This window comes from Eschrichtius robustus, chromosome 11 (genome assembly GCF_028021215.1).
Source record: "Eschrichtius robustus isolate mEscRob2 chromosome 11, mEscRob2.pri, whole genome shotgun sequence".
NCBI lineage: Eukaryota > Metazoa > Chordata > Mammalia > Artiodactyla > Eschrichtiidae > Eschrichtius > Eschrichtius robustus.
In genome coordinates this window covers 23344590-23488768 of record NC_090834.1, presented here as the reverse complement: position 1 = coordinate 23488768, position 144179 = coordinate 23344590, and the positions used below count along the sequence as shown (strand labels likewise).

The following is a 144179-nucleotide window of genomic DNA, read 5'->3' as shown; positions in this document are numbered from 1 at the left end:
AGGGCTTTGGAAAATCTTAGAATCCGGATATGGAAGCTACTATGTTTCACTTGTAGCTGAGAGCTCTGCTCCCAGAGCACAGGATGGCCGAGGGGGGGCGAGATGGGAGGGTCTCGCTGTGACCCACCCCCCCCCACCCCCCCCCCCACCCCCCCCCCCCCCGGCACCGCTGGCCTTTTCAGCCACATGCCTGCCTTCCTTGGAAATACATTTCATTAACAGCCAAACGGAACACCCTGAGAAACAGGAGGAATTCTTGGTTCGTTTCAACCCTTAGCAACAGTGAATTTTCACCACCGGCTATTTCGTCTGCTCTCTGCAATGCGCTGGAACTTGCCTTTGGGCTAAACGTGCCTCAGCTGTCCACGGCACCCGACACACTTGGCGACTCCTAATATAGGCCTCCTAATGTGCATGTGGTTAATATTGGCTGTTTTAATTTTAGCACATCGGAAAACATAAGGGGTATAAGTTCTAGTAGCATTAAAAACAAGAAATAGTTAACCAATTCTAATAGTAGCTTTTCCTTTTTGACCACTTCCCAAAATTATAGTTCCCTTTTTCTGTCTAGCAGTTGTGGATGGTTCCTTCACCAATGGAGAAGTTATCCACTGGTACTGAGACAGAAATGATAAATATGCCATTTAAGTTACAGGTAATTTAGGAGGGTTTGATCTTCATTGGAAATTAAGATACTTTAAGTTAATCAAAGGTTTTCAGTCTGCATTTCTGGGAACCTAAATTAAGGCATCACACAATATTTTCAAAAACAGAAAAGCCATTTCATTGGACTAAAAACTTAGTTTTAAGATGGCACAAAGCACCTTGATCATTTTCTTTTAAGAAAGAAAGAAAAACGAGCCATTAAAGAAATTCTTCCGAGAGAACTAAAACATGCTATGTACATCTGACTTGGCACTCCTTCCATCTGGAGAACTTTTTGGATAACTGCTTTCATCACAGAATGATCTAAAGTAAAATAAATTGAAATTAGAGTAATTATTTCCCAGTGAGTGGCTATTTCCATTTAAAACCAAAAGCCAACTAATTATTGCTTTTCCCATAAAATTAAATATGAAATCTACATTATGTAATTATACACTTATTCCCCCCTTTGTGTATTCTAATTTCTTCCTCTAAAACCTAAGATGCCGTCTTGCAGACTGCCCCCAGTGGCTACTATTTTGGCCGCAGCAAAGGTCAACTTTAAACATTTTGCATCTAAAGTGGCTTTGGATACCTTTGGATAGAAAGTACAGTCTGAGCACTGTCCAGACACTTAGATACCTAAAGCGCATCTAAGATAACAAACCAAAGTCCTGATATCCCCTCAAAAGCTGCTCCTCCTATCAGCCCCCTTTTTCTAAGTGATACCACCCCGTTGCACACATAATCATCAATGACTTGTCTCCTTGTTACTATTTCCTTCATACCCCACATCTAATCTATCGGGAAGCCCTGTTAGCTACACCCTCAAAACACAACCTGAATTCAACCACTTTTCACTTGCTCCAAACTTCCAACCTAAGCTAAGCCATAAACATCTCTTATTTGGACCACTGTGATAGTCTCCTAACTGGTCTCCCTGTTTCTCTTCTTTATCTCCCCAAGTCTATTCTCTATACCAAGTCATCTTATTCAGATACTATTTGGATCATGCCTTTTTCCAGTTCAAAACCCTCTACTCATTTAGAATAATCCACACCTTTACTCTGGCCTTCAAGACTTTACAAGATCAGACCCCTGGCTAGCTCCTTGACCTCATGTCATACCACACTCTTCTTCACTCAGTACTCTGACCGTGTTGGCCTCCTTGCTTTTCCTTAAATACTCCACCCACCTACATGCCTGCATACTCATTGCCTCCTTGTCCTGGAGTGTGCTTACCCCAGATCTTCCATGGCTTGCTCCTCTCTTCATTCAGGTCTCCGTTCAAATGCCACTTCTCCAGTGAAGCTGTCCCCTGTCAAACCTATCCAATGGAGTCCTACCTGCTCCCCCTCACTCTCCTTACATTAAGATACTTTTGCACTTCCTACTGTCTAAAATTATGTTACTTATCTGTTTACTCATTTCTATCTGAACCCCTTCACTAGAATGTAAGCTCCACGAGGGCAAGACTTTCGTCTGTCTGGTTCACTGCTTTATCCCTAGTGCCTGACCCCGTATCTGGCACACAGAAGCTATTAAAAAAATTACTTGTGAAGCTGACAAATGAATAAAGTACTCCTTGCAAGAATTCAGAGGTTGCACAACAAGGAAATAATGCTCTTGGTGGAAGCAGGCTTAGTATCTAGGTTCACCTCTATTCAGAGTAGAGATAAGAACAATTTAAAGGTATAACTCACTTTAATTAGTACATTATCGGCTAAAAACATAAGGGAAGTGCAACATTAGAAAAGTACAGTTGACACTTGAACAACATGGGTTTGAACCTCGCGGGTCCACTGACACACGGATATTTTTCAATAAATATGTACTATCGTCCTACACGAGCCAAGGTTGGTTGAATCCACAGATGCGGAACCACTGACTACAAACTTATACTCAGATTTTCAGCTGCGTGGGGGGCGGCACCCCTAACCCCCAAGCTGTTCAAGGGCCAACTGTATACGATGAGGAAAGTGAAACACGTTAAGTTTTAAAAACTGTCAATACGTGAACAAACTCTTTTTGTTTTGCTATGTGTTACTCAATTAAAAAAGTGACCACATACCAACAAGTGGATTTTTTTCTTATATCCGAAACGACCAGAGTTCTGTTGCTTTCAAGGGCCTTTAGTAAAGCCTTTGCTCCTTCACTGGTGAGGCCACACTGCTGCAGGTCAAGTGCTTTCGATGAAAGACAAAAGGTCACTTGCGAAGTCTATACAGATTTAACATATAGACAACTCTCATTTTCTCACGTGTGGAAGAGTCCTGCACAAGACCAGCCATGGCAGGTTTGTAATTTTGGGTATGAAAAAAAATAGAAACGTATACGCACACACATAATGCATAATCCAATTTAAAAACCTCTTCTTGGAATGTTCATTGCAGCTCTATTTACAATAGCCAGGACATGGAAGCAACCTAAATGTCCATCGACAGAGGAATGGATAAAGAAGATGTGGCACATATATACAATGGAAGCCATAAAAGGAAATGAAATTGAGTTATTTGTAGTCAGGTGGATGGACCTAGAGTCTGTCATACACAGCGAAGTAAGTCAGAAAGAGAAAAAGAAATACCGTATGCTAACAGATATATACGGAATTTTAAAAAAAACTGGTTATGAAGAACCTAGGGGCAGGACAGGAAGAAAGACACAGGTGTAGAGAATGGACTTGAGGACACGGGGAGGGGGAAGGGTAAGCTGGGACGAAGTGATAGACTGGCATGGACATATATACACTACCAAGTGTAAAACAGCTAGTGAGAAGCAGCAGCACAGCACAGGGAGATCAGCTCGGTGCTTTGTGACCACCTAGAGGGGTGGGATAGGGAGGCTGGGAGGGAAATGCAAGAGGGAGGAGATATGGGGATATATGTAAATGTATAGCTGATTCACTTTGTTACAAAGCAGAAACTAACACACCATTGTAAAGCAATTATACTCCAATAAAGATGTTTAAAAACATTTTTTTAATAAAGTTTTAAAAATCCCATTTCTAATCTTCATTGACCTCCAACCTATCCTGTGACGTTAACATATCCCTGTACAAACCAAATAATTTTTTCCACTTAATAACCAATACTTTTAGTAAATATTCTTTTACTTTACTGTTTTCAGTCCTTTCTTGTATGAATATTTATTATATATGATATATATGCCTTAAAATAGTAATCTGATGAAATGAGATTTTATTTTAACATTTAGAAGGCAAGGCAAACATGCTGTCCACCTGAGGAATACCAAATTCCCTGTAGTACTGCCTGTAAATATGTCCAAATTTGTGATTGCTTATATAGGCAAAATATACAAATAATAGATTGAATTATCTATATGATTGAACAATTGGTGCTGTGATTTTTAAAAATCTGATCAATATAGCTATCACATATAATTATATAACATATTAAAAGTTTTCAATAAAATCATAGCAGTACCTTCCAACAAAGGTAGGATTTTTTCAGCTGGATAAATATTAAGAGATTTCCTAGTCCGAATTCAATTTCTGAATTATAATAGGATTGAAATGACTCACTGAGATTGACTTGTTTAAACAATCTTTTTACTTCTGGACCACTAATCTTTATCCTATACCACACAGCTAGCTGCTAAGGCTTCTATATATACTTCATTAACTGTACCATTGATATGGCTGATGTGTAAAAAAGTCAATTCATATAAAGTTCTGGTTAGTAATTTCTGGTTTTTATTTTACCACAAGACAATAATTTTAAACCAAATTTTTATTAGCAATGTATAATAATAATAGTGAAAATAATCAAATGGTAATATTAAATAGCAATAGCACGGTTTAACTACATATTGAGAAACTGGACAAATTACTTTTGGGTTTTAATTTTTTTCAATGCTGACCATGAAAAAATCTTAAAACTATCTCCAAAGCTATCTATCTGCTATTTAAACAAAATATTCTAAAAGAAAAAGTGCAATATTGTTAAATATTATCAAATTAACTCACTGAGTCTTCTTTTAGAAATTTAAGAAAGGTTAGTAGGAGGTTTAAGAAAAAAAAAGAAGAGAATCCATATACAATTTAAATAGTTTACACTTTTATAAAATATGCCAAATATTTGACTCTCAAAAGAAAAGCTATGTATCATATTAATGTCCAGCTTAATGCCCCTTTTAAATCGAGAAAAGAAATTTAAGGAGTTTCCCCTTCTATATTTAAGGTATACATTTTCTTAACAACTGGAGAGCATTCAGAGCACAAATGTCATTCTTTCATTACAACAATAATGGGTTTAAATTCTCAGCTTATTTTAAGTACACAATTTTATCTGTGTAGTGTGTTTGCAATCACTGTAAACCTCTGTCTCAGGAGCTCTCTTTTCTGTATTAGAAAGTTTTCAATAGTATTGGCTTCTTTGAAGAGTCCATCTATCTCATCAATATACGATGCATCTACTGCTGCTCTCTCACTAATGGGGAAAAAAAAGTTTTACATTAAACTAAATAGTAATAACATCTAAACACACTATCATAGTGATGTGTTCTATTATGCTATATTTGTTAGCTATTTCATTTAAATGGCTTTGTACATCAAAAAGCTTCATTAATTTACAAACACTGCTCAGTAAAAGTTAAATTAGTTCCACAAATATTTTTGACTACTCAAAGTCCCTTGACACAGCAGAATCTGTATCTTACACATTATAATTCTAATATTAAACTATATACATTAACAGCCACACAAACCATTATTCAAATACAGTGACTGTCCAGTAGTTTTAAAAAACACCTTATAAAACATGATAGTCTCAGGCCAACAGAATATTTAAATTCAGCCTTCAAATATATATTGATAATATTTAAATATTTCATAAATATATTTACTTTATCTTTAACATCACTCTATTATTATGGTTAACTTCACCAAATGGTATTTTTCTGAAAGTTTTTTCATAAAATTTTAAGTGTTTTATCATCTATTGATAGAGAACAAAATATATCCAGCCTCGTTTCAGCTCTGAGAGTATCAAAACAAAAGATGTTTAGTGGAAAAGGTAGTCTTTGAAAATAAACAACTAATCTATTATAAGAAACTGAGGTAGAATAAAAAATTTCAAAATTATAATTACTAGATCGGTTTTGTAGCCCCTGAACTAAACTTCCCATTATGGAGTTTCCAGAAGAAAACTTCTATGTGTAAAATAAAGACTCAAGAGAATATACTGTAAGTACTTGCCTTAAGATCTTTGCATATGTAGACAACATTAGATTAATTTCCTTGCTCATATCTGTTCAAAAATAAATCACTAAGTTAACTATAATAAACTTTCCATATTATAATATCAATGTATAGAAATATAAGCACTTAATAGATCACCATTCAAATCTTTCTCCAGGGCTTCATCTTTATAAAATAGTCCAGAGCTTTCAGAGAAAGAAGAATCTGATTTTCCAAGAGAGGACAGTTGTGGACTATCTGGCATTTGAGGCTAATAGAAGAAAGTAGAGAAAATAGGTAAATTGCTAGCAAGATGCTTAAGATATATACATTCTGTTAAAAAAAAAAAAAGCAAATAAAACATCTTTCAGAGAAAAGCAAACATGCTGGAAATTATATACTCTTGTGTCCTGGTTAGTTATTTGTAATTTTATTACAGCAAACTTTTAGGCCCAACTTTGTTCAACATAATAATTTTATTATGTGTTTAGACTTTGAAAATAGTATTAATCTCCTGATGAAAAAGTTTCCTGTATCTTGCTCCAGCAGATGTTTTCCATAGCAAAAGAGCAAAACTTTCATTTGGATAACAGCCATATGCTTGCAAATTTTTGCAAGATAACATAATCTTTAAGGGAACAAATAATGTTCTAAATGTAAACAGATCAATTGGTGGGGTAGTAGTGAAGAAGGGCAGGATACAGTGCTCTTTTTCAAAAATATCAGCAAGTATAGTACCTAGGTATCCTACTTAGGTATCAAAATAATTATGTAAAGTCTTATGTATCATAAAGGCATGAACCCACTTCTGTCTCTAGATCACAAATTACCACAAAGAAACCTCCCAATAGTTTCCTGGAGGCCTATACTTAGTGAAAAGGCAGCTGGAGTCAACAGAGTTCCCGCTGGGACAATCCCAGCTCTGGGAATATGAAGACATTAAATTCCATTTATCAGTCGAATTATCTTAAATGGAAAAAATTTGAGAAGTATATAAAATAAAAGAGTAAGGCTCCACAAGCACAAAGATTACCTCCAACTCTCTTGGTCTCTTGCAATTTCTAGTATCAGGTTTTACAAGATGACTGGCCATCATATTCTGGAGGCAAGAGCTGCAAAGTTTAGAGCAATGTCAAGTTTAGGTACAAACTCATGCTGCTGCTGTCTTGAATCCTTCCCTTTCTTTCCACTCCTCCTGCCACTGTTAGTTTGGGCTCTCATTATTTGTCACTTACCTAACCTACTCAAATTCTCCCTTCTCTGTTTCATTCTACCAACTGCTGTTTGGGCAGTCTTTCAAAACTCTGATTACTGCATTCCCTTAACTCAAAAAACCTTCCCTTGACCATTCATTGCTCCAGAATAAGTTCAAATTCTATAGTAGAGCATCCAAAGTCCTACATCACCTGGGCCAGCCTACCATCCCCATGATTTTCTTCTACTCCCTCTATATACAGTCAGCCAAGCCTGTCTCTTTGGCACTTTCTGCCTTGTCTCAGGATTCATTCAAGATTTTTCTGCCTTCACAAAATCTTAATGTTGAAACAAATCTTACAGTTCATCTAATTCAATCTCAATTTTACAGATGTGAAAACAGAGGCAGAGATAGATAGTTGATCAAATTCAAACATGTAAAATTGGGCCAGACTAGAACCAAGATCTCTTCTAGTCTAAAAGAGACTTCTGTTTCCACTGTCCTATCTTACCTTCATACGGCATCAAATTTTACTTTTAAATTACTTTCCCATAAATTCTTAAGATAATTTTCCTGGGAGTCTGAAAGATTAAGTTTAAACCTGAAAAATGTTGAAACCTAGAACGGTATAGTCTCTACACCCTAACGGATGAGGATCTCTGTCTACACTCAAGTTATCATTTGCTTTGCTTGCTTTTTGAGAAACTATGCTGACCTGGAAAACTGTAATGAATCTGTCTGCTTAGTCATGTATAATATTCATATATATGACAGAAAGACAGCAACAACAATCAAGATGGCTGTTTAGTAAATTCCATATAGTGCTTCTACGTTCCTGTCAGTACCTTTCTAGTATATAAATTTAAGCGCTATAACGGTAATACCTAGAAAATACTACACATGCACAGTAGTTCTCCCTCTGCCTTGGGAAGTTTGAGAATGTTTCAGAGAAGCGACCACGAGAGCGGTTCTCGTCTCCCTTCCTCTTTTTTCTTCCCTTTTCCTTTTACACCTCTTCTCGCCTCTCTCAAAGTAAAAGAACATGCATGTATGTCAAGTCAAAATCTAATTAGGTAATTCTGCTTCTGTAAAAACAGATTAATTTTTCTGTCAGAGTTTAGGCCCTCAGCTGAATCAAGGCCTGGTCTAGAGGCTGGGCCTCCACCTGTGACAAATACCATTCACAGCCACTGACCCCAGCTGTGCAATCTGAGGCGTTGGTGCCTTCGTCATTACCAAGCACTACCGCCAGGCCTTGTGCAACCGTTTTCTCCTCACCTTCTCTTTCCTCCCACCGCCATCTCGGCCTCCCAGGCCATCCCACCCATCTTGCTTCTCACTTCCCGCCGCGTCCCTCCTTTCCTCCCCACTAGCGTTTCAGCCCCACCAGAGACCCTGCGGGTAAGCGTCCACCCTCTCTCACTGCCTTGCTTCACACCCTGTCACACTCTCATGGGCGCTCATCCGCGCAGCCCCACCCCAGGAGCAGTCTATGGCTCGGCGGCGTCGGGAGCTTCCTCGTCAGCCAAAGCACGGGAACGACAAAGCCCGGCGTGCGCGCGAGTGCGCAGGCTCGGGGAGGCGGCTTTCCCAGCGTGCGGCGCGCAGATTACGTGAGGCACCTGCCCCGCCTCCCGCGCTGCCGAGGAGAGGGGGATTTTTCCCGCCTTGCCTCGAGCTTTGGAGTCTCCGTGAAACAGAACTCGCCGCCTCCGAGTGAGTGTCTGGGGAAGAAGGGAGAGATCTGAGACTGGTTTCTCAAGAAAGACCAAGGAAGAACTGCCAGAGGAAGGCCGGGTGTGTCCCAGCCTCTTGGAACCTCAAAAAAGGAACACGAAATAGTAGCACACCACCACCACTTTCCAAGTAAAAGTTACATCCTGTCCCAGGTGGTGGGTCTGCAGCAATGGTTTAAACCTGAGTTCCCCTGGCCCTCAAGCCGACACTTTGTATCCAGAACCTCCGTTCCTTCGCCTCTTTCTCTTTGGTGCAACCAAACTTCCGGAATCACACCGGTTGAGAAAATTCCCTTCTTGATGTGTCAATAACTAATCAACTTCATTGGCAACTTTGAAAAAAAAATTTTGTAACACACGTGGCTCACGTATTTGAAGTTTAGCCTTATGGGGAGCTTTAATGTGGTGACTTTGACCTGCAACTTGAAAGATAGATGTTCCACACTTAATGCCTCCGTTAGTTGTGGAAGAAAATAAAAAGCATACCACCTCATAAAACAAAGGTCAATAACACTTCCCATAAATTCCAGGTCCACAATCTTACACCTTAGCAAATTACGTTTAACACATACATATTATTGTTTTTTCCCCTTTGGCTTATTTAAATGTTAGTTGTCAAGACGTTAAGTATTGTGTGTATATGTTTGTTTATTGGTTTGTGGAAAAGCCAATTGTTTCAAGTAAGCTCCTAGGAAAAAAGTACTCGGTTTAACTTGAGTTGGCATTATTGTGAAATGTAAGTCATTTAATAAAGCTAGACTAGTGATTATGGTGCAGTTATTGATAGTCTTTAAAGGATTCTAATCACTATCTGAGGACTGATTCCAATCTGTATTGAAATGTTCCCTATTTGTGATAAAATGAAGGGAAAAGTAATGAGTTTTTCCTAAAGTTAATGTACTCACTTTAAAAGGTTCTTTTGTTCTGTTACTATGTCATAAAATTTTTGATGTTAACGTGTCCTCTCAAGAAACAAAAAATATAAAAATTTTTACATTTTTAATGTCCTTACTTGATAAAATGTAAAGTTATCCACTCAGTGTTTATCTCTTCTTCATTATTGTCATTATTGTTGTTATTATTCTTAATGGTCCATCAAATCCAAAAGTCTGAGAAATACTGACCTAATTCCTCTCCCAGCCTTCACATTGTATGATATCTAAACAGGTAGTTATCTAGTTGTTAAAATATTTCCAGGAAAAAATGATTCCACCTAATACATAAATGTTTACATCAGATTAAGAGAACAGCATAAACATTTTTTAAATCTTTTCTCCATTGTATAAGCTACATGAGTGAGAATAAGTGAGAGGGCACACAGGGTTATAGTTGTCTGGTGCTTTAGAATATTCAAAGAATGAGGACACAGGGAGGAGGAAGTGTAACCTGGGACAAAGTGAGAGAGTGGCATGGACATATATACACTACCAAACGTAAAATAGATAGCTAGTGGGAAGCAGCAGCATAGCACAGGGAGATCAGCTAGGTGGTTTGTGACCACCTAGAGGGGTGGGATAGGGAGGGTGGGAGGGAGACGCAGAGGGAGGGGATATGGGGATATATGTATATGTATAGCTGACTCACTTTGTTATAAAGCAGACACTAACACACCACTGTAAAGCAATTATACTCCAATAAAGATGTTAAAAAAATATATATGCTCTTATCTAGGATCTCACAAAAAAATAAAATATTCAAAGAGCTGTCATCAATCATCTCATTTAATCTTCACAAACAACCCTGTGAAGTAGGTAGGACACAGAGACATTTGGGTTGCTCTATGTCAAAGGAAAAAATGTTTGTCCCAAAAGTAAGAAATGGGTGAATTATGCATTATATATCTTTATAGCTGGAGAGAAATAATTGGCAATGGACCATTTAAAATTAACTTGCTTAGTGTTCTGCTTATTTAAATCACAGTTTACTTAATGCTTTTGTGTTAATTGGCCCAATTGGACAACACAGAGGATAAAAACTTATCATTTCAGTTTCACTCACGTGTATAGTCTTATCATACACTTTTTTTTAATATATATAAATTTACTTATTTATTTATTTATTTATCTTTGGCTCCGTTGGGTCTTCATTGCCATGCACGTGCTTTTTCTAGTTCCTGCGCTTCTTAAATGTGCTTTTTGTTTTCTTGTGATAGTCACTGCACCAAGCACCTTCAACCATCCTATCTTAGACTTTCTTTGTAATCACTGCTGTGGACATGATGTTTTATGACCTTATGAAATGAAAACTCTATCTTGTTAAAAACAAAAACAAGCAAATAACAACAACAAAAGCACCTCAACTAGCTGCTTATATAAGCATTTTGTTTCCTAACTCTAGAACCCCTCTGTTTCTATACAGTCTCTGTACTGGCAAAAAAGCAAAAACAAACAAAAATCGCCTTGTTAATTCCCTTGCTAGCAAGGTAATACAGTTTAGCACATGTTCAAGAGAAAACTGTCTAAGAAACTTTGTTTCTTCTAGTTACTTTCAAAGCTGTGATAGTAACGCTCTGTTCTTTAAGAGTTTCATTTTCGGTGGTGTGATTACATTATAGGCATTATCTTGTAGGGCTGATTATTCAGCAGTGTTAGATGAGGAAAAAAATGTGCTGAAGTCTGAGTAGAAAGTCTCAAAAGAGAAAGATTAATGCGAGAAAAGACGCTTCTAATTGACCAAGCAGGTGCTTTTTTTTTTTTTTTTTTTTAATGCTTGGATGTACTTCGGAAAGAGGTACAAGCTTTGAAGGGCCAGAACTGCAACAGAAGAAATGATTTCATTAAAACCGTGATTTTACATTAAAAGAAATTCCCGTATTCTCTGACACTGTATTTCAGGTTCCATTGCCCTGGGAAAGAGCCCACGTTTAAGGCGGGTCTGAGGCGTGCCAGAAGAGTCTCCTCCCTCCACCTTCTTCCTCCTTTCTCCCAAGGGCTAGGCACCCTCCTCTCCCAGGCGGCTGTTGGATCCGGACAAGCAGCGGGGAGTTCTGCTACCCAAAGCTTTCCACATTCCTGGCTGGCTGCTTCGGCTGCTGAAGGGCTGCCTTCTATCGGGAAAAGAAAGGGACCTCAAACCTTTCAGATAACGTCCTCTCCTAGGAAATTATTGAGCACAGGTAAGAAATATCATTACTCGTTATTTAGAAACCCAGGCATGGCAATTAGAGGTAAATAAATAAGCTAGAAAAGCGATTGAGAGGTAACTTCTCTGACATCACCATGACGGGCGACTAGTCAGTAACAACATAAGGAACATAGCATAGTCAGAGGAAAATCTTTTTCTCTCTTTTAGCCAACCTTGGAGAGTATCACTTCAGAGGAAATGTTCTCAAACTTCTTGGTCTCGTGACCTCTTTATACTCCTAAAAATTATTGAGGATCCTGAAGAATTTTTGTTTCTCTAGGTGTTTTACTGTAGTACTGTCATTTGCTGTATTAGAAATTAAAGCTGAGAAATGTAAAAAATAGTGACCTATTAATTTATTTTAAGATAACAATAAGCACATAACATGTTAGCATAAATAACATTTTAAATTACGGATAACTATATATTCCAAAAAAACTACTATGAAGAGTGACATTGTTTTTATTTTTACAAATCTCTGTAATATCTGGCTTAGTAGAAGACAGCTGCATTCTCATCTGCTTCTGCATTCAGTTTATGCAATATCACTCAAAATGTAGCCCCTGGTAAACTTTATTGTACACTCATGAGAAAATGAGAGTGAAAATGACAAATTACATCTTAGAATTATTATGAAAATCGCTTTGACCTCGTAAACCCCTGAGAATCACTGCTTTAGAGTGTTAAAATAAATAAGCTTCTATTTAAAGGGAGTCTCAACTCTGAATCACTTATTTTAAAAGCAAACAAAAAAATTGCAAAAGGTTGATAATCTTGATGGAATCTGCATCAGCACCCTTAGGCTGGCCTACGTTGGGCAATATTATAGCATTCCCCAGGAGAATTTTATTTCACATGAAGGAAGGGCTGAGTAAATATCTCCATTTGAAAGTATAAATAACAAAAATTAGGACACTCTTAAACTCTTCTTTTTGCCTATATCTAGCTATTTCAAGTTCTATTAAATCTTTCTTCAAAATATCTTTTTAAATCTGGCTTGTCCATAATATCCCTACATGAATATTATGAATTCTTACATGAATTCTTATAGTTTCATAGCCTGTCTCTAATCTTTTTTCATAATACCCTTGCCAGCTCAGTAATCTGCTTTCCTATTGCCTGTGAGATTAAATACAAACACTTCTATGTGAGTTCCCAAGCCCTCCATAATCTAACCCCACCCTACCTTGTGTTTACTGAAAGACAGCAGAATTGTTCCACTACAGTAAAAAAATATCTCCTTTCAGTCCACCCCCCACCATAATTTTGTGTTAATTATCACATAAATGCTCTTCCATGTTCTCCTCCATCTATTCAGTCAAGCAATCAGTATTAAATTCAATTCTCCTTTTCCCACAAGGCCATTCCAGCAGTTCTATTTTGGCTTCTTGCTTTGAGTCTGTATTTAGCAATTGATTATATACACCTTTTATCTTTAACTATTTACCTAAATTTTTACCTGAGTCTTCTTCCACCCCCACCTCTACCACGCCCACATACTTACCTTCGTAAGATGGCAAAATTTTGAAGGACGAAATGACTTATAGAACTGAAAATTTAGATTTTGATCTTGTTGCTGTAGAGATGATTTCCTGCCTGATTTTAGTGAATTAATTAGGTAACATGCTTCCTCATTTCATCCCATACCTATTCCACAGAATTAGAATTCCACAGCAAAGATAAACATAATCATTATTGCTTTTCAAGTTCAAGACATTTTTACTTTTAATCTAATAGTATGCTTTTAAACTCCCAGTGGCTTAGCAAAGCTGGTTATATAATAAATATTCCGTCAATATGTGTTGTTTTAGAATTATGAGGAAGTGGTTACTAGGGCATTTGCCGCATATAAATAGTTCTCTCTTTGCAGCCTTAACTAGAATCTAGAATTACAGAATGCTGGAGCTGGAAAAAAACTTAAATATTGACCATGCAACTCTCTCTTGTCTAAATGAGGAAACTGAGACCCTCAGAATTAAATGACTTGCCCCAGAAAAGATTGGAACACATGTGGTTTAATCTCCATCATGATTTTCTACTGTTCACTAGCCTCTGGCTAGTTTCCAAGGCTTGTATAACTGAAACTTTTTGTTGTTGCAAAGAATCAATTATCGCTGCTTACTCCTGGGAGGATCTATCTGGGGTGGTTTATAACTCTTTTTTTTTCAAGTCAATAATCTCAGAATCTTAGATGAAATATTCAAAACATTTTTATCCAATGGGGACTATAATTTTCACAGATTAGAGTTAAGAAAGCAAAGGAACATGGATGAGAAAGGAAAAGAGGAAAATTAGGGGAGAGGAGAGGAAGAGGAACACAATACTTGTAATCATAAATGTATTGAGATCTAACAAAAAGAGTGCTAAGAACATAAAGAATTCAAAATAAACACTCACATGAAATAAAAGAGAAAGTAAAGAAACTACTAGGAAAAGAAAGAAGAGGAAGAATATTAGAGAAATTATTCTATTTTTAAAAATCTGTTTTCAGACTTCCCTCATATTCTTTCCCTTTCTCACTGGCTTTCAGATGGAGTTTAAGTTTTAAGACAGAAAAAAATTCCTGCCATTCCCTTTACACACTGTTGTCATGGCGACAAGGCTTATCATAGCAAACATTTATTTAACATTTATTGAGCTCCTACTCTGTATAAGCTCTTTCCAGGTGTTAAAGATTGAAAAAACAGAAGACAACTCATTGTTTTAGAGAAACTCAGATGGAAGTCGGGCACACCTATTTGTAATCTTAATTAAGGGTAATAAGAGGTATTTTAGAAGCATGAATGCGGGGAGGGGGATGTGGGCACTGAGGAGAGAATGATTAGCTAGGAATGGAGGAGTCAGGGAAGTTTTCCTAGAGGACATGTTTGAGCTGTGACTTTAAAGGATAAAGGGTGAAGAAGGGTTTGGCAGGCACAAAAGGGAGGGGAAGTTCTGGCCTAGCAGGGGGAATAAATGGGTACAGCATGGAGTGAGTGAGAATCGGAAAGCAAGAAAACCAAGTAGAGGAATATTAAATAGAAAATACCAGAAGTGACAAGGCCTAGATTTAAAATAGTGCTGGTGGAGATGGAGAGGAGATACCAAATTCTAGACACATTTCTGCGTTATAATCTACAGTATTTTTGAGACAGGAGAAGGTTAGACAAAAGAGTTGAGAAGGACTCCCAGGTTTCAGTTTGGGACAGGTTATTTGGACATACTTTAGAAAGTAATTCATTAGTATATCTTACAGTTGGAACTGTGGATCTGGAGCCAGAAATTGAAATTTGCAAGTTATATATCCCCCAGTAACCGCCACCCTCTCTCTTTACTTTATAGCTAAACTTCCTGAAAGAATAGTTTATATTCACTGTCTTTACTTTTCTTTTTCATCCCATTCTGTCCTAGATCTTTGTCCACCTGCCTTGCGTTCCTCCACTTTCCCTAAACTGTTCTACTGATAGCAAAACTTCCTAATTGCCAAATTCAATGAACAAGTTTAAGCTTGTATCTAAATTATGGACTGCAGCTTCAGACTCCAAGCAGCTCCTTCTTGAAGTTCCTTTGTTTTTTGACTTCTGTGATATCTCTTAGATTTGCAAAACTGAACTATTTTCCACTCAAGCCTGTCTTTCATTCTCTGTTTTTTTAATGAGGTAACCACTCAACAAATTGCCCAAGCCAGAAACTTTGAAGTCATCCTCAGTTCCTCCTTCTTCCATTTGACCCACAACCAGTCAGCTAAAAAATCCTGCTGTTTAAGCTCTCTTGAATCATCCCCACAGCCACTGCCTTAGTTTGTAGCCTCATCAACTCTTAACTGTTAAAATTGCTTCTGCGGTTGTTTTCTGGCCTCTGTCCAACTTTATCCCATCAAATCCATTCTCTACAGCTGCCAGAGTGAGGTTTTTTTTTGTTTGTTTGTTTGTTTGTTTTTTCCAGAGTGAGGTTTTTGAAACATAAATTTGACCATGTCTTTCTCCTACTGAAAGTAAGTCAGTACTTTCAGAAAAAAAGTTCAAACTCTTTAGCCTACTTAAACAAGGACTTTATAATCTGACTCTCCTTTACAAGCTTTTGGCAAACAACTACACTGCAAGTTACATTTTATCTGAATTGAACTAGGCAGAATGAAACTAATTTAATATAAAAATAATAGTCTCACTTTATAGGCAAAATGAAATATGTGAGCTCCAAATTAAATAGTTTATCTAGAATGACAATTTCAAAGCTGGTAGGCCAAGTGAGTTGTGAACTGTTGACACTATTGCCACATGGAAGTGTCTTGTATACCTGGTAGAAATATCTGCTTTCATGTCAGTATAATGTAAGCTCAGCTATTCTTTAAATATCTCAGAAGTTCTTGAGACATAATAGCTTATTGTGGTATTATTTTTTAACATTTATTACTATTATAATTTTAGATATTTTTTCATTTATTCATTCATTCAGCAAACATTTATCAGATGTCTGCTATGTACCAGGCACCATTCTAGGTACTTGGAATACAAAACTGAACCTAACAGAGGTTCTTTCTCTTATGGAACTTACATTCTAGCAGGGGAAAAATAATAAAGTAATGAAGAATGTGCTAACCATGTTAAAATATTTGAGGCCAGATTTTGATGAAATTGTCAAGAAGGTATAATTTTTCTTTGGGAATCTCAGCCATTTATTTTCAATATCCCCACCCCCACCCCTGCCATGATGCCCTTTCATCAAGGCACTTAGATATTCCAAAAGCTCATTCTTTCTCTCTTTTGTTTTTTTATTTAAACAATATCTATAGAGAACCCTGTGGTTCTCTCCACAGGGTTCTCTATAGATATTGTTTAAATTAAAATATAAAACAAATTTAAAATAAATTTAAAACCATACATATGTGTGTATATATATATATATATATATATATATATATACATATATATGCTTATATATTATATATGAACTGAATCTAGATAAAACTCTTAAATAGCCACCAAATAGAGAGTTGGTTCAAGATGGTGCCCTCAGAAGATCTTGAACTCACCTCCTGCCACAGACAGCAGATCTACAGCTACATATGGATCATTCCCTCTGAAAAAGACCTAAAAACTAGCTGAAACCTCCTCCAAAAAAAAAAAAAAAGAGCCACATCCAGATGGGTAGGAGAGGGAGAGACATGGTCTCACCAAAAACCACACCTATGGTGCAGCAACCCACAATCAGGATTGTTATCACAAAACAGAGCTACTAGCTGAGGAGTGAGAGGTCAGTGCCCCACATCAGGCACCATAGCCCTTGGGAACTGCACCAAACAGATGAGCCCCCAATACATCTGGCTTTGAAAATCAATAGAGTTTACATCCAGGAGAACCATAAGGCTGTAGGAAACAGAGATTCCACACTTAAAGGGCTTGTGTGCTGACTCACTCACCACAGGACCCATCACAAAGTAGCAGTCTGAAAAGCACCCAGACCATATGTGAAGGAGATTCATTTGCTAATCTTAAAGCATCTGAGGGAGATGCGGGAGCCTTCTGGGACTCTCTCCACCTGGATGGAGGCATTGGCAGACGCTATTTTTGCATTTTCCCTCTATCTTGCTAGCACCGGCACTGGTGGGTGCTATCTTTGCACTCTCCCTTTAACCTGCTAATACCACTGGGCACACCACACCCCCGCACTGCTCTTGTGGCCCTGCCAAGGTGAGGCAGGTGTGCACAGCCCACATGAGGGATGCTCCTCCAGCTCCTAGCTCTGGTGGCTGGAGGGATTGCATTTCTGAGTCCCATGAATCTGAAACAATCAGGGAGTTCTCCGAAGGCTACCACCCTCAGGGTACTGCACAGACAGCAGACTGTACCTCCAGTCTCCCTGTGAAAAAGGACTGATGACTTGTCCTGGAGCTTCAGCCTGAAGGGCACACTTCAGGTTTACCACTCATCTAGAGGCTATAGAAGTGCTCTCAAGGAACACAGGCTGGGGGAACCATCTCTGCACTCTCTTTCGCCTTTGCTACAGTTCACCAGCACCTACCAGAAAGGAGCTCACACACTCTACCGGAGCCCCGATTTTTGCAACTGTAGTCAAAGAGACACCTTCAGATGACCAGGTCTGGAGGCTAGCAGAGCTCACAATTGCAGTCCCACAGGGCAATATATATTTGCATATCTTAAAAGCTGCTGCCTGAAGGTCTGGCTTCTAATCAACCTGAAACTAGGGGCTGACTGAGGTCTCCCCCTCTGGAATACTCACAGGTCTTGGCACACCCTCAGCACTTGGGACCTATCAAGAATAAATCAGGCTGCATAGACAATCACAAAGGTTGAGTGACAACCAAGAACTAGGGCAAGGTTAAACAGTAAGTTTCATCTCTATACAAGGCCATTCCTTCAAGACTAGGAGAGATAGCTGTTTTGCCTAATACATAAAAACAAACACAGAGAGTCAAGGAAAATGAGGAATGAGAAGATTATGTTCCAAAGGAATTAATAAGATAAAACCCCAGAAGAAAATCTTAATGCAAAGGAGATAACTAACTTACCTGATAAAGATTGTAAAGTAATGGTCATAAAGATGCTCATTGAACTCAGGAGAAGAATGGATAAACACAGTAAGAACTTCAACAAAGAGATAGGATAAATAAGAAAGTACCAAACAGAAGTCACAGAGCTGAAGAATACAACAACTGAACTGAAAAATACACTAGAGGGGTTCAACAGCAGACTAGATGAAGCAAAGAAAGAATCAGTGATCTGGAATACGAGGCAGTGGAACTCACCCTAACACAGCAAAAAGAAAAACAAATTTTAAAAAGTGAAGATAGCTTAAGGGACCAATGGGACAAACATCAAGCAGAATTGCATTCACATTACTGGGTTCTCAGAAGGAGAAGAGAGAAAAGGGGGCAGAAAACTTACTTGAAGAAATAATAGCTGAAAACTACCCTCACCTGGGGAATGAATCAGACATCCAGATCCAGGAAGTCCAGGGAGTTCCAAAAAAAGATGAATCTAAAGACACCAAGGCACATTATAATTAAAATATCAAAAATTAAAGAGGGAATCTTGAAAGCAGCAAGAGAAAAACATTTGTTATATCCAAAGAAGCCCCATAAGAGTATCAGCAGATTTCTCAGCAGAATCCTTGCAGGCCGGAAAAGAGTGGCATGATATATTCAAAGTGCTGAAAGAAAGAAACTTCCAACCAAGAATACTCTACCTGGAAAGGCTATCATTCAGAACTGGAAAAAAGATAAAGCGCTTTGCAAATAAACAAAAGCTAAAGGAGGTCATCCCCACTAAACCAGCCTTACAAGAAATGTTAAAGGGACTTCTTTAAGCTGAAAAGAAAGTGCACTAATTAGGAACAAGAAACATATGAAAGTAAAAATCTCACTGATAAAGGTAAATATATAATAAAGGTAGTAGATTAATAACATTAGTATAAAGATTAAAAGACAAAAGTAATAAAAAAATAACTACACAATAACTAGTTAAGGGATACAGAAAGTAAAAAGATGTAAAATATGACATCAAAACATAAAGCGTTTGGGGAGGAAGTAAAAATGTAGTTTTATAATGCATTCAGTCTTAACTTCTCATCAACTTAAAATATACTCTTTTATATATAAACTGTTACATGTGGCCCTCATGGTAAACACCAAGCAAAAACCTGTAGTAGATACATACCAAAAAAATGAGCAAGGAATCTAAGCATAACCCTATAGATAGTCATCAAACAATAAGAGAAGAAAGAAAAGAAGAAACAAAGAGGAATGATAAAACAAAGAGAAATGAAAACTATTAACAAAATGGCAACAAGTACATACCTATCAATAATTACTTTAAATGTAAAGGAACTAAATTCTCCAATCAAAAGACAGAGAGTGGCTGAATGGATAAAAATATAAGAACCATCTATATGCTGCCTACAAGAGACTCATTTCAGATGTAAGTACACATACAGATTAAAAGTGAAGGGATGGGAAAAGATATTTCATGAAAATGGAAACCAAAAGAAAGCTGGAGTAGCTATATTTATATCAGACAAAATAGACTTTAAAACGAAGACTGTAATAAAAGACAAGGATGATCATTACACAATGATAAAGTGGTCAACCCGGCCAGAAGATATAACATTTATAAAGATCTATGCACGCAAAATAGGAGCACCTAAATATATAAATCAAATATTAATGGTCTTAAAGGGAGAAATTAACAGTAAAACAGTAAGAGTAAGGGATTTTAATATCTCACTTACATCAATGGATAGATCATCCACACAGAAAATCAATAAGGAAATATCTTTAAATGGCACATTAGTCCAATAGACGTAATAGATATATACAGAACATTCCAGCCAAAAGCAGCAGAATACACATTCTTCTCAAGTGCACTCTAGTTCATGTGGAACATTCTCCAAGATAGACAATATGTTAGGCCACAAAACAAGTCTCATAAATTTAAAATGAAAATCATATCAAGCATCTTTTCTCACCACAATGGTTTGAAACTAGAAATCAATTATTAAGAAAACTGGAAAGATCACAAATATGTGGAGATTAAACAACATGCTACTGAACAACCAATGGGTCAATGAACAAATCAAAAGAGAAATTAAAAAATTATCTTGAGACAAGTGAAAATGGAAAATTAACATGCCAAAACTTATGGGATGCACAAAAGCAGTTCTAAGAGGGAAGTTTATAGTGATACAGGCCTACCTCAAGGAACAAGAAAAATCTCAAGTGAACAATCTAACTTTATACCTAAAGGAAATTAAAAAAGAACAAATTAAGCCCAAAGTCAGTAGAAGGAAGGAAATAATAAAAATCAGAGCTGAAACAAATGAAATACAAACTAAAATGACAATAGAAAAGATCAAGGAAACTAGGATCTGGTTCTTTGAAAAGATAAACAAAATTGACAAACCTTTAAGTAGACAAGAGGAAAAGACAAAGAGCTCAAACAAAAAAGATCAGAAATGAAGGAGGAGAAATTACAACTGATTCAAAGAAATACAGAGTATCATAAAAAACTACTATAAACAATTATACAGCAACTAATCAGACAACCTAAAAGAAATGGATAATTTCTAGAAACACACAGTCTTCCAAGACTGAATTGAATCAGTTATCAAAAAACTTCCAACAAAAAATTTCCAGGACAGGAGTCTTCACTAATGAATTCTACCAAACATTCAAAGAAGATTAATACCAATCCTTTTCAAACTCTTCCAAAAAACTGAAGAGAAGTGAATGCTCCCAAACTCATTTTACAAGGCTAGCTTTACCTTGATACCAAAATCAGACAAGGAAACCACAAAAAAAGAAAATTACGGACTAACATCCCTCATGAATATAGATGAAAAGTCCTCAACAAAATATTAGTAAACTGAATTCAACAGTACATTAGCAGGATCATACACCATGATCAAGTGGGATTTATTCCAGGAATGCAAAGATGGTTAAACATCCACAAGTCAATGTGATACACTAGATTAACAAAATAAAGGATAAAAATCATATGATCATCTCAATAAATTTAAAAAAGTCTTTGACAAAATTCAACACCCATTCATAATAAAAACCCTCAACAAAGTGGGTATAGAGAGAGTGTACCTCAACATAATAAAGGCCATGTATGACAAGCCCACAGCTAACATCATACTCAACAGCAAAAAGCTGAAACCTTTTTGTTTAAGATCAGGAACAAGACAAGAATACCGCCTATTGCCAGTTTTATTCAACACAGTATGGGAATTCCTAGCTAGGGCAATTCATTAGGAAAAAGAAATAAAAGACATCCAAATTGGAAAGGAAGAAGTAGAACTGTCACTATTTGCAGAAAACATGATTTTATATATAGAAAACCCTAAGACTCCAAAAAAGAAAACCTGTTAGAATAAATGAATACAGTAAAACTGCAGAGTACAATATCAATATACAAACATCTGTTGCATTTTTATACACTAACAACAAAGTATAAGAAAGAGAAATTAAGAAAACAATCCCATTTACAATTGCATCAAAAAGAATAAAATATCTAGGAATAAATTTAACCAAGGAGGTGAAAGATCTGTATGCTGAAAACTATAAGACATTGATGAAAGAAACTGAAGAAGACACAAATAAATAGAAAGATATTCCATGCTCACGAATTGGAAGAATTAATATGATTAAAATGTCCGTATTACCCAAAGCAATATACATATTCAATGCAATCCCTATCAAAACTTCAATGGCATTTTTCACAGACATAGAACAATAAATCCTAAAATTTGTATGGAACCACAAGAGATTCCAAATAACCAAAGCAATCTTGAGAAAGAAGAACAAAGTTGGAGGCATTACACTCCCTGATTTCAAACTATATTACAAAGCTATATTAATCAAAACAGTATGGTATTAGCACAAAAACAAACACATAGATCAATGGAACAAAACAGAGAGCCCAGAAATAAACCCACACATATATGACCAATTAATCTATGAAAAAGGAGGCAAGAATATATAATGGGAAAGGACAGTCTCTTCAATAAATTGTATTGGGAAAACTGGACAGCCACATGCAGAAGAATGAAACTGGCCAACTATTTTACACCATACAGAAAAATTAACTCAAAGTGGATTAAAGACTTGAATGTAAGACCAGAAACCATAAAACTCTGAGAAGAAAACATAGGCAGACATCTCCTTGACATCAGTCTAGCAATATATATATATATTTGGCTCTGACTCCAAAGGCAATGGCAACCAAAGCAAAACTAAACAAATGAGACTATATCAAACAAAAAAGCTTCTGCACAATGAAGAAACCATCAACAAAATAAAAAGGCAGCCTACTGAATGGGAGAAGATATTTGCAAATCATATCCAATAAGGGATTAATATTCAAAATATATAAAGAACTCACACAACTCAATAACAACAACAACCACAAAAAACCTGACTTTAAAATTGGTCAGAAGGGGCTTCCCTGGTGGCATAGTGGTTAAGAATCCACCTGCCAATGCAGGGGACACAGGTTCGAGCCCTGGTCTGAGAAGATCCCACATGCCACGGAGCAACTAAGCCCATGCACCACAACTACTGAGCCTGCACTCTAGAGCCCGTGAGCCACAACTACTGAGCCCACATGCCACGACTACTGAAGCCCACGCACATAGATCCCGTGCTCCACAACAAGAGAAGCCACTGCTATGAGAAGCCCGTAGCCCCCACTCGCCACAACTGGAGAAAGCCCACGTGCAGCAACAAAGATCCAACGCAGCCAAAAATAAATAAATAAAATTTTTAAAAATATTTTTTAAAATGGTCGGAAGATCTGAATAGACATTTTTTCCAAAGAAGACATACAGATAGCCAACATGTACATAAAAAAGATGCTCAACATCACTAACCATCAGAGAAATGCAAATCAAAACCACAATCACTTATCATCTCACATCTGTCAGAATGGCTATTATCAAAAGAACAAGAAATGACAAGTGTTGGCGAAGATGTGGAAAAAAGGGAACTCTTGTGCACTGTTGATGGAAATGTAAATCTGTGCAGACACTATGGAAGACAGTATGGAATCTCCTCAAAAAATTAAAAATAGAACTACCATATGATTTAGCAATTCTACTTCTGCGTATTTATCTGAAGAAAACAAAAAACACTAATTCAAAAAGATGTATTCACCCCTGTGTTCATTGCAGGATTATTCACAATAGCCCAAATATGGAAACAACGTAAGTGTCCATCAATGGATGAATGGATAAAGAAGATATGGTATACATAATGGACTACCATTCATAAAAATAATGAAATCTTGCAACAACATGAATGCACCTTGAAAGTGTTATGCTAAGTGAAACCAATCAGACAGAGAGATAAATACTACATGATTTCACTTATATGTGGAATCTAAAAAACAAAACAAATGAACAAACAAAACAAAATAAAATAGAGCTCATAGAAAACAGATTAGTGGTCAACAGAGGGGAGGGGGATGGGGCGGGCAAAATGAGTAAAGGGGATCAAGAGGTACAAACTTCAAGTTATAAAATAAGTTATGGGATGTAAAGTACAGCATGTAGACTATAGTCAATAATATTGTATTGCAAATTTGAAAGTTACTAATAAGTTGTCTTAGAAGTTCTCATCACAATAAAAAAAAAAGATTTTTGTAACTGTACAGTGACAGATGGTAACTAGATTTATTGTGGTGATCATTTCACAATGTATACGAATTTTCCATAATAAAAAGTATAAAAAAAAAACAAAAAATAGCCATCAACATTTATTTTGTGTTAGCTTAATTTGGATTAAATGTTTTCAACTGGGTTTTAATTTCCTGCTTCCTCTGTATACGTTTGGCCTCAGCAAACTATGCTAGAAAACATTTGAGTCATTTCTCAACCTCTAAGTATAGACGTATGAACACCCCCATATATACCAATTGACAACTGTGACCCAACCACCTTCCTTGGAGCACCAACCATAAAACTGTCCTCAGAAAACCAAGGGACTTCTGAACTCTAGAGTAGAATTTCTTAATCATTTCTGTGGCATGGACCCTCATGGACAATCTGGTGAAGTCTGTGGACCCCTTCTCAGAATCATGCTTTTATATGCATAAAATTAAATACTTAGAATGAGAAAGGAAACCCTTTGTAATTAAAGGGTTATCAAAAAAATTTTAACAAATTTTGATAAGGTATATATGTGCATCTTTATTAACACATTAACAACAAGATGTCCTGTTGGGACTAATAACTTCCATATATTTCAAAGTAGTAATGAGTTTAAACCATATTTCAAGATCTCTGCAACAATTACAATACAGTAAGAAATATGTATGTCTATTAATGATAGTCACAGGTACTGTGAATAATAGTGTGGTTTGTTTCCTACACCATAATGGAAGGAACTGTTAAATTTCAGTTAGAAGTTGGTGAAAAGGGCTTCCCTGGTGGCGCACTGGGTGGGAATCTGCCTGCCAATGCAGGGGACACGGGTTTGATCCCTGGCCCGGGAAGATTCCCACATGCCGCGGAGCAACTGGGCCCGTGTGCCACGACTACTGAGCCTGCGCTCTAGAGCCCGTGCTCTGCAACAAGAGAGGCCATGGCAATGAGAAGCCTGCACACCACTCGCTGCAACTGGAGAAAGCCTGCGCACAGAACAAAGACCCAACACAGCCAAAAATAAAAACAAATAAATCAATAAATTTATTTTTAAAAAAAAAAAGAGGTTGGTGAAAATAATTGTGTAATTTTTTCCCCATCCAAGTTCACAGATTTCCCAGATTTAGAACCCCTGCTCCATAAACAAAGGTCTGGAAGGATACACGCCATATTGGAGTGGGGTTGGGTGGGGTGGCACAAAGGAGAAGAGCAAAAAGAATTTTTAACATTTTCAAATCCTATATTATTTGATGTTTTACAGGAAGATTGTATTCATGTATTACTTGTGCAAAAAGCATAGTATAGTCCAGACTCCAGATCAAAAGCTGCTATTGCTCAGAGAGAAAGAGAGCCATCAGATGCCAGAGCCCTTCAGCCTCCTCCCACCTAGCCCCCACTCCCAGTCAGAAACACCATTTTTATCATTGCCACACCTTTAGCACTTTGACAATGAAGTCACAATCTTCAGTATCTCACTCACAGGATCCCATTTGTTGTAAGACAGAGATAGAACCAGCCCCTACTTAAAGGACAGGATTAGGTATGTTTCTGGCATCCTATATTTATTCTGATAATATATGTATATTTCCACCAAAATACTGGAACAATAATTCAGTTCAATAATGGACCACTTATCCACCCTTTATAACATTGTTTAATGAGAAAATGCTTTCTAGATTCCAAATATCTAATGGTTTGCAAAAGAACATTTGAAGTTGTACATTCATAAACTGAAGACTCCTGGCATTTATTAAATGTCCAGAGTGTTCATCAGCATGCTGGATTTCTGAAATTGGAGGTAGAACAAGGCAGTAAGTGGTAAAAGATTCCTTTTGTGTAAAAGGAGCAATCACTACCTTTTAACAGATGACTCTTTGCTTTCATTAGGAATAAAGATGGCTGCTGAACCAGAAGACAATTGCATCAGCTTTGTAGAAATGAAATTTATTAACAGTACACTTTACTTTGTAGGTAAGTTCAAAACCGTAGACCAAATACAGGGTTTAGATAAATGTATTCAACTAGAAAAGATGTTGTAAGGTGAACTATTAAGTGACTTGTTTTTTGTCACCAAATTCCATTGTAACACTAACAACACACTTCTCTGGAAAAAAAAAAAAATATTGGGTCTCTAGAAATTAACCATAACATGTCCAAGGTCCCAGCACCTTGTCCTGCCACATGTCCTGGCACTTAGTTAGTAATAGCCCACTCACAAGGTGGCTGCAGGTGCACATCATGAAAATCCCACAAAATTGGATATACAATTTCCCAAAGCAACCTGGCAAATTATGTAAGAGATACATATCTGAAATCTAGAGTTCTGTGAGTTATACCATTTTATGTAAATACATTTGACAAATAAAAACAGATTCTTATTATTAAGCTTCCTTGGGCAGTTTGGTTTCATTTGAAAGCTTCATAGAAAGCTCTTAGGTGACTTTCCATTGAAGCAATAAATTTAAGAGTAAAATCTATCATTTTATAAAATTTCTTTTTGGCTACAAATTTAAATTTATAAACCCTAGATTTAGGTTTTATATCTAACATACCTGAGATCACACTAAGTCTAATTAGCTTCATTTTATGGGACCTTTTGGATGATTATATTATATTTTTATGGGGCCAACAAAAACCATCACCAGTAAGATAGGGGTTAAAGAATGCAGAGGGGCAGAAAAGAGTAATAAAAGAGAAGGGTGAGAGGAAATTGAGTAGAAATATAGAATTTAACATATTTTGTTTCTCTTTTTTCCCCTTTAGCTGAAAATGATGGTAAAGTATAAATTTATTTCTCTTTCTTTGTAAAAATAAATAGCTACTTGAGTAAGCATCCCACCAGCACATCCATATCACCATTCTCAGCTGAAAAACTGGTACCGATCTATTTGAGAAGCTAATATTCCCTCAGAGGAATGTGGACTCAATAGCACTGCCTTGGAATAAAGATGACTATAAGGGAATTTCTAAGAAAATACACTTCTTTACATCATAGGAAATTCTCAGCTGTTAGAATCTACAAAATAGACCTTGCCAATTACATAGATCCTGAGATTAGCAGAAAGTCATGGATTCTCTGGAGTACATAGGAAAAGGGGTTGAAGCATGAGAATTGTTGTCCAAAATCAGGAACATCTTCCTTCTTTAACCTTCCCTCTCAGAAGTGCTCTGAAAAGAAGCCTGGGAGGCTCCCAGGGTTCAGAGAATTCTGGAAGTAGAGGAGATGGGGGAAAGTAGAGCAAACAGAACTATTAGGTTGAGTCATTCTCTTCCTAGGTAGATGTACCCATTCCTTGTCCTGTTGGCATTCAGGGAGGGTCATACGCATATAAAGCCTATGATCCTCTAACGCAGGGGTCCCCAACCCCTGGGCCGTGGACCAGTACCAGTACCGGTTCACGGCCTGTTAGGAACCCAGCCGCACAGCAGGAGGTGAGCAGAGGGTGAGGGAGCGAAGCATCACCTGCTGCTCTCCATCACTCGCATTACCGCCTGAACCATCCCACCACCCAAACCACGGCCCCAGTCCATGGAAAAATTGTCTTTCAGAAACCGGTCCCTGGTGCCAAAAAGGTTGGGGACCGCTGCTCTCATGGACCCCCAGATTATTAAAGGTCATTAGTTTCTCATACTTTTCCTTAAAAAGCACTTTCTCCATTCTTAAGGTGATCCTTACTGGACTGGAAATATACAACAGGAACTTTTGAAAAATACTATTCCTTCCAGTTTCTTTTCCAGACTTATTGAAATGTCATTGTCATATAGCTCCTCATGTTTCTTAAAATTTGCCCTACTCCCATTTATTTGATTCAATAAATATTGGCATCTGTATCTCTGGCACTATGTTAGGCCCTACAATACAATTGTGAGCAAAACACAGTTCCTATAGGGAGAAGCAGGCACATTAGGGAGGCAAATGGAATGTGGTATGTTAAGTGTTATGAAGGCACAGATGCTATGGGAGCACATAGAAGGGCACCTAATTTAGTCCAGTAGACTCTGGGAGGGCATTTTGAAAGAGGAACAGAATTGAAGAGTAAATAGGGGTTAGCCAAGAGAAGGTATTCTATGCAGAGAGAAGAACACATGCAAAGATCAAGATATGAAAGAAAGCATGGTATGTATGAGGAATTAAGAGTAATTCAGAATGGGAGTAGAGTAAGAGTAGGAAAATGATGAGAGAAGAATGATAAATAGGGTGCAGATCAAGAAGGTTCTGTTATTCCAAGATATGGAATTTGGACCTTATCTTTGGGGTAATGGGGATTCATTAAGCACAATATGTATGATCTAGAATACAGATTAGTTTGCTGTAACAAAGAGATCCAAAAATACAGTAACTGAATAAGATAGAAAATATTTCTCTCAAATACGAATCCAAGTAGGCAGTTCAGTATTAGTATGGCTGGATGCAGCCTGATGATGTTGGAATCTAAAGTTTCTTCTGTCTTCTTCTATTCCATCTTTCCTAGTTGTTGAAATCATTACATACTTGAAAATCATCATTACACTTCCTGGGTCCACATCCCAGCTAGCAAGAAGGTGTTCAAAATAAGAGGAAGACAGGCCCACTCCTTTTAAAAGCTCTATTTAGAAGCTGTAAACATCAAATCCACTCATACTCCATTGACTAGAATTTAGTCATATGGCACCAACTGCAAGGAAAATATGGAAAATATAATCTTTATTCTGGGTGGCAGTGTCATTCATTAAAATTCAAAGATAACATGATCGTATCTCTGAATGTTAACTTTAATTAAAATTGAATTTTAATTCCTTCTGGCTTCCATATAAAGAATTACTGTGGGGGCAAAAAAAGAGGGGAGGGGAATGCCAACTAAGAAGCTATTATTGTAGTCCCTATAAGAAATGATGGCAACATGAATTAAGGTAGGCACAGTGGGGTGCCATTGAAGAGCTGTGAATGGATTTTAGAAAAACTTGGAAGAATCAACAGGACATGGATTTGGAAGGGGATGGAAAGAAAGACAGAAAAGCTGATGCCTATGTTTTTTCACGTAGGCAATTTGTACCATTCAGTGAAATAAGAAACGCAAGAGGAAGAGCAGGGTAGAGAGGTTTGCAGGGCAAAGAGGAAGATAGATGATGAATTTATTGATGATGAATGATGATATCTGTGGGACATCCTAATGGAGATGTCCAGTAGATTCTTGGACATGTGGTTCTAAACTCAGGAGAAAATTTGGGGCTGGATATACGGATGTGGGAGACATATATACAATAGAAATTACATCTGAAGCTATAAGAATAACATGACAAATCAGAGGAAATGTGTAGCGTGAGGAAGTAAAAGCCAAGGACTAAACTCTGAGGAGTACCTACATTTAAAGGATTCAGTAGAAAGAGAAGCTAATAAAGAACAGAGCAACCAAAGAGGAAGAAGCAAAACAGAGAATGCCACAGAATCCCAGGAGGGCCTTTCAAGACAGAGATAATAGGCACTGTGTTGAATTTTGTAGCCTTGAAAACCAAGCGCCAGAAAGTATCTATTACATTTAGCAACAGGGATTTTGGTGATCTCGGTGAAAGCAATTTGATGGAGAAATGGAGCCAGTGAGGAGAAGCTTGCAATGAGTAGAAGGGTGGATGGAAAGTAAGGAAATGATACATACAATTCTTGCCAGAAGCTTGGCTATTAAAAGGAGGAGGGAAACAATACTAGCTATAAAGTGGGATTCTGTTGATGGAGGTGTTTTCAATCTCAAAATAAAAAGCCTTATGTTTTCCTGATTATAAAAATAATTTGTTTATTATAAATAACTCAGGCAATGAAGATAAGAAAATGAGAAACTAAAATATGAAAAAACCCCAAAATATTCATTGCTATCATTTTGATGTTATATATATGTAAAATACTATACCTAAGCTTCTTTTTCTAGTTTAATACACATGGACATCTTTCCATCTTTCCATGGCAATGAATAATTACAATTATATTAAATTCATGATAATTCATAGTAAGGGCATATCAACATTTACTTGATCAATTCCCAATTGATGGACATTTAAGTTGTTTCCAGTTTGTTTTTATTATTAAAGTGTTCCCAGAAGCATTCTTGTAGAGAAATATTTACACATTTCTCTAATGTTTCCTTAGGATAAAATCCAGGAAGTAGAATTGCTGAGTTGATGGAAGAGAGGGAATAATTGATAAATCAAGGTTTCATTGAAAGTACATGCAGAGCACAAATGGGGTTAACCTTAGGTAGCAGAAGAGGCACCTTTTTCACATTTCCCTTGGGACAAGAGGGTAGAGAAAATAACAGGTGATGCCATAGTTAAGTTTGTAAGTGGAGTAGCAGGAAATCATTTGCTGAAAGTGAAAGCAGAGGTGATGATGCAGAGATCCTGAGGAAAATGAAGAAGGCTTGGAATTGAAGCTATGGACTATGGAAGAGAATGCTGAACTGGAAAAGAAGTACTGACAATCGATGTGTTCGTTATGGCACCAATTTGCACATTTGTATGATTGTTTACCAGCAGCACACTCAGCAACCAGGTTTAGAGTTTTGTAGTAGAAAGACAAATGAGTTTGGGATTTAAGATACTGGCAAAAGGGTAGATAAAATGATGAACCATGAGGTCCAGGCTGCATAGAGAAGAAAGGGAAGACAGGGAGAGGTTATAGGAAGAAAATGTAAGAATCAGGAAGCCTCAGTAAAGTGGAAGAAAAGTATAAAAAAACTAAAAGGATAGGAGATTGTGGTCAAGGGTAGGATATTTGAATTTAAGATTTCAATAGTAGAGTGGTTCTGAGTGATAACAAGAATCAAGGTATGCCCCTGGAAGTGGGTTAAAAAACACTGTGCAACTTTACCTTAGCTTCTATAACAGAAGATTGTGATTGTTATTGAAAATTGGAATATATAATATGCCTATTTGTAAATTTAGAAAAAAAAGATTATTTTTTAAATGAGATTTCATGTGCATTGTAGAAGACCTGGAATCAGATTACTTTGGCAAGCTTGAACCTAAGTTCTCAGTCATACGAAATTTGAACGACCAAGTTCTCTTCATTAACCAGGGAAGTCAACCCGTCTTTGAGGATATGCCTGATTCTGACTGTTCAGGTATTTTTTTATATACATTTGTAAACATGGAAATGACAAGCTACTACTTCCCATTCCATTTACTGCCTACATTTTCTGTGATAGACCTAATGCTTACATGAAAAGTCATGGTAGTAATAATTTCACTTACAAGAAACTTTATAGGGTATCCATAATTTTTAGTTGGGCTGAAAAATTGATACAATAAAGATAGTGCTGGGGTCATGATCTTTGAGCCTACATTTGGATCACCATCCCTTCACTGTAACTGCATTAACTGTATATGCTCTCCATTGAGTTGGATCCTTAATACCTGCTGGTTATAGCTGAAATTGCTGATAACATTTTCAGAAGTCAAAATTAAATATAAATATACAAGCACTTCAAGTAAGTCTGTCTTCCACCAGAAATTTAGAGTGCCTTAGAAAATGAATAACTTTACTGTGCCTTCCAAGGAATGAATTTCAAATATCAGAGTTTAGGCAGAGTTGAAAAAGTGAATGATGCACTCTTGAAAAATGCTGAATTTTTACCTAAACAGATAGAGCTTTAATATTCTATTTGGCGTTTAAAAGCTAAAGACAATCTTTTAGAATTCAGAATATCTCTAAAACACTTTAAAAGTTGCTGCATTTGTATTATAATACATATTTAAATGTGTTTTAAAGAATATGTGTGTCACTGTGTATAGTCTCCTTCTGCTACATGGCTGAATCTCAGAGTGTGGGATTGGTAATGGGCCTATTAAGGATTGTCCTTTGGCTAATTTCCCTAAATGCTTATGTGCAAAAATTCTTCTAACTAGTGTTCTCATTTGTGAATGTTTATTTTAGATAATGCACCCCAGACCATATTTATCATATGTATGTATAAAGACAGCCTCACTAGAGGTCTGGCAGTAACCATCTCTGTGCACTGTAAGAAAATTTCTACTCTCTCCTGTAAGAACAAAATTATTTCCTTTAAGGTAAGACTTAATTTGTTTTAGTTATATTTATGTGCAAAATTAGAAAACCAAAATATCCCCAGTCCAACCTTTTATCTAGAATAAGAATAGCAAGAAGTAGAGAACCATTAAAATAGACAGTTACTAAAAACTGTCAAGCTCTTTAACCTACTATAGTAACATCATGGTTTTTCTGAGCCTGCCACAGGGAGGAAGGGGATCAACACTTGTTTCATAACCTAGGTCTTCTGAATAATCAATCTATAGATAAATAATAATACAGAATATATATATATATAAATTATCATGTTTAAGAACTGCATGTGACTTTCCAGAATAAGTCTTGCTACACAGAATGAAGTTAATCGTTCTTCTGTAAACCCTCTACTTTGTAAATTATGATGATAATATTTTAATCCCTAATTGTTTTGTTCCTACTTCTTAGCCTAAGTCGTAGCTACAACCTTCAGCTTTCAGTTGATGTATGTTATTTTTAATGTTAATCTAAGTGAACAAAATTAATAGGATCTGTTGTAAAAGCAATGGTATAATGTATCTCAAAGCCAGGTATAAATTATTTCTGACCACTGCTTTTTTCTCTATCCTCCATCATTATTTTTCTCTTTTTTTCCCATTATTATTAGATAAACAACCATTAACTATAGATATGGGTTGACCCAGAAAACTTTCCTCCCAATGAGAGCAGGCAGGGTATGCTCACAAATTGGCAGTGTTTCAAAGGTGAATCCCATGTCTTGAAGACTTTCTGAGTGGGGATTTGCCAATAAAGAACCGCAATAAAGATCACCCAGTTCCCACTGAAAGTTAGAGTATGACTTTCGTAGACATGCCAAGGGGCAACTTGGGAGGGAGGAAAAAGCCACTCGAAAATATAATGCAGATAAGATCAGTGTGTCTGTAACAAATAGAGCCTCCAAACAAATCCCTTAGCCATCCCCTTCCAAGCAGAGTACCACCCCTTCAGGTGACAATTTGGAGTCCCTGCTCCCTGAACTGACAGCTAGGAAGCTCAGTTATTGTAATGGCGTTAGAAGCCTGGAGGTGGACAGGCAGGGTGGAGAGGATTAAGCATGTTGTTACTTAGCAACAAAATCAGAAGGGAAAGAGGGAGATGGCCAAGCTCAAGCCATGTGGGATAGAGGAAAACTAATTCAGCTGCAGAGACAGAGTCAGAAACTGGGAAAATATATAAGTGGATTCTTATTGAGAGACTGGGGAGAGTGTCAAGAAGATGGGAAAAGTGCTTGGCAAATAATAGAATGGGAGAACTAATTTATCCTCTCATTAATTCAAGACTCACACTTGTTGATACAGGACAAAGATCAAGAGTTATGGCTATAAATTCCATAATCGATTGAGAAGTTTGGGGGAAAAAAAAAAGGTTCTTTCAGGCATCTAAGGAGGATTCTGGGATGCTATTTTGGGTCTGAAGGTCTCTCTGTCAGTCCTTAGGATCATGAAGATCTTTGCTACCAGAGGGTCAAAATTAAGTTCAAATTTTCTACTGGTTCTGGGATTAACATGGAAAGAACCTGAGGTGGTCCTCACATTTTCTAGTCCATCCTGAAAGTAGGCATGTTGCAAAACTAGGAAAAGTGCAGGCAGTACTGTCAGTTAGGTGGATTAGCAGGATTCTGGTTAGCAGGATTATAGTTTCAAGTGATCTAGCCATTCTTAGGAAATCCCTACTCTGCAGCTGAGATATAGGAATCACCATCTGGCCTCCCAGGGCAAGGTCCAGCCAAGAGACAGACTACTTCCAGGATAGAAACTCAGGACTACTATGGAACTGGAATGCTTGGCAGGGAAGCACCAAAAGCTGCTAACTAAGCCCTAGAACAAGTAATGGGTCTATTTATAGCCAGTTTCAGTTCTAGGCTCCACTGAAGGAAGCAGCTGAGATTACTGCCACTTCCTGCCTCTCTCACAGTTGGTTCACAAACTGGAGCTACCCTAGGCCGATGGGTGGGGGTCATCAGTGTCTTTAGCTGTGAATGGCTGGAGAAGACAGGAACTGATATTAGCCTAAAAAGGTTGTGGTCTTTGCTGGAACTTTACTTCATCTTAAGCAAATATGGACTCCACTTAATGGGAGAGGAGAGAAGGAAATCATCTTATGGGTATATTGGGAAAAACTAGAGGCCTGGACCTGAATGTGCATTCCATAGTGTGAAAAGCCAAAGTGGACAAGAAGAATGGAAGGTTAGAAATTAAGAGGGAAAGGAGATCAGTATTCCTATAATCAGAGATTGTTTTCCTTAACTCTTGAGAATATAAACCTCTTTAGTTCTGTGTAGTAATATATTTCAAAATAAACTGCACATATTCATATTGGTCATGTCCTAAAAAAATTAAGTAATTTTTTTTCTCTATAGGAAATGAGTCCTCCTGATAATATTGATGATGAAGGAAATGACATCATATTCTTTCAGAGAAGTGTTCCAGGACATGATGATAAGATACAATTTGAGTCTTCATTGTACAAAGGATACTTTCTAGCCTGTAAAAAAGAGAACGACCTTTTCAAACTCATTTTGAAAAAAAAGGATGAAAATGGAGATAAATCTGTAATGTTCACTGTTCAAAACAAGAACTAGATATTAAAATTGCATAGTTTGAACTTTCTGAGTTTTTGTGTTTCAAAAGGGTTATGAGTTCGAACCTACAATTATAATGATGAAATAAAATGAATAATGATCTCAAAAAATACTACTGAGAAATGAATAATAAGCTTTCATGAAATTGAATTGACTTCCTCTTGTCCAGGTGAATTAAATATTTGTATAATGTAAAAAGAATGCATAGTTTGAAAACACATTCTACAGTGTTAATGGGAAAACAGATTATATTCAATAGAAGTGTTTTGAATATTTTGGGTTATTGGTCCTAATGATGAATAAAACTGATATTTGAATTTTCTAGTTTTTAAGAAAATAATTAAAACCTTAAAGATTTTAAGCTATAAACAGTGATTCACCATGTAGTCTTAATCTATTACCTCATCCTTTGCCTTTACTTTTTGTTTGAAAAACTATTCCAACCTCTCTCCCAATATACTTCACAGAGATGTTGTGAGAAATCATATGATTTTCTGGAAATTGCTTTCAATTACTATAAAGTTGCAGAGAAAGATTATGTGTAAAGCAAAATTACATAAGCATTTGTGTGAGGGAATAAATAAGGAAGAGTATTTCAGTTCAAGAATTAATGCTTTGACTCAAGTTATGAATAAAAGGTATCATAGTTACTGGAAATTTTTTTTAAAAACCTTCAAGATTTTATAAAGAGGCCACTTCACTTGACTAATTTTTGCATTTCTTCCAAAGTCAGGATATCTTTAAAAGTCAGATTGCTCCTGAATCCGGCAACATATGAAAAGGATTATACACTCTGATCAAGTACCATTCAATCCAGGAATGCAAAGATGGTTTAATATTCTAAAATCAATTAATATACCATATTAATAGAATAAAGGATAAAAACCCACAATCATCTCAATAAATGCAGAAAAAGCATTTAACAAAACTTAGTTCATAATAAAAATTCTCAATAAACTTGAAAGAGAATTTCCTCAATGTGATAAATAGCATCTATGAAAAGCAAACGCTAATTATACTTTAATGGTAAAAACAAAAAAAAAGCAAGAATTTCAGCTCTTGCAACTTCTGTTCAGCATCATGCTGGAGGTTCTAGCCAGTATAATCACAAGAAAAAGAAAGAAAAGTCATCCAGATTAGAAAGGAAAAAGTAAAACTGTCTTTATTTGTGGACAACATGATTCTAAATGTAGAAGATCCTAAGGAATATACACATATGTGTGCACACAAACCCCTATTAAAATTAATAAACAAGTTCAGCAAGGTCACAGAAGATTAATATACAAAAATAAATTGTATTTTTATATACAAGAATGAACAATCTGAAAATAAAAATAAGAAAACAATTCCATTCACAATAGTATTTAAAAGAATGAACGCTTATGAATAAATTTAGCAAAAGAAGTGCAAGTCTTGAACACTGAAAATTTCAAAACATTGCTGAGGAAAATTAAATATGATCTAAATAAATGGAGAGACATTTCACATTCACAGTTTGGAAGACCCAATATTGTTATGACGGCAGTTCTTCCCGAATTGATCTATAGATTCAACCCAATCTCCATCAAAATTCCAGCAGGCTATTTTGCAGAAGTTGACAAGCTGTACCTGAACGGTATATGGAAATCCAAAAGACACAGAATAGCCAAAATTTTTTGAAAAAGAACAAAGTTGGGTAACTTTCATTTCCTAATCTTGAAACAATATAAGCTGCAGTAATCAGAACAGTTTGGTACTGACACAAGGATAAACATATAGATCAATGGAGCAGATTTGAAAGTCCAGAACTAAACCCCTCTATTTATGGCCAATTAACTTTTGAAAAAGGCAAATTGATAGAAAAGGAGGGTTTTCAACAAATGGTGCTGGTACAACTGAATATCCACATGCAAAACAAAAACAAACAAAAACAGATGAACTAGATCCTTACTTCACACTATATATAGAATTAATTCAAACTCAATCAGAGACATTAATGTAAGAGCTGAAGTTATACAACTTTTAGAATACAACAGGAGAAAATGTCAAGACCTTTGGTTAGGCAAAGATTTTTTTAGACACAACCCAAGAAGCATGATCCATAAATGAAAAAATTTAATAAATTGGACTTAATCAAAACTCAAAATTTGGGAGTTAAACTGGATGAATGGTACAGGGACCTCTTGATAATATCTTTGTAACCTTCTGAGAATATTATTTCCAATTTTAAAATTTAAAAAATACTTTTTTACTCAAAAGATGTCATTAAGAAAGTAAAAAGACAAGCCACAGAGAAAATATTTGTAAATCACATGTATGGCAAAAAACTTGTATCCAGAAAATACAAAGGACTCTTCAACTCAATAAGAAGACAATCCAATTTTTAAATAGGCACAAGATTTGAATAGACAGTTCTCCAAAGAAGATGTACAAATGGCTAATGAGCACATGAAATGATGCTTAACATCATTAGTTATTAAGGAAATGCAAATTAAGACCACAATAAGATACCACTTCACATCCACTAGGGTGGTTATGATCAAAAAGAAAGACAAGGAGGGGGCAAATTAGGGGTATGGGATTAAGAGATACGAAGTACTATATATAAAATAGATAAGAAACAAGGATATATTATATAGCACAAGGAAGTATAGCCATTATCTTGTAATAACTTTTAATAGAGTATAATCTGTAAAAATACTGAATTACTATGCTGTACACCTGAAATTAATATAATATTTAAATCAGGTATACTTCAATTTAAAAAAAAAAAATAACAAGTGTTGACAAAAATGTGAAGCAACAGGAATTCTCAAACTTTGCTGGCAGGAATGTGAAGTAGTACAGTCACTTTGGAAAATAATTTTGCAGTTTCTTAAAAGGTTAAATATAATTTTTTCATATGACCCAGCAATTCCATTCCTACATGCCTACTAAAGAGAAATAAAACCCATGTTCACACAAAGATTCATACATTAATGTTCATAGCAACATTATTCATAATAGTCAAAAAGTGGAAAGAGCCCAAATGTCCATCAACTGGTGAAGAGATATAAACAAAATTTGGTATAGCCATAATGGAATATCAATACTAATAAAAAAGTAAAATACAGATAAATACTACAATATGAATGAACTTTAAAAACATTATGTTAAATGAAAGAAGCCAAACACAAAAGGTTGTATATTATATGATATTCTTTTTATATGAAATGTCCAGAAAAGACAAATCTATAATGACAGGAAAATAGATTCATGTTTGCCTAGAGTTGTGGGTGGGAATGGGGATTAACTGTAAACAAATATGAAAAATCATATTAGGGAGAAGAAAATGTTCTACAACTGGATGTGGTAGTGGTTGCACAACTTGGTAAACTTTCTAAAAATCCTTAATTGTATACTTAAAGTTGGTGAATTTATGGTATGTAAATTATACCTCAATAAAGTTACTTTAAAAAAGTCAATTTGATTGAATTTTTACATTAACTTTTATTGTTTTTTCCTCACTATAAAATTAAGACATGTTTGTTACAGAAATTTTAGAAAATACAATATAACAGAAAGAAGAAAATTCAAAGCACCCATCCTTCCATCTTCAGACAACCATTTTTCACATTTTGACATAGGTCCTTAGTTTTCCTTTCTATAAAAATGTGAGCTGAAAAACTAAAAAACTCCCTACCCTTTGACCTAGACAGAATCTGGTATACCTTTACAATAATCTTTCAAAGCTGCAGTTGAAATCTTGGAATACAAAGGGGTAGCCTGAGCTGAGTCTTGACATAAGGAATGGTTCTACATAAGGAAAGAGGGGTTTCTGAGAGGGAGAGTACAATGAAGGTTCTAACTTGAGTTCTCTGCCCCCCCCTCACCAAAAACAGAGTCTACTACAAGGACTTGTGTGCAAGTAATTTGAGAGGTGATCCCAGGGAGCAAGAACGAGAAAGCTAGGATGGTGAAAATGGAAGGTGCAAAAGCTAGTATAAGGTGTGCTATCAAGGTTCTCACTGTGGGCCTAATTTGTCCAGAACCACCTGAGAAGCATACAAAATGCCTCCCAAAATTATCCCCCTGGAGGAAAGGAGGCAGGGGCATTTACCCACCAGCTCCAGACACCCATTAATTGAAGGTTGCCCCTGGGGATGTTAACCCCACATTTCTGAGCACTGTTTGGCCAGGCAGATTTCCCTGTGGCAGAAAGTGAAAAGACACACAGCACACTCAAGGCAGTACTGTTAGTATGAGCTACCATGGAACTGTCCACTGCAGTTACTATGGAAATCAGCAGTGGGCTAAAGCAATGTGACATAGGGCACCAGACTGGATCAAGTACCACAGCAAGAAGGTTGAGCTCAAGTAGAAAGAAATCACCAAAAGTCTTTTTAAGAACAGAGAAGCAGGGGCTTCCCTGGTGGCGCAGTGGTTGAGAATCTGCCTGCTGATGCAGGGGACGCGGGTTTGAGCCCTGGTCTGGGAGGATCCCACATGCCGCGGAGCAACTGGGCCCGTGAGCCACAGCTACTGAGCCTGCGCGTCTGGAGCCAGTGCTCCGCAACAAGAGGGGTCGCGATAGTGAGAGGCCCGCGCACCGCGATGAAGAGTGGCCCCCGCTTGCTGCAACTGGAGAAAGCCCTCGCACAGAAACGAAGACCCAGCACAGCCAAAAATAAATAAAATAAATTAATTAATTAAAAAAAAAAAAGAACAGAGAAGCAGAATTCCCTTGATCATTGAATCTAAGATGTCATTGATTATAAAATGCACCATTATTTCATGTACCACTAAGAAAGAAAAGACACTGCCAACTAAACTATGACATGCCTTCAATTGTCAGGTGTATTCTTATTTCAGATATATTAAAATGTGAAAAGTTGCATGTCTTAGAATTGATGAAATACAGATACAATTTAAAACTATTCGCGTCACTCTAATGTAAATGCCTCATCTCCATAAACATTTAATAAAGTCTGCTAAACACATAACACTATGTGCAACCCATTTTTTGTGGAAATTAGGTAGAATAGCTGAATTTCACATTGAATCAGTATGAACAGGGAAAGAGTGACATGCTTTGGATATCAAGATAATCACTGTTGGAGAAAGCAGGTGCTGAGAACCAAAGGTGGCCCTTAGTCTCAGGAATCTGAAGGAACTTTGAGCAACATTGGACTTTCTTCAATTCATAGAATGGGAGCTTGGGCCAACCCTAACAAGACCTTAATAGACAGGGAGAGAACTTTAAAAAAAATACAAATATAGGATCATATTAAACAGACTATTTTGTGTTCTTTTCCTCTTAATTACATAGTTTGATCACGTTTTAAATTGGCTGAAATTGGAAATCAGTCTTTGCCACAGGCCTGGGTCTGGGAACAGAAAAAAGGAAATTATTAGCAAGGAATGCATTGTTTTAGGCAAGTTTGCCCTCCTAAGGAGAATGGAAGGGGCCTGTTGGGTGGAATATCCCATTAGCGCTGGAATTACCTAATTCCAAGTTGACTGGTGAAAGGCTACATTGCTGGAGGAGGTTGTAACTAACAATTCAGTGTTACCCCTTGGTTTGCTAACATAGGGCCTTAACACAAGTGACTCCATTTGTGGCCTATTTCTTTTTAACAATTCCCCTTTTTGATCAGACTCTCAGCTTAACTGAAAGATGTGATCAAAATTTAAGGCATTAGTGCCACTCTCACCACTCTGTAGTTCTTGCAGATTTTGTTGATCCTCTGTATGGTATACACAGGTCATGGCTTCAGGTTCATAATCTTTAAGTGGTCATTCTCTTTGTTCCTTTTCTGATGTTCTGGTCTTAGGGAGATCATTCGGTCGGTGGTTAGTCGCTGCAAACTTGCATTGAAAGCTTTTGAGCGAATACAATGCACAAGGGAGATTATTATGATTATAATAAATGGGATAATTCCTAATGTTTGGAGTACAATTTGGAACCATGGTCCCCAAGACCCAAGCCAATGAAAATAAAATAAGTCAAAGAAAGACCTCATTGAAGGAGTCACCATTTTAAGCCAAGTAGGTTGTTCAGTGATCTTATGTAACTGAGTTTCAGCTTCCCCAGAATTGTTAATCCAGGTGCAGCAAGTGGTGTTGGCTACAGCACAGACATTTCCCTACTAAGCCAAAAGATAATCAAGGTCTATGCCATTGTCAAGAACAACTTTCAGAAAGAGAAATTAAGGAAAAAATCCTATTTACCATCACATCAAAAAGAATAAAATACCTAGGAATAAATCTACCTAAGGAGGTAAAAGACCTGTACTTGGAAAACTATAAGACACAGATGAAAGAAACTGAAGATGACACAAATAAATGGAAATATACAGCATGTTCATGGATTGGAAGAATGAATATTGTTTAAATGACCGTACTGTCCAAGTCAATTTATAGACTCAGTACAATCCCTGTCAAAATACCAAAGGCATTTTTTACAGAACTAGAACAAATAATTTAAAAATTTGTACAGAAATACAAAAGAACCTGAATAGCCAAAACAATCTTGAGAAAGAACAGAACTGGAGGAATCAAGCTCCCTGACTTCAGACTATACTACAAAACTACTGTAATCAAAACAGTATGGTACTGGCACAACCACAGACACATAGGTCAATGGAACAGAATAGAGAGTCTAGAAATAAAACCACAAACTTACGGTCAATTAATCTATGACAAAGGAGGTAAGAATATACAAGGCAGAAAAGACAGTATCTTCAATAAGTGGTGCTTGGAAAACTGGATGCCTACATGTAAAAGAATGAAATTAGAACACTCTCTAACACGATATACAAAAATAAACTCAAAATGGATTAAATGGAGGCAGAGTCAAGATGTCAGTGTGGGAAGATGCTGAGTTAGCATCTCCCCACAACTAGCGCTCCTGTCGGCCACTGGTGGAAGACCCTGACACCCAAGGAGACGGGAGGAACCCCCAAGTGGGGGGACTGAAGGGTGAGGAGAAGTGGAGGCTAGACAGGATCGGCGCCCCTGAGGCCAGGGAGATCAGGAGAGGCAGGTGGGAGGGGTCCTCCGGGAGGAGTGGGAGAGAAGCGGAGGGCGATCACCCAGCCCACTCAGGCCCAAGGAGCCTGCCGAGCTCAAAGGCCGGTCCCCTGGCCTCCAAAGCCCCCTCCAGGCTGCATGGGTCCTTGGGGACATAGGTGGAGGTCAGGGAGATCAGGAGAGGCAGGTGGGAGGAGCCATCAAGGAGGAGCATGAGAGGAGTGGAGGGTGTTTTCCCTGCTCACTTGGGCCCGGGGAGCTTACTGAGCTCCCAGGTGGGTCCCCTGCCCTCCAAGGTCCCCCCCTCCCCCCAGCCGCATTGGCCCTGGGGGCATAGGAAGGAGGCCAAGGGGAGAATAGGAGAGGCAGGAGGGAGAGACCCTCCAGGACTGGAGGAGCAGGAGAGGAGAGGAGGGCATTTGCCCCACCAACTCGAGCCCAGGAATCCTGCTGGGCTCCCAGGTGAGGTCCCCCATTCTCTGAGACCAGGGGTGGGGGGAACGTCTGGGCCCCTTCTGTTCTATTAAGCCTAAGTCCCACCCCCACAGCCTTTTCCAGCCGTGTGGGTCCTAAGAATAGGCACCACCCACCACCCAAACCTCACCCTTGCTTAGGCCCTGCCCTTCACAGCCAAGCCCTTTCCCCCCCGCTTTTTTTCCCTCCTCCTTTTTTATTACTGTTGTAATACGGTTGTACCTTCTAGTTGTTGATTCATCTATATTTTTATTTTTATATTCTTTCTAATGTATCTTTTAGTTTCCTAGTCTAATTTTATTTTTTACTTTGTTATTGTTCTCTCTTTTTTCTTTTTGCCACCCTATGCAGCTTGCAGGATCTTGGTTCACGAGCCAGGGGTCAAGCTGAAGCTCCTGTAGTGGGACCTCCAAGTCCAAACCACTGGACTAACAGAGAAACTCAGACCTCAGGGAATATTCATCACAGTGAGGTTTCACGGAGGCCCTCATCTCAGCACCAAGACCCAGCTCTACCCAATAGCCTACAAACTCCAGTGCTGGAAGCCTCAGGCCAAACAATCTCAGGCCAAGTAAGGCAGAAACACAATCCCACTCACAATCCCACTTTTTTTTTTTTTTGTTAAAAAAAAAAAAGGAGAGAGACGGCAAAAAAAATATGTCACAGATGAAGGAGCAAGGTAAAAACCTACAAGACCAAATAAATGAAGTGGAAACAGGCAATCTACCTGAAAAAGAATTCAGAATAATGAAGTAAAAATGATCCAGAATCTCGGAAATAGAAAGGAGGCACAGATTGAGAAAATACAAGAAATGATTAACAAAGGTCTAGAAGAACTAAAGAACACACAAACAGAAATAAACAACACAATAACTGAAATGAAAAATACACTAGAAGGAATCAATAACAGAATAACTGAGGCAGAAGAACGAATATGTGAGCTGGAAGACAAAATGGTGGAAATAATTGCTGAGGAGCAGAATAAAGAAAAAAGAATGAGAAGAATTGAAGACAATCTCAGAGACCACAGGGACAACACTAAACACATGAATATTCGAATTATAGGGGTCCCAGAAGAAGAAGAGAAAAAAGAAAGGGTATGAGAAAATATTTGAAGAGATTATAGTTGAAAACTTCCCTGACATGGGGAAGGAAGTAGTCACCCAAGTCCAGGAAGCACAGAGAATCCCATACAGTATAAACCCTGTAACATAAACAACCATGAAAGGAGAAATCAACAGTAACACAATAATGTAGGGGACTTTAACACCCCACTTACACCAATGGACAGATCATCCAAACAGTAAATAAAGAAGGAAACACAAGCTTTAAATGACACTGTAGACCGGATAGATTTAATTGATATTTATAGAACATTCCACTCAAATGTGGCAGAATACACTTTCTTCTCAAGTGCACATGGAACATTCTCCAGGACAGGTCACATCTTGGGTCACAAATCAAGCCTTGGATAATTTAAGAAAATTAAAATCATATCAATGCTATGACACAACGCTATGACCACAATGCTATGACACTGGAAATCAATTACAGGAAAAAAACTGTAAAAAACACAAATACATGGAGGCTAAACAGTGTGCAACTAAATAACCAAGAGATTACTGAAGAAATCAAAGAAGAAATTTAAAAATACATAGAAACAAATGACAACAAAAACACGACAACCCAAAACCTATGGGATGCAGCAAAAGTGGTTCTAAGATCAAAGTTTATAGCAATTCAATCTCACCTCAAGAAACAAGAAAAATCTCAAATAAACAATCTAACCCTACACTTAAAACAACCAGAGAAAGAAGAACAAAGAAAACCCAAAGTCAGTAGAAGGAAAGAAATCATAAAGATCAGAGCAGAAATAAATGAAATAGAAATGAAGAAAACAATAGCAAAGATCAAAAAAACTAAAAGCTGGTTCTTTGAGAAGATAAACAAAATTGATAAACCCTTAGCCAGACTCATCAAGAAAAAAAGGGAGAGGATGCAAATCAGTAAAATTAGAAATTAAAAAGGAGAAATCACAACAGAAACCACAGAAATACAAAGGATTATAAGAGACTACTACAAACAACTATATGCCAATAAAATGGACAACCACAAAGAAATGGACAAATTCTTGGAAAGGTACAATTTTCCAAGACTGAACCAGGAAGAATCAGAAAATATAAACAGACCTATCACAAGTAATGAAATTGAAACCGTAATTAAAAATCTTTCAACAAACAAAAGTCCAGGACCAGGTGGCTTCACAGGTGAATTCTATCAAACATTTAGAGACGAGCTAACACTGATCCTTCTCAAACTCTTCCAAAAAATTGCAGAAGGAGAAACACTCCCAAATTCATTCTACAAAGCCACCATCACCCTGATACCAAAACCAGAAAAAGACATCACAAAAAAAGACAATTATAGACCAATATCACTGATGAACATAGATGCAAAAATCCTGAGGAAAATACTAGCAAACAGCATCCAACAACACATTAAAAGGATCATACACCATGATCAAGTGGGATTTATGCCAGGGATGCAAGGATTCTTCAGTATACACAAATCAGTCAATATGATACTCCACATCAACAAACTGAAGAATAAAAACCATATGATCATTTCAATAGATGCAGAAAAAGCTTTTGAAAAATTCAACACCCATTTATGATAAAAACTCTCCAGAAAATGGGCATAGAGGGAACCTACCTCAACATAATAAAGGCCATATATGACAAACCCACAGCAAGCATCATACTCAATGGTGAAAAACTGAAAGCATTTCCACTAAGATCAGGAACAAGACAAGGATGTCCTCTCACCACTCTTATTCAACATGGTTTTGGAAGTCCTAGCCACGGCAATCAGAGAAGAAAAAGAAATAAAAGGAATACGAATTGGAAAAGAAGAAGCAAAACTGTCACTGTTTGCAGATGACAGGATACTATGCATAGAAAGTCCTAAAAATGCCACCAGAAAACTACTAGAACTAATTGGTGAATTTGGTAAGGTTGCAGGATACAAAATTAATGCACAGAAATCTCTGGCATTCCTATACACCAACAACGAAAAATCAGAAAGAGAAATTAATGAAAAACTCCCATTTACGATTGCAACAAAAAGAATTAAATACCTAGGAATAAACCTGCCTAAGGAGGTGAAAGACTTGTGCTCAGAAAACTAAAAAACACTGATGAAAGAAATCAAATGACATAAACAGATGGAGAAATATACCATGTTCTTGGATTGGAAGAATCAATATTGTGAAAATGACTATACTACCCAAAGCAATCTACAGATTCAGTGCAATCCCTATCAAACTACCAATGGCATTCTCCACAGAATTAGAACAAAAAGTTTTACAGTTCGTATGGAAACACAAAAGACCCTGAATAGCCAAAGCAATCCTCAGAAAGAAAAACGGAGTTGGAGGAATCAGACTCCCCAACTTCAAACTATGCCACAAAGCTACAGTAACCAAGACAGTATGATACTGGCACAAAAACAGAAATATAGATCAATGGTACAGGATAGAATACCCAGAGATAAACCCATGCACATATGGTTACCTAATTGAGGACAAAGGAGGCAAGAACGTACAATGGAGAAAAGACAGCCTCTTCAGTAAGTGGTGCTGGGAAAATTGGACAGCTACATGTAAAAGAATGAAATTAGAACACTCCTTAACACCATACCCAAAAATAAACTCCAAATGGATTAAAGGCCTAAAGGTAAGACAAGACACTATAAAACTCTTAGAAGAAAACATAGGAAAAACACTCTTTTACATAAACCACAGCAAGATCTTTTTTAACCCACCTCCTAGAGTAATGGAAATAAAAACAAAAGTAAACAAATGGGACTTAATTAAACTTAAAAGCTTTTGCACAACAAAGGAAACCATAAACAAGACATAAAGACAACCCTCAGAATGGGAGAAAATATTTGCAAATGAAACAAGAGACAAAGAATTAGTCTCCAAAATATACAAAGAGCTCATGGAGCTCAATATCAGAAAAACAAACAATCCAATTTAAAAAATGGGCGGAAGACCTAAATAGACATTTCTCCAAAGAAGACATACAGATGGCCAAGAGGCACATGAAAAGTTGTTCAGCATCACTAATTATTAGAGAAATGCAAATCACAACTACAGTGAGGTATCACCTCACACCAGTCAGAATGGCCATTATCAAAAAATCTAGAAACAATAAATGCTGGAAAGGGTGTGGTGAAAAGGGAACCCTCCTGCACTGTTGGTGGGAATGTAAAATGATACAACCACTATGGAAAACAGTATGGAGGTTCCTTAAAAAACTAAGAATAGAACTACCATATGACCCAGTGATCCCGCTACTGGGCATATACCCTGAGAAAACCATAATTCAAAAAGACACATGTACCACAATATCCACTGTTTACAATAGCCAGGTCATGGAACTAATCTAAATGTCCATCGACAGATGGATGGATAAAGAAGATGTGGCACATATATACAATGGAGTATTCCTCAGCCATAAAAAGAAACAAAATTGAGTTATTTATAGTGAGGTAGATGGACCTAGTGTCTGTCATACAGAGTGAAGTAAGTCAGAAAGAGGAAAACAAATACCGTATGCTAACACATATATATGGAATCTAAAAAAAAAAAGATGGTACTGATGAATCTAGTTGCAGGGCAGGAATAAAGATGTAGACATAGAGAATGGACTTGTGGACACGGGGTGGGAGGGGGAAGCTGGGACAAAGTGAGAGTAGCATTGATGTATATACACTACTGAATGTAAAATAATTAGCTAGTGGGAAGCAGCAGAATAGCACAGGCAGATCAGCTCGGTGCTTTGCGATGACCTAGAGGGGTGGGATAGGGAGGATGGGAGGGAGGCTCAAAAGGGAGGGGATATGGGGACATGTGTATGCATATGGCTGATTCACTTTGGTGTACAACAGTAACTAACGCAGTGTTGTGAAGCAATTATACTCCAATGAAGATCTATTAAAAAAAAAAGAGCTTAAAGGAAAAGAAAAAAAAGAACCAGGGGGCTTTAAAAAAAAAAAAGGATTAAACACCTAAATGTAAGACAAAGAACCATAAAATTCTTTGAGGAGGAAAACATTGGCAGAACACTCTTTGACATAAATTGTAGCAATATTTTTTTGGATCTGTCTCCTAAAGCAAAGGAAATAAAAGCAAAAATAAATAAATGGAACCTAATTAAACTTAAAAGCTTTCGCACAGCAGAGGAAGCCATCAACAAATCGAAAAGACAAACTACTGAATGGGAGAAAATATTTGCAAATGATATGACCAATAAGGGGTTAATATGCAAAATATATAAACAGCTCATACAACTCAACATCAAAAAAACAAACAACCCAATTTAAAAATGGGCAGAAGAGCCCAATAGACATTTTTCCAAAGAAGACATACAGATGGCCAACAGGTGTATGAAAAGATGCTCAACATTGTTAATCATCAGTTAAATGCAAATTAAAACCACAATGAGATATAAACTCACTCCTGTCAGAATGACTATCATCAAAAAGAACACCAACAAATGTTGGTAAGGATGTGGAGAAAAGGGAACCCTTGTACACTGTTGGTGAGAATGTAAATTGGAGCAACCACTGTGGAAAACAGTATGGAGGTTTCTCAAAAAACTGAAAATAGTACTATCATAAGACCCAGCATTTCCTCTCCTGGGTATACATCCCCAGAAAATGAAAACATAAATTCGAAAAGATACATGTACCCCAATATTCATAGCAGCACTATTCACGATAGCCAAGATATAGAAGCAACCTAAATGTCCATAAACAGAAGAATGGATAAAGAAGATGTGGTATATATATATATATATACACACACATATACATAAACACAATGGAATACTACTCAGCCATAAAACAAAATGAAATTTTGCCATTTGCAACAACATAAATGGACTTGGAGGGTATTATGCTAAGTGAAATAAGTCAGACAGAGAAAGACAAATACTATTTGATATCACTAATATGTGAAATCTAAAAAATAAAACAACACTAGTGAATATAATAAAAAAGAAGCAGACTCACAGATATAAAGATAAAACTAGTGGTTAACAGTGGGGAGAGGGAAGAGAGGAGGGACAATATAGTGGTAGGGCATTAAGAGGTCCAAACTATTATGTATAAAATAAATAAGCTACAAGGATCTATTGTACAACACAGGGAATATAGCCAATATTTTATAATAATTATACATGGAGTATAACCTTTAAAAATTGTGAATCACTATATTGTATACCTCTAACTTATATAATATTGCACATCAGCTATACTTCAACTTTTATTAATGTACCTTAAAAAAAAAAAGAACAACTTTGGCCAGAGACTAAGGATTCATGCTGGGCAGCTACTGTCTTAGCAATAGATTCTGTAATATCGTTAAGAATTAAGGAGAGATTTCTGATCATATTCTCATTTACATTAATCCTGACCAGGGAAGTATGACCTGCAAAAGGAAGTGCATCCTGAGTCATGTACACCTCCTGGCAGGTTCTTTACAACTTGACCGTGTAAGTCCAGGGGAGTTGACTAGTGAGGTGTCCCAGTTCATTTGTGAACATTTAGAGGCACAGTTAGATAAGTTAAGGGACAAGGCTCACCTGTGTGCTAGCTACCTAGTCATTTACAGGCCCAAGGAGAATGACAACCACCACAGACTAAGATAAATCCTTTCAGGCACAAACAACTTCCACTAAGGTGGTACACATTCACAGGCATTGTTACATTTGTCTCTTCAAGCCAGGGGTCAGTCAGGTTTTATCCTAGCCTGAAATGAAAAAGTTGTTCTAAGTTCCAGAGGTTACCCTCATTAGTAATGGACTGAGAGATATGGATGATGGTGTTATCTTTCCAGGCCAATGCCAGAGTAAAGAAAATAAGGGGACTAAGAAAAGGTTTCTAATATTTAAAGTATGAAGTCTTGACCCAGTGTCTTGGGGGGAAGCAGTCCACCTCGATGTCAGCTACTTTTCTTCCTAGTCAATTTGATTTGGAGGTCTCCAGAATTTGTACAAGACCAGATGTCAGGTGGAGCCTTTTTAGCTGTAAGATGTGTACCCAAGGCTCAAGTCCTTGAGGTTTGACTGCCATCTGAGTAGTGAGGAGGACCTGCTACAGTTCCTTCCAAAGGCTTTTTTTTTTTGGCCACACCGCACGGCATGTGGGATCTTAGTTCCCTAACCAGGGATTGAGCCCGTGCCCCCTGCATTGGAAGGGCAGAGTCTTAACCACTGAACTGCCAGGGAAGTCTCCTTTCAAAGACATTTAAAGATAGTCTTTATTCTTACTGATTCCAAATCAGGAGGGTGAGAGAAAACTGGAAATGTTAGTTTGGAGAGTCATAGCCAAATATTTGAGGAAATTAGAAAAATTCAGGATCCAGTCCAATTTACACGTATATAAGAAAACCTCAAAGACAATTAACAGGATTAGAATCTAATATAGACAATGATGCAAACATAACTTTTCTCTCTACAATTATTCCCATTTCTTTTTTCTAAGGGTAATCACAGTGAAACTAATTTGTTTGCATTAAACTTGGCCTGATTATTTACATAAGTGCAGCAAAAATTGTGAATGACCATATAAGCTCTTTTTAAACACTGTTTTTCTGGAACCTTGTAAGCAAGGTAACAGGCCGATTTTTCCAAGCAGTTGCTTAAAGCTGTCTGGTCATATCTGAGTTTATTAATATCTCTCTCAAATACCTTTAGTTTCTCTGTAAGAGGAAGCCAAAAGTGGATAACCTTATGTTCAGTAATTAATGTTTTAGTGTTTTACCTTATTTGGAAATGATCTAGCCATTCAATAAATTCCCATCATATCACTTAGCAAAATTTTAAGGGTATGAGTTACCACAGAGATTTGGGAAACTATTTAAGTAGAAATATCATAAAACAATCATTGCAAAAATTTCATCTAAAAACTCTTACGTTACATCTATTTAATTCATTTGTTCTTAACACATATTTAGATAACCCACAAAAACTTCATGAAACATTAGACAAAGTCAGCCATCAACCCAAGCTAATTTTTTTTGCTGACAAATTTTGTAAGGGATAACATGAACTCATCTGACTAATAAACTCAGGTAGAGGACTTCCCTGGTGGCACAGTGGTTAAGAATCCACCTGCCAATGCAGGGGACATGGGTTCAATCCCTAGTCTGGGAAGATTCCACATGCCGTGGAGCAACTAAGCCCATGTGCCACACTACTGAGTCTGTGCTCTAGAGCCCACGAGCCACAACTACAGAGCCCACGTACCACAACTACTGAAGCCTGCGCACCTAGAGCCCGTGCTCCACAGCAAGAGAAGCCACTACAATGAGAAGTATGCGCACCACAACAAAGAGTAGCCCCCTTTCTCTGCAACTAAAGAAAGCCCGCATGCAGCAACGAAGACCCAACGCAGCCAAAAATAAATAAATTCTAAAAAAAGAAAGAAAAAAATAATTATAAAAAAATATTTTTAAATAAACTCAGGTAGAATAAAAGTTGTTTATCTTTATTATATTTAGTGTTGATAACTTTGAAGACACGCCTATTTTAATTAAACCAACAAACTAAACTAGGTTCAGTACCAAATATTTTTCCAGATCACATGAACCTGAAAAGCACTTGGGTTAGTTTTCACTATATTTCTGAGAATTTTTATGAATAATAAATTTATATAAGTGCTTGTTTATTTAAGCCAATTACATAGAGCTCTTTTACAGGTTAATTTTGGTAATATCATCTGGAGGTAGAAAATACCACACAGCTACAACACACACACACACATATATAGACACACATGACAGGCACAGTATACAGACAGGCACAAACTGATAGTTTAGTTTTTAAATTTTAGCCATAAGACAGGTATGATAATGTAAAATTCACTAGTTACAAAAGAACAGTTGGAATAAGTTAAGTTTATATGCTCAGATGGTTAAAACTTTTTCTACTAATATTTGTGGAGAAGACACATGATTTTTCATTCACCTAAATTTCAAATAACTTTTCCCCCTTTTGTTCTCCTTCTGATAAGAATTACCTTTCTGTAGTTTGTAGAATATTTACATCACAAAAGCACAGATACTTGTCTTAGGAGGCCTTAAAAAGAAAAATTCTTATTAGGCTCCAATATCAGCTTCCAATATTTTATCAGGTTTCAGGCAGGACAAACAGTAAATATTCCTGGCAGTATTAAATAACTCCATGGGCCCAAAAGGCATTCTCAAAGTGGTGCAAAGTTCCTACCTTCCCAAGATCCAGAGTCACCCCCAAAGGTAACCAAAAGAAAGATCTGACAGCCTGCATGTCCCGAGCAGGCAGAAAGCCAAGCCAAGCTTTTATTTTTAAAAAAGTAACTGTTTAATAGTCTCTTCAAAGTGGAAAGGCAATTTACACAGACGATTACTAAAATGAATACTCAAATACAGGAAGCTAGTGGGGAGAAGTAGGAATTACATCAGTCCTATAGTCTTTTGTTTTGGGTACCTTTTTTTTTTTTTTAATTTACGTTTCTTTTTTTTTTTTTTTTTTAATAAATTTATTTATTTATTTATTTTTGGCTGTGTTGGGTCTTCGTCTCTGTGCGAGGGCTTTCTCTAGTTGTGGCGAGCGGGGTCCACTCTTCATTGCGGTGCGCGGGCCTCTCACTGTCGTGGCCTCTCTTGTTGCGGAGCACAGGCTCCAGACGTGCAGGCTCAGTAGCTGTGGCTCGCGGGCCTAGTTGCTCCGCGGCATGTGGGATCTTCCCGGACCAGGGCTCGAACCCGTGTCCCCTGCATTGGCAGGCAGATTCTCAACCACTGCGCCACCAGGGAAGCCCTTGGGTACCTTTTATATCTATAATTTTTCATTAGCCTTTTGCAGCAAAATTTTCAAAGAAACTATTTTGGAATTTTGAAGCCTTGTGGCAGCTTCTGCATGTCAATTAAAATAGGTATCTCTTCTTTTAAGTGCACTTCTTAAATGATGTTATCTAATTAGAGTGTTCCTCATAATGACCACTGTAATTCTAGTTTGTAATTTTCAAGTGCTGGCGGCAGTTTGGTAGGATCCTAGTTGTAAATGGAGTTTAATCCTGTCAACAAAAAGTTAATCAATCTAAGAAAGAAATGGAAATTTTTATTCAAGCCAGACTTGAGGATTATATGCCAGGAAGAGCATCTCAGAAAGCTCTGAGAACTGTTCCACCCGTTAGAAGTCAAGGCAGGGATGGGGGGTGGGGTGGGGGGAAGATGAATTGGGAGACTGGGATTGATATATATACAGTAATATGTATAAAATAGATAACTAATAAGAACCTGCTGTATAGCAGAGGGAACTCCACTTTGCTGTACGGTAGAAACTAACACAACATTGTAAAACAACTATACCCCCAATAAATAAATAAATAAATAAATAAATAAATAAATAAATAAATAAATTTTTAAAAAGAAGTCAAGGCACAGGGACTTCCCTGGTGGTCCAGTGGCTAAGACTCTGCGCTCCCAATTCAGGGGGCCCGGGTTTGATCCCTGGTGAGAGAACTGGATCCCATATGCCGCAACTAAGAGTTCGCATGCCACACCTAAATATCCCGCATGCCGCAACAAAGATCCGGCATGCAGCAACAGAGATCCCGTGTGCCGCAACTAAAGACCCGACATAGCCAAATAAATAAACAAACAAACAAACAAACAAAAAGAAGTCAAGGCACAGTTATATAAGTTTTTTGAGACAAGGGACTGTACATCAAATGATGTGTTATTGACAGTTTACACAATCCAGATCTAAGTACCATATGACTCCTTACAAGATCAAGAAGGAATGTTATCTTTAAGGAGTTGTCTTGTTGATGCTAGGAGAATGTTTCTCTTCATGGATGAGCAGGTATTTCTGCCAATGGGGAGGTTTGGTGGATGCATAATGCAGGTACACAGTGCACAGTGAGGGGAGAGAGGAGATCAAAGGAGAGAGAAAGTTTTTGTTTAAATTTTTCTTGTCTGGCTATAAAATATGAATTTTATTTCACAATCCACATTTATGTCCAGCTATGTTTAGCCACAAATGGGGTATAACCCACATTTCTGTCCAGCCATATCTTAGGGTTCCCGACCTGGAGGTTACCAAGCCAAGCACTCCGGGCAGATTTTTTTCATTTTTGTAGATATTCATAACTTTCAGGACCACAGATCTTAGACATAAAATTAGCAGATGTGCAGGAAGATGGTATGCTTAACTCTTTGGATTTTAAGAATCCCACATTTTACTTAAAACAAAATTTTATTCACCTAAGACATCGTGCACTGGACCCAGTCCACTCAAATGAAACCAACAAAGTCTGGTTTTTAAGTAGAATCCAGTCCAGCTCTGGCTAGTAACCACCACCAATTCCCATGGAACTCTGGACTGAGGAAAAGGATTGAACCAGCAGACCTCAACAAATGAGGACTGCAAACTGGGGGCTCCACTTTGATGGGGAATTGCGCACTGACACTAACTATTCCCACATGGATCTTTGGGCAGAATCAAGCGCTGGGAATTGCAGTCTAAAAGGCTAGGGACTGGGCTTTTGGCAGAACTACCAGCTCAGTGGGGCGCCCGGCAGAACCGTCTGCCAGCTCAAGCTGACCTGCAAGGTAAAGAAAAGCCAATTAGATCAGGAGCTCAACGCAAAGAGAGCAGAACTCATAACTGAGAGGGACTTACACACAGCCCTCAAAAATGGCAAGAAAGTGAACTCAAAGGGTTTGAGGGGTACCATGCCTGTGTTTCTCGTTGACCCCAAATGCTGTCAAGTTCGCTTCAGATCCCACCACTGCCACCAAATCTGTTAAATAAAAATTCAACCAGGTAAATTTGAAGATCTAATTGACTTTATTAAATGACTCATGAATCGGGCAGCATCTCACCTAGCAAATAGAAAGAAGCTCCGTCAAGCTGCAGAAAACAAAAGGTTTTAAAGACAGAGAGGGAGCAGAAAAAAAGGAAATTATTAACAAAGAATGCGTTGTTTTAGGCAAGGTCACCCTCCTAAGGGGAAAAAGAAGGGGCCTATTGGGTGGACTATCTGATTAGTGCTGACTAGGTAATTCCAGATTGACTGGTTAAAGGTTAATTTCCTGAGAGAGGCTGTAACTGCAATTAGTTTAGGTATTAAGTTTGTTTTGCTGACATAGGGCCTTAACGCAGTGACTCTATTTGGGGCCTGTTGTTTCTTTTTAATAAAGTGTGCAACATAATGATTTGACATTTATTTATATTGTGAAATGATCACCACCATAAGTCTAGTTAACATCTATCACCACACATAGTTACAAAAATTTTTTTCTTGTGATGTTAACTTTTAAGATCTAGTCTCTTAGCAGCTTTCAAATATGTCCTTTAGTTTTCTAAGCTCCTTTGGTATAGCTTCCTTATACTTGACTCCTGAAAATGTGGATATTTAAAGAGGCAGCATGAAGTGATGAAATGAGGAGATTGGGTCTTGGAGACATGCAATCTTGTTTTGAATCTTGTTTTGTCTGGTTTTGAATAACCAAAGTACACAAGAGATGTGTGTTTTGGACACAGCTCTCTGAGGCTCAGTTTCCTCACATATAAAATGAGAATGAAAAGAAACACCTACTTCAAAGGGTAGCTTACAGATTAAATGAGATAATATAAAGCTCTCAGTAGTATCTGGCACTGGAACATAATGGCTAATAAATTTTATTTCCCTTCTTACATTTCTCCATGTACTAACCACCCACTTCCACCTGAGCTCACACGCACACACACACAATCACCTGTCAGAGAGAAACAGAGCCTTTCCTTCCTATAAGAAATAAACCCATCCTGCTTTAGGTCACTTCTTTTCCTACAGTGTATAAACTCTTTGCTCACTCTGAAGGAATAAAAACATCACTGCTTTTCTTACCATTCTTTCTGGCTCTTAGACATATGTTGCATTTTCCCTATCTTCTTTCAACACATGTACTTTATAATTGAAAGAGAAAATGCCAGGACATAGCAGACTGTTTTTTGCTAACTCTACTTATGATTGTCTCTGGACACACAAAACCCATATAGCAGAACTAAATTTTATATTCACATCTGAAGGCATGCTCAAAATTTTGCCTTTGATTTTTCCTAAAATGGTAATGGGTTTGCTCATGAATGGCCCCCATGAGTGGTCCACATCTTTTGTTTCACAGAGTTATTATATCTCACAGAGCTCAGTTGAGGAAATGAGAAAGTTAAAACAGTCAAAGGTATAGGCATTGAAAATCATAAAATTTGGGGCAAGATGACATGAAACTCTACCTGCCCCAAAAGAGATCCTCAACTGACCTACAAAGGAAGCATTTTCTCCTTCTGGCTTTAAGACTACAAGATGGTCTATAAGATATTTTTAGAGCCATTAACTCACATTTTTGCAGCCATTTGATAAAAACAAAAATAACAGGTGGAGATATTTCCAGAAAGCTCTCAGATACTATATTCTGAACACGATGCCTTTTAAGATCAGAGGCACATATCAGGAAGAGACTTTGGGGCTTCCAAAGATGTCCTGCAACAAGAGGGATAAAAATAAAGTGCAGAGGACGACTTCTGCTTGGCTGGGTGGGGAAGCCTTCATAGAAAAGGTCTCATTTAAGCTAAGCTTTGAAGGACAAGAAGAATCTCAATAGACAATGTGAGGAAGGACTCTTTCATGCCCAACATGTGAACCTGGATTTGTTAGAGAAGTTGTCTCTGCAGGTCAGAGTGCTAATTGACATAGCAGGTATAAGTATTAGTCCTTAAACTCTGATGGGTAAGAAATGGAACCTTATTTTCTACTTTTTTTTTTTTAGCCACGCCTAATGGCTTTCAGGATCTTAGTTCTCTGACCAGGGATTGAAACCCAGGCCCTTGCAGCGAAAGAGCCAAGTCCTAACCACTGGACCGCCAGGGAATTCCCGGAACCTTGCTTTCTATATTTTAATTTCTACTCCAAGTTCTCACTATGCTGAGGTAGTAGAGACTTAATTTTAGTAACTGCTGAGAGCCCCTCTTTTTCCATAGTTGTATCTAAGTTCCATAAAGTAAATAATATTAATACCAAGACGTTGCGGATAGGATAGGTAGGGAATCTAGTCCTCGGTCATTATCAACAGGTTCTGACATCTGCTGAGATGTCCATCATCCCCTTTTTGTCCCCAACCAACTGTCCTCAAAGTTGCTACTGAGCAGGTCCTTACTCCTACCCACAAAGCCCTTTTAGGAGTAAGGCTCTCTCCAGCTACATGGTGTACATTTTTGGTTGCTGCTCCAGGATCCATGTGATCCCTCCCCATTATGTAGTAGCCAGGTGAGTGGGGTGGGATTGCCATAAGCCACCACCCCTCCCAACAAGTTCCACTGGCAGATCCTGACTGGCTCAGGCATAATCCCATCCTTCTTGCCTTGATGGCAATTCGATAGCCATAGTGCTTCTTTTTTTCTTCCTTTCTTTCCTTTCTTTTTTTTTTTGGCAGCGCCCGACGGCTTGTGGGATCTTCGTTCCCCAACCAGATTGAACCCGGGCCCTCGGCAGTGAAAGCACCGAGCCCTAACCACTGGACCACCAGGGAACTCCCCATAGTGGTTTTTTAGGGATGAGTATGTCAGTGAGGTTGGTCCAGGAGTATTTTCCATGGTTGGGAAAAGAGAAGTTCTCTTTCTGAACAGGTAGATATGTAAGGCCTGGAACTGATACAGACATTTTGCTGTTAGGAGGGAAGCCAGCCTGAGGACAAAGCCAATACCCATAAGAGAACAGAAATGGAGCCAGTGCCTGATCAAATCACCCTGTTTCTGAGCTTTATTACTGAGCCAATAAAACCCATTTATTGTCTGAATCAGTTTGACTTGGATTTTTTATTACTTCTATACAGAAGCATTCTAAACACTCCAGTCTACTTCCGGGGCACTCCTGACGCATTGAAAACATTCTGTTTTTTCTGGAGTCACTGGGGCTCGGAGAACTCTGAGAGGCTGTTCAAATCTTATCTATTATGTATACCACATAACCATTTCTTTTATACTGTCATGCTGCCTCCGACAGCTATACCCAGAAGAGGGGGCATAGTTCTCCCCTTTTCTTATATCTCACAAAGCTGTTTATTGGGGAGGTGGGGTGTAAACTTATACCTCATCCCTAGAACTCAGTCTGGTGGGAAATCAGGTCTCCATGACCTACTTAACAAGAAAGCTCTCACTAGTTCCACTCCCATCTTTACCTCTTTCCCTGTCCTGAGGCTTCCTTTCCTACCTGGGGAGGGAGAGTGGGCAGTAGTGTGTAGTCTGCTCATCCTGTACCTCCAAATCATTTGTCTCTCCTTTGGGTCCTTTTCCTTTCCTTGGCTGAATTGTTGGAGGCATGGGGAAGTAAAGGCCAAAGCATGACATACGACAGTAAAAAACAGAAAAGAAAGGGAGAATCATCACAGGGCAGTGCTCTCTGTTCAGAGCAAGGTCTGGAACAGAAATAAATACCATATAAAGGTTGACTCCAAAATTTATATTTGAAGCCCTATCTTTCCCCTGAACTAGACAATATATTCAACCCTCTACTCAACGTTTCTACTCTGATGCCTAACAGACATCTCACACTTCACCTGCCTAAAATGGAAATCATCCTAGCAGTTTCCTCCATCCATATGTGCTGCCATAGCCCTAAATGTCCCCCAGACCATGCTTTGTGGTTAAAGCCCTTGAGAGGCACCTTCTGTGACATGTCCAAGGAAGGCTCCTCCTAGAAATAGATGTTGTATGGCATCAAACAACAGGTATCTCCACTGTTCTGTCACCACTAAACCCTGTCCTCTTGCCTAAGCTCTCATTGCACGTGTCCCTGCAGAGCTCTGCCTGTTGGGTCCTAGTGTCTAAGAGTATCCCCTAAATCCACCTTCTGCACCCACAGTCATTGACAGTGAACTTGACTGATAAAAGTACAGCCCCTAGCAGAGAAATACAAGCCAATAACGAACCTCTTACTGCACAGGGTCTCCAGTCTGATGTCTGTTTCAGCACCACAGGGATAGATGATGGTTTTGGGAGGCCTGAGGCCTACCTAATTAAACAACCACTTTAAGAAAAACAATACAAATATTATATTATGAACAAAAATCAGGTGCAAAAATGAATACTTCAAATAAGAAATCAAATTATAATTTTTAAAAGCTGAAAAATTCCACAAATATTACTACATACAGATAACTAATATAAATTTCTGAAATACCTACATAATATTTATAAAAGTTTTAATATTTGTTTGTCTTTAAGTTGACATATTATAAAATTAACTTTGCTTTGACGTGCAGTTTATGAACTTTAACAGATATTAATTCATGAAACTGCTAACACAATTAAGATATAGAACAGTTAATCACAACCAAATTCCCTCACCCTGCCTCTTTGTAGTCAAACCCACCCTTCAACCCGAACCACTGGAAAATACTGATTTGTTTGTCTTTCACATAGTTTTATCTTTTCCAGAGTGTCATAAAAATCATACACTATGGAAATTTTTTGGACTAGCTTTTTCCAGTCAACAAAATGCCTTTGGGATTCATCCAAGTTATTGCGTGTATATATAGTTCAGTCCTATTTACTGTTGAATCCCCCTCCCCACCGCAAAAGCCTGCTTTTCCCATCGTTGTTGATGGCAACTTTATCCTTCTAGTTGTTCAAGCCAAAAACTTGATTCCTCCTTTTCTTTCAACCCCACACCCAATCCATTAGGAAATCAGGTTAGGGACTTCCCTGGTGGGCCAGTGATTAAGAATCCATGCTTCCATTAGAGGGTACAAGGGTTCGATCCCTGGTTGGGGAATTAAGATCACACATGCTGCATGGTGTGGCCAAGAAAAGAAAGAAAGAAAGAAAATTTAAATTAAAAAAAAGAAAGGCAATCAGGTTAGCTTTACCTTTATTTTTTATTTATTTATTTTTATTTTTTTGCTACATCGTGCAGCTTGCGGGATCTTAGTTCCCCTACAAGGGATTGAATGCCGGCCCCAGCAGTGAAAACGTTGAGTCCTAACCATTGGACCGTCAGGGAATTCCCTAGCTCTACCTTTAAAGTATATTGAGAATCCAATCACTTCTCAGCACCTCCGCTGCTACCACCCTGATCAGACACACATCATCTCTCACCTGGGATACTACAACAACTTCCAACCTGGTCCCTGGACTCCTACCCTTGGCTTCCCTACTATTTATTCTCAAGATAGCAGCTGCAGTGGTCCTTTTGAAAACATAAGTCAAATCATGAGATGTTTCTGCTCAAAATTCTTCACAGCCTCCCCATTCCATCAGAGTGAAAGCCAAAGTCCATCTAATGGCTTACAAAAGCCCTACACAATCTGGTCCCCTCTTACCTCTCAACTCTGTCTCCTACTTCTCTCCTCGTTCATTCTGCTTCAGCCACACTGGCATTCTTCTCCTCAAACACACCAAGAATGATTCCACCATAGAGTCTACCTGTTTTCTCTACCTGGAATTCTCTAATTCCACTGTCTAATTACCCACCTCCTTTAAGACTTTGATGAAATCTCCCTTTTTCAATGAGGTTAACCCTGACTACTCTATTTAATACCATAACCTTCCCTATCCCAACTCCAGGCACTACTGATCCCTCTTAAACTGCATTAGTTTTCATCATAGGCCCATTACCTTCTAATATACTATGTAATTAACTTATACACTATGCTATTGTTTACTGTGAGATTCCCCAATAGAATACTGGCTCCATGAGGGCAGGGACTTCTGTCTATTTTATTCACTGATGTATCCCAAGCACCTAGTGCAGAACCTGGAACACAGGAAGCACTCAATATATGAGTGAATTAAGAAGGGAAAATATAAATTCTGGGGCTTAATCGTTTCTTTCAGACAGAGCAAGTCAGTCAATAAAATGCACAAACTTCCAAGTTCTCTTAAGTCTTGAGGACTCCCGTCAATAGCCTCAACTCTCTGAGCTGAGAAACAGAGGGCAACATCTGTGACTTTTTATTTTGCCCTTCACTTAGCAGTGGCTTGTAGCCTCAGGATCGTGCATGGTTAAATATGTACTAGAGACGAGAGAACACCAACACCTGCTGGGCCAAGGCTCACTGAGGAAAACAGTGCAGGTGGTGCATGACATACAAAACTAACACAGTGGCCCTGGCTGGTCAGTATTCCTTCTCCACCTTGTTGACACCTCACACCCTCACCTTCCAGTATCCAGAAAGGCTCCACCTTTTTTTCCTGGTACTCTGAGAGGGATGGTTATACCCCGGCAATAGGGTAATGAAATTCCCCCTTATTGAATGCCTATTATGTGCTAGACATTATTTCACTTAACTATACAGATATGTATGAGCAAATTTAATCTGAGAAGTAAGAAAATGCAGAAACAAAGGAAAGCAGTCAAGCAAGACTAAGTTCCTAATCCAGGGGCTCCAAAGGCTAATGTAGTCTATGACAGATGCTCACAAATTGTTTAAGGAAGCAATAACAACCTTAAGTGTTAGAGAATAGGGCAGAGTCTCCCTACTCCTTTATGTAGTGATTAAGCATGGGCTGCCTGCCAAAGTCACAAACTTCATCAGTTGGTGGTTCCATAAATATATGAATCTGGTTTCCTGGTCCCTTCCCATCTTCTGACTATCTATCTTTGATCTGCCACCTTACCTCCTCACCTCATTGCTCTCCAGCCAGCTCATCAAGGTTGGAAGCTATGTTTTGCATCCCCAAAGCTCACATGTTAGTTTCACCCACATATTGAGGAAGACCAGCTTAAATATTATTTGAGTAACTTTCATGTATCCAACAAATATTTATTGAGCACCCACTATAAGCCAAGCTCTTCTATAGGTATTAATGATTCAGCAAATAGGAGACACACATCCCTGTTCCCAAGGAGCTTCCATTCTAGTAGAGGGGAAATGAGACTAGACAATTTATTTAAAGATCAAAATATTAGGTAGTGAAAAATGCATTGTGGACAGTTAAGAACATCTATGAAGAAGTGACAGTTAAACTAAGATCTGAAGGCCAAGATAAAAGTTCTCTTGCCAAGATTATGAGGAAGTACATTCTAGGCAAAGAAAACAGTTAGTGCAAAGGTCTTGAGGTTGGAACAAGCTTGGGGTGTGTGAGGCAGGGAAAGAGGCTACTGTGGCTGAAGGAGAGTTGGCAGAAAGGAGAATGTCCATGGATGGGGTAGAGGAGGTGATTGGGGCTTGGTCAGAGGTTATGAGGACTCGAGTAAAGAGTGTAGATTTAATCTAAGTGCTAATGAAACTGAGCAGGTCTCAGGCCTTCCCAGGGAGAGATCCCCTTTGTCCCCCACCTCTTGTGTATAGAAAAGCTTTAGCCTCCTAGGTCTTCCTAAGTTCCAAAGAGCAAATTTAATCAAAGAAGTAAGAAAATGCAGAAACAAAGGAAAGCAGTCAAACAAGACAAAATAATAATAGTTTAGCCATAAAACAAAGTCAAGGACTTTTAGTTCCTCCTCAAGAGCTATAGATTAGATCCTGAGCCATATCCTTGAGTTGTTTTGCAGATACTAAAAGCTCCACCAGGTGAAAAAAGTTAACTGCATGCTGACCATCAGCACGTAGACCCCAGATTGGTTGGAACCAGAAGTTTAATGAAAGAGATTCCAGAATCATCATCCTGTGACCTCACCATCAACCAATCAGAGAACTGTGCACAAGCTGATCAGGCACTCTGCAACAAACATCCCTAATGTTACCTTTAAAAACTTTTCCCTAAAGGCCATTGGGGAGTTTGGGTATTTTGAGCACAAATTGCCCATTCTCATTGCTTGGCAACCTACAATAAACTCTGTACTTCCCTTCACCACAACCTGGTGTCAGTAAATTGGCTTTGCTGTGCATCAGGCGAACAGGCCCAAGTTCAGTTAGGTAAAACTTTTGGCAACCACGAAGGGACCCCCAACCTAAGTGAGTGTCTGGCCAGTGGCAGCTCTCAGATCCTGTCCAGCAGCTGCCTGAGCACCTTTGTCTTACGGATAACAATGAGCACTTGCTTCTAACCAGGCATTACTGGCCCTCAGCACTTTCAATTTTGGGTTGAAGGAAACAAGGTTCTGGTCTTGTTGTGAAGGTTCTGGTCTTGTTTTGTAAGACATCTCTGGTAAGTGGTGGAACCTCACATGTGATGACACAAGGATATTCTTCCCTCCTGGGTTGCCTTGACTGGAATTTTTCCTTTTGAGGGGGAGAAGGCATAGGACTTGGTCATATGGTTCTGGTCCCCAGGTGGAGCACCATTTTAATTTGATTTTCCTCTCTGGGCCAAGGAGTTTCTCGGTCATCCAGCACCATCCAGTGAAACTCCCTGTTAGACCTAAGCTCGTCTGAACCCTCATCTGGGATAGTAGGTAGGAAATCCTCCAGTCTCACACTAGGTAAATGTGACCCTGAGAGGCTGCTGAGCACTGGGTTACCTGGTTCTGGTCTGTCTATTTCTGGTAATACAAGCCATATGAAAGAAAAAATGGGAAATTAGATCTCTATTCCATCTTGTAGTCCCCTAGGGTGTATTTTACAAAATTGGGAAATTTTCAGCTATGCTTCTATGAAAAGAAAGAAGATGATTTCTTTTTAACACCATGTGGCCACAGTATTCTTTAGACTTTGGAGGAAAATGACTTGATAAAATATTTTTTCAAAACTCTGACCCTGGGCTTCCCTGGTGGTGCAGTGGTTAAGAATCCGCCTGCCAATGCAGGGGACACGGGTTCAAGCCCTGGTCCGGGAAGATCCCACATGCCGCGGAATAGCTAAGCCCTTGTGCCACAACTACTGAGCCTGTGCTCTAAAACCCGCGAGCCACAACTACTGAGCCCTTGTGCCACAACTACTGATCCTGTGCTCTAAAACCCGCGAGCCACAACTACTGAGCCCATGTGCCACAACTACTGAAGCCCGTGTACTTAGAGCCCATGCTCCACAACAAGAGAAGCGACCACAATGAGAAGCCCACGCACTGCAATGAAAAGTAGCCCCTGCTCGCCGCAACTAGAGAAAGCCCACATGCGACAACAAAGACCCAACGCAGCCAAAAAAAACAAAAAAAAACCCCTGACTCCAAGAGCACAAAAGTATTCCTAAGAGAAAGGTTATAACTGTTATCATGTCCTTGAAATGCAAACACAAGCCACATTGCCTGAGACTATGGCCTTGGGTTAATTAGTAGAATTTAAAACTGAATTTAAAAAAAAAACAAGAGGGGGAAGAAGCTTTTTAAACTCAAGTGAGTAAATTTAACTTATTCCAACTGTTATTTATAAACTAATAAGTTTTATGTTGAAATACCTGATTCATGACTAAGTTGCAAAATGAAGTTATGAGGGAGTGGCCTAGTGGTTAAGATTCCGGGCTTTCACTGCCACGACCTGGGTTCTCTGGTCAGGGAACTGAGATTCTGCAAGCCACACATTGCAGCCAAAAAAAAGGGAAAAAAAGCTATGAGATCTCTAGTTCTGTCTTTATTTAAAAATCAATCTGTAAATGAGCGCTATTTAATTGGCTTAAAGGAAATTAAGCACTTATATAAATTCTCAGAAATATAAAAGAAACTAAGCCAAATGAATTTCAGATTCACATGATCTGGGGAATATTCAGCATTAAATTAATGTCTGGTATTAAAGTTAGTTTAAGCTTGTTGATTTAATTAATATAGACATGTCTTTAGAGTCATCAACATTATGTATAATACTTTTAATATAGCTAGGTTTACTAGAAGTCAAATAAGATCTTATTATAACTGTTGCAAATTTGTCAGCAAGATAAATGACTCAGTATGATGAAAAATTAAATGTAAATGGGATAGAAGCTTTTAGGTGAACTCTAGAAATAATTATGTTTTAGTTTTTCCAGTTTTTTGGTAACCTGAAACTTTACAGTTTTGCTAAATTAAGTTAAATGATGAGAATTCATTGAAGGTATATATCATTTTAAATTAAGATAAAATACTGGAACAGTGATTGCTAGGCAAGTCTAAGTTTACATACTTTTGTCTTCTTGGTAGGGAAATACTAAAGATGTTTGTGTTTATTAGACACATGTCTTGTACAACACTGAGGGGGAAAATATGTATGTTTTTAGAAGTTATAGAATATGTTCATAAATTTGCCAATCAGGAAATTCTGGTATAGCAAAGAGTTCATAATTACTTGCTTCTTGGTTTTTGCTAGAGATTAAGGATTTTAGGGGTTAAAGATTGTAATATATATTCAATTAAAGCTATTTGAAATAATAAGGAAAAAATTTCACTATACAAAGAAAGTAAGATATTTTGCTGGTAAGAGAAGTCATGATGAATGGAGATATTTTTGTTAAGGGAAAAGAAAATAAACTTGTCATGAAGCTGGTTGTTTCTAAATGGGAAAGAAAATAAGGGACAAACTAATATGGATACAGAAAGTTGTGGAAGGTTTGTATACAAAACCTATACCTGAGAAAAGTTTTGTGCATGGTCAAGACTGTTAAGATTTGGGACTTCCCTGGCGGTCCAGTGGTTGCGAATCCACCTTCGAGTGCAGGGGACGCAGCTTTGATCCCTGGTCGGGGAACTAAGATCCCACATGCTGTGGGGCAACTAAGCCTTTGCAACTAGAGAGAAGCCTGCTCACTGCAACTAGAGGAGTCTGCACTGCAGCAAAAGATCCCGCATGCCGCAACGAGGATCCCACATGCCACAACTGAGACCCGATGCAGCCAAATAAATAATATTAAAAAAAAAAAAACTTGCTCCTCCTCCTGGATCCCACATATTCCCTTTCCCTCATCCCTCATATTCTGAAAATTACTTTTAAAAAGAGACTGTTAAGATTTGATTACATTTAATTAAGTGAATTTTATTATTAAAAGTAAGCTTATGTAAGACTGGAGTTCTCTCTCTGTTAAGAGAACAAAGTTTTCTTGAAATGTCAAAATGCTTTTGATAAGAGACAGTAAGATTCTTTACTTTTTAAGTGATCTATAGTAATCTATTGTAACTTTCTGTATTTACCTTTAAAATCTTTTACTGTCACTTTTGTTAAGTGATTAAGTATTGTTTCACAGTGACCTATGTGATCCTATTTGACCAGGTGTTTTGAAATTTTTTTAATATGTTTTACAAACTTTCTCAAATCAAATTCTTAAGTTCTTTTGACCTCTAGCTAACTCTGAAATACTTCAGAGGGCCCCTGAAGTATCCCAGAGAGAGAGAAAAATATTAAGCTAATTGAGATTATTTAGTATGTTAAATTACATGGGAAGCATTGTCAAATGAGCGGCGATAAAATTTCTTAGGTTATAGTGTATGGGAAAATGTCATCAATATAAAAGTTCTAGAAATTATATGAAATTTCTAAAATTTGGATATGTCCTGGTATAATGTTATCAGTCATAATTCTAGTTATCTCAAAATGTTGCATGTCACAGCAACGTGGTTAAAATTCTTTGTCAATTGAACTGTAATCAAATCTTTAACCACGCCTTTTAAGTATTTTGTCATTCATAGCCAGTTATTGTTTCACTCTGATGCTTTTGCAAAAAAATGCTTCATTTTCAAGATTCATAGAAAGGACTTTTTGACAAGTACAGGGTTCTGATAACTTTCAAATCATACTACTGAACTGGGTAAGAAATTAAAGAATCCTAAAGGAAACCCTGATGGTTTTATAAAACTGTTAACAAAAGGTTAAGATCAGGGCTTCCCTGGTGGCGCAGTGGTTGAGAATCTGCCTGCCAATGCAGGGGACACGGGTTCGAGCTCTGGTCTGGGAAGATCCCACATGCCGCGGAGCAACTAGGCCCGTGAGCCACAACTACTGAGCCTGTGTGTCTGGAGCCTGTGCTCCGCAACAAGAGAGGCCACGATAGTGAGAGGCCTGCGCACCGCGATGAAGAGTGGCCCCCGCTTGCCGCAACTAGAGAAAGCCCTAGAACAGAAACGAAGACCCAACATAGCAATCAATCAATCAATAAATCTTTAAAAAAAAAAAAAGGTTAAGATCAGGACTTCACTGGTGGCTCAGTGGTTAAGAATATGCCTGCCAATGCAGGGGACACGGGTTTGATCCCTGGTCTGGGAAGATCCCACATGCTGCAGAGCAAGTAAGCTCATGCACCACAACTACTGAGCCTGCGCTCTAGAACCCGCAAGCCACCACTACTGAGCCTGCACACCACAACTACTGAAGCCTGTGCGCCTAGATCCCATGCTCCCCAACAAGAGAAGCCACCTCAATGAGAGGCCTGCACGTTGCAATGAAGAGTAGTCCCCCCCGCTCACTGCAACTAGAGAAACCCCACACTCAGCAATGAAAACCCAACGCAGCCAAAAAAAAGGTTAAGATCAAAGATTAGTTACATAAGACTGAGTGAACTGATGAATATAGTTATAATTTTTATGGTTTTTGTCTGAAATATTATGTTTATATTGTGTTTTCCAGATATAAGGAAACCTTTCCCCTCAAGCTAATTATGACTTACAGCAACTTGATAAATTATACCTTTGTAAGTAGAATTGAAATATTTATCTTTTCTCTCTACCTGATCCCTCCAGAAATTGGAAACTCTTAGGTTCCCAGCAGCCTTATCAAGCCAAGTTTATTGCAACCAGACTTATTTTGCAAACAGATTTGTCTTAATTTGGCTAGACTTGTTAGAAATGAGGATAATTCAGACAGAAAATTACGTTTCAATAATATACCTTTGTTGATATTTCATATATATTAAGGTTTTGTATCTATTACCTATGTTGAAGATGATTCTTTGTTGCTATATTAGATTATTGTAAAGTTTAATTGAATTATTAAAAGGATGTTCTAAGCTTGTTTCTGAAACTGATCACAGTAATCTATCTTTGGATGAAGATCAGATGGCCCATGACCTGCAACCAGGGGATCATGAATACTAGGGAAAAAATAATAATAATTTAAAAGACTCTCTCTCCAACCTAGATGAAAAGACTCTTATCAGGTACTCTTAAAACTCATGCACAGTGAAACTGAAGGAAGTTGACTCTTGAATTCATATTTCCCAATTAAGAAGGGTCTCTAAACCAGACTGGTCTATTGAAAGGACTACTGACCTCAAACAATACCCAAACCAGGACGAGAAGAAGACGACAGCAATGGTAGGCAGCTGACCCAAGAATCCAGACCAGGCCTGTAAGATCTATCTTACTAATTCAGTTGAACTGTTTACCAAATGTTTGTCTCCCTATCAAAATGGAAAGTTATTGTATTACTTCTAACCATTCTTTTGACCCCAGTGTTCAGGATGGAAAGAAACTTCTCTAGTGAAGTTTTCACAGAGTATAACTATTCATGACATGTATCACTGCTTGCTTTAAGTCTACTACTAAAAGCATATGTACAATGTTTGTGTCATGATTTGGTATAACTGATAAAATATATAGCCTATAAAATGTTTCCCCATTAGCATACCTCTGTGTTTGTTCACTGTGTCTGGATTAGTTTTCCCCCAAAATAGATAACTAGGCAAATATTTATAAACGAAAAAGAGGCTTAACACCAAGGGACATGATGGACCCAGAGCAGGCAACAACCACCCCAGCATTGAGGGACAAATATTTTGATCATTAGTGTTTTCTATCAAAAAATTTCCAATCAAAGGGGAAATGGTAGAGGAAATTTTCACATATTGAGGCGTGGAGAAGTCATTCTGGCTAATACATTATTTAACTTAACTTTTATGCTAACCAGAACAGCATGTTTTGTGGCCTATTAAACATGCATTGTACATCTGTTTTAACCACTGAAGAAAAGAATGCATTTTAAGAAATCAAAATGGGGTAACTGTGGTTCAGGCATCCAAAATGGAGCTGAGTAGCCATTATGGACATAGTTTCAGACACTGTCCTGTATTACTGAGAACCTGAATTTTCTAACTATATCAGACTCAAGGACACCACCAGACATTCTCAAAACAATATCTGCTAACAGCTGCCAACTGCATCCTTATGATCTCAAGGTCTTCTCTTATAGCTATGAAACCTTTTTCTTAATTTAGGAATAATAATAACAAATGAGATAGTTCAAGCAGTAGCCTCCCAGCAGAAGGCACTAGATTTTTTAGCCAGAATAATACTAGACAATAAAATTGCTTTAAATTATATTTTAGAAAAACAAACAAACAAACAAACAAAAAGACATATGTATAGTGGCCAATAGCTTCTGTTATTTATATATTAACACCCCTGCAGAAACCCAAATAAATAGAATAATTCAAAAGGCTACTAGTTTACAGAATGTACATAAAGAAGACCCACTCTAGAACTTATTTTCCTGGATGCCATCTGGAATAGGAGAACTCTTTCAGGGAATACTACAGTGGTAAATTTTGATCATTATCCTCATTGTAATATGTCTATTAATTTTCAAATGTTTGTCCAAGTGCTGTGACAAAGCAATCAAAGAGAGAGGTAATGTTTTCATAATACAAAATACTGATGCTAAGCCTGGACTCAAGAATTCTTTAAAAGGAAAATCAATGACATTCTCTCCCCTAATCCTAAAAAACTGACTTTGCTCCCATTCAGCAGAAAGTAGCCAGAGAGGTCATCACCCCTGTTCCCCTTAAGATTGAGGAATATCAAAGAAAAGGAGGGATTGAAACTGAGCAGGACCCTGTGGAGACTTCCCAGAGACAGACCCTCCCATGCCCCCACCTCTTGTTTGTAGAAAAGCTTTAGCCTCCTAGGCCTTCCCTGAGTTCCAAAAAGCAAACTTAATCAGAGAAGTGAGAAAATGCAGAAACAAAAAAAGCAACCAAGCAAGAAAAATAATAATAGTTTAGCAATAAAACAAAGTCAAAGGCTTTAGTTCCTCCTCAAGGGCTATAGATGATACCTTGAGCCATATCCTTGAGTTGTTTTGCAGATACTAAAACACCCACCAGATGACCAAAATTAAATTGAAGCCCATATTTTTCCAGGTCCTTTGATTGCTTCCATAGAATTCAACAGAATAGGTCTTACTTATAATCACAATACACCAATTAAAAAAAAAAAAAAGAGGGCTTCCCTGGTGGCGCAGTGGTTGAGGGTCTGCCTGCCAATGCGGGGGATGCGGGTTCGAGCCCTGGTCTGGGAGGATCCCACGTGCCACGGAGTGACTGGGCCCATGAGCCACAGTTGCTGGGCCTGCGCGTCTGGAGCCTGTGCTCTGCAGCGGGAGGGGCCGTGGCGGTGAGGGGCCCGTGCACCGCGTTGGGGAGTGGCCCCCACTTGCCGCAACTGGAGAGAGCCCTCGCACAGAGACAAAGACCCAACACAGCCATAGATAAATAAATAAATAAATAAATAAATAAATAAATAAATAAATAAATAAAATTTTTTAAAAAATAAAGCAAATAATTAAAAAAAAAAAAGATAGAAGCTCTTCCATTGCACAGAAGAGTAAACTGAGGTGCAGAGAAAATAAAAGATGAAAGCTCAGGAAGTAAACTATTTTGCCCCAAGATCACACACTAGTCCCTCATAGTGCCAAACTTCCCAGCCCCATAGTCAATCCCATGCTCTTTTCACAATGCCACAAGGTTTTCCCATAAACCACTATACTATTTATTGGACATCCCAGGGCCCCAAGGAGGGAAGAGAAATAAAGAGATGAACTGAGATTAGTAGAGGAATGCTAGCCAACATCCACTGAGTGTGCCAGAGAGAAAGCAGGCGAGATCTCTGCCCTCAAGAAATTTAGTCAGGGAGTTAGTCATTTGGTAGATATTAATAAGAACCAACAATGTGCCAGGCGTTGTAGGTGCTTGGCATACAAAGATGAACTAGACTCAGAACGTCCTTTTAAGAAACCTATCTCTAAGAGAAATATACATATTTGGAAAATGTTAAAAGCAAAGAAATAAGACACTGTAGACTGGAGCTATATAAGCCAAAATCATTCATCAATTTAGTACATTTAGCTTTTAAAGCTTGTATTTTTGTTTGTTTTAATTAGTCAGGCAGGTTATTTGGCATCTTGAAATTGAAGAAAAGCAATTGTTTTACTTTTTTTTAACTTTACCAGTAATCTTAATAAGTATTGCAGTTATTCATGGCCTTACAGAGCTACAATTATTTATTCTGACAATAAGTGCCAGATACAGAAACAGTACGTTAAACACACACAAATATAAATGTTTACTAATGATGATGGCAATAACAGGGAAGCCACGTTAGGTAAGATTAATCAGTGAACTCTTCCTAGGATAGATGAGTATTAATCAGACTTAAAGTAAAAGACTTGTTTTGGTAGAGAAAAAGAGGAAACAATTACTACATACTGTCAACTTCTCAAAAGTGTCGTCATGTGTGTTTTGTTTTATTTTCTTACAGTAAGAAGAATAAGACCATAGAGAAAAATTTGTGTTCAGTGGAAAACTGCATTGTCTTTTTTTACTGAGGCTTAATTGATATACATTATATTAGTTTCAGATGTAGAACACAATGATTCAATACTTGTATATATTGCGAAGTGATCACCACAGTAGAGCTAGTTAACATCTGTCACCACACATAGTTACAGAATTTTTTTCTTGTGGTGAGAACTTTTAAGATCTCTCTTGCAACTTTCAAATATGCAATACAGTATTATTAACTATAGTTGCTGTGCTCTCGTTACAACCCTCTGACTTATTTAGTTTATAACTGGAAGTTTGTACTTTTTGATTCCCTTCACCCATTTTGCCCACCCCATCCCCATCTCTGGCAGCCACCAATCTGTTCTCTGTATCTATGAGCTTGGATTTTCTTTTTGTTTTTCTTTTAGATTCCACATATAAACGAGATCATACAGTATTTGTCTTCCCCTGTCTGACTTATTTCACTTAGCATAATGCCATCAAGGTACATCCATATTGTCTCAAATGGCAAGATATTCATTCTTTTTATGGCCAAATAATATTCCACTGTAATATATACACCACATCTTCTTTATCCATTCATCCATTGATGGACACTTAGGTTGTTTTCATATCAAATTGCATTGTCTTAAGGAGACACCTCCAGTTATCTGGTTCCAATTCTATGGGAGCCATTTTACCACTCTGTAAGTTGTACATAACCGATAGCAACACAAAATAATTCTTGTCTTTGAACATGCAAGTTCTGTTCTATCTAGTGGAAGGGCAATTGACTTCCCTTCTCCCTTCGGGAAAACCAGTTTTGCTACTATTTGCACATTTATTTCAATATTCTTGATCTAAAAATGGCCTGTTCTTTGGATTCTCATTTGAACCTGTTTCTGCCTCTTCCTGGTTCCCTCACTGATTAATGAATAGAATTAAATCTTTAACATGTGTTCAATTTTATATTTGTATGAGTCATGACTTTACCTTATTTTGACAGTTATCTTTTAACAGGATAAAAAAGAGAGACAGGCAATATAAGAAAGTGGGAAAAACTGAGGGGAAGAGTAAGAGACAAAGGGAAAAAAGATAAGGCAGCAGCTCTCTTGTAAAGTCAGAGATGAATAAATTAAAAGTCAGGTCTTCTGAAGCAGGGAGTCAATTAAACGTAAATTTTTCTTTCTTCACATCTGTTGTTCTTTTGGATTGTGGCATTAGTGTGTGTTGGCAAATTATAATTAAAAACAAAATATTCTCCCAACCCAGAAAATCTCTCCACAAAGGAAGAGAAAGAAAACATTTTTATTATTGAATAAGCATTAAACAAGAATGTAATGCACATTGCAGGCAATCTGTTAAAATATTACAAAGACAAAAAGAAATCTCACCCACTTATACAGCATAAGTACATGTTCTCAAGATAAGCAATAACAAGTTTTTGAGTAAGAAGACATGATAACACCATTTATTACACATAGTTCATCTTCAATTCACCCGGTAATTGGGGTGACCATCTGTATTAATTAAACTTCTATCTCTATGACAGGAGGTATTTAGTTCAGGTGCCCACAGAAGTTTGGTTCTGACTGCCCACAGAGACTGAGATAGGGAAACTATCTTCCTTGGATGTTTCAAAGGGATGGCCCTCAAGCCCTTGAGAGAGACACTCCTGGGTCATAAATCTAACAAAAGGCTTATTTAACTTTTAAAAGTATTTACATATATTTCAGAGAGACAGAGAAAGAACTTACAAGTTTTCTAAAGTAAATGCTCTAAGAAAAGGGAGGGGGGACATCTTCCCTTATTTTTCACACGGAGAATTAAGCCTTATTTAAAATGTTTATTTGTACTTATATGTGTAAATCATTACTTCTTTAACTGTGGTATCCAACTGCACAGCTGGAGTGAACAATGCCCTCCCCCTAAAATGCAATTCTCAGCCTCCCAAGTGCAAGTCTAGTTCAGTCTCCTCAAGGCCTTCTGCTTCCCCTTAAGGGTTCAGGAACTCTGCAAAGATAGTGCACAAGGAGAGGGAAAGAGATACTCAAGCTCTCTTGACATTAGTAGCTGAAGGATGCCTCTGTCGCCACCAGATCAGCTGTTTCTGGAAGGGTCACTCTGGGAGCTAGTTGCACAGATGCCCTGAGGAAAGTCTTAGGGACTTTCCATTTGCTGCTGCAGTCTAGACTGGAGTTCCTCGAGGGAAGTCAAGCTCATGCCTCAGTGTGAAGTTCAGTTAAAGTTCTCAAGATGACAGCTCTTTTGATGCAGCTACTTCCCAGGAGGCAAGTCTGCCCCATGAAAGCTGGATGAGGTCAGTTTCCAGCACTGTGCCCTTCATCTCCTCACGCCACCAGCACCAAGGCCAGCTCACTCGTTCCATCTCCAGCCATCCTGGTTATTTTATAGCAGGGAACTGGAACTCCTGGCATTACCTGTCACGAAGTCTTCAAGTCAGCCATGGAGTTTCCCTCCCACTACATTCCCTAACCTTGAATGTTGGGGCAAAGATTGGACTCTTAGAGCTGTATCCTTTCAAGAGGTTCCCTGAGTTCTTCATATAAGTTTTCCACCTCTCACTCAGAGCCATGCACACTAAGGAAATTGGAAGAGGGGAGGGAAGATATACGCTCTCCCTTGGGCAATGGAGAAAGGAGTCACAATTCCACAGTCAGGAAAAGCCAATCAAGTGATTTCTTTGGGTAATTTCTGCTGTAAGTGATTGACTGCCTCCACTTCAAGTCAAGAAGCAGCATAATCTTAAAGTTCTGCCCCAGCAGGCATCAAACTACACTTAGAATCAATTAGCTTAGAAGTTGAGAAGTAAGATTTCTGTGTCCCCAATGCAAAAATTCAGGTTTGAAATTAAAGTTTACTTTTCATTGCAATGAGGAAAAGAAATGAGGTAACTTTCAGATATAGATTTTGAGACTTTGAGATAGGTAATCAGATTACTAACTAGTCCTACTGACATTCAAAAACAGTCACACTGCATCCCACCATGCCCTCCCTTTTTTTTTTTTCTGAGAACATAGGACCGCTTCATTCCAAAGCACTCCCAAATTAGAATTAAACAGCATTTAGTTTTTGCTACGGTTCTGAGTCCTTTTCTTAATCATCTTTCCTTATAGTTGGATATTACAATATTCCTAATAATTCATACATTTTAAAGCACATAAAGGAAAGGTCAAATTAAAATGGATTAACTACTGTGATTATTCAAATAGCTACAGCTACCACTGCAGTATTGCCAGAGTACTACTGCCTTAGCTCACCCTTGCAGCTGCCAAATTGAGCAAGAGTTTTGGGGATTTCCACCCAATTTCAAGGGAAATGATCTGAAGAGAAAGTTATATTCAGATTAAGCAGCTCCACTACCCATGTGACTAATCTTGGTTCATCAGTTTCATGTGCTCTGCTGACTCACTTCTCTATTTAAGATGTTTATTGCCCAGGAAATAACACTTACGCCATCAGAATCCATTTCCACTTTGAATGATGCCAGAGTTACAAAGCAGCGTGGGAAAAGGCTTAAATCCTTATGTGTGAGTTACAACACAGATGCCAGCAAAGGAGAAAAAAAGTTTTACCTTTTACAGGAATCCTTTGTATATTTGACATTATTGGCCAATGCTGAGAAGTAAAACAGGAACAGGGGACTGACCAGACGGGGCTCCCCTGTTTGTGTGAGCCTTGGTGGGATCACCAAGGGTCATGGATTATAGGATTCAAGTTCAAGGATCAGGTCCTTACATTTGTCCTGTTACCTAGTAGAGGTTAAGTTTTGGCTGTGCTCTTAAGAGACTAATTTATAAGCCAAAATGCTAATTTATTCAGTTTTTATGCACACACATGCACACGCACACACACATACACACAATAAAACTGTCAAATGGAAAAAATGCCAGTGTCCATTAGTCAATATATTCACTTCCCAGTTTTAAAGAGATCTATTTAAAATCCAAACCATTATCAGAAGTTTACTTTTGAGTATAGTATCCTGTCTATTGCCTTATGTGCCTCCCTGTTGAGCCTGTAAGCTCCTGGAGATCAGGAGCTGTGTCTCTTTGGTCTTTTTATTCCCAGGGCCCAGCACAGTGCCTGGTATATAGTAGACACTGAAATATTTTTTAATATATGAGTAAATGAATAATAATGATTTGTGTGAAATCTCTTTGCAAATTATAAGGCACTATATAAACAAAGAATTACAACTATGAATAAAGACTTACATCATTAAGCTACAACAGACTAATGTACCTATCTTCACAGTAGGAGCAATGAAGTGTGAAAGCAAACACTGGGAAGTAAGTGAAGATGCACATGTATAAAAGCAAAATTAATGTCATAATGTCGATGTTTTTAGATAACATTGTAAGAGATATAAAGTACAGAAAATGAGGTTTAAGCATTTTAGGTGACAAAAATATAAGAATGAATTGATGTGAAGAGAGAGAAGGGGAACCCCAAAACTAAAACTTCAAACCTCTGCATCACATGTCTACCAACTCAGAAAACTTGGTTCTCTGCCTAATAGGAAACTGGGCAATGCCTCCAAAGGAGATTGTTTAAAATTTTCTGTTTGCATTTCTTTTACCTTGAAAACTGGGAATGAGGAAAATCAAAAATATGGGTCAGTCAATGAGTGTAAAATTTTCAGAGAATATTGTCAGGATCACCTTACCTTAGAAAAAGATAGAGGTCATACTGATTGTGTTTATGTGAGATGTTGAGTATAGTTGGGTTAAAATGTACACCTAGTCAGAGATAGTCTCTAGTGGTTAGATGCTGATCTGGCCAAAAGAATATTTTGAATTTTTAAATGTATTAGGTAAGACAAAAAAGCTAAATAGGGGCTTCCCTGGTGGCGCAGTGGTTGAGAATCTGCCTGCCAATGCAGGGGACACGGGTTCGAGCCCTGGTCTGGGAAGATCCCACATGCCACGGAGCAACTAGGCCCGTGAGCCACAATTACTGAGCCTGTGCATCTGGAGCCTGTGCTCCGCAACAAGAGAGGCCGCGACAGTGAGAGGCCCGCGCACCGCGATGAAGAGTGGCCCCCGCTTGCCGCAACTAGAGAAAGCCCTCACACAGAAACGAAGACCCAACACAGCCATAAATAAATAAATAAATAAATAAAATTTTTAAAAAACCTAAATAAAAAGTTATTGAATTCCCCAAGCCTCTAAGTCACAGGAAGAAATAAATCAATGACAAATAAGCCCCTAATGTGCTGCAACAGCCTTGAGAGAGAAGAATGAGTGATGGTCATAGTTTGGGAATGAGGAGGAGGCGCCTTGGCCATAAACTTGGCAGAGCCACTGCATGGTTGAGTCATGGTTCAGGAAGCGCCATTAATTCAATATCAGCCATCAGTCACATCCATCTGCTTAGGGGAAGAATAGACCAGAAGCAGGAGAGGTGGTGGACAATAGAAAGTGCCATTTCCTTCTTTATTCACATCTTCGTTTCTTTTTATTTTAAGTGTAGGGTTGTTTTTTCTTTTTTTTAATCTTAGTAAAATATTGAGATAGGCCAGGAAAGATTTGGATAAGCTAATCTTAAGTCCTTCAGCAAAAATATCCCTTTCTTTCCACTAGAAGGAGCAGTTTTCTTGCTTCTTGTCCAGTTTCTCTCTCTCAAAAGTCACCACTCTCCACCCCTGCCCCCCTTTCAAAAAAAGAAAAAAAATCATACCTGTAGCTGGGATTTTTTGTTTTGTTGTGTGTGATTTGGAGTTAGAGTAGGAAGCAGGGAAAATCTTACTAGGGCAGCCTTTTTCAAAAACCACAATTCCAGGGGCTTCCCTGGTGGCGCAGTGGTTGAGAATCTGCCTGCCAATGCAGGAGACACGGGTTCGAGCCCTGGTCTGGGAAGATCCCACATGCCGCGGAGCAACTAGGCCCGTGAGCCACAACTACTGAGCCTGCATGTCTGGAGCCTGTGCTCCGCAACAAGAGAGGCCGCGACAGTGAGAGGCCCGCGCACCGCGATGAAGAGTGGACCCCTCTTGCCGCAACTAGAGAAAGCCCTCGCACAGAAACGAAGACCCAACGCAGCCATAAATTAATTAATTAATTAATTTTAAAAAATCCCCTTTGCTTTAAAAAACAAACAAAAAAACCCCACAATTCCTCATATACTAGATTAGCTGGGACTAATAGAGAAGCAGGCAATAGGAGTAAGGGAGAGATACAACTTCAACAGAGCCAAAGTACACTAAGTGAAAAGTTGCTAGAAACTGGGAAAGAGGCTGGGACCCATGCATATCGGTCTGCCCTCCAGATACAGATTTTAAAGAAAGAATCAATTACCATGCCACTGGACAGAACTCAGAACAAAAGGAAACCCTCACTCACACTGCCTTGTAACAAACACTGAATTTAATTAGCTATCAATATGTTCAAAGTTGAGAACAGAGGAAAAAAATCAGCATGGAAGCTATTAAAAAACAAAACAAATGTGTATGTATAACTGATTTACTTTGCTGTTCAGCAGAAACTAACACAACATTGTAAAACAACTATACTCCAATAAAAATTTAAAAAAAAAACAATAAAACATGAGAAAGGAAAAAAGTATTCCAGAGATTCAGAAGCTTTCCATACATCTGAATGACTTTTTGCTGGAGCCAGGAAAAATTATAGGAAATTACTGAGCATCTTAAGTGGAACTGAAGAAGACATGAATGTATGGGAATGGGGAAAAAGAAGAAATAAGATAAGCAAAATTTCAATAATTGTTGAACCTGGGTGATGGGTACTTACATAAGTTTTCAAATTTTTATAGAAAAAGTTTCTATAAAACTAAAAACTAAAGATCTACTAGAGATAATAAATTAAATCTGCAAAATTGCAAGATATTACAATACATAAAGCCACGAAAAATAATTTCATTTCAATATATGAGTGATCTGAGTAAGAAAACACGATTTTTAAAATCCCATTTATAATAGTAAGAAAGAGCATATTGGGAATAATCTAATTTAGGAAATAAAAGCTACTCAGAGAAAAATGATAAAACTTATTAAGAGAAATAAAGGAACCCTAAAACAGATAGAGAAATACTCAATTATAAGAAGACTAACTGCAGTGAAGATGACAATGCTTTTCAAATTAATATACAGACTTAATACAATACCTAAAGCAATATCACATCAATGAGTATAGGTTAAAATTTCCTATTCATATACTTCTTTGTCATAACATTTCTTTTAAGCTCTAGGGTCTTATGTATTAATCATATTTTTTATTTTCTATGTTTTATGATGTTTTGACATCTTTGGGGGCCTTGCTGGCTGGGGAAGGGACTGCCCTTCAAGGCTAGCTAATTCCTGAGACAGTAAACAATATGTTGGCTGATGAGCCCACTTTTCCTATACAAACCAACCAATTCCAAGTCCATACCCCCAACCACCTCCTTTATCTAGAGCTCACACACAGAGCCAATATTTCCCCTGCCCTAAATCAACCCAGGGCCAGATACCAGACAACAGAGACACCCCTATCCCCCAAAGCCCACTGGAATTACTCAACCAATCCTAAAATATTTTCCTTTCCCTGCCTTGTCTTTCCCACAGAAAACATAACAAAGGCTGTGGTCTGTGCTTTTTCTTCCCTCCTCTCTGCCTCCGACACTGGTGCATCCCCTGTGGCCCTGAACGGCAAGACATGCCTTTCATTTCTAGGGCAACTTTTCTTACAATGGCATTGACCTCTCCGTGGTTTACTCAGTCATTTTTATAAATTAAGAGCTGGGCACAAATGATCTTACTTTTCTGCATTCTTTGGCCATCATGTCTAGCTTTTTTTTATGTCTAGTTCTTTTGTCAGAAGCAGCTGCTACTGCAAAAAATATTTATTTACAATGTTATGGTATTGTTGAGCATCTGTTGATCATTCACTAACTGCACAATGCATGAGTTCTGTTTATAACCTCCTTCCACACAGGCGTGCACTAATCATTTGCTGATTAAAAAAAAAAAAAGAGGCTACAGAAGCCACAGCTTGTTCATTCATTCTACAACTTTTTCCTGACTACTTAGCATGTGCTGGACAGGGTGCTGAGTGCAAGAATGGGAATACAAAAGTATCTGAGACATGATCCCAGCCCTTAAAGTATCAAAATCCAGCTGGGTAAGAAAAACATGAACAGAAAATTTCTAAATTATAATAAAATGTAAATTTAACTTAGAGACAGCTCTTTTGCTTTCACATCCTTTTTAAGGTTCTCCCAGAGAGCTGTTTCACAGACATAATGCTGATACTAAAGTCCAATTTATAAAAGTGCTTACTTATTTTTCCAGAGGAAGGAAAGTGGTTAGTAGGTACTTTCTGAGAGTGAATAAAAGAAAACTATACAAGATTCAGAGTCAAATCTCAAGACTCGTGGAGATTGTTCTGTTTTGCTACTGTTGAAGGGGAAATATGGTTCTGTTGCATTTCACTTGGCTTCTAAGAATAGTTGCATTTTTTTCTTTTTAAACTGGGAAGCATGGCTGGAAAACCAGAGAGAAAATACAACACACACACACACACACACACACACACACACACACATACATTTTTGTCAGGAAAGCTTCAGATTATATGACAATAGCAAAACTTTTGCCCATCAAGGAAGTATATAAATACAATTAAATTCCTATAGCAACACCTTTAATTTTAAAGCTGGGTTAACGTCCTGAGAATAATATGTAACCAAATTAATTCAAAAGGGAATCTAAAACTCTCTAGTCAATTAAACAAATAAGTTGGGGATAGAAAAAGGCAAAAAAAAAAAAAAAAAAGATGAAGAGACACTGATGGCAACCATGTACACACACACAGTTCTGGAGGATGAGAGACGTGAATAAAAAGATGAGGAAGAGGTGGCACAGAAGATGGGAAAGGTCATTCCAGGCAGAGGGTACAGGAGATGCAAAAGTATGATAACGTTTTTACTTCAGCTTCTGATTGCTTCCACACCTGTGACCATGCACCCTTGCTCAGTTTTCCTCTTAGGCAGCACCTTAACTTCAGTTCATTATAGCAGATTTTTTATGGTACCCACCAGAAGCCTCTCTTCACTTTCACTACAACTATTAGGCCACCTTTCAATGGGCTGGCCTGGGAGATTTACTATTGCTCAATCCTTTCCCACACTGTAACTTTAAAATGCTATGTGGGGAAATTAAATGCTGTGGGAATCTCATTCTCTATTCTTTCTCCTCAGAGTTACATTATGAACTTATTCACATTATAGCCCTTTACAATCTGTATCATAAACTTCCACTTACTTCTCTGTGTCCCCCACTAGACTATGAGCTCCTGGGGTGCAGGAACTCTCTTCTTTTCTGTGAATATTAACATATATGTTGAACAGAACCTGACAGGACATCGAATGACTCTACCTCCCTCTTTCTCACAAAATCCATCAAGCTGATTTGTTGTCTTCACCTTTTCTGCTTTTCTGCCTGTTTTACTATAATATATAACTTCCCCAGTTGTGTTATTAAGCCTTCTCATCTTTGGTAATCACATAAGTGCTTTGGTATCTAATTATGGTTTTAGTTATTAAGTAAAGTTGTTGCTATTTTCATGTATTTAAAAGCCACTTGTCTATCTTTAACCATTGCTCATTTTTCGATAGAGTTGTTTGTCTTTCTGATTTATTTTCTAAAACACCAGTTAATTAATCTGTAAGTCAATCCATTAAAATGATATTTAACCCATTAAAAGGATAGTTTTGGAGTCAGATAAATGTGTTCAATCCTTGTCTCTGGGTATATATTGTCATTTCTAAAATGGGAATGAAGATAATACCTCCTGTCTCATAGAGACACTCATAGAAATGTCATGAGTACTAAATGAGAAAATTCACAGTGTACCTGCTATATAATTATAGGTACCATTTAATGTTTACTATCATTGTTATTATTAGAAATAAAAACACTAACACAGTAATGAATGTTTATATTGGTATAGCATTTTTAAATGTTCTAAGTATTTTAACATCTTTTAAAATCTTTAGAGCAATCCTGTAAAGTAGGTAGGACTTTGCTGAAATAATGCCTCACTTGTGCTCTCTAGGCTCAAAGAGTGAATAGAGTTGCAGGTAAGGTTTTTAGGTCAGAGAGGAGAGAAGACAAAGTCCAGGTAAGCTAGGTCTAGGAGCTAATGCAAATCACACCTTGTGCATAATGAGAAAACGCAATGCACAAGGCTGATCCTGAATTCGACAAATATAAAGAAACACTGGACAGGGGTTTTGCATAGTGTAACCTAGATGTCACCTGAAGTTTTCCACATTGCATGGGATATTAGATCCCCACCCCAACCCCCAAGATTTCTGCAAATTCCTGGGAGGCTTACATTCTCATACTCATTTCTGGCTCCAAACTCCTTCTTCCAGAAGGAGCCAGAATGGTCACTTTTGGTCACTCCACGACCAGGAATTTTCTTCTCTGCCTACTGTTTCCCCATTGTCCCCCAGATCCCAGCCTCACTCCCTCTTGCCACCTCTTTCCTCGCCTGTCCCTCTGATCTCTCCTCTTTCCCAAGTTTCTTCCTGGATTAGTTCTAGGAACTTCAAATTCTCCTTATTCTATTTTGCAGAACAATTTTTCATTCCCCTCAATCTTTGCTCTAAAACTTGGGCTCACATCTGCCTTTCCCAATCATTACATGCTCAGCAGAACAGAAGGGATTTTCATGTAACTAATGTTTTTAGAAGACTTTCTTTGTGTGTTGGCCCCATTCTCTCAGTTATGACTATGCAACACATTTTTTTTCCTCCATTACATCATCACTTAAAATTTCATACAGTAGCAACATATTTGTCTCCATGTCTGTCCCCAGTGCTCAAATGCTAACAATAAGTGAACACACTTTCTGGAGAGTAAGGATGAAGGAGGCTCCAGATACCAACGTGCTTTAGTCTAAAAACAAAGATTAAGATAACCAGCCTACGTCCGCTCACTACTGAAACCCACCCAGCTAATTTCATCAGAGAATAGAGAGCAGGAAGAGGCCACCCTAGCAGGATGATAAAATACACACTACCTGTGTATGCACTGTTTTATTTTTTTAATTTATTTTTTTAAAATAAATTTATTTATTTTATTTATTTATTTTTGGCTGCATTGGGTCTTCGTTGCTGCGCGCGGGCTTTCTCTAGTTGCAGCGAGCAAGGGTTACTCTTCATTGCGGTGCACAGGCTTCTCATTGCGGTGGCTTCTCTTTGTTTCAGAGCACGGGCTCTAGGCGTGCGGGCTTCAGTAGTTATGGCTCGCAGGCTCTAGAGCACAGGCTCAGTAGTTGTAGAGCACGGGCTTAGTTGCTCCGTGGCATATGGGATCTTCCCGGACCAGGGCTCGAACCCGTGTCCCCTGCATAGGCAGGTGGATTCTTAACCACTGCGTCACCGGGGAAGCCCCACTGTTTTATTTTGTTAATCTATTTTTCTAATTGGAATACATATTCATTGCCAAAAAATAAACATTACAAAAAGATATAATTAACCATTGTTAATAGTATATGTATATATATATACACACACACATTTTCAAAACAAAATTGGAATCAAATTATAATAACTGCCACACTGTTTTTAATTAAAATGTAGAAGCATAACTTACACATCTTAATTTTAAAGGTTAAATGTTTTTATGATGTGTGCACTTTGGGAGGAAGACAAACTATGAGGAACCTTCTACTAAAATTATTCCTTTAAGTCACATTGCTTGGAATGTTAGATTATATCAAAACAGACCCCGACTATATCATCTTCATCAAGCAATGGACACTTCTTTAATAAGCTATGGTAGCCCAAAAAACAATCTGAACCATTAAGGCGTGGTAGAAGATCTCAGTGTGTTGCCATTTCTTTGAATGTGTTAAATGGATCACATTTGCTGCAATGAAATAAACTGTTGAGACTAAAATCTGCAATGAAGTGAAATGTGAACCTTTGCCTAGAGTCAAATCCTTCCTTTCATCGTACTTGCTGTTGTTTCTTAAGTTGGACACCTAGCTCATTGATTTTCAATCTCTCTTCCTTTCTAGTCTATATTTATAAGGCTATAAACATAGCATTTAAAGATGTTTTGACTGCAGGAAATGAGTTTTGCCATGTACCTTTTTTTTTTTTTTTCCAGGTCATTGATTTATTTTTATTTCAATAGTTCAGGACTCAGCTGACAACTTATTTACAGCATTTGGAATTATGTCTTTCAACTTCACATAATTCCAATTTAGTAGTATATGTTCTTTCATATGTAAAATTTTCATCATTTTTACATTTACATATGCGTTATATAGCTTCTGCTCTGTAAAGCCTTTTTTTTTTTTAAACATCTTTATTGAAGTATAATTGCCTTACAATGGTGTGTTAGCTTCTGCTTTATAACAAAGTGAATCAGTTATACACATACAATATGTTCCCATATCTCTTCCCTCTTGCATCTCCCTCCCTCCCACCCTCCCCATCCCACCCCTCTAGGTGGTCACAAAGCACCGAGCTGATCTCCCTGTGCTATGTGGTTGCTTCCCACTAGCTATCTATTTTACATTTGGTAGTGTATATATGTCCATGACACTCTCTTACCCTGTCACATCTCACCCCACCCCCTCCCCATATCCTCAAGTCCATTCTCTAGTAGGTCTGTGTCTTTATTCCCGTCTTGCCACTAGGTTCTTCATGCCATATACCATTTTTAATTGACCTATGAATTTTTTATTATCATATAATTTCTACCATAACTCATTCTTTGACCTATAAATTATTTTGAAGTATCTTTCTTACTTTACAAATGTATCACACTGGATACTGTTTTGGTACTTGTTGAGGCTTCTTTGTAGTCTACATACATGGTCAGGCGTGCTCTTGAAAAGAACGTGTATTCTCTAATTGCTGGGTTCAAAATTGTACATGTCTACTGAATCAAACTTGATTTTATTGTTTAAATCATCTATGTCATTATTAATTTTTGTCTAATTGATCCATCCATCTCTGAAAGATCCTTGGAATTTTCCACACTTTCTCTTAGAATTCTGTGAATTTTGTTTTGGAAACTTTGAGGCTGTAATTATCAGGTGAATTTATAAAATATTGGTGAATTTTTTATTTTATCATGTAATGGCCCTCTACCTTTAACAATGCCTTTTGCCTTGAAGTCTGCTTTGAATGATATAAATATAGATATGCCAGCTTTCTTTTGGTTTGTATTGCACTACATTTTTCTATCCCTTTGCTTTCAACCTTTCTATGTTCTTATATTTTAGGTATACCTCATACGGTATTTAGCTGGATTTTGTTTTGTCTCATCTGTGGATCTCTATATTATAAACAGCAAGTTTAACCCACTTACCCTTCCAGAAATCAGTGCTATATCTGGATTTAATTTCTACCTTTATTTTCTGCAATTTACCATGCATTTCTTCTTTTTCCCCCTCCCATTCTTTAAGTTAATTAGTACATCATCCTTGGACACCTGGACCATTTCTAAGTAAGACAGAGAATACAAAACATTGGTCACCAATCAAAAATACTTTTAAGTAAATATTTTTATACATTATAAACTTACCATCAATTAACATGTTTAATAGAATGTTCCTATGCCCTTGGTGACATTAGTGTTACTGAGGTACTTTGTACATCAGCTCTTAGTCACCTGCCTTCTGCTTTTCTGTCTCTAAGAGAACAGAAATTTATTGCTGTGATTAAAGGTTATAACTAGATGGATAATTAAGACTATACTAGACATAGTAGTTGCAATAAAAATTTAAATTTGAAAAAATTGATATTTGTCTATTTATCAAGGAAATTTTTAGTTCATGAAGGTAGAAAATTTAACAAAATATGTTTGCCTAACATGCTAAGATTAATTACATTTTAAAGCTAAAGGCGAAAGCTTTAAATCTATCATCTACTCGTATATTTGTATATGTATAAGCATAACATATGAAGAAATACTAAGATTAGTAGGCAAAAAAGGCTTATAAATCATTTTTAAAGAGAAATTGGTAGTAGAGAATAAGATTGATATTTAAATATAGTTTTTGTGCCTTTATCATTCTCTTGAATCAGTCTTAGCAAAAGTTCCTCACTTCTGAAAGTTTCCTGTTGTGCATATTGTTACTCTAAAGCAAGATGTTTTCTTGTATTTTGGTATCTTTGACTTGAGCCTATATTTAATAACCAATATTCTCCGACAGGTTTTTTGTTGTTGTTGTTGTTGTTCATTTCCTAAAGTCAAGGCTTAAATTCAGAATAATAGAATTGTTAAGAGGACTTTTACATCCAAACTTTCTTTGGGCTGTCCTGGATGACTATAGTATTTTCTTACCTCATGAAAGGAAAGATACTAAAAATATTAGTTATGTTTTGTATTCTTCATACTTTGATTAGCTAAAACACTATATGAGCTGACTTTATTTTTTTTTAATTAATTAATTTATTTTTGCCTGCATTGGGTCTTCATTGCTGTGCATGGGCTTTCTCTAGCTGTGGCGAGCAGGGGTTACTCTTCGTTGCGGTGCACAGGCTTCTCATTGCGGTGGCTTCTCTTGTTGTGGAGCAAGGGCTCTAGGTGCGCGGGCTTCAGTAATTGTGGCTCACGGGCTCTAGAGCATAGGTTCAGTAGTTGTGGTGCATGGGCTTAGTTGCTCCGCAGCATGTGGGATCTTCCCGGACCAGGGATTGAACCCATGTACCCTGCATTGGCAGGCAGATTCTTAACCACTGAGCCACCACGGAAGTCCCATGAACTGACTTTAAAATACCCAAGAGCTCTGCTATGGGATACAGATGTTCAACGGGACTTTTCTTTCTTTGATAACCTATCTTACATTAACCTCTTAACTTTGGACATTCCTAACTATGCTAAACCATTCTGGTTGACATGAAAGAAAGACAGACTTGTGTTTTAGTGATGCTTACTCAAAAGTAGGAACCACATAAGCTACCTTTTATAATATTATTTCATTGTCTGCTTCCTTTATAGCTATTGAGTGCTACTCCAATCTAAATCTAGTTGCCATACTTCCCCTTCATGATAAAGAGTAATTTCAGTATTGTTCAACAGCTGTTAAACTCTAAGCAAGCTCAGCCACATTTTAAAAGGTATTCTTGTTGTTTAACATTCTTAGGTGCATCATAGCAAAGTAATTCCTAGAATTTAGTCTGTCATACTGACAAAAAATGCAAGTCTACAAATTCTCTCTCTTCCTGGATATCTCACAAATCCAAAACTTTTGTAGTGACCTATCCCTCCACTACCATATCTAATTTTCCTTCAAAAATTAATGACACTACTTCCCATTTTTCATTTTTTACAACAAAAAAATTGAGCTAGCCTCCCTCCTCTCTCGATCTTTCATACCCCAGTATAACTTATTGATTCTAAGTTCTAAATATCTCTTGAATTTATTTTCCTCCTCACTACTACTGCCTTCAGAACTCATAATTGCTTTTCTGGATCACTGAAATAACCTGTTTCCTCCTTCGAATCCACACTGTGCACATCTGCCAGCATAACCTATTTAAAATAAACATCTGGGGCTTCCCTGGTGGCGCAGCGGTTGAGAATCCGCCTGCCAATGCAGGGGACACGGGTTCGAGCCCTGGTCCGGGAAGATCCCGTATGCCACGGAGCAACTAAGCCCGTGCACTACAACTACTGAGCCTGTGCTCTAGAGTCTGCGAGCCATAACTACTGAAGCCCGCGCGCCTAGAGCCCGTACCCTGCAACAAGAGAAGCCACCGCAATGAGAAGCCCGTGCATCACAAAAGAGTAGCCCTCGCTCGCCACAACTAGAGAAAAGCCCGTGCGCAGCAGCGAAGACCCAATGCAGCCAAAAATAAATAAATAAATTTATTTAAAAAAAAAAAAAAAATCTGACCATGTCATTTGCATAATTAACAATCTTCAGTGACTCAGTTCTCTCAATTACTTACCATGGCATAGAAGGTCCTCTACAATCAGTCCCTCTCTACGTTGCAATCGTACCACATCACGTGCAATCTTCTGCTTGATCTAACTACCATCCTCTAGCCTCCTCACACCTCACCCCAGCTTCCTTGGCCTTGTATCAGCTCCTTATCTTTCAGAATCCAGGTCAAGACTCTTGTCTCCCATGAAACTTGCAAGCAAATTCTTCCTGTAGCCTTTGTTACATCACTGCTCAATGTGCTTAACTATTTATTGCACTTATTACACTGCAATCATTTATCTGTTGCCCCAATGAGACTATGAATTCTAAGGGGAGAGAAATTCCTACCTGGCCACAGTACCTGGCACAGTGCCAATTACACAAGGTACTTAATACCTACCAAGTGAATGTTGACTTCTACAATACCTTTTGAAATTGACTCCTACTTTCCACTGTCACTGTCTTCTACATCCATCTTCTTTTTTTTTTTAATTTTTATTTATTTTTGGCTGCGTTGGGTCTTTGTGGCTGCGTGTGGGCTTTCTCTAGTTGAGATGAGCGGAGGCTACTCTTCGTTGCAGTGTGTGGGCTCTATTGCGGTGGCTTCTCTTGCTGTGGAGTATGGGCTCTAGGCGCGCGGGCTTCAGTAGCTGTGGTGCACAGGCTTCAGTAGCTGTGGCACACGGGCTTAGCTGCTCCGCAGCATGTGGGATCTTCCTGGACCAGGGCTCGAACCCGTGTCCCCTGCATTGGCAGGCGGATTCTTAACCACTGCGCCACCAGGGAAGCCCTCCATCTTCTTATACATCCTTCTGCCTCCAGTTCATCAACCTTCCTAATGCTGCCTAAATTCCTTCTGAAGCACAATTCTGATGTCCTGCCTAACCTCAGACACCTCTTATTGCTGTCAGCCCCTGCCTCATCTTCACTGCTGCTCCAGCAACTCACAGCACCCCATTGATTTTCCAAAGTGACAGCTCAGCTCCAACCTAATTACAAAACTGACCAGGACGTGGGTCAGGTCCACTCTAACCAGCCTCCACTCTAACATTCAATCACGATCTAATGAAGCTTATTAGCATTAGACACCCTTCCAGAGCCAAACTACGATCTGATGGTATCGGTGATGATAGCAACTCTATGGAAAAATCCAGTTCCCCACTCCATTTTACAGCAGTGGTGTACTGGGGGCTGGGGGAATGGGGGGGGCAGTGGGGCGGGGGGAGGAATGACTCTAAGGGGGATCACTGTCTATAGAGAATTTTAAAACAATAATGAAACTGACTAAAGGTCAGTCCGCTTTTTATCATCGTAATGAACCACCAATTCTAAACCAAGTCAGTAATAAAATACTCCTCCCTGCCAAGGCGGACTGGCCCACCACCATGACTCCTTGGTGAACCACTGCTACTCAGGCATCACCCCCTTCTGAAACCTTTAACCTGCCCCAAAACAGAATTAATCACCTCTTCCTAAACCCTTAATACATATACTACAAGGTCGTAAGCACATTCAGGGGACCTTATCTTTAACCTCCAGCGTGAACACTTACCCTTCTAGCCAGCTCCCCTTCGATAGTTTGCCTCAGCTATCCAGCAAGGTCCTCAGTGAGTGAAATGCACCAACTCCCATTTCATCTACACTGCTAGATGAAACCATCATGCGTTACACTCATCCCTTAAGACCAGACTAACTGCATACAGTATAAAATTTGAATATAAACGCTGGCATCCACAGTACACCATAATCTGGACCTAATTCCAATTCCTACTACTTAATCTTATTACTCTCCTCATACCAACTACTTATACTCAGTATATTTCTGCCTATTACATGTAAGTCTTTTCTGTATTATAGCACTTTGTGTCTGATTTACCTAACTGCTAAACTCAGAAGGAAATTTAAACACTCAGTCCTGTTTCCGTGCTATAGATGCAATAGACACTCAGTTCTACTGAATAAAACTATGGACAATTAAGACATAAAAGAGTAGAATAAATTTTTATTATACAGCATTTTTATTTTTAAAAAAACTTTACCTTCATAGAATACATTTTCACATTAGAGATTCCCACAGTGGGAAAATAACAACTTATTACTTATAATTTTATATTTGTGGACAGATTATTTTTGGACAAGTAAAATAAACACATTTGAGGATTAAGTCTCCATTTAGAACCTGTAACAATTTGAAACATCTATAAAGGGACCTCTTCCCTACATGAAACTTCTCTATATTCAGAAACTCTCCAGGCTCTTCTTCCTAGGACTTAGAAACCAGTAATGTGAAATATCAGTATTTCTAATTTTCAAATCTCCCTAGGACACGTAACGATCAGTAACTGGTATCGACTGAACAGAGGGGGGGGATGTTTACAAAAACAAAACACTGCCTAATTTTCTGCAAAGTCTTTACTTATGAATTAACAGTCGTTCCCTTTCTCTATCATCCTAGGAGAAATATAGAAGTTTGATCAAATATTGAGAGTAATAAAGTGGAATTCCCTTTAAGAGTCTGATAAATTAACAGGCAAAGGCTCATATATAATGTTTAGCTATACTGTGAGTCTTCTGAGAAGCTGTGAGACACCCCATTAACTCTCCAGAATACAAAACTCAGTCTCACAATTTCTTGGATACAATTTCTCTCAAATCTTTCTTCAAAGATTAAACTCTAAAAATAACCGGCTGATTAGGAGAAGAGGTTTACCAGCGGACTAATCTGTTATTTCCTTCTTACTGTGAGTTGAAATGGCATGACAGAGCAGAGGCAAGGAGGTGTACAATCAATTCTCAAGGTGTTAAGTCTAAAGGGTCAGAGCTTCCACAGCATAGCCACAGCTTTGCAGATGCCCACATCATGATAGTTGAAATAACAAAGCCCAGCAAAGGTGAACGCCGAGAGCACCAAAAAGCCTGCCTTGGCAGCTTTCTGCAACGCAGCCCCTCGAACATAGTCAGTAACAACTTGTCCAATGCCCCTAAAGAAAGAAAAGTCACAGTACAAATGAAAAACCACAAGTGACGTTAGTAGGCTATTCGGTTAACTTGGCTGCAAAAAAAATAATCAGTCAAGGTCAAAATGCAACTCATGGTAATAAAAATCATAAACCAAAACGAAGGAATCAAGTGTACCCTAACAATATAATAAAGACACCTTCCTATCCTTCAGATTCAATTTTCGAGTCGTTTATATCAAAGACAGTAACTAATTCCTACTCTATTTATAAAATTTTGTTTTTTATTTTTAAACCCAAACAAATGGCCTACAGAGTTTTTCATTAATTGCAAAAGAATTTATTAAGCAGATATTATGTGCCAGAATCTGTTACGGCTATTGAGAGTACAGCAAATAAGACAGCATTCCTGCCCTTATGGAACAAACATTTTAGTGAAGAGTAAGAAAAAGTACACAGGTGCTATGAAGAAATATTTTAGAAAGGACGGCTTGAATGAAAAGAACATCCCAAACAAAAGTAACAATGACCTTGGCATCTCCGAGGAATCGTAAAAAGGTTATGTGGCTGGAGAACAGGGAGACCAGAAGGCAGGGGCAGATCGCATAGGAGCCTTGAAGGTCATAACAAGGAGTTTGAGTTTTACTCGAAATACAACGGGAAACCACAGCTGTGCTTTAAGCAGGGAGTGACCTAAGTAAGGAGTGAGCTAATTTTACTTTTTAAATCACAGTTCTATTGAGATATAATTCACGTACCATAAAATTAACAATTCTGTGGCTTTTAGTATACTCACACAGAGTTGTGCAACACCATCACTGTTTAATCCCAGAACATTTTCATCAAAAACAAACCCTGTACCCTTTAGCCCATTACCCAATCACTAATTTGTTTTCTGTCTCTACATATTTGCTAATTCGGGACATATGCGGCCCTTCGTGTTGAGTTTCTTTCACTCAGCATAATGTTTTCAAGGTTCAGCCATGTTGTACCATGGATCAGCACTTTAATCTTTGTATGGCCAAATAATATTCCTTTGTAAAAACATATCACATTTTGTTTACCTATTCATCAATTGAGAGACATCTGGACTGTTTCGCCTTTTTGTCTATTATATAATAATAACACTGCTATGAACATTATTGTACAAGTGTTTGTGTGCATGGGGACATATGTTTTCAATTTTGGTAGGTATACACCTAAAAGTGAAATTGTCAAGTCATATAGCAACTCCCTGTTGTTAACTCATATTATAATATAACTCTTTGTTATAATAACTTTTGTTAGACCTGCCAAGCTGTTTTCCAAGGTAGCCGCAACGTTTTACATTCCCAGCAGAGATATATGAGGACTCCAACTTCTCAACACTCATTACTGTCCATCTTTTTGATTACAGCCATCCTGGTAAAGCGTAAAGTGGTGTAAAGTGTAAAGTGGTATAAAGTGTAAGGTGTAAAGTGGTATCTCAATGAGGTTTTGATTTGCATTTCTCTAATAACAAACAATTTTGAGCATTTTTTCATGTGCTTATTTGCCATTTGCATATCTTCTTTGGATAAATGTAATTTTACCTTTTAAAAAGGTCACTCTGGCTATATGTGGTGAAAGGACAGTGCAGGAAGAAGGGTGGCAAGAACAGAAATAGAAAACTAGTTAGGAAGCAGCCGGAGTAGCCTAGGCAAGGCTGCTGGCTTAACTTGGCTCAGACTATGTTCTGAGGAGAGAACTAACACGAGCTGATGGACTGGTTGTGGGGTTAAGACAAAAAGTAATACCTAGAATGACTCCTAGGATTTTTGGCTTGAACAACAAGATTTAATTGAATTAGGGAAGAACAGGAGAGAAGGAGGTTTTGAGGGGAAATCAAGAGAGATTTTGGGGGCGGGAAAAGAGTGATTTTTGGCAATATTAAATTTGGGATGACTATTAGACATCCAAGTGGATATGCCGGTCAGACAACTGGAAATACAAGTCTGCAGCTCAGGAAAAGAAGTCTGATCTGAGCTCACCTTGGAAAAGTGTGTAGACGGAGAAATTTAAGAAAGCCTAGAATGAGCCTGGAGGTCAGACCTTTATTATTCAGAGGTCAGACAAGAGGAAAAGGAGCTGACAGAGGAGACTGAGAAAGCACAGCTGGTGAGGTAGAAGAAAACAAGGTGAGTATGGCATCTAGGAAGCCAAAGAAAATTTACTTAAGGAGAGAATGGTCGATTAAGTTGAATGCTACTGAGTTTCAAGTAGAGCACAGAGAATGGACAACTGGATTTGGAAAAAATGAAGGTCTTCAGTGATTTTGATAAGAATGACTTCAGTTACACAGTTGGGATAAAAAGCCCGATTAATGTGGGTTAAAAAAGATTGGATGCTAAGGAACTAGTGCACAATTATAGACAATTCTTTCAAGTCTTTTCTGTGTATGTGTGAAAAAGGAAGAGAGAATCAGTAAGGTAATTGGAGACGTCAATCGTAATTTTTAGAATGTATGACTTTAGGACTTCCCTGGCAGTCCAGTGGTTAAGACTCCACACTTCCACTGCAGGGGGCACGGGTTCAATCCCTGGTTGGGGAACTAAGATCCCATATGCCACATAGCACGGCCAAAAAAAGTATGACTTTAGATTTATCTCTTATTCTGATTTTTCACCAATTTAGATGGATCTCCTTTCAAGAAACTCACATCAGAGAAATCCTACTGTAGCTGTGAGCTAGTATTTCACATGCAACTGGAATCTTTTATTGTGAGAGGTCTATCTGGTTAAAGGGTAATTCTAACCAACCCTAGAAAACTAGGTAAGCAAAATCTCCTTTAATACTAGCTAGAAAATGATTCTGACACGTTACCTAACTTCCCTGGGGTTTAGTTTCTACGACTGTAAAACAACAGGGCTGGTTAAGATACTCCCCCAAGTGCTTTCAGTTCTAACAATCCAAAAAGAACCTCCCCCACCCATGACAGCATATTGTCCTTGCAAAACAACATAAAATGGACAACTCAAGGAACCCAATTGTTATTAACAAACTTTCTAGAAGGTTCATTAACTTAGAAAGTCTAACAAACTACACTGGGTAAAATAAATAAAAACTGGACATTCATCCATTCGACAAATATTTACTTAGTGCTATGTGTGAGACACTGCCCTAGGCACTAAAGATACAACAACAAATAAAAACAGTCAAAACTCCTATTACATTTCTTTTTTTAAAAAGGGCAAAACTGAACTATAGTGTCCAGTGATGTACATTTGGGTGATAAAACTATGATGAAATGTAAGAAAATGACTGCTATAAAAATCAGGATAAAATTGTTTCTGGTGGGGGGATGTTGAACCATTATGACTAAGACAGAACACAAGGAAGAGGCTCCTGCAGTAGGTGGCAAAGGTCTATTTCTTGACCTGGCGGGTATTACTGTTATAATAATTCACTAAGCCATAGATTTGATTCTTATGATTTTCTGTATCTGTGCTTTCATTCTCGTGAGGGGAGACAAGAAATATACAAGATAATAAACAGATGATAAAGTATATTAGAATGAAATAAGTGCTACTGAGACAATAAAGACAGGGGAGAGGGATAAGGAATGTTGGGAGAGACACTGCAATTTTGAGTAAGTCGTTAGAGACGGCTTCATTGAGAAGGTAACATTTAAGATGTGAAGGAAATGAGGCAACAAGCCAAGGACATAACTAGGAAAAGTTTCAAGTAGAAGGAACAGTAAGAGTAAAGCTCTGAGGCCTGGAGTGACCCAGGTGTGCTCAAGAATTAGCAAGGAAGCCAGTGTGAATGTGGCAGAAAATCGTTGAAAATGAGGAAAGAAAGAGGGGGCAAGACCATGTAGAGTCTGTAGATCACTGTAAGAACTCTGCCTTTTAGTTTAAGTAAGATTAGGAGACGATGAAGGGTTTCGAGGAGTGTCTGGACCTGTCTTAATATTTTAACAGGATCACAGGGGCTGCTGTGTTGAGAACAGACAGGAGACCAGTTAGGAGACTACTTCTGGAATCAAGCATTATGACCAGGTTTGGGGCTTGAACAAACAGAAGAATGGAAATGTCATTAATTCAGATGGGCAAGAGTACTGGAGGAAGAGATCTGGGGAAGATCAGGAACTCAGTTTTATGACATGCTGTGTTCAAAATGCATACAGATATGAAAGCGAAGACATCAAATAGGCATGTGGATACATAAATCTGGGCATATAAATAGTTTACATATGTTTTAAGGTTCTCTTCAGATCTTGAGTATCTCAACCAACTTCTCCCTCATATGCAATAGTGAGACAAGCTCACAGCAAACAAATTGAGCAGACAAGGTAATACTGAAAGGACTGCTGTACTTGCCAGTGACTATGAAGAGTGAGGGCTGCAGCCAGAGAGTAGTCCACCGCAGAGCAAGGATTCAAATAAGCAGCTGGAATTAGGCCCAGGAGCAAAACACTGACAACCCTCTCACCAGTCCAGTGGAGAGATGCAGCCTTGGAACCAGCTGTAGAAAGGAAGGACGAGATTCGTAAGAGTTGCAGGGGGAAACACACATCTCAATATTTGCCACGAAATAACCCAAACTGACAAAATGGCAAACAGAATGCATGGAAGACTGAGCATAAACAGGGTAAGATAAAGGTAAGTGAGAGATGCAATCTCCTTTCTTTGAAGTCTTTCAGCACAGGGTGTCTCAACGCCTACATATATTAATTAGAAGACAGATCCACTTTGCTTATAGGCAAGAAGATGGACAAAATATCTTTGCAGAATTACCAATCTTGGACTTCAGTGTAATAGACAGATACTTTATGAATATAAGTTGGTGACACCTACGGAATTCCTTTAAAACATCACTCTTTTATTTACACCTAATCTTTGTAAGTAAAATAATATTAAAAATCCTCCCAAAAGAAAATTAAACCAGCCAACTCAAAGAGAAGCAAAGTTCTCGGGCTTCCCTGGGGGCGCACTGGTTAAAAATCTGCCTGCCAATGCAGGAGACACGGGTTCGAGCCCTGGTCCAGGAAGATCCCACATGCCGAGGAGCAACTAAGCCCGTGTGCCACAACTACTGAGCCTTCCCTCTAGAGCCCATGAGCCACAACTACTGAAGCCCGCGTGCCTAGAGCCCGTGCTCCACAACAAAAGAAGCCACCCCAATGAGAAGCCCGTGCACCGCAACGAAGAGTAGCCCCTGCTCGCCGCAACTAGAGAAAGCTCGCCCGCAGCAATGAAGATCCAACATAGCCAAAAATGAATAAATAGACAGATAGATAGATAGACAGAAGCAAAGTTCTAATGTCAACTTTTAGGATCATGGTTCTTCTTCTGTTCCGTTACTTATAAATAGCCAAAAACAGATATGGAACATGAAAGCTTCTTTTATTTTTTTTATAAATTTATTTATTTTTATTTATTTATTTTTGGCTACATTGGGTCTTCATTGCTGTGCACGGGTGCTCTCATCCAAGTTGCGGTGAGCGGGGACCACTCTTCGTTGCAGTGCGCAGGCTTCACACTGCGGTGGCTTCTCTTCTTGCGGAGCACGGGCTCTAGGTGCACAGGCTTCAGCAGTTGTGGCTCACAGGCTCAGCTGTTCCGCGGCATATGGGATCTTCCCGGACCAGGGCTCGAACCCATGTCCCCTGCACTGGCAGGCAGAGTCCAAACCACTGGACCACCAGGGAAGTCCCTGAAAACTTCTTTTAAACAAGTGAAAATAAAATGGGCTTTAAACATCTCTTTGAGAGCCTCTACCTTTTTTTGGTTACATACCCCTTTGGGAATCTAATAAAAGGCTGGAGCTACTTCCTGGAAAAGTGCATATAGATACACACATTAAAAACTGTGTAGGGGGACTTCCCTGGCAGTCCAGTGCTTAAGACTCTGCGCTCCCAATGCAGGGGGCGCAGGTTCGATCCCTGGTCAGGGAACTAAGATCCCACATGCTGCACAGCGTGGCCAAAAAATTAAAAAAAAAAAAAAAAAAAAGCCAACTGTGTAGGGACTTCCCTGGTGGCACAGTGGTTAAGAATCTGCCTGCCAGTGCAGGGGACATGGGTTTGATCCCTGGTCCAGGAAGATCCCACATGCCGCGGAGCAACTAAGCCCGGGGGCCACAACTACTAAGTCTGCGCTCTAGAGCCCACGAGCCACAACTACTGAGCCCACGTGCCTAGAGCCCGTGCTCCGCAACAAGAGAAGCCACCGCAATGAGAAGACCGCACACCACTACGAAGAGTAGCCCCTACTCGCCGCAACTAGAGAAAGCCTGTGTGCAGCAACGAAGACCCAATGCAGCCAAAAATAAATAAATAAATAAATAAATAATTTTAAAAATAAAATAAAATAAAGACTGTGTATACAACTTTGGGGACCTTCCTTCAGTCCCATGAACCCCAAGTTAAAACCACTCTGCTAAATCTAACTGAACAAAGTTCAGAAACAAAACCTTTTCCAAGATAACATAATTCTAAAAAGCAGGAAAACTACACTCGCCTAATTACTCATAACTCAGATGCAATTATAACTGGTAGACTTAAGAATCAAAAGAAGTCTTCTCTGTAAAATACTGATCTTTCTAGACTTGAAAAATGAAAATATAGTTAACTTGTTATTCACCTACAGATTTTCTAAGATTTAATAATACCTAAACAGTATTCATCCAAGAAATGCCATGATTTTAATATCAACCTAAATAAAAACAAGCATGTCAATTACAGCTATAAATATGCATGATTTTTTAAACTGTCTACTATTCCAAATGATTTGGATCTGGCTCCTCTCCATTAGCTACATAAATAAAAGTAACTAAACTATATTGAACAGACTCTTCCCACAGAACTATTTTCTTTTTAAAAAATTAAAAAATTTAAAAAGACTTCGACCAGAAGTTTCTGTATGAGTGTAAATGGCATGATTCAACCATGCTAGCATTGTGTGCCCAGGTGTAGGCTAGGTCTTCATTCGACAGAGTTGGACACAAGAGTTCCTCTCAGAGACAGCAAGTCCTGCCAAAGGCACGATAATCAGCCCAGATGAAGATGGACATACAATGGTGGCTGGGTGACAGGTGAATGTGCTGTATTCCACACCATCCTGGGGTTGATCGGTCCTGGAGAAATGCTGAGACATGAGCCGGTCTGACCACTGCGGTTCGGAGGAAGAGAGCTAAGGAAAGAGACATTAGGGGGAATCATAAGCACCTCTCCTTTAACAGCATTGACAGACTTTCTAAATGACCATAGGCAAGCTATTTAACCCCAAACAGGGAATAACCAACTCATCTGTAAAATGAGGATAGCATCTATTTCACTGGGTTGTTATGAGATTAGACTAAGTAGCCATGGAAATATTGAAAAATCAATGAACACTTACATAAAAGGGCTTCACTTTGACTAATTAAAAAAAATAACTTATAGCTTTCTTCTCCCATTTATTCATCTATTCATCCAACAAACATTTAATACATGCAAGATTATGCTCTGCACTAGAGCAAGAGAGATAAAAGACAAAGTCTTTGTCTTCAAGGAATTCAGTCTAGTTTGGGAAATACCATCTTCCTTTTCAAGATCAATTTCTCTGCTTGCACTCTTGAACCCATCCCTTTCTGTCCTCTTTTAGATCTTGTCTCTTGGTTTAAAAATAGGCAGACCTAGGTACACCCAACCCTACCAATACTGCTGTGAGACGATGAGCAATTAAGTTAAATAGGCTCTCCAAGAATCAATATCCTCTCTTTTGTAAAATGAAAATACTGGTACTTACTTCATAATACTCCGTTGAAAATTTACAAATATATGTAAGATGTTCAGCATAATTCCCAGAATGTTATAAGCACTCAATAAAACGTAATTTCTTTCCTGTATCTTTAACCTCTCCTTCCTTCCTACTGACCATTTTCCCTCAACTGATGTAATATAATTAACCCTTCCCTTGATCCTATGTCCTCTAATGCCCATGCACTCTTCCCCTGCTCCCTTTCTTCACTTTCCAAACATGCTTCTTTAAAGTGTTGTCTAAATCACCTCAACTTCCTCACTTCCTTATCATTCTTCAACGCGGAAACTTGTCTTTATCCCCACCAAAGCTGCTTTAGTTAAGTCACCAATGGTCTTCTGTGGCCACATCCAATAGGCACTGTTTAGTCTTCATCTTATTGGGCTTTCTGTATCACGTGGCACTGGTGGCCTCTCCTCCCTTCTTTTCTCTGAAAGAACTCTCTTCTACTTCTCCTTCTGATTCTCTCCTCTGCAGCCGCTCTTAAATGTTTGCCCAGGATTCCATCATCTGCCCATTGCTCTCCTTGCTTCCTATGCCCACCCCTAGACATTTTGTCCACTCAACTTCTAGTGCCTTTAAGCTGATGACACCCAACTCTGTATCCCCAGGCCTGATATCTCTCCAGAGTTTCAGAAGTTTAAGTGCCTGCAAGGCCTCTCCCCTGAGATACCCCACATGGTCCTCAAACTTACCATGGCAAAAACTAAAATCACCCTTCAACTCACTTTCTCATTTAAACTTGCCTCCCATCTACATGCTTACCACTTTATTTAATGACATCCCAGCCACTCTTTCACCTTACCCAGAAATCTGGAAGTCATGTAGCAATTTCCCTCTAAATTCAGTCAAATGCCAAATCATATTGATGTACCTCCTAACATTTCCTGAGACAATCTTCTCTTATGTACAACTTTCCAAGTTCAGGACCTCACCATCCTTGCCAAGACTGCTACAACAGTGTCTCAACTCGTCTCCCTGACTTATGTCTTAGCCTGCCCCATTTCCCATGATGGCCATCTACCACATTGTTACCGAAGTGGTCAATGTAAACTGCAAATCTACGTCAAACCTTTCAAGGGCTCCCCTTCACACGAAGTAAAATGCATATTTCATATCAAGACAAGTTCTTCTGTGATCTGATTTCAGTTCACCTTTCCAGAACCATCTCATTCCTCACCTTGAGCTTCACACTCTAATATCCGATTTGTTTTGTTTTCTCTCATAACAAGCAGTTTCTACACCTTCATCATTCTTTTGCTCATCCCAGTAGCCCAAACTGTAATGCCCTTCTTCCTGTGGCCTTGCTTACCCTCAACACTCAAATCAGGCACACCTCCTTCAAGAACCCAGACAGGGTGATCCTTCCAAAACACACAGCTAATATATTCTTCCTCTGGACTGGCATACAATTTACTTACTGCACAGTTTTTACTCTATGTTATATTATACTTATATGTGTTTTCTCCATAAAAACGAAAACTCCTTGAGGGCTGGAACTATGTTTTTTCACATTTGTAACCCAACCATACTACAGTGCCTGGTATAACAGAAATGCCCACTTCAATAATTATCGAACTGAACTCCAAGGGAAATAGGCAAGACGTAGATTGGGACTTAGACCCTGACACTCTTTTGCGATTCAGGGAGGGAGCACTCTAAAGACAGCGAATGGGGAGAAAAAGAGAACTCATGTGAATAGCCTGTGCAAGACTATAACTTTCAAATTACCCCATCACCACGTCAGCCCAGAGCAGGAGAGATATGCCCTCGGGTAAAGATCTGGGCCCGCAGGCAACGCTGGTGATACTATGGTTTCGGCAGAAGCCAGAGCTGCCAAAGGGAAGGAGGAGAGACACCCCCGCCCCCACCCCACCCCACCCCCGCTCAAAAGGTCTCACCGCCCAGCAGACGAATCCTCACCACATTCCCTTCCCCGGCTGGAGGTTGTGCTAAGAACCTCCGCTGCCAGGATCCTCACCTCGCCCACCTCCGGCACCGCAGAGGACACTCAGCCTCCAGAGAGTCGCCATGTCGTTCGAGAAGGCTCAAGGTCATCCAACAACCCGGAAGCAGTCATATGACAACATCCACCCTGCAACGACGAAAGAAAACGACGAAAAGGAAAACGCCGGGTGAACCGGAAGTCGGGGTTGGCTCGGCCCCGCCGCACATGCGCACACAGCTCGTCGGAAGGTCCCGAGCTCGACGCAGGCAATGGCGGAGCTTGGTGAGGCGGATGAAGCGGAGTTGCAGCGCCTGGTGGCGGCCGAACAGCAGAAGGCGCAGTTCACTGCACAGGTGCGGGGACAGGGACCAGTGTGAAGAGAAAAGAGGGTGAAGTACAGGTGCCAGGCACCCGCGGAGCTCTGAATGGTGGCGGCGCGGCGCGGCCGCCCTATGCTCCGTGCCTGCTGCGCCCGGTTCTGCTCGCAAAAGAAACGAGTCAATCCTGCCGCTGGTGACCTGTAGTGCCCAGGTACCCTCTAAGCAAGCCTATAGTGGGGGGAAAGAGAAGGTGTAAAGCGAAGAAAGGCTCGGGCGACACAAAGGCACGGGAGCCTAGCTTGGCGGTGAGCTCTCTGGGCTGGCATTCGGAAGATCCTTGTTCTAAGCTTGCCTCTGCCCCTTACAGGTCACGTGCCCCTAGACAAAACGCCCGTCCACTGTAAGTCTTGGTTTCGCAGTCGCCCGCTGCCTCACTGGATATCGAGGATCATATGCAATAATGTATTGGAAAACGATAGAGCAGTAGAGCATTATTGGATCAAGGTGGGCCCTGAAGTCGTCGGTCTAGACTGTTAGTTTAGAACAAGAGTTTTGGAGCATGGTTTCAACCGCGGCGTTGCCCCTTACTAGCTGCATGACTAATCCTAAACCTACTTACTTAACCGTGCCTCTTAAACGGAGGTGACAGTCATCTTTTAGGACCGCAGAAAGGATTGACTGCTTAGTACCCAGCCTCCCAAAATAGTTAAGCCCTTGGTAAATGGTTATTCCCCCGTGTTGGGAGGAGGGGCGGTGGTGGGAAGGGGAGAGTTCGCTGAATATAAGTAGCAAGAACCCTGGTTAGAAATCATTGGGTTTCTAACCCAAACCTGAACATTATGAAAGTGCACACATCTTCTGTGCTTGTGTGTTCATTTTTCTGTAGATTGGGCCCGTAACCTTCATTGGATTCTCAGATATGTCCACGATCCCAGAAAGGTTAAGAACTACTTAAGAATAGGTTTAGAATGAGATGAGTGCAGTGGTTTGGGGGAATTAATTGGTACCATAGCCTCCCAGCTTACACTGGTGCTAGTTTGGAAATATAAAAGAAGGTATTAATCCTGCCTGAGATTTTCTGATTAAGGAAGTGACACAATTAGAAAACAATAGGCAGTGCTCTCAAGGAGGTAGTAATTTAAACTGTGGAAAAATCTTTAGGGAGGAGTATTGAGAGTCAAGTTGAGTATGCTGTGTGTGGACCACATTGAAACAGATGGGTTGGGTGTTAAATAACGGAGTGCCTTCAGTGGCTAACAGAGAAACTGATGCATTAGGGTGACTTGATGGAAAGTACATATTTTTTAATTACTAAGAAAAATAGAAAAGGAGAGAATAAAAGGATTGTTTCAACGTAGGGATGAGGAGTTGGGCCATATTGGTGACAAATTAGAAGTGAGAAAAGAGAGTCAAAGAATAGTTTAGTCAGGTGACAGAAAATGAGAAAAATGGGAAGGAAATAAGAAAATTCATAGAGTTAGGCCTGTCTGCAGACCCCAAGTGGTTACTATTTTTCTTTCTTCTTAGGTGCATCACTTCATGGAGTTATGTTGGGATAAATGTGTGGAGAAGCCAGGGAATCGCCTAGACTCTCGCACTGAAAACTGTCTCTCTAGCTGTGTGGACCGCTTCATTGACACTACTCTTGCTATCACCAGTCGGTTTGCCCAGATTGTACAGAAAGGAGGGCAGTAGGCCATCCCATGGGAGAATGACTGAAGAAGCAAAGGACTTATTATTAAGCAGGTTGAAGGCCAGCAGGGGAAGGTTGTCAACCCATTGTCAGGTTAACTTCAGGCTATTACCAAGCCTGTTGGTGCTAAAAAGTAAGAGATCAAATGTTCAAAAAGTGAAATTTATTTATTGGGAATTCAGAAATTCCATCTTGTATCACAATAATTATTCAATAAATGTGAATTCTCCAACTCTTCTTTTTTTTTAAAATCCCACTTTAGGGTTTAATATATAGATCTCTGATTGGCAGGAACATTAGAAACAAATATGTTCCAAGGCCAGTAGTGCAAATGAGAGATCTTAGGTTTTGAAGAGCCACCCTAAGCCATATTTAAGGGGGCTGGAAGAACCATCAAAGCCTTACCCTAAGGCATAGAAGAGAATTTGGGGTTGAGAAAGGTGAAGAACAGAAAACAGCTTTATTGCTTATATAGGACCAAGAAAAGGTAAACATGGCAAAAAAACAGAACAGGCAAAATGTGTATTCATTGGGAAGAGGCCTGCTAGTATGAGAAGAAGGGAACGTCAAGACCCAAACAGAACCAACTTCCTGGAGAAGCCTTGTTCCAATGGCCCATCTTCCTGAGTCTGTGCTTAGAATCAGTACTTTTATAGCACAGAAACAATGCTAAAAAAAAGAAAAAAATCCATGTAGAAAACTCCTTCCCACGAAGATTTCACTTGCTCCAAGAACAAAACAATTGCTTTAGGTTAAGAGGTAGTAATTATATAGACTATTCCTCCCTGCTTGGGCCCCTAATAATCCCAAAGGTAAAAATATACACCATGGGACATCAACAATTGAGTACCAAAGCATTAATATTTCAAATAAATATCCCAAAAAGTAGCACCTGCTTATAATCAAGGGATAGGGAACCTCTGGCCAACCATGTATTTTATGACTAAGCATTTTATTAGAAATCTGTTCTGTAAAGAGAACAAATTTAATAGTTAAGAACTACAAAATATTACCACCTCATGGAATGTTGTCATAGTCTATTGCTGGTGTCGTACAGTCATGCTACCATGAAGTATTTCTGTATTACACATAGGGAAAGTAAGGCCAGGGAGGTTGACTTACCTGCTCCGGACCTCATAACCAATGAATGGCAGACCAAGACCAAAAGTCTGCGCCTTCAAGCTTTACTTCACCCATGAAGTGACGACCAAGAAAAAACAATGTCACTTGATCTGCCTTAATGAAAAAAATTCACATGTTCTGCCAGCCTTCTTCCAGTGATATTTTGGTTTCTTAAGAATTAACATAGTAGGGATCACAGTATATAGCAAAGGGAAATAACAAGGTCTCTGCTTAGTGCTTTAATCCAAAGGCAGACTAGGAAGAAATGGATATGTCCCTGAGAAGCCTATTTCATTTTGGAACTGATTCAACCTAGTTTCAGGAAAAATCTAAAGTTCATTAACAGATTAAGAAATGAACAAGGAAGACAAGACTTAAATAGCTGTTGCTGCCCTGAATCCTGTTCAGAGCACCATTAGCACAACTAATGCCTGATTCTTCCTCATTTGGTTGAGGACTTACCCAAGAGAAGTGAAGAAATAATTCTGAACACAAGTGCATTTAGGCAATAAACAATGGAACTAGAAAACCTTTTACTATCCAATTACCATGTTTAGGGGTATACTGAGGGTAGCCACAGACCCTGCCCAACAGGGAAATTTGTCAAAAACTCCTAGTCTTTTTCAATAACAGCTGTCTATGGATGTTACCATGAATGGAAAATGTTTGTTCTTATGCTCCTTTCCTCATCAAGTAAACTGGACCACACCTGTGGGGTCAAAATACAGAAAGATGAAAGCACCAAGGCTAAAGACAAAAAAAGTCAAGTTGTGGCACCTACTATGTAAACAGACAAGAGCAACACGATGTTCCCTTATCATACCATTGTATACAGCACTATTTCCAATCCATCTCTTGACCCCAGCCCTTGCTTTCCCCAAATTCAACATTCCAATTGGTATACCCAGGTCATTACTGGATTCAGCTTTCTGGGTCCTTTAATTTGCTGCATATGCACTCTACGCTAAATGTGATTAATCACAAAAAATAATCTCTTCAAGAAACCTTCATAACAAAATAACCGATTCCCTATTAACAATAAGAGGATCAAGTTTAACAGGCCAAAATAGAAGACAAGAAGTCTGTCAGAATGTATATAGATGGCACAGGACAGCTCTGACCTCAGGCGCCCTGTGCTGAGCAATAGAGTCGCTGGCAAATCCCCAAGGTGTAAGAGCTGTAAATATCCAGAGTCATGCAGGAAACATGTTTCTTTCTCATTTAGTCATCCTCTGAACTCTCGGCAGACCTTTCATCTGTGGCCACTTTCCAATTTGTGCGTTTGTTTGTCCTCTCCTGTATTTCATTGTTAGCTACAGGGATGTGGGCTTTTTTCTCTCTCTTTTTCCTTTTGGTTTTCTTAGTGTCTCTTTCCTCACTTTCCTCAGAACTGCTGGATGCAGAATCATCTGACTGGGAAGTGTCACACTCTGCCTCTAAGAATAAAGCAGATTTCTTGAGAGATTTTTTCCTGGATTTTTTCTTGCGCTTATGTGGTTGTTTCCTTTTCCCGGTACTAGAAGCCCCAGTTTCTTCTGAGAACTCACTTGAGGAATCTGCTGTTATATCTGTGGCTTCCTTTTTGCTTTTCTTCTGTTTTTTGTGTGACTTTTTTTTCTGCTTTTTTTTGTGGGATTTCTTTGACTTCTTGTGTTTGTGAGATTCATGGGTAGATGATTTTACCTGGAGAGATGTTTTCTTCCCATTGGTAATATCTTGCTGATCACTACTAATAAAAAAGAAAAACTGCTTTACTATAGAAAATAAGTGTATTTATATAATTTTTATATTCTGCTTTCTAGATGGGAAGTTGGGGTTAACATCTGAATTTTAAATCAAAACTGATATAATGTTACTATGAGACATTATCACTGAGTTTTTGTTTCCTCATCTTTAAAATGAAGATAAAAATTCTAATCTGCCATACTGAGTTACTGTATGGAACACTATATATAAAAACCTACATGCTATAGATATGCCAAATATCAGGGAAAGGCAAAATACCAATCATCTCCCAACTAAATCTCCTATTATTTCTCTGGTTACATTTTTAATGGCAAATGTTGTATACTTTATAAAAATTACTAACTCGGGACTTCCCTGGTGGTCCAGTGGGTAAGACTCCAAGCTCCCAATGCAGAGGGCCCAGGTTCAATCCCTGGTCGGGGAACTGGATCCCACAATGCATGCTGCAACTAAGAAGTCCGCATACCGCAACTAAGAAGTCCACAAGCTGCAACTAAGAGTCTGCTTGCTGCAACTAAACATGCCGCAATGAAGATCCCACCTGCCTCAACTAAGACCCAGTGCAGCCAAAATAAATAAATAAATACTAAAGTGAGTTTGTAAATCATTTATACATATACATATATCCACTCTTTAAAAAAAAAAATTAAGAACTCAATTTATAATTCAGACTGTGTACTAATCTTACTTTCTAACTTTTTTTCAGTAAGCGTACTTGCCTTACCTGTCTGTTTCAAATTCTTCAGGGTATAACTCTTTATATCCACTGTGACCCCATCTGTAAAATAACATTATATTACATGTATTGTTAAAGCAATGCATACATTTCTTAAAAATTAAAGACAAATTAGACTTAGGAGTGTACACGTACACAGACACACAGAACAAAGAAAAAAGAGATATGGTAGAGCCGACACCACATTTACAGCTCGGTAACTTGGTTACATTTTCTGTACTGAACACTCATTTCAGACACAAAGGATTCCTTTGTCCATTTGTAAGAAAACTTGCCATTTTCTTCCTTAAGAAACACTAACGAACTTTTATATTCTGCTCTTCAGCTGTGAAGTACTTCTCCAAAAACACTTCATAACAATGCTGTCTACCTTGGGACAACTTTTTTTAAGTAACAACTTTATTGAGATATAATTCATATACCATAAAATTCACCCTTTTAAAGTGTACAGTTCAGTGGCTTTTAGTATTTTCAGAGTTGTGCAACCATCACCACTAATTTCAGAACATTTTCATCACCCCCAAAAGAATCCATTAGCAGTCGCTCCATTCCTCCATCTCCCGTAGCCCATGGCAACCACTAATCTACTTTCTATCTCTATAGAATCATATCATGAGTGGCCTTTTGTGTCTGCTTTTCTCACCTAGCATAATGTTTTCAAGGTTCATACATGTTGTAGCATGTATCGGTACTTTATTTTTACTGCCAAATAACATTCCATTACCATCCCATATACCACATTTTTTTTATCCATTCATTAGTTGATAGACATTTAGGTTTCCACTTTTTTGGCCATTATGAATAAATATGCTGTGAACATTTCTGTATAAGCTTTTGCAGAGATAATTTTTTAAAGTACACATTCTCAGGCCAAATACCATTAATAGTCACAGGAATTTAGTCACAAACCTGTCTGGCATGTTAGCTTCATAATCATGTAACTTCTTGTTCCAGGATTTAGCCTTAAGAAAATCATCATCCAGTGCCCCAGAAATTTCATTCTTTGGCCTCCAATAGTCTCTTTGACTTTCTTCATCAAAACCATCACTACGCATCCGGCTATAAGAGAAAACAGAAGAACTTTTAGATAGAGAAGCAATCTGTGAGGTTACTTTATGGAATATTATGCACAAAACTCACTGAACAAGCTAAGGGGAGACCAAAACAACCTGATACTTAATGTTAAAAAAATTTTTTGTTAACATGATCTGTTCCTCTCTATTAATTTGTACAGTTAGGTGTTCAATGAAAATATGATCATCACTACCCGTCCTATTGCAGAGTATAGACGAAATGACTTTTCGACTGTGGCATGCTGTACCTCACTCACTGATCCTCAAAGAAAGAAGCAGAGCATAATCACAGCTGGGGACATTTCAAACTGCCCTAGAGATTCTGAAATACACTCCCTTCCCTGAACACCAGCAACCTGCTGTAGTTAAGTCAGAGTAACAGTGGGAGCAAGGTGTAACCCATGAGTAAATTGGGGTGGATAAACAGTTGAGAACCACCGACCTAGCCTGTACTTACAATATCCACTAACCAGTCACTAAGCCAGTTAATTGGTTATCAAAAACATTTGAGGACCTCCTATGTGCCTGCCAGGCACTGTTCTAGCTGCTGGGACTATAATGGCAATTGAGACAATCAGAAACCTGCCCCTCAAGAGATTATGTTTTAAAGACTTATTCATTATGACAGGCATTAATAGTCCACTCCAAAAGAACAATATTTTGTTCCTGGAAATGCTGCTTGTAACTGAATAACCAATACAAAACAAATCATCATCTGCACTAAGTACTTCCAAATTCTCAAAGAATCATCTTCAGAGAGAAAACAGACTGACAAGGTATTTATTTTTATGTTGAGACTCTGCCTTCTTTACCATGGATACCCTGAATACTTTCTTGTCAAAAGCCATTACACACAGCCAATCACACTCCAAAGTCCACACACTGCGCAGGCACACTCTCCTTAAATATCTCACTATTAACTATTTCCCTGTGTGGCTTTAGAAATCAGCATTATTACTTTATAATCATTTTTCATACACACAGATCTATACTAACAGGCATATGAGACCCAGGAGATGTTCCCAATACTCAGACATTCCTATACCTCCCCATAGGTAAGACAACTAAGCCTGCATAATCCTTCATATCCACACTCAAATTATTAAGAAGGTAATGTGAAAGGTTGTGTGACTAAGATAGTGAGTAGATGGGGCAAAGAAAAGGCTGAGAGAGAATGAAAGACTAATAGGGGAAAGGTGTGAATGATCAGCTAAGTGACCATAAGATACCTATAGAAATCTTAAGTTAAAAGCCATCAGGTAAGGTCAGAATCCACAGAATCCTTAATGTTTACAATTGTTCAAGGCAGAATTTTTAAGTTCTCCCTTGCAAATAAGTGCAAAGAGTGGGGCCATATGCATCGTAGCCATTACCTTTATGATTGGGTCTAGATTTATTGAAGAGGAAAGGCTTAAGGACTCACAGAACTGAATTCATCTATCTTTAGCATACCATAATGTTTTTAAACAAAAGTTGATGATTCTGAATAAGATGAGAATTATTTTCGTTCTCAGAGTTGCAACTTCACCTTGAACTGCTGGGTAACATTTTCCTTTTCGTCCCCCGGTACGCATCTTCCATCTGTTTCTCCAGCTCTCTTATTTTCCACATATCTGATTCCTCCTGAATCTGGATTTTTTTTTAAAAGGAAAGAAATAAAAATGTTACTAAAAATAACACATTACATCACCAAAAAGTAACTGAAAATACGGTCTGCACTAACTATTGGATTACAAACTGAGTTTTGATCAGGAACCTAGGAAACAAATTCTGGTTTCTCTAGAGTGATTAAACAATCCAACCTAGTAAATCTCAAATATGTAGACTTCTGCAGCAACAAAAGAGCTTTTTAACCCCTGCATAGACACACTTATCACCTTATTAACTAAGCAATTATGCTGCAATTAGCAAATGATAATCCCTTATGTTTCTAAAATGCTTTATGATTTTAACTATATCATCTCTCTATTGAACTTTAAGCAATCTTATGAGGAAAGCAAAGCAGGTACCATTATTATATTTTACTGAGAAGAAACAAAAGCTCAGAGATTTTTACCAAAGTCAAAAAGCTAGTAAGGACAGGTCTTGAAACTTTCTAGGCTAAGTCTCTTTTCACAACATAATAATTTTTGTTAAAAACAAAGCAAAACAAAACAAACAGCATGGGAACTGTTAGAGAATTTCCTGAAAGGCAGAGTATAGCTGCACAAAGAACAATAATAAATTTTATTTCTAAGTCCTCCTGTAATATTTTGTTAAAGTTGTCCTAGATTTATCTTTTTTAGCCACTGCTTTCAAATCTAAGCTCACCATCCAACTGGGGTGGTTTAACGCAATTGCAGAGGCTGCTTAGGTAACAGTTATACCCTCACTCACAATGAGAATATCAGGTGATATGACAGTAATAACATTAGTGATCAAACTAGTTGTACAGTTCACCAAAGAAAACCAAACAAGGGTGCTTGACCCTTGTTTCATTATATGTGCTCTCATAGGTGACCTCATCTACTCTCGTGACCGCTATCATTTCCTGTATCAGTAATCCCCAAATCTTTATATCCAGCCTCAACTTTTCTCCAAGTCTGAATTGCGAACTATTTAGACATCCTATAAGCATTTCACCATCAAGATGTTCAAAACCAAACTAATTACCTTTCCCATCACACTTGTCTCTTTTCTTTAGTTCCCTAACTCAATTAATGGCATCATCATCATTCACCCAGTCACACAAGATGGTTATATTTGATTCCATAATTATCACTATTATCCAATCAATCATCAAGTTCTTTGAACTCTATTGCCTAAATTCCTCATCTCTATCCCTACTGTCAGTTTTCACGCGAACCACTCATCATCTCTCACCTGGAACATTGCAAATGCCTCCGAACTGGTCCCTCTGCTGTTTCAATCCATCTGATCTATCCCCTACCCAGCTAACAAGTCATCTTTCTAAAATACAAATACAATCATGTCAAACCCTGCTTAAAAATATTTGATGGTTTCTTTACTGCCTACAGGAAAAAGTCTAATCTCCAAGCATCACAATCCAACTCAATTTACCACTTGGGCCTCGTCCTCTGCCACTACCTCCCACATTCTCTACTTTCTGGATGCATACAATTTCTTGCCCCAAATGCTTCATGTTCCTTGCCATACACTAGTACATGAAGTTCCCTCTGTCCTGAATGATCTTTTACACCTGGTAAACTTGATCCTGTTCATCAAGAACTAGTTCAAGTATCAGTAGTTCAAATAACACCCATTATGTGAAGCCTTTCCTAATTCCCCAAGGCAGATTTCATTATTCCCTCCTCAGTGCATAAAAGGACTTTGTGTATGTCTCCATTATAATACTTATCAAACTATATTCTAATTATTTTATTTATCTCTGTCTCTCCTAACTGTATCAAAATAATTCCTAGCACACTGTATGCCCTCATTAAGCATGTGGAATAACTAAGCTGTACCTCTCACCTTATTGTGAGCATCTGTGTGCCGGATGACGTTCCTCAGGAGGACTTTCCCCAAGGGAACTCGGGACATTCTTCAATCTGAAATGAATCAATAAGTAACATTTAATAATAATTTATTTTATTACCTTATCTTTTATTACTATGTTATAATGAAGCATGAGATAAAGGAAAGATCACTGAACCAGAAGTCAGAGGTCCTGAGGATTAGTTTTTCCTTCACCATTAAAAGGGGAAAACACCTGACCACACTACTGTGAGGATGAAAGGAGATAATGTTCATTAGAGTTCTTTGAAACTGCACCAAATTAAGTGCTTTCAAGAGACCCATCTTATTTACTCCTCAAAATAACTATGTTTTATGAGGCAAGTATCTTCATTCCTATTTTGTAGATGAAATTCCATTAAAGCCATAACTTGCCCCAGGCCACATAGTCCAAGGCAAACAAGGTTCAGACTAGAAATCAACTCCCGAATCCCAAAATTAGTTTGCAATTAAACACCTAGATTTGAGAGTGTCAGGACCACAAATGTCAACAGTAACAAAAACTGACGCCTAAAAACGTTAAATGCAGAGGTGCCCTAAATTTCTTCACTCAAGAGAATTTTATGTTCTATTTTGTACAGAAGGCTCCAAAAAAATAGATGACAGGGATATTCACGTGTGTAGCCAGCAGGGGCTTTGTGCACCACCCCAACGCTCACTCACCCCTCGATCCTGAGGAAATCAGGCATCTTGTTAGTGTGAGACGAAGAACCACTCCATTACAAGATCTCCTCCGACCCAGAAGCCAAGCAAAGGCAGCTCTGCAGCTTCACCCGAGTCCTTCGTGAAAACGCAGCCTTCCCACCGGTTATTCCGCCCTCACCCGTGGCCCAGGCCACGGACGCCTTTCCCCCAGCCCAGGCCGACAGGCAAATACCTCTCCGGACTCAGGCCGGAGGCTGCTCCGGCGCGGAATCCGGACGGCCTGGTTGGCTGCGGCATTCCCCGCTCACGCTCCTCTGGGAGGGACCGGGGGGTTGGGTTTCGCTCCCCAAAAAGGATGGGGACACTTTGGACGGGTACGACCCTCGCCTGGGCCCCAAGATGTATCTAGAGTGGCTGAAGAGGGGGGTGAGGCTTCCAAGTGGAAGACAGAAAAAATACCCCCATCTTCGTCACCGGGACCCCTGCCCCCCAGCGGCCACGGAGCTCCCGGTAACCTTCCCTCCAAACGCCCTCCCCACACAAACACACACAAACACACCCATACCGTGCGCCGCAGCCTCGCGTGGCGGGGGTGGGGGAGGAAGCGGTCTGGGAGAAGAGGGTGCCGACTTCCCTTCCAGGCCGGAAGTCGTGCTCTTGAGAAATTCTTCCCACCAACAGGAGTCCCAGAGACTCCCACAAGAGGGTTTCCAGGACACTCTAGAAGTCGACAGGTGTAGAAAGGGAGGCGGGCGCCTTCCTGGAAAAGAAGTGGGTCGGGCTCAGCCGAAAAGCAAGCCCAGCACCAGAAGAAGATTCCGGAACTGGATGTAAAAAGACCTTTCTTCCTGGAGCTTTCCGGACTCAATTAGATGTTGTACCAGTCTGGTTACCCTGGTAACAGGCGTCGCGGTTTGTCAAGAAACCGAGAGAAGAGGTGGGTTCGCCGACCTCTGGAAAGATGATTAAATTTCTCATTTGGCCAACCCTAATGTAGTATTTGGAGAACCCAAACCTTCTCTTTTCCTCAGTCTGTGGATGCTGTGGGACACTTCTTCATTGAGGGAGGGCGGTTATTCAAGTGGTAGAATATTATTATTCTCATAGAATGCTTACCAAATGTTCCAGCCTCTCTCTATTACCTTACTTAATCCTCACGATAACCCTATGAGATAGGTATTATCGTCTTCATTTCGAGGAGAATAAACTGAGGCACATATGTAAATTAATTTCTCAAGATCACACAGCTAGTAAGTGATAGAGCTAAGACTGGAATCTAGGCATTCTGGCTGCAGAGTCCATGCTTTTAACTCCTAAACTATGCTGAGGATTGAGGAAGTCTCATGTGGCCCTCGACCCACACAAAATCAGGAACTGGATAGGCCCCAGTCAGCCAATACCCGGGTGTTGGAACAAGAAAATCCCAGGAAATACAGACTTTAAATGACTGTTCTGTCCTCTCAGGGCTTGTGAGGATCTAGGCAGAGGTAAGGCCTTATTATCTGAGAGGACATCTTGAGAATGTAGGAAAAGGTATTAGATAATTAGAGAATAAGGAAAAGATAAAGTGGTGCTGATCCACAATCTTTTACACACAGGGGTTAAGGATAGCTGCTAACTTCAACAAAACAGTTCCTGAACTGTTGCTCCTCCCCCAAAAGAAGAAGTGAATCAATAGACTTTTTTCCTTCCTTAAGTCATGTCTTTCCACAGACTTAAGAGGCCTATTCATCTCGATCATGGAGTCATCCTCGAAGGGTCTGCTCACCCAAGTTACTCAATTCTGGAACCTCCTAGATGATCTGGCTGAAAGTAACCCTGAGAGCTATGAGAAGTTCATTCAACAGCAGCTGAAAGAGGGGAAACAGCTCTGTGCTGCCCCAGAACCACAGCTCTGTCTACAAACCAGGATCCTGGTATGTAGAGTTGGTGCCCAGGGAAAGGGAAGTCCTGAATGAAATGGTCCTGGAATAACCAGAGAATGGCTTACCCTTAGCTATTACTACTTTAACACAAGAACACTTGAGGGAAACTGCCACTCTGAATGGAAAATTAAACGTAGTGTGGAAGATTGTGTTGAAGGAGTAAGAATGGGAATTTCGTATTTGATACATTTTGGAGATCTCAAAATGAGCCATTTTTCTGCGAGGATGAAAATTAAAAGTAACGTAATTATTTAAAGGAGAATAATAGAGTTAGAGATTTTCCAAATAAAGAAAACTTATTTGATTGGGGAGGTAAGGAAGTGGTGAAATAGGGTCAAATTCACCTGGAATAGCTTAGATCAATTCCCCCACACTCCTCCCACTTCCTGTGGGAGCAGCAACTGGATGCTTAATGAAAAGCCAGCAGCTTTAGGGAAATCAGGTAACAGTAATTTCTTACAGTTTTTCAAACGCAGTTTAAATCCATGGAATGACTTATTTGGAGCCTAAAGTTCTCACTCTTCAAATTCTGTGATGAGTTACCTTTAGGATATTATTTAAAAATTAAAAAACTAGGTTTTGAGATATGCAAAATTATTTGCTTTCTAGAAACCAAAAGAAAAAATACTTTTTATCAACCTATGTCAGTGGAAAAGGATCCCAGCTCCCCAGTCAGCCACTCATCCAGTACCTCTAAGTGTTGGCAGACCAGAAGATACGTCTGAGACATCAGGTACATAGAATGATGGGAGAGAAAGCACATTTTAAAAATTTTGGGGGAAATAAGCAAGAACCAGATTTTCCTTGGTAAAAGGCATTACATATTTTATTTGGTCATAATATACTTAATGACTGATAAGTATACCTTTATGAAAATTGAATACTGTTTACTTTTCTAATAATATGAGCTATTTTTAACCCATATAAAATGTCAAGAAATGCTCTAATTGGAATTTTGTGTATATAGCACCATTGTGATTGTCTCTAAAAATATAGGAATAGAATTTATACTTTTCCAGCTTTATCAGGATATGGCTTAATATATTACCTGATGATATCATTAGTGAAACAAATCATTTTCATTTCACACCCTCTGAATTACACACACAGATGTTTACACAGTCATTGATGTTGCCTACCATCCTGATGTTCTCCAGGCAGCAGAAAAAGACCAAGTGAAAAAAGATCAACTAATACGGATGGCCATGAAATGCATTGAGGAAAAACTCCAATTCACTCTCTCAAACTCTTACCATGTTACCAAATTTAGAATAAAAGGAAGTGTTCACAGAATGAAACAAAATCTGATGGGAAACCAAACTGATCCCACAGATTTAAGAGAGAAAATGAGAAAGGGTAAGTTAATGAATGTAATGGAAAATTAAACTGATTTAAAATGTTTTTTTGCCTCTGGTGTACATTTTGCAGATTAGAAGTCTCAATTGCAAAAGATGAGAAATTTAAGATAGAAAAAAATAAATGTTAGATATTAGAAATATTGACATGTCCTAACATGGATGGACCTAGAGATTATCATACAAGGCGAAGTAAGTCAGAAGGAGAAAGACAAATACCATATGATATCGCTTATATGTGTAATCTAAAATATAACACAAATGAACATATCTACGAAACAAAAACAGACTCATAGATATAAAGAACAGACTTGCGGTTGCCAAGGGGGAGGGGGGACAGGGAGAGATGGATTGGGAGTTTGGGATTAGCAGATGCAAACTATTATATATAGGATGGATAAACAACAAGGTCCTAGTGTATGGCACAGTGAACTATATTCAATATCCTGTGATAAACCATAATGGAACAGAATATGAAAAATTATATATATGTATAACTGAGTCACTGCTGTACAGCAGAAATTAAACACGACATCGTAAATCAACTATACTTCAATAAAATTTTTTTTAAAAATTAGCATGTCCTTAAAGATGTTTAAATCCTGCAAACTTTTAAACCAGATTCTTTGGTTTAAGAGTCTTTTAAGATTTCCCAAACCGATTTAGCTGCAGCTTTATCTGCCATCTTGGCTAACGCTACATCTATTACAGTTCATCGCCTGAAAGTACTTGATGTTGTTCATTGATTTTGTGATTTCATCTTTTTTTTTTTCATAAAGAACTAACCCTTGAACAGATAAGAAGCAGTACTGTGAGCAATTCAGATCAGTTTCCTCAACTTTTACTGCCAAAAGACGAAGTTTCAAGTAAAACAAGGTGTCTGATAGAAGAGATTTCTAGTACAGAGATTGAAGTGGAGATGAAGAGACCAGCCTATGAATTAAAAATTGTGGCCGATCAGAATGAGAGACCTCTGAAAATTGAATTAAAAGTTGAACTACCTGGTATTAATTCAGTATCTCTCTGTGACCTTAGTGTTTCTGAGGTAAGTTGAATAGATAATACTATACATTTGTATCAGTCAATATTCACTATATTATGCTTTAGTAACAAACTCCATAATCTCAGTGGCTTACAATAATTTGCTCAGGTTACATGTCAGCTCAGCCTGCTTTGCTCCACGAGTGCTGCACATTTTAAGATACAGGGGAAGAAACAATTCCCAATTTAGGTAAGTCATTCTCATGGAAGAGGGAAAAATCGAAATGGCCAAACCATGCAAGAGATCCTAAAACTTCCTCTCAGATATGGAATATATTACTTTTACTCACACTGTACTGATCAGAGTAAGTCACAAGGCCAAGTCCTACATCAACAGGGCTGGGAATCACATTCTTCTCACAGGTAGTCACTGGAAGTTACATGGCAAGGACGTATAATCCTCTTGTAAAAGAAGAGTAACAATTCTACAGTCTACCACAGTCCACCCTCTTGGTCACAAATATTTGCTTCTTTCCCCAGAACGACACATCCAATCCCAGTATCAGGCTCCAAAGTCCAGGATTTTGCCATCATAATCTGTGTTAGACAAAGTTTGCCTGAACTGCAAAGACAAGTTATCTATTCCCGTAACCCCATGCACCATACAATGTGGAATGGGGAGAGGATTACCACAATTAACAGTCTCAATTCAGAAACTGGAAAAAATATGAGGCACACAGTAGTTGCTGATGCACGGCAATTCTGAAATCCTGGTAGGCAGATATTGCGAGGGTCCCTTTCCTGGAGGTACAGGATGTTCGTGCTTAGGTCCCTTGACAAGGTTCCTTGATTACCTAGCCTCCTAGTTCCATTGTTTTCCATGACTTTCAGCTCCATTCTTTGGGACGTTTTTCCTTTTTCATAATCTACCTTAGCCATATCTGAAAAGAGCGTTGAAGAATATGCTGTCATTAGGTGCTGAGCAGCTTACTCAGCCTGTTTGCTGCCCATGGAATGTTGGGGTCGAAAGATTATTTTAAATTAGTTTTAGTCCAGACTGGTAGCACTTTCTTTCTTTGATTCCAGTCAGTGCTACACCTCTCAATTCTTTTTTAGACATGTTCATTTTTCAATAGCCTCTTTTGACTTAATTGCTGTCACCTGGGCCAAATGTAAGGATTTAATGAGGTCCATCTTAATCCAGTTAGAGGTTTTAGCAAAGGGTATAAAGACTTATGATTTAGTATTTGCCTCTAGGCAGCTTTAATCAGCCTTTGTTGATAAAGAAATAATTTCTCAACTTTATTGTTTACTGGTTGAAAATAAAAATTAGTTCCATTTTTCATTCCTCAAGTCTTAGAATTTCTGGGCTCTGTATATTCCCTTTCAACTCTGTATTTTCCCTTGCAAACTGAGAAATTCTTTTCTAAGCTCATCTTTTTGTAGTTCCTTGTTAAATGTGGCCAGTAGAACCAATGCGTGCAAATAACATTCTATTTTCCCACTTCTGTACCTAAAGCCACAAATTAACCAGGTACATTATGTCTTCCAAATTATTGTGAAAAGGGCTTTGTCACCATTAAGTTTCCTTGCTGTTTGCTGGTCAGCCCCAAAGTCAATGCCACATAATTTAGGATGGCAACACCCATCTTCTGGTACTTTATCAGTTAACTTTTGATGTACTGAGCAGCAATAACAACCTCAAAATCTCAGGGATTTACAACAGCAACTTTATTGCTTGTAAGTGGGATCCTCTTCTTATGCGAAAGGAGTGAATTAACTGGGAACAATAAACAACACAAATTTTAACCAGGAAATATTTTTCTATTTTCATCTTTAAAAATTTCTCTTGCTTTATTATTCTTAGGATGACTTATTGATCGAGGTTTCTGAGTACAGATTACATCTGAATCTTCCAGAATCTGTGGATACTGAAATGACTACAGCAAAATTTATCAAAGAGAATGCTACATTAATTGTCACAATGCCATTGGTGTAAGTTAAGAGCATCGTGTATTTGGAGTTTTTGGTTTTCAGTGATAAAGTCATGTGAATTAGAGGGCCTTCATTATGGATGAAGAGGTTTATCTTGATCACTAGTTTTATTTTCTAAGAGTTCCTTTTGATGGAATGAGATTTTCTCATCAGCCGTTTTCTTTTGTTTTGTTTCGCTTTAATTCTTTCTCCTTCTCAAGTTAACTTAGCATCAAGCAGAAACTACTGAAAACAGTACTGCCATGATATACTTATTTCAAAGATATTTGTAATGGTGTTAAGTAACTTAAATATCATTTGGGAAAAGTCTGTTTGTCTCCAAGTATTCAGTAATACATGAGAATTCTTGCTTTACCAGTTGAAAAACAATTTTTGTCTCTAGTAAATTTTTGCATCAGGAATAAATCCCACACTGTGAAAGAAGTTTTTTATTACCAAGATGTGCCTTAGCAGTGACAGTTTCCTCCAGCTATAAAGATGTAGGGCCAATGTAATAGTATGCAAACCTTTGCTTCTATTAACCTCTGTACTTCTATAAAACAGCTCTGGCAGGAGTCCAAGCCACCCAAGCCTACTTACCTTTTAATATGAGATATGGACTTGTCTGTGGATTAGATACAACGATGCAGTAACAGTAATTGGATGTTATTACACATAAGACACAAAATACATCCAACTCTAATTTAAGAAAAAGGAGCTGACTTTGGGACCAGTGCCTTTCTCCTAAGAAAATAATTTTTAAAATACAGAAGTGATGTACTTTTTAAACTCCCATTCCTCTGTCAGTTCATTGTTCAGTACAAAAGTATCAACTTTCCAATTTATATCCTAAGTAAGGAACATTCACATCAAACTTTAAACATCTCTTGTCTTTTCTAGATATAAAACAACTTCCTTGTAATTATGTTTCTAATTCAACATAAGGTCTTTAAATAAAGTTCTCATTAACTTTAAAACTTTTTAACTTTAGAAACTAATGTATGTGTAATAGAAATAATTGAAATGTGACAATTAAAATCAAATATAATTTTCTTAAACCTGGCCTGGACTTGAATTTTTCTAGCAATAGGGTAATTTATTGTCTGAAAGTTTTCTAGAACTATATGATGTCCTAAAATTAACAAACTTATTATATTCTCCTTATCCCTCAAAAAAACTTGGAATGCTTTGACCTTATCTTTGCTTCTACAAAATCACTGTGGAAACTTATTTCCTATAAACTCCCATACCTAACTATATAGAACTGGCTGACTCTACTCTTGCACTCTCGCACTTAGGTGTTACTTACGTCAGCAGCTATGTAATTGGGTACTTATTAATAAAATGAGTACAAGATCTGACATGCTTAATGTTAAAATGTTAAATTTATATCCTAGTTATTTTCCAAAATACTTTCACTTATATGCTAACATCTCCACCTCCCCCTCCCTACAAAAAGCAAAACTTTGTCCAGGAAGAGCATTAACTAATAATGAACTGTGGAGTAGTTTAAATTTGAATCTTACCAAGATTTTTCTTCTTCAAAACTGAAAACTTTGATGGACATGAATTAGCCTTGATTTAGGTACCAGATTTTTCTATAAACTTGGTGTTAGAGGTCAGTAATCAGCAGTGATTATTTTCCCATGTATTCCAGAGTTCACGCATTACTGGGTGATGAGTATTCCTTACAGCCCATTCCTATTATCTCTCGCACTGGTCAACTCCTCTTGTAGACCATGCCTTGGGATATTTTAACTTCACTCACAAACCTCAGGAATGGAGTAAAGTACCTAACAGAGCCAGACCACACTTCCATCTTGCTATGTGCCACCCCCCCAACAAGAGAGCTCCTTGAGCCTAAAGCATTAGATTATATGCTCCTAAACTCAGTCCTTATTTTACCAATTCTGTAAACTCAAAATATATCTGTATTAAGAGCTTACCATGTACACAGCTGTTCCTGGTCTTAAATAATCTAATGTGAAAAATAATTACCCACAGATCAAAAATATTAGACCAGACACATTGAAAACATATAGTTTCATTTTTAAACAATCTAATTTGAACCAAAGCACTATTTCTAACTTTTGTTCGTTCAGTTCTGGTAAGAAAAATAGACTGAATCCAGATTTAGATTATAGCTCAGATTAATTTTTAACTCAAGAACAATTTTTATTAGAATGCAACTTTTTATTTTTCTCTCAAGGGAACAATAGAGCCATAAACATTAGCAAAGAATGAGTTATCTTTGAAGTTTCATGTATTTGAACCAGATATGGCTCATACTGGTGATGGTCCCTTGTCATAAGTTTGTTCCTTCTGCATAATCTTCAGTTCAAGCTAAAATTACTAATTACTGAAAAATCAGATTAATGTATTGAATTGTTTTCATAATAATACAGCAAGGAAAATATTTCTGGAATATATGGAGTGTCACTTGTGCACCATGAAATAATGAACATTTAGAAATAGATTCAACATTGAAAGACCTAAATTTCAGGGAACAGCTCCACATATTACAATTCCAAATATTTATTAAAACACATCAATTCAATAGAAAGTCTAGAATTGTGATGTTTCTAATTCATTTTTATTATCCTGAATATCACCACCATCCACCCCCCCCCCCCCAAAGAAAGGCAAATCGTAACAAAATGGGAAAAAATATTTAGGCTGATAAGGTAGCAAAAAACCTAAATAATTTTTTTCTCTCCGATAGGATTTTAGGGCTTTCTTATTTTACACGAGACAACACTGGGGTGGAAAAACACAGAACGCTTTTCTTGTACACATTTAACATTTTTTCACTTTATCCAAGTAGAACTAACCACTTCGTATTGGTCATCATCTTTTATCACTCCAAACTGTTCACCAGAGTATCTCTCCCCTCTTCTTTTCAGACAGAACCTGGTGATAAATGGACTTTGGCACATATCTCACTAGGAAACATAGTTTACATATGCACACTTAATTCCACAGTTACTTGATATAGTGTTTCAAAGTTATTTAAGTAATAAATCCTGGTAATTAAGTTCATTTGCAAGTAACCACCAGTTAATTTTGGAGGAAAAATTCTACTTTCACAACTTCACTCTGCTAAATTCTATAAGCATATTCTTTTATTTGGAGGTAATTATAGAATTCTGCTCTCAGAATGACACATTTAAATTGTTTAAATAGATACCCACACAAATTCTCACTTATACCAAGTAGCTGGCTCATATTTATATCTTCATCTCAAGAGGGGAAAACAACCATTTCTGAATTCATAGAAAAATAAACAAAGAACAGCTGGTTGAACAGTTCCAAGAAAATGTTGACTTTTAAAATTTCACTTATTTTCCTTGAAGTTCTCTATGCTTCCCATCCATGATAAACCGAGATTACGTAACAGAAAATTTTAAATTAGGTTTATGTTCCAAAATCAAGCTTCAATTCAAACCCTTTCTCCAAGAGAACTAATTTTCCCGACTTCTTCTCTTTTTCTCAAATCTAAACAAAACATTTGAGGTAATTAAATTTCAAAACCTCAAGATCTCATCAAGGTTACTTTTATGTGCCTGTCTCAATAGGGAACCACAATTCTACCTCTACATTTCCCAGTGGAAGTCCTTATCACCAAAGGGCTAAGCCACATGCCCCTTGACTAGGAGTACACAGCTTAAAATTTGGTATTGATTAAATGTGCACAATATCTGGATGTAATTGGCATTTTAAAAAATTCAGTAATGCCCATTACAAATAACTTATCTGGACAGACTCAAAAGTAACTGGTTAACCTTAAAATAAAAAGAGAACCACCGTTTAATAACGTGTTTGTATCTTGGTAAGAATGAACCAGTGTGACCTGGGAAAGTCTAGAAATTCTTGGGTTAACTATAACAACATGGTGATAGGTTTTTCAAGGTACTTTCTAAACTCAGCAAGCCACTGGGCTCCAACTGCTCCATCCACAACCCGATGATCACAACTGAGTGTAACAGACATCATGCTAGCCACATCAAATCTAGAAAAAGATAAAAACATTATTAGGATTTCTGAAAGCAATCACTAGATTTTAGCTAGTAACCAGCCCAAATGCCAACACCTAACTTATAATCCCAACCAGGTAACATTATTTTCCACCTATTCTTCATGGGCTGTACACCTCTAGCTCAAATTAACAGTTTGAAGAAACAGACCAAACAGCCATCTAGAGGATACAGGTCCGCAAACAACAGCCCTCAGACCAAATCCCACAGGTTTACTGGAATACATTTATGTATTGCCTATGCCTGCTTTTACACCACAATGGCAGAGTATGTGCAATAGCCACCGTACGACCCAGAAAGCATAAAATAATTTACTAACTGGCTCTCTAAGAAAAAAGTATGCTGACCCCTGACCTAGAGTTAACAAGACTTCCCATCGCAAACAGTAAAATAAGAAGAGTTGTTGCCTGAAGCTCCAATATGCCATGCCAATAATTATAAAAACTGAGACTCAAAAACAGGTATATTGTAATGAAAGTGAGTTTACAACTCCCTCTCCATTTTGGCACTTACCCTTTTTCATTATCTGCTGGAACCAGTCTATCCTCTGAAGCACCAATTGCCAAAATACATGCTTGAGGTGGGTTAATAATAGCAGAAAAGTTCTTAATTCCAAACATTCCTAAATTTGAGATCGTAAAAGTGCCACCCTAAAGAAAAAAAGATTAAAAACAGATCATGGTAACTGCTTGTCAGCATAAATTAGAAAAAAATGACAAATGTTTTGTGAAAAGACCTTAAGATAATATTTTACTTTAAGGACTCTCAGCAACATGGATTGGACCTAGAGATTATCATACCAAGTGAAGTAAGTTAGAGAAAGACAAATACCATATGATATCACTTATATGCGGAATCTAAATTATGACACAAATGAACTTCTATATGAAACATAAACAAGACTCACAGACAGGGAGAACAGACTTGTGGTTGTCAAGCGGGGAGAGAGGGTGGGGGAGGGATGGATTGGGAGTTTGGGATTAGTAGATGCAAACTATTATATATAGAATGGATAAACAACAAGGTCCTACTGTATAGCACAGGGAACTATATTCAATATCCTGTGATAAACCATAATGGAAAAGAATATGACAAAGAATATATATACATGTGTAACTGAATCACTCTGCTGTACAGTAGAAATTAACACAACACTGTAAATCAACTATACTTCAATAAAATGAATTTAGAAAAAGGATTCAACTACCATGAAAAAAAAAAGGAAAATGGTAAATATATGAGGTGATGGATGTGTTAATTAGCTTGTCATGATCACTTCACAGTGTATACATATATCAAAACATCAAGTTGTACACCTTAAATATTACAATTCCTATTTGCTAATTATACATAAATAAAGCTGAAAGGAAAAAAGGAATGAATGGAATACACTTTACTGAAAACATACAACTATAGCAATATGAACAGAAGTCAGTTGTGTGGCTTTTGCACACTACTTGAAAATGGGTTATTTTCAGCTTTTGATAGGTTACTCAATTCTTCTTTATTTTCAAGACCTTGTGTCAGTGAGAACACAAGGCAGAATCAAAAGGTGGAAGATGCAATAGAAACATAATGCCAAATTTTAAGATAACATAATTCATTAAAATAACATCATAACATTCAGAAGATAAATAATTAATACCTTACCTGGAACTCATGTGGCTGTAGTTTACCCTCTCGTGCTTTGGTTGCTAAAGAAACAACATCATTAGCAATGGTTTCCAGTCCTTTTATGTGTGCATTAAATACAATAGGTGTGATGAGTCCTGCAGGGGTACTGACTGCAACACTGATATCAACAACGTGATTTCTATTTAAAAAGAAAAAGAAAAGTAAACCTCAATAATCATCAACAATGTTTAATTAAGAGTTTGTTTTAGGTTACCCTAGAATAGTGGTATTTACTTCAGTTTGTGCTACTTTTCAGCCAGGGAGAGCTCTTTCCTCGTTTTTAAATTTTGCTGTGGCCTCTCTTAGACCTGCACTTTTAAAAAATGAATGAGAGATGTGTCAGTAGGTTGGTTTCACACGTACTCGCTAACTACCCCTCATCTGCCTTGACTAACACCCTGGGTACAGGTGGGGAAAAAAAGGTTCAGCATCCAGTGAGAATTAAAAAGAACTCCTTAGATTTTGAAACGAAATGGATTGGCTGGAGCTGAGTCTGCAAGCAGAGCTTGAGCAGACGCACGGAAGAGTGAAGGGTAAGGACTGCATGGTGGGAGAAAGAGAAGTACTCATGTGGTAGGGTGGTGGTGTTGTCCCAAAACATAAAAGTAGGATTCCTAATCGTTTCTACGCCATGGGGCACATTTGCATTTGGGTCCCTTCTCAGAATATATTTTTTAAACACAGAAAACAAAATACTCAAATTGCCAGAAAAACTTCCCCCAAAACAAACTATATTGAAATTCAGTTATCAAACTATTCAAAAAACAAAATTGTGATATATGCGCTTCTGTATTAACTCAATAATCTTGCAGCAGGTCTAATTATGGCCATACTTTTGAAGTAGTGATAAGAAAAAAATATATTTTAAGATATCCGCAATAACTACAATGTGATATGAAAATAACTTGATTTTTATTTGGTCATCAGCACAAGTACTATTAATACCTCTTTGATTTGTTCTTTATATTTATAATGGGAGGAAATGCTAAATTTCAGTTAAAGGTTAGTAGAAAAGAATGACTTTCCCCCTCCACAACCAAGTTCCCAAACCCCTGAATTGTATCAGAGTCTCCTCAGGGGTTGTCTGTGTAAGGGCCCCTGCTAAAGTGATCTGCAAGAAAGAAAAAGTTAACAAATGTTGGTGAGGATATGGAGAAAAGGGAACCCTTGTATACTGTTGGTGAGAACGTATCAACAAATTGGTGCAACCACTGTGGAAAAAGAGTATGGAAGTTCCTTAGAAAACTAAAAATAGAACTACTATATGATCCAGCAATTCCAATCCTGGGAATATATCCGGAAAAAATGAACATACTAATTTAAAGACATGGAAGAAGGGACTTCCCTAGGAGTCCAGTGGTTAAGACTCCGAGCTTCCACTGCAGGGGGCTCGGGGTGGATCCCTGGTTGGGGAAGATCCTACATGCGTGGCCAAAAAAAAAAAAAAAAGACATGGAAGCGACCCAAGTGCCCACACACACACATGAATATTACTCAGCCATAAAAAAGAATGAAATTCTGCCATCTGCAGCCATGTGGACAGACCTAGAGAATATTATGCTTAGTGAAATAAATCAAAGAAAGACAAATACTGTGTATCTTATATGCGGAATGTAAAAAATAATACAAATGGATGCACATGCAAAACAGAAACAAACTCACAGATACAGAAAACAAACTAGTGGTTACCAAAGGACAGAGGGAAGGGGGGAGTGACAAATTAGGGGTATGGCATTAACAGATACAAACTACCATGTATAAAATAGATAATCAACAAAGATATATTGTATAGCACAGGGAATTATAGCCATTATCTTATAATAAATTATAATGGAGTATAATCTGCAAAAATACTGAATCACTATGCCATACACCTAAAACTAATATAATATTGTAAATCAACTATAATTCAATTTAAAAAAAAAAAGAAAAAGTTAAAACTTCACATGAAGGAAGAACTCCAGCTCTTTGGAGATTATGGGGACCACACCCCGCAGTGTGCCCAAGCTGACCAGAGGCAGCAGGCTTTTGTCACTTGCAAACACAGGGACCTGCTCTAATAATACAGTGTGTGACGCTTAGCAACTACCGTAGCTGGGCTCTGGCCAAGGTATCACACAGCAAACACTGCTTTCTTAATTAAATTATCCTGTTATTACAATATTATTTGTTCAATAATCTTCCTCCTAAGAGAGTAGGGATGGTGTTTCCTATCTTGTTCACCACTAAATCCAGCAAACAGTATATGTTCAATAAATATCTGTTGAATAGCTGTATGAACAAATTGAAGGGCATTTGGTAAGGATTAATAAATAATTCATAGAACTTGCCCTGCAATGTCCATCCTTTCATCTAAGTAGTGTTTCCTTCAGATAGTCCTAAAAGATTAAACATAAATTTACCCTATGACCCAGCAATTCCACTCCAAGGAGTCTACCCAAGAGAAATGAAAACATATGTCCACACAAAGAATTGTCCTCAAATGTTCATAACCGTGCTCTAAAAGATATGTCTATGTCTTAATCCCAGAATCTATTAATGTGACCTTATTTAGTAAAAAAGTCTTTGCAGATGTAATTAGGCTCTTGAGATGAGATCACCCTAGATTATCTGGGTGGGCCCTAAATCCAATGCCAAGTGTCCTTGTAAGAGACAGAGAGAAGACATGGACACATGAAGGCCATGTGAAGTTGGAGCTGTGCAGCCATAAGCCAAGGTATGCCTGGAGCCTCCAGAACTGGAGAAAGCAAGCAGGAGTCCACCCAAGAGCCTGTGGAGGGAGCACAGTCCTGCCGACACCTTGATTTCACACTTCTGACCTTCAGAACTAGGAAAGAATAAATTTTTGTTAAGCCACAAATTTTGTGGTAATTTGTCATGGCAGCTCTAGAAAGCTAATACAGTCTCTGAAAAATAGTAAGACCCTCAGATGTTCTCTAAGAGTGGGGTGACCAAGGAAAAAATTAGAATCAGTAAACCACTTTTCAGTCTTGTGAAACACGTTTAGAGTTCTCTTGGGGAGTTTCAGAAAGATTTCATGATGAGTAATTTAAAAATTAGCCCATCTTAGGCAATCATTAAAATCAGGTTGGTATTCATGGTATACTATACTTCCTTAGTCATAAACAATTTTGCATAGTCATAAAGATATTAACACTGAATACTGATTTGTCCAAAATTTGTGCTACAATCAATTTGTTAGGATGATGGGTGTGTGTGTGTGTGTGTGTGTGTGTGTGTTTGTAGAGAGGGTAGAACAAAGCTAAATCTTAACCTTCTTTAATAGGAAGTCAGTTGATAAAGTAAATGAAATGAAAAATTTATGAAAGGCAACAGAAAAATGTTGTTTAGAAATAGGAAAGTAAATACCAAAAGAAATAACAGTTTAAAGGCTGTGTTTGCCTCTTGGGAGTGGACCTCAGATTAAAGGTTGAGCAGGTCACTGTAAGCCATGAATTAATATTCTAATGTACATACTATTATTGTAAAAAAAATAAATTAATAATATAAAAGCATCTACATAGTAGAAAAAAACCTAGGCTGAGTCAGAATCCTGGTTCCAACCACAGTTCTGCTACTTTACTAACATATTAACCCAGGGAGTAACTCGACTTACTGAGCCTCAGTTCCTTCATCTAGAAAATGTGTGTAAAACCACCTAACTCATAACGTGGTCATGAGGATTAAATGAGACAACATGTGAAAGACACCAAGAGCACCATGCCAGTCACATGCTACCATAATATTAACAAATACTGTTTTTTTGGTTTTGTTTTCAATTTTGCCCCCACTAAAGTTTAGCAGAACTCATTGGTGAACAAAACCATTTCAATCCTGCTTTGTGAGAGTCATTATCAACTTAATTATACATATCTGTACACTTATCTCCCTTTCCTGAACTCATACAAAGAACCTGTAGTCTTTACTAACTAAATTCATGATCTCAGAAATAGCTTTAGGTTGTTTTCAAATTGTCTTGCCTGTGGAAGTCATCTCTCCCTCTATATTCTGCTTCTCCTTACTCCCTATACTCCAAGTTATACATGAGACAGCACATAAAAAACTGCTGATGGAGATTATATATATATACCTTCCCCAGAAGTGTTATACTTACTGTCTTATAACTGTGTCCAGCCAAGAAGAATTTGCTTCAGGAACTTTTAAACATGACAAAGCTGAAGCTTTTATAATGAAGTCATTGACAGAAATTTTGCTTCTCCCTTCTAACATCTGCAAAGACAAGAAACCATTGTAGTTTCTTAAATTCTCCTCTCAAAGACTGAAACTATATAATCTTGAGAAGGTGGGAGGGGGTGGATATACAGATGTCCTAAAGTGGAAAGGATGAAAAGAAACCAAAAGTTGTTTTTTTTCATCTATTTTAATGTAGACCATTACACCTGTACGTTTCCTGCTAAGCACTGCTTTAGCTGCATCCCATAAGTTACTAAGTAACTAAACACTAAGTAGGTGCTTGGTACTTAACTATAAACACAAAGTAAACACACTGCTTCTTATCTACCAGAAGAGACTCCAGTAGTCTCATAGGATCATAGTGACTATGTTAGGCTAAAATGGATCCATGGCAAAGTCGACTTTAATCATAAGCTTTAATCAAGGGTTAGAAAATGAAAATTCTCCAGGATATTCTCTGTAAGTTAAAATTAAGATGACATCCATTTTTCCATTACCAATTGGCATTTGTAACAAAATACAATATATGGGCAAAATGTAAATATTCAGTGAGGGAAAACAAGATTTTTAGAATTTATAAAGGTGGAATTTCCAGACCTTTTACCTTATTAAGTTCCTTCCGTACCAACAAAACTTCTCCCATATTTACATCAACAGAAAGGTAATAATGAGGTATGGTTTGCTTAGATTGCATTAACCGCTGTGCAATAACCTGAAATCAAAGAGATTCAAAAATCAATTATCTTGAGTTGAAATGAGACCTCAGCTCATTCAGGGCTCTGTTTGCCCCTTTACCCTGCTCCCTGGTAATGCTTACCTCAAGCATTATTAGAACTGGAAGATGGAGGACTGCACCACACTTAGTCCCTTCCAACAGTACTTAATCAGAACACAGTGTTTGTGTATCCCAAGAATTCTATTGGCCAAACCAAACACCTATTAAATGAATCACCTAAGGTTCCCAATTTTAAAAAAGTCTCTTCTTAGTGTTTCAAACTATGGATGCAACTGAACAATCAGAGTAAAGATGCCCCCAACAGCTTTGGGGCGAAAAGTTATGGTAATACTCTTACTCGGCGAATGTTGCTGATTGGGATATCTGTGAAGACACCTGTAGGAACCGGCACCACTCCCGGACTCGGGGGAGACACAGCAGCTGCTGGAGTCTAAAAGGAGGTAAAAAAGTTCTTAGTCTTAGCATAAGCAACTGTGAACAACTGTTAGTGACTCTTTTACAGGTGGCAAAGTGAAAGTTAAACGGTTTATAGAAAAACAGCTATTTCTACCCCAAGGGAGCAAAAGGGACTCCAATTTGGACTGTGCTTGTTTAAGAGTTTTGCTTCTAATTTTCATACTTAGAATCGGATAATCATGTTTTAAATGTCATTTTCCTATGACTAGTTTATATCAAAATAATTTTGTTTTCACAAAACTTTCTTCAAGAAAAGCAATCAAAGCATTCCTAAATTGAAAAGATTAAGAGATAAATACAAAGAAAGTAATGTATTTTCCTGAATAGTGTTAAGAAAAAACAATGACAGGGGCTTCCCTGGTGGCACAGTGGTTAAGAATCCGCCTGTCAATGCAGGGGACACGGGTTCGAGCCCTGGTCTGGGAAGATCCCACATGCCGTGGAGCAACTAAGCCCGTGCACCACAACTACTGAGCCTGCGCTCTAGAGCCCGTGAGCCACAACTACTGAGCCCACGAGCCACAACTACTGAGCCCGCACGCCCTAGAGCCCATGGTCTGCAACAAGAGAAGCCACAGCAAGAGAAGCTCGTGCACCGCAACGAAGAGTAGCCCCTGCTCACAACAACTAGAGAAAGCCTGCGCGCAGCAACAAAGACCCAACACAACCAAAAATAGATAAATAAATAAATTTATTTTTTAAAAAACAATGACAAATCTTTTATTTTAAAGCAAACATCTAAATAACTAAATCATTTTCCTTACTTATAGTTGATTATTTTAGCGCCTTTACTGATCAAACGGAGTTGGCTATGTGGATTTAATCCCCCTGTGGACTAATTAACCACATAAAACTCAAACGCTAGCCAACCAACTTGCAAGCATGCTTTAAAAAATAGGGCCTGAATAAGATGACAAGTTAGGAAAAATTTAGTATCACTACTCAAAAAAAACCAAAAACAACTTGGAGTGGATTTCAATGTAGTATATCATCTTTGCTTTTGTGTATGAATAACAGCACATTCATATGTACTTATTGCTAGCCAGTGAAATTAGACAAAAGAAAACACAGTTCTGATTAAGCTACTTCACTCATAAATAATGTATGCAAGGGTCTAACAGGCTGCACAAAGCACTCTGCAGGGACAAACTGCAACCAAAATTTAAGAAGCGAAATATAACTCACAGGAGCAGCTTTAGTAGGCACAAAGGAGTCGACATCCTTCTTGATGATTCTGCCGTCTGGTCCCGTCCCTGGAGGAGACACAGAAATACGACACACCTTGAGGAGATTCCTCAAGGTGATCCTGAAGTGCAAGTTCCTAGAGGTTCTCTACCAAAGACCCTCGAAAGGGGCCACTGCCTTAATCATGCCCCTTAAACTTTTCCCTAAAAATACCACCTTTTGTTGCCCTCCTCTCCTTTAGCTCCAAAACACCCTTTCTGAAACCCTGGAATAGATCTCATTTGGGTTCTACATTCATATGCTCATAAAGAATTCCCTTGCTACAGAGTTGACAGATATGATAACAATTATTTTGGACAAATCAGGCAAGTCAATTGTTTTTACCCTGAAATAGCATGAATAACTCTCAAATACAGTGATCTCATCTTTAGAACCATTCATTCTATATGTGGTCTCCATTTATTCACAGCTTTCTCACAGTAGCCAAGGCGCTATACTGGCTTGTGTTAGAGATTATGAAGGAAAAAGGTGCCAAGTTACACATGAAGAAAGATCTTCAAAGTTCCCTCAACAGGCTTAATTTTACTTTCATTCAATTTCTTTCCTCCTCCCATGCACAACCTCTTAGGTTTAACATTACACCTAAGTAGATAATCCTGAACCTTAACTCTAAGGAGATTCAGAATTTAGTTATTAAAAATACCTTTTACACTGGCCCACTTCTAGAAAATATTTGGTCAAATTGATTCATCTTCCCCCAAGGCAGACTTTTAAAAGGATTCTCGTTGTGTGCGGTTCGTCCCAACTCCTTTCCTTCATTATGAAAACTGAGTAGGCTAGGATTGTGTTTATCCTCACCAGGAGCTCTAGAACAGAGGCAGCAGTACGCCTATTAGATTCCCTTCCTTATAAAAGACAGAAACCATAACCTCCCCTTACAATCAGTGCTGATCTGGACACTGCAGCCCCTCAAGATGAGGAAACTGCAGTACCACCTGCCTTATACTAAGCTTCATCCACCTATAAGAATTTCCTGACTATTAGGAGTTAGCTGAAATCTTTGAAATTCTTTTGTCTCTCTCCCTAAGAAGGCACAACAGACCATCATAAAGCAATATGGTATAAAGGGAAGAACACTAGACTAGGAGTGAAAAACATAGGGTTGTTGTCAAACATAAACTAGACAGATGACTGTAGTCACTTAATCTCATCTGGTCTTTAGTCTCATCTGTAGGACAGATTATCATACCAGCCCCTACTCATGGGAATGCTGTGAGGATAAAATGGGACAGTGATGAGAAAATGCTCTGCATCAAAGAAATATAAACCATAATATGGGTAGCTCTGAGACAAATCAAACTCTGAACATCAGGGTTTAGGCTTTCAGAACAGTTTCTCCCCAAATGATTACATTTTGGTCAAATTTGGTAAGCAATCTGTTCCTGGGGGAAAGGGGTAGGGGTGGGGACTGGAGATTGAGTTCAATAACCAATGGCCGATGATACAATCAACGATGCCTATAAAAATAATAATTGACCCCTATAAAAATAAAACTCTTGAACAACAAGATTCGGAGAGCTTCCAGGTTGGTGAACACATTAATGTGCCAAGGGCGGTGGTGTTCCCAGAGAGGCACGGAAGCTCAGCACCAACCCCCACTCCCCATACTTTGTCTTATGCATCTCTTCTATTTGACTGTTCTGAGTTGTATCCTTTATAATAAACAGGCAATAGTAAATAATGTGCTTTCCTGAGTTCTGAGAGTCATTCTAGTGAATTATCAAACCTGAGGAGGGGGTCTTGGGAATTCCTGGTTTATAGCCAGTGCGTCAGAAGTATGGGTGATCCTCAGGACTGGCATCTCAAGTGGGGGCAGACTTGTGGGACTGAGGCTTTAAACCTGTGGCGTCTCGGAACTTCCCTGGCGGCGCAGTGCTTAAGAATCCGCCTGCCAGTGCAGGGGACACGGGTTCAAGCCCTGGTCCGGGAAGATCCCACATGCCGCAGAGCAACTAAGCCCGTGTGCCACAACTACTGAGCCTGCGCTCTAGAGCCCACGAGCCACAACTACTGAGCCCACGTGCCTAGAGCCCGTGCTCCGCAACAAGAGAAGCCACGGCAATGAGAAGCCCGAGCACCGCAACGAAGAGTAACCCCTGCTCGCCACAACTAGAGAAAGCCCACGCGCAGCAACGAAGACCCAACGCAGCCAAAAATAAATAATTAAAGAAAAACCAAAAACAAACACCTGTGGAGTCTGATGCTAACTCTGGAAAGTCAGTGTCAGAATAGGATTGAATTGTTGGATACCCATGTGGTGTAGAGAACTGATTGCTGGTGTGGAAAAAAAATTACATTTAGTGTCAGAGGTGGTGTCATAAAACACCAACCACTGATCCTCTCAGCTCACTTATTTCAGACCACTCACTCCCCCTAATGCAAAATTTCTTCCACTCCACTAACTCCTCTGCTCTCATCATGTTGTCAGCCTCCTGTCTTCACGTCCTCCTTACCCAGCCGACACTCTATGGATCACTGTTATAATCACTCCCTGGTCAAACTCTAAAACATATGCCTTCTCAGTGCCAGCACTCGAGTAGCTTAATACTGCTGGGGGGAAAAAAGTACACACCTAGCTGAATGACTGTACTATAAATTCAGAGGCACAAAACTAAAATAGACACACAAAACCACCCAGAAATTAAATTGTTTCCCTTGAATTCACTTTCCCTGTCTCTGAGAACACTATTTCACAATCTCTCTAACCTCAGACCTCGCCACACTAACTCTCCAGCAGATCCCCTCACCTTACACCTTTTTTTTTCTTGGCCGCATGCGGGATCTCAGTTCCCCAGCCAGGATTGAACCCGGGCCACAGCAGTGAAAGCGCCGAATCCTAACCGCCAGACCACCAGGGAACCACCCCCTCCCTTTATATGTTACTGATCAAATAGCAGCCCAGAGAGGTACTCTCCTCATCTGCTACCACCAAACCTATAAACCTACCCCATATTCTCTTCTCTCCTATAAAAGTAGACAAACTGTCCTAATTCCTACCCCAAACCAATCCCATGCCCTCTTACATTCTCAAAAACTTTGTACCTTGCCAAATTATTCTGCTCTTTCTCCTTTTCTACATCATCAATTTATCCCTTTCTATTAGACCACTGGTTCTCAACCAGGGCAATTTTGCCCCCAAGGGGGCATCTGGCAATGTTTGAAAATATTTTTGGTTGTCCCAAGTGGGGTATGCTACTACCATGTAGCAGGTAAAAGCCAAGGATGTTGCTAAACATGCTACAATGCACAGGACACCAGCTGCCACCCTGCCAACAAAGAATTACCTGGTCAAAAATGTCCACAGTGCCACAGCTGAGAAACTCTACACTAGACCTGTTCTACTATCACTCATTTTCAAAAGCTCTCTCTTGAGCCCATACGCTCCTAAAAGCTACATTTCTATTTCTATGCCTTCCTTCACAGCCAGTGTTCTTGAATAAGTTGTCCACAGTGTTATCTCCACTTCTTCATCCACTTTTCATTTTTCACCCTGTCCAGACCAGCGTCCACTGCACACTTCTTCTGAAGTTGCTGTTGTCGAGTCCCCATATCCAATCCTTGACTAAGTTCTGTTGATTCTATGGCAGAAGTGTATGTTGAAGCTGTCCATTTCTGTTCATTTCTACTCTCACCACCCTTGTGTAAGCCCCCATCATCAGCTCCAGCAACAGCATCTTAACAGGTGCCTTGGCTTTCATTTAATTCATTTGCACAGAGCAGCCAAAATCATCTTCTAAAAATATAAATCATTTTATGCCACTTCCTCATTTTAATCTTTCAATGGCTTCCTACTGTACTTTAAATAAAATTCAAATTCTATCATAAGCTGTAAAGTCCTTTATGTTCTCACCCCTGGGTCTCTTTCTGGCCTCATCTCCTACCACTAGACCCTTTGCTCACTATGCTCCATTAACACTGGCCTCCTTTCTGTTCCTCAAACATGCCAAGCTCTTTCCACTTCAAGCCGGTCTTTGCCCAAAATGCTTTTCCTCCAGTTCTTCACATGGCTGGCTCATAGCTGACTCATCTTTCAGGTCAGATCAGATGTCACCTCATCAAAAAGACCTTCTCCAACCACCCTGGAGACTCCAAAAGCAGTCATGACTACACATATATTCACCCTGTTACTCACTAGTATATCACTTGGTTTACTTCTTTCTTAGCACTCAAATCATCTTATTTAATAAGTTATTATCATCATAGCTAATACCTACATATGCTTTCTATGTCCAGGCACTGCTTATTAACTTATTTAATCCCAACAAGCTATAAGATATTATTTTCATATACAAATGAAGAAACTGAGACACAAAAGGTAACACACCTAGTGTTCAACAGAGCTGGGTTTTAAATCCAAGCATTCCAGCTCCAAAGCCAGTACTCTTAACTACTATGCTATAACTCCCTGCCCATTTAATTCTTTATTGTTGGTAATATGAGCATCTGAAACTGAAATCTTGTCTGTCTTATGAACAAGTGTTGGATACATAGACAATACTCAATGAATATTTGTCTAAATAAATGAATCACTTAACTCTAACTGCAAGATAAGAATATTGAGGTTTTTCCACTTAAATCTCTCCTAAGGCAGTCAGTATTGCTAAATAATAAATGGTCCTTGTTTACTTGTCTAAATTCTTCAGATATAATTATTAACCTAGTCCCTCCTCCCCTTAAAATGTATTCCAATTTAAATTGCTGTCCCTGATTCTAATCACATGTACATAAAGAATGGCAATACACTAGTGAAATAATATTAGGGTGAAAAAAGGGTCTTCCAATATTACAAGAATCCTCTGAAGTAAAACAGCGATAACGTTCTATTCTTGTGTCTTTGGGGATTGGCTTGCTTTCTAACCATAAAAACAATAGATTGCAGACAGATGATAACCACCGATGCGTGCCCACAGCTGGACAATAAAAAAATGGGAAATGATAATTCTTACTTCAATAAATGTTATGCAAATTAAATCTGGTAATTAAAAGACTAGCACATAGTATTAGCCATCAAACCATGTTTCAGGAATAGTAATTTCCCCCCTTTTCCAAAGTATATTAATTACCTTACATTAAATTTTAGCTTAAAACATTTAAATGCCAGACAATAATAGTAATAATGTGAACAAAACTAATATGTATTGAGTACTTATTACATTCTAGATACTGTTCTAAGCACTTCACTTGTTTTAATGTAAACTATTATCTAGTTTTACAGATGGAAAAACAGATGGATTAAGTAATTCAGCAAAAGACATATTACACAGAAAATGATAAAGCCAGGATTAAACCCTAGATGGTCTGATTCAAGACCCCATGCTCTTATCACTAAGCTACACTGTCTCTCTGGGGAGGAAAAGATAGGTAAGACATTTTCCTTTGCCCTCAAGGGGCGTTAGTTCAGTTTTATATGAATTTTATTATTTTAAGTCACTTCAAATCCCCCCAACTTCATGTTTTGTTTTGTGTATTGCTACATTCAATCAGCCTAGCACTAATACAGATTTCTTATTATATAATCAAGTACCATAACCCAACTCTGCTGAACAAACACATCATACTTTCACCAACAATTAAGCAGTTCCCGTTAACAGAGAAGGAAAAAAAAGCTATCTAAATTATATAGGTAGATCTTAGACAGACTAAACAAAGCACAGTAAATTTTCCTACTCTGTGGTGGCACCAAAGGAGATATTTCCCTCCCTCATCCTTCCCCCGACTATCGCAGATAAGACGACTATATATAGTTGTACTCTCTGGTCCTAAGGAAGAAACTCAACTAAATTTTAGTAAAACCCCACTCCATAGAAACAGAATTACCTTTTACTTGTGTAAGGTCAATCCCTTTCTCTGTTGCCAACTTCTTTGCAAGAGGGCTAACAAACAACCTTCCCTTTGGTCCAGCAGGAGTAGCTGGGCGGGTGGCTGAAGGTGCAGGGGCTACAGGTTGGGGAGTTGGAGGAACAGGGGCTGCCTTTTGAAAAAAGTTACAGATTGTTAATTCACCACTGCAAAGATTGGTCTGAAAGATTTAAGAGTTTATAGTTCATTAAGTCAAACCTATTTTAATTAAGTAACTTTCTTTTTTCCAAATATCAAATGCACATTTTTCCTGCTTAACCAACATAATACAGCAATACGAATAGAATAACATAATTTTATGTCAAAGACAGAACAAAGTCAAATTCTCTAACTCCATGATTAACAAAGACAGGCATGGAATTTAATTTTGGGGACCAGTATATAACATCCTTACAGCCTTTCTTCACTTTAATCTCTTGTCCCTTCTTTATTCTCATTCTCTTATATCACCTACATGGCTTTTGTTTTTACTTAACCTAATTCCAAAATAATAAATTATTCTGGAAGGTTCCATGTTGAAACACATTAAAAAATAAACCACTACAACTACTTGCCAGCTCCCCATAAATGTATGGCAGTCAGAAATCAAGTTTTCTCTGACAGAACTGTGTACCTAGTCTAACCTCACATGATTCTACACCTGCAGAAGCTTCATTATAGTGTTACTGATGCCCGGAATTCATACAAGCTCATGTTATAGGTATATAGTATACAGTGCATAGAGACAGACTAAATTCTATGCAAAATAAGCCGTTTACATGAAGGTTCCAATGTATTACAAATATAAGCATGACCTACTATATGTTAATACCAAGAGGGTTGACAATGACAAAAACTACAAATTCTACAGAAAATGGGTGACAAAGCATTACCTTCCATATATATTTATATATATCTACACCTAAAGCAGAAAAAGAACATGTCACCTCAGCTTTGTTCTCGGCAGGACTCAAGACACCAGGGAAAAAAAAAGCTATACGAATCAAACTATTGACCATTATGTGAATGGTGCAGTGCCACACGCTGTGTAGGTCTCCGCAAATGTTAACTATCTCCCTCCTTATTCATAGAATCTTAGAGCTGGAAGGAACCTAGAATATCATCTACTTTAATCCCTTAATTTAGAGATGAATAAGGTTTAAGTGTTCCCTCAATTCTAGAAGCATACCTACCGGGGATGGGGTAGGTGGTGGTGCTGGTGGTTTTAAATCAGTTACTTCAGTTGGCCAATAGTCAGCAAATGCTGGTATATCTGCCTCTTTTTCTACAATGATACAGAGTGGGGTTCCTAGAGGGACATCTCTTGTACCTTCAGGGATCAGGATTTTTGCTAGGTAACCTTCTTCCTGTGCTTCAAAACCTTAAATAGAAAGAAAAAACCATTATGGAACTTAAAGGACTCCACTATCCTAGCAAACTCAAAGCACAGTTTTAAGTAAAAGGTTCTTCTTCAAAGTAGCTATATAACCTTTTGCAAGCTATTTAACCTCTCTGTGTCTCAGCTTCTTTACCTACACAATGGCGATGACAATAGCACCTACCTCACGGGGATATTACAAAAATTAAGTGAATATTTTCCAAGTACTTAGAAACAGTACCTGGCACAAAGTAAATACTAAATAAATATCTGTTAAATAAAACTACAAGAGATTACACAGTGGTTAGTTCTGCACGTTTTCTTTAAAACATCCCCAGGGGCAGCCCCTTGCAGCCCCACAAGACTCCAAGATGGCATCAGTTGGACTGCTAAAGATCAGAACCACATGGTTAAATTAAAAGAGCTACTATAGTTGATAGTGACATGGGATTACACCCCTAAAAGCATCTTCGGAACTTTTTGAAGAGGTCACACTTGGTATTACATCAACTATTGCATTAGGAAGAAATACAGCATAACTACAGATTCTGTGGTGTTGACAACTTTCTTCAGCTACTGCTTTTCTTTTCTTTTTTTGGCCACATGGCTTGCGGGATCTTAGTTCCCCCACTAGGGATTGAACTCAGGCCCTTGGGAGTGAAAGCATGGAGTCCTAACCACTGGACCGCCAGGGAATTCCCAGCCAGTGCTTTTCTTACAAGGAACTCAAATATGAAGAGTTCCAAAAGTAAAACTAAAAGAACCCATTGGAGAGGACAACTTTTGCCTTCCAGATCTTGGCTTTCTGTGGCGTTGTGCCTCTCCCTGACAAACACATCTTTGATGAATCCTTCCATATCCCAGTTGAGAATTAATATCCAATACAAGACATATATAAAAAGAAAAGACATCCAAGGCCACAACAGAGTTTAAAGAGTTTGACCAAGGTAATACTTCTCTAGTGACCAGAGTCTCTAGAATACTAGTCTCTACAGCAACATTGGTATTCAAGTTAAAATGCAAAGCAGATCTATTTTTGCCAGGGTTTTTTTTGTTTGTTTCTCTCTTTTTAACAAACAGAATCCTTTCTTCTAATAAAATCTTATGGGAGGAAGCACAATATGCAGAAAGGTAAAAAGGAGTTGTCCTGGTGGAAGTTGGGGAGCGGGCAGGGAACAGTAGCGTGCTGCTCCTTAAGTTCTCCTTTGCCCCAACGTGCCATCAAGGAATCACAGGGTTTGAAGAACAAAATCTGAAAACAACCACTGCAGAGGATGCCCAGAATCTCCTACTGCATCTCTGAGAACTGGACAGGAAATACATTTATCTACAAATATCTACACATGGTATGACAAATATGATTATCTATATGGGTTTTGTTCTAAGCATAAAAATAAATCAGAGAGGGAATAAAAGGAAATGTGATATGGTATCTGAACAGGTAATATATACATTCCATCACTCATTCTCAAACTATGAAAACAATCTAAGCCCTGCTTGCAAGTCTTCCCTCAAAGTCATCTGAAATTCTTTGGTATTTTCCTGCCTTTGATGTTATTTTCTCCTGTTTCTTCTTTTTTCCCCCTTGCCCAGTTTAGACAATGATAAGGCTAATAAATAAGCAAACTCTGGCCTAAAAATAATCCCTAAGCTGACATATCCTTGATTCAGTGAGACTACAGTATGGTACTGACAAATCCAACCATGCACACTTTTGTTATGAAATATTCTGTTCCAGGAAATGAATCCCAAGAATTAAAATTTTTCATGTTATCACTCACTCATTATAGGATAGGACGGCAATCCTCTTCCCTCATTGGAAAACTCAGTGCCTCAACCATTAAGAGCTGAAGAAATCTCACCTATAGTGGCCTTGTCAGTCTCTATCTCTGCCAATAAATCTCCTTCACTTAGCTTCTCACCCACTTTTTTTTCCCATCTCTGAACTGTGCCCATGGTCATGGTGGGAGAGAGGGCAGGAAGAACCACCTGTAGAAACAAACACATATTTTATTACTGTGTAATACTAGGAAGCTGTGGACACAGTGGAACTCAGGCCAGCAAACAGTTTTATGGAATGATAGTGACTGTGACCATCCAAATTCCCATGCCCCCACAGCAGCAAAAGCCCACTGCCTCAAGTGTCCCTACACGTGAATCTTTCAAATCTCAAGCTTTTATAGTATCAGCGATACTCTGACCCACCTTCGAAATACTTTTCCACCCTCCAAACGTAAAAACAATGTGCAGATGGGAAAGAGTTCTTTCTAGACAGTTAAAATTAATTCCTCAATAAATATCTAAGCACAGAACATCTTTTCGTCTTTCTTAACACTTAGATTAAGCTGCAGTTTTTCATTTTCACAGAATGACCTTAGTCCAGACCTTCCACTAAAATTTTACTGTGCGCTGTATTGGCATCCATCTCTTCACTCAGGGGAAACTGAATTTCTCCCAAACTTCCCAGATACTTTTTCAAGATTAAAAAAAAACTCATATTAAGAACTGTTTGGGATTTCCCTGGCGGTCCAGTGGTTAAGATTCTGCACTCCCGATGCAGGGGGCATGGGTTCGATCCCCTGGTCGGGGAACTAAGATCCCACATGCCACATGGTGCGGCAAAAAAATGAATGAATGAATGAATGAACAAATGAACGAACTGCTCTTACAATAGTCACTTCTGCCCCAGTAAAATCTAAACATCAGATTGGCTGATCTAAATTTAAAATTGCTTTCTTATTTATATGGCTTGTATGTCCACTGAATTTGGATGCTTACTCATTATGGGTTTTGTTTGCTATCTTTTAGTTCTTTTTAATCTAACTAACAACAGGATTACGCTGAGAGAAAAATCATTTCAATTGATGATGTCTCAGGAAGGTGAGGGGGGGAGTAAAACAAAACTTAGAACTCTAATTAGAAAATTTTTAAAATGTTTTTCTTGGTCAGAATTATCTATCTTATCTATCTACCTACCTACCTAACTACCTACACCAGGTCTTAGTTGCGGCACTCGGGACCTTCGTAGCCGCATGCGGGATCTTCATTACGACATGCAGAATCTTTTTAGTTCCCTGACCAGGGATCGAACCCGGGCCCCCTGCATTGGGAGCGTGGAGTCTTAACCACTGGACCACTAGGGAAGTCCCTCATCTTCATCTACTTCTTAAAAATTAGTGGATCCAATAATCTCTATACTGTATCTTAAAGGATAATTAAGACAGAACCCTAAAACTTTCACAAAAAGCCAAAGACATAAATTATAGAGAAATGTACTGTCTTGTGTAGTGAGACAGAATTTGCTCAGCAGGATGAGATAAATGCGTGAACTGACCACCGGGCAAAACTTTATAATGAGTGAATGTTAATAAAAGATCTTGGAGGACTTCCCTGGTGGCGCAGTGGTTAAGAATCCGCCTGCCAATGCAGGGGACACGGGTTCAAGCCCTGGTCTGGAAAGATCCCACATGCCGCGGAGCAACTAAGCCCGTGCACCACAACTACTGAATCTGTGCTCTAGACCCCCGCGAGCCACAACTACTGAGTCCACGTGCCACAACTACTGAAGCCCGCGCACTCTAGGGCCCGCAACAAGAGAAGCCACCACAATGAGAAACCTGCACACCGCAACGAAGAGTAGCCTCCCCTTGCTGCAACTAGAGAAAGCCCTTGCACAGCAACAAAGACCCAATGCAGCCAAAAATAAATAAATAAATAAATTTATAATAAAAAAGAGACCATGGAATAGAATATGATGTCCAAAGGAGAAAATTATTCTTATACAAAAATTTCTACAAATAAACTAAGTGAAGGAAAGTTCTGGTCTTAATCCTTTAGAAAAAGTGCAGCTGGCTTTTATCCATTTGCAGTATCTGAAACACAAATATACATGGGATAATCTTAATATCTAATAAACTAATTAGTTTCTTAGAAACTGATTTAGTTAATAGAATCAACAGTGACTATATTTACCACCTTCAGCTTTGTTGCAATGTTATTATATATGCCTATTTGACACTTATTCTTTATTTTAGTTTAGTCTTTTATTAATACTACTGGACTACTTCACTTAACTCTTAGAAAATAGAATACCACATGTCAAGGAAAAACACCAATTGGGAACTTTCATTCAACAGACAGTACCTGGGGCCTACTAAAAACTCTATTTATACAGGGAGTAGTGTAAGTACAAATCATCCTCAAAATCTAACAAAATGCTCTTGAATGAGAAGTACCAAACATTATCCTACCTGCTACACTGAGGCTGTGAAAGGTTAAAAGAACTAGCCAAGTTCACACACCTGGAAATAACCACCAGGAATGAAAGTTGTCAATTTTCATGTTTAAACCTCTATTTACTTTCAAATGACAAAAACTAGCCATATTTAATGCCAGTTCCCAGGATGTGAGAGCCACCTATGAAAAATAATGAATGAATAATAAATCTTCTAGAGCAAACACCCAGAGGCTGAGCCTCACCTGCATGTGAGGAGGATACGAGCTACCGGGAGCCTGAGCGGGAGGTGCAGGTGACGGAGCCGCGGCAGCAGGGGCTGGTGCTGGGGCTGCTTGTGGGGTAGGTGCTGCGGAAGAGTCCAGTGTATAATTTTTAAAGGCCTCAATATCTTCAGGCCTAAGGAAGAGAAAGAATGCATAGGTATAAGGGGGTTATAAAGCGGATTCAGTAGTCTTAGAAGCCTTTAACTAACTTCGCAATTCTGGATTAAAATACTCCACTTGAGCACCTAAGTTCCACAGATTGCCATGGTACTACTCACTTTTCAACTGTGATACAGATGATTGCTCCAATTGGAACATCTCTGGTACCTTCAGCAACAAGTATCTTTGCCATGTAACACTCCTCCAGGCTCTCAAATCCAACAGTCGCTTTATCAGTTTCAACCTTTTAACACAAAAGCAGGAGCTTAGACTTCTGCTGCCAGTATGAAGTTTATGAGCTTGTGTCTAAAATCATACAAAGTGCAGTAAGTCAGAAAGTAAAAGAAAAATACCACATGATATCACTTATATGTGGAATCTAAAATATGACACAAATGAACTTATCTACAGAACGGAAACGGACTCACAGACATAGAGAACAGACTTGTGGCTGTGGGGCGGGAGGGGAATGGAGTGGGAGTTCGGGGTTAGCAGATGCAAACTATTACATAGAATGGATAACAACAAGGTCCAACAAGGGAACTTTATTCAGTATCCCGTGATAAGCCATAATGGAAAAGAATATTTTTTTAAAAATGTATATATATGTATAACTGAATCATTTTGCTGTACAGCAGAAATTAACACGTTGTAAATCAACTATACTTCAATTTAAAAAAATCATACAGTTCAACAGCCATGTGAAAATAAAGCCTCTGTCACAGGTTTGAAAGAATTACTATTAAAAATATCTTAGCTAAAAATCAGTTTGGCTAGCTGCTGCTAACTTAGCTAACCAATCTTCTCTAATATCAAGTTGTAAAAAACATCTAAGTTTCTTAAGCAAAAGGGATAACTACCCACTCAGAAAGTTAATGCTCAGTTTAGCTAAGCCGGTCCCTTCTAACTCATTTCCATATTTTAAAACAACTTACCTCTGCAATTAATTCACCCTCATTGATTTTATCCCCCTCAGTTTAGCTAAGCCGGTCCCTTCTAATTCATTTCCATATTTTAAAACAACTTACCTCTGCAATTAATTCACCCTCATTGATTTTTTCCCCTTCCTTTTTCTCCCAGCGGGCTATGGTGCCTGCCTGCATTGTGGGGGAAAGAGAGGGCAATGGAACCTGGAGAAGACAAAGGAGAAATACGAAATTTACAAAGAGCTACCTAACTCTCATTCTGGTTTAACGCTTCACTCAATTCACTACAATTTAACGCAGAGAGTTTGAGTCCCAACACACAGTGGGCACTGGGGATATAAAGGGGGTTCCTGCCACCAGAAGCTCTCCACCAGAAGGACAGGCTTCCTGCTCCACAGGCCTGCGTGGGTCTCACAGCATGTACTCAGTAGACGTTCCACATACCGCCCCAGGCTTGGCGCTCTTCAATGGAATAGGTCAAGAGAAGGAAGCTCAAGAGTTACAGCAAAGCTGGGTAATGGAGAAGGGACACTGACACACAGTATACTGGGAGGGGGATGGAGGATCACTGAGGCCTCTGAGGAAGGATCCCATGAAGGACAACGGGGTCCCGCGAAGGACAGGTCTGGGGCTCACCTTCTGATGCGGGGGGAGGCTATACCAGCGGCGCCTAGGAGATCCCCAAAGCTGCAGCAAGACGCGATTCCGCGGTGTGGCCCATGAGCTGGGGCTCCAGCCGCCGACTGCCCGGACCCTGCCATACCCTGTGGTCCTGCTGATGCAACGAGCCGGAGCCGAGCCAGCCTGCGGGGTCACGCACCGAGCTCCCGGCTCCTCCCGCAAGGCCGTCCACCGAGCCCCAAATCCTGCCCTTGGGGCTGCATTCCGGGCCTGTCGCGCACAGACGCGCCACATACTGCCACTGACCCCACACCCCCAAACCAGCGCCGTCTCCGAAGTGACCTCTCCAAGAGCAGCGCGGCGTTGCCGTCAGCCGCACCGCGCGGTCGCAAGTTGTCGTAAAACGGGCTCCAAAGATTCGCCTCACACCTTCCGTGGACCACGAACGTGTAGAACGTACGGTCTTCCTCCTGGGAGTTGGGGAAAAGGGTGGCCCAGGGCGGCTACTGTGTAGCCACGAGTGGCAGGGGCGTCCCAGCGGAGCTTCCGCAGGCCGAGTCTGGGAGAATTAGACGTGGAGAGGAGTGGCAGGTGGTGGGCTCGCAGTGGTGGCCGCATCTCAGGGGAGGACTTCACCTAAGCGCTGTGTAGGGCACGGCCGAAAGGGAGGGGCATAAAAAGGTGGCGAGAGCGGGGCTGATAGAGGCAGAGTGGTCTGAGGTGGGCTGAGGGGCGTGGCCCCTCTTTGAGGAAAGAATGGGAAGGGTCGCGAGGACCAGCCGGGCGCGGAGAGCCTGCGGCCGAGGGGCGGGTCTAGGCGCTCTAGCCTGCGGCCGAGGGGCGGCGGAGAACTGCCAGAGGGGGCATCGCTGTGCTCGCCGGATGCGCCCGCAGCCTCAGCGGACCCAACCGCCGCCAGGTTTGGGGCCTCGCTCCGCGCAGGCTGTAGTGGGTTACAAAGGTTTAATTTCAGGTTTGTAGCCCAACAGGAAACCGTGGTGAACAGGTTTTCCAGCCAAATGATGTGAAGGGCAGCCGAATGGAAGATATATTCCCACATTCTAGAGTACTGTAGCAGGATTAAGCATATTCTCTGTATGAAGCTACAAGTTTACAAAACAGATTTCTGTTTATAATTTGCCATGTAATCCCTTCTACCTACGTTTGTTAGGTACCCTTCTGTGTAGGGTTATCCTATAATTAGAAAATGTCTCGGGGCTTCCCTGGTGGCGCAGTGGTTGAGAATCTGCCTGCCAATGCAGGGGACACAGGTTCGAGCCCTGGTCTGGGAAGACCCCACATGCTGCGGAGCAACTAGGCCCGTGAGCCGCAACTACTGAGCCTGCGCGTCTGGAGCCTGTGCTCCGTAACAAGAGAGGCCGCGATAGTGAGAGGCCCGCGCACCGTGATGAAGAGTGGCCCCCGCTTGCCACAACTAGAGAAAGCCCTCGCACAGAAACGAAGACCAAACACAGCCATAAATGAATAAATAAATAAATTTTAAAAAAACAAAAGAAAATTTCTCAGCTGAGAGTGGCATTAAACTGGAAGGAAGCACGTGCTATATTTATATACCTAAATCCCCAGTGTACATCAAGAACACAAGAAATAAGAAAAACCAACATTTGAAAACATGTTCAACTTTGCTGGTAATTAAACATTTGGAAAAAGAAGGCAGCCAGAAGGCACTATATCATACCTACTTAAACTGGAAACTTTAAAAAGTCTAACATCTCAGTATTAATGAGATTGAAGAGAGAGAGATGCATTCGTCGGGAGGTTGTTTTTAGAGATGGCAGGATAGTAGGGAAAAAGAACCAGGGAAAAAATGTTTGCACATTTCCCCCAAGTCCTATTCTAGTATCCTTAAGGCATCCAAAACAAGGTTAAAAAAAACAAGTTTTAATATCTTCATGACAGAAAAAGAATTGGAAAAATGTTAACTATCCAAAAATGAGGAAAAGATTAAGCAGGCACGGCTGTCTGGCAGAATAATATGCAGGGAGTACAACTGAGAAACAAAATTCCCAGATTAAATGGAAAGGCACATTTGAAATACTAAGAGTAGAGAGACTTCCCTGGCAGTCCAGTGGTTAAGACTCTGCACTTCCATCGCAGGCAGCGCAGGTTCAATCCCTGGTTGGGGAACTAAGATCCTGCATGCCCCACGGCGTGGCCAAAACATTAATAAAATAAAATAAAAATAGGAGTAGAGC

At 38.6% G+C, this 144179-nt stretch overlaps 7 protein-coding genes across 12 annotated transcripts; 3 read left to right on the top strand and 4 right to left on the bottom strand.

The window, feature by feature from the left end:
• Nucleotides 1–4948: 4948 nt before the first annotated feature.
• TEX12 (testis expressed 12) lies at nt 4949–6938 on the bottom strand. Its single transcript, XM_068554731.1, has 4 exons — nt 6876–6938; nt 6002–6113; nt 5861–5912; nt 4949–5093 (listed from the first exon to the last, which is right to left on the bottom strand). The coding sequence occupies exons 1-4, from the start codon at nt 6936–6938 to the stop codon at nt 4949–4951; spliced, it is 372 nt and encodes a 123-aa protein (XP_068410832.1).
• Nucleotides 6939–11709: 4771 nt separating this feature from the next.
• On the top strand, nt 11710–34674 carry IL18 (interleukin 18). Its single transcript, XM_068555250.1, has 6 exons — nt 11710–11888; nt 25922–26005; nt 26798–26809; nt 30991–31125; nt 31938–32071; nt 34447–34674. The coding sequence occupies exons 2-6, from the start codon at nt 25930–25932 to the stop codon at nt 34666–34668; spliced, it is 579 nt and encodes a 192-aa protein (XP_068411351.1). The 5' UTR covers nt 11710–11888; nt 25922–25929; the 3' UTR covers nt 34669–34674.
• A 53756-nt stretch (nt 34675–88430) lies between these two features.
• SDHD (succinate dehydrogenase complex subunit D) lies at nt 88431–99282 on the bottom strand. 2 transcript variants are annotated; one of them, XM_068556838.1, is made up of 4 exons: nt 99150–99282; nt 96443–96559; nt 93746–93890; nt 88431–89429 (listed from the first exon to the last, which is right to left on the bottom strand). In XM_068556838.1, the coding sequence occupies exons 1-4, from the start codon at nt 99199–99201 to the stop codon at nt 89264–89266; spliced, it is 480 nt and encodes a 159-aa protein (XP_068412939.1). In that variant the 5' UTR covers nt 99202–99282; the 3' UTR covers nt 88431–89263. The 2 variants fall into 2 exon arrangements, with proteins under 2 accessions (XP_068412939.1, XP_068412940.1); XM_068556839.1 differs by lacking the exon at nt 93746–93890.
• A 54-nt stretch (nt 99283–99336) lies between these two features.
• Nucleotides 99337–101361, top strand: TIMM8B (translocase of inner mitochondrial membrane 8 homolog B). The gene is made up of 2 exons (XM_068556840.1): nt 99337–99469; nt 100964–101361. Exons 1-2 carry the CDS (start codon nt 99386–99388, stop codon nt 101129–101131), a joined length of 252 nt encoding a protein of 83 aa, XP_068412941.1. The 5' UTR covers nt 99337–99385; the 3' UTR covers nt 101132–101361.
• Nucleotides 101362–102062: 701 nt separating this feature from the next.
• NKAPD1 (NKAP domain containing 1) lies at nt 102063–110609 on the bottom strand. Of its 4 annotated transcripts, none has more exons than XM_068556834.1 (6): nt 110533–110609; nt 109281–109357; nt 107335–107435; nt 105643–105792; nt 104722–104775; nt 102063–103980 (listed from the first exon to the last, which is right to left on the bottom strand). In XM_068556834.1, the coding sequence occupies exons 2-6, from the start codon at nt 109347–109349 to the stop codon at nt 103473–103475; spliced, it is 882 nt and encodes a 293-aa protein (XP_068412935.1). In that variant the 5' UTR covers nt 109350–109357; nt 110533–110609; the 3' UTR covers nt 102063–103472. The 4 variants fall into 4 exon arrangements, with proteins under 4 accessions (XP_068412935.1, XP_068412937.1, XP_068412936.1 ...); XM_068556836.1 differs by having other exon boundaries at nt 102063–103977; XM_068556835.1 differs by lacking the exon at nt 110533–110609 and adding an exon at nt 109986–110510.
• A 44-nt stretch (nt 110610–110653) lies between these two features.
• On the top strand, nt 110654–116367 carry PIH1D2 (PIH1 domain containing 2). Its single transcript, XM_068556786.1, has 6 exons — nt 110654–110904; nt 111681–111883; nt 112502–112625; nt 113003–113248; nt 114027–114292; nt 116096–116367. Exons 2-6 carry the CDS (start codon nt 111707–111709, stop codon nt 116225–116227), a joined length of 945 nt encoding a protein of 314 aa, XP_068412887.1. The 5' UTR covers nt 110654–110904; nt 111681–111706; the 3' UTR covers nt 116228–116367.
• Nucleotides 116368–118334: 1967 nt separating this feature from the next.
• On the bottom strand, nt 118335–142326 carry DLAT (dihydrolipoamide S-acetyltransferase). 2 transcript variants are annotated; one of them, XM_068556784.1, is made up of 14 exons: nt 141979–142326; nt 141445–141546; nt 140536–140660; nt 140237–140390; nt 137620–137746; nt 135573–135760; nt 134359–134512; nt 128482–128549; nt 127178–127270; nt 126709–126816; nt 126025–126140; nt 121887–122049; nt 120750–120886; nt 118335–120211 (listed from the first exon to the last, which is right to left on the bottom strand). In XM_068556784.1, the coding sequence occupies exons 1-14, from the start codon at nt 142255–142257 to the stop codon at nt 120082–120084; spliced, it is 1944 nt and encodes a 647-aa protein (XP_068412885.1). In that variant the 5' UTR covers nt 142258–142326; the 3' UTR covers nt 118335–120081. The 2 variants fall into 2 exon arrangements, with proteins under 2 accessions (XP_068412885.1, XP_068412886.1); XM_068556785.1 differs by lacking the exons at nt 141445–141546; nt 141979–142326 and adding an exon at nt 141352–141375.
• Between the last annotated feature and the right edge of the window lie 1853 nt (nt 142327–144179).

Coding starts and splice junctions, on each gene's coding strand:
- TEX12 (XM_068554731.1), bottom strand. CDS start 6,938: ATGATGGCCAGTCATCTTGTAAAACCTGATACTAGAAATTGCAAGAGA. Junction 6,114..6,875: donor AGAGACCAAGAGAGTTGGAG/GTAATCTTTGTG, acceptor TTCTTCTATTAG/CCTCAAATGCCAGATAGTCC. Junction 5,094..5,860: donor ACATATGCAAAGATCTTAAG/GCAAGTACTTAC, acceptor TTTCCCCATTAG/TGAGAGAGCAGCAGTAGATG.
- IL18 (XM_068555250.1), top strand. CDS start 25,930: ATGGCTGCTGAACCAGAAGACAATTGCATCAGCTTTGTAGAAATGAAA. Junction 31,126..31,937: donor GCCTGATTCTGACTGTTCAG/GTATTTTTTTAT, acceptor TGTTTATTTTAG/ATAATGCACCCCAGACCATA. Junction 32,072..34,446: donor ACAAAATTATTTCCTTTAAG/GTAAGACTTAAT, acceptor TTTTCTCTATAG/GAAATGAGTCCTCCTGATAA.
- SDHD (XM_068556838.1), bottom strand. CDS start 99,201: ATGGCGACTCTCTGGAGGCTGAGTGTCCTCTGCGGTGCCGGAGGTGGG. Junction 93,891..96,442: donor CCTGTCACCCAGCCACCATT/GTATGTCCATCT, acceptor TCCTTTCTACAG/CTGGTTCCAAGGCTGCATCT. Junction 89,430..93,745: donor CTCACTCTTCATAGTCACTG/GCAAGTACAGCA, acceptor TTCTTTCTTTAG/GGGCATTGGACAAGTTGTTA.
- TIMM8B (XM_068556840.1), top strand. CDS start 99,386: ATGGCGGAGCTTGGTGAGGCGGATGAAGCGGAGTTGCAGCGCCTGGTG. Junction 99,470..100,963: donor AGGCGCAGTTCACTGCACAG/GTGCGGGGACAG, acceptor CTTTCTTCTTAG/GTGCATCACTTCATGGAGTT.
- NKAPD1 (XM_068556834.1), bottom strand. CDS start 109,349: ATGTCCCGAGTTCCCTTGGGGAAAGTCCTCCTGAGGAACGTCATCCGG. Junction 105,793..107,334: donor ATGTTACCCAGCAGTTCAAG/GTGAAGTTGCAA, acceptor TTTCTCTTATAG/CCGGATGCGTAGTGATGGTT. Junction 104,776..105,642: donor GAAGCTAACATGCCAGACAG/GTTTGTGACTAA, acceptor GTTATTTTACAG/ATGGGGTCACAGTGGATATA.
- PIH1D2 (XM_068556786.1), top strand. CDS start 111,707: ATGGAGTCATCCTCGAAGGGTCTGCTCACCCAAGTTACTCAATTCTGG. Junction 112,626..113,002: donor AGATACGTCTGAGACATCAG/GTACATAGAATG, acceptor TTACACACACAG/ATGTTTACACAGTCATTGAT. Junction 113,249..114,026: donor AAGAGAGAAAATGAGAAAGG/GTAAGTTAATGA, acceptor TTTTTCATAAAG/AACTAACCCTTGAACAGATA.
- DLAT (XM_068556784.1), bottom strand. CDS start 142,257: ATGTGGCGCGTCTGTGCGCGACAGGCCCGGAATGCAGCCCCAAGGGCA. Junction 134,513..135,572: donor CACCACCTACCCCATCCCCG/GTAGGTATGCTT, acceptor TTTTTTCAAAAG/GCAGCCCCTGTTCCTCCAAC. Junction 127,271..128,481: donor TGCCTACTAAAGCTGCTCCT/GTGAGTTATATT, acceptor ACCTCCTTTTAG/ACTCCAGCAGCTGCTGTGTC.